Source organism: Ixodes scapularis, unplaced genomic scaffold, assembly GCF_016920785.2.
Source record: "Ixodes scapularis isolate PalLabHiFi unplaced genomic scaffold, ASM1692078v2 PGA_scaffold4__175_contigs__length_147842914, whole genome shotgun sequence".
NCBI classification, from domain to species: domain Eukaryota; kingdom Metazoa; phylum Arthropoda; class Arachnida; order Ixodida; family Ixodidae; genus Ixodes; species Ixodes scapularis.
Genome location: NW_024609879.1, coordinates 121,083,739 through 121,201,847, shown reverse-complemented (window position 1 = coordinate 121,201,847; position 118,109 = coordinate 121,083,739). Strand labels below are relative to the sequence as shown.

The following is a 118,109-nucleotide window of genomic DNA, read 5'->3' as shown; positions in this document are numbered from 1 at the left end:
GCGGGACCGCCGCTCCCGCATGCCAGCTATATGCTATGTCACGTACTGCTAAAGAAACGCAGGGTGTCGCGACTCCCAAGCATCAAGTCATCGCTACGGAGTCCATCAGATTGCGGCATTCACTGTTACGTCACTGAAGCCGGAGTGTAATGCTGTTGGATGTCAGGATCCTGGTAGCTTGGGCCTCCGAAGAAAAGAAAAGCAGAAGAGCTCAGCGAACCGCACGAAAAGCGAACCAAACGGTTACGTGAGCACGCTTTTAAAAAAACACCTAATACCGCATACCTCAAAGACGGCGAATGATCATTAAATGTGAGGCATTTCTTGGCGACACCGGCCCTCTTCAGATGTTGTCGGGTGGACGGTCGGTCTGTCGTATGGTTCGCACGGTTCTAGCCCGAATCGCATGCCCATGTGCCAGAGTGAGTACTCGTCCTGGCTGACATTTTGCGAGTTCCTCGTCCTCTCGAGTTTATAGACCGTTTTATCGTGGGTAGCGCCATTTTGAGAGCGAGAGAGAAAAGGGGAAAGGGCTACCGGCGCTTTCCTCCTTTCTGATTGTGTAGAAAGAGTGGAAGTCCCGGATGAGACGCTTGGCCGGTGTTGGGCGTCTGCAGTGCCCCAACTTCGTTCGCGCTTTCTTCTACGTTTCAAACTCCCAAACTTAATTAAAGCCATGGTCTTTGATGGCGACAGTCCCCCGGTCATCGGGACACCATTGCTGGGTGATAGGGTGCACAAATAACGACAGAAAGCGTCGAATACTGTCCGAGGACCTATGTAGCTTGCATGGAATCCGGCAAGGCAAGTACGGCTGGAATGTTTTTAAGCTCCATTGCTTTCCGAATGACTGGAAATGATGAACCATTTATACATTTTTGCCAGCAATGGGCCTATTTAAACGTAGCCGCTTTTAGTTGTAATCAGCAAGCGATACACGAAACGGGAACCTCAATTAACTTTGTAAACGCCCGGAGCTGCTACATATCGTCTTGCTGTGCTGTTTTGATCTTCGTGTCCCTGTTCTTATATTTCCTTGTGAATGAACGACGAAGACGCTGTAGATGTACTTTTATCGAACCGCAGAAAGCCTCGAAGCAGCCACGAATTACTTTACTATTTGATGCAAAATTTTGAGTACTCACCTCCAATTTCTATCGCTGGCACGTTCGCTGCCGCTGTTCCCCCCGTCGCCACACTGGCGGATGCCATGACTCAAACAGAGAAACGTGCGCACTGGGCTCGAAAACGCAGATCGCAACACGCGAGTCGTTCCCTGCAGCGACTATCAAGCGCCTCAAAGCGCCTTAGTCAACGGAGACAACCCACCAGCGGCACTCGAAGGAGCGCTTTTGCCGGCTCTCTGGTATCGCGCAGGAGATCGCAATTAAAAAAATAAAAAATAAATAAAAAAAAAAATCAATAGAACTACGTTTTCAACAATTTCCAGCCTCACCCGGCGGCGGAAATAAAAGCCTCTAACTAAGTGTTGTAGATCATAGAATCGATTCAGTCACCACTACAAATTATCACTAGTAAGATAAATTCAGTTACGAAATTTTACAAGCTGAAACAGCAGTTATCATGAGAAAACTCGCACGCACATTGCGAGCGTACCCCATGTTCATCGGCGGCACAGCGTTCGGTGCGTGCTTCATTCACGAAATGTTCCGAGCGAAGTCGAGAGGATGGCGTTGAGGAAACGTCTTTTCGGTTTACGGACGCAAGCAATCCACTGCCCCCGGAGACAGGAGTCATGTGGAAAGCGATGGAGTTCAAAGACATTGCAGCCGCTCTCGCCTTGCTGGATTCCTTGCAAGCTACATATGTCCTCGGACATTATTCTATGCTTTCTGTTTTTATTCGTGCACCCTATGACCCAGCAGTGGTGTCCCGATGACCGGGCGACTGTTGCCATCGAAGCCTCTGGCTTTAATTAAGTTTGCGAGTTTAAAACAGAAAAGAAAGCGCGAACGAAGTTCGCGCAAAGCAGACACCCAACACCGGTGAAGCCTCTCATCCGGGACTTTCACTCTTCCTACACAATCAGAAAGGGGGAAAGCGCCGGTAGCTCTTTCCCCTTTTCTCTCTCGCCCTCTTTCAGTAAAACGGTCACCGCGGACTACATGGATCGTAACGAATGCATCACGACGGTCGTCGTGCAGCTGTGCAGTCATCCGCCACTCCGAAATGCGAGACTGTAACACGCAAAAGCCACCGTGTGGCTTTTGCGTGTTAAAGCCCGTTCACACTCTTACGACCTCTTAAAACTGGGTTCCTTGAAACCTCTTACAACGGATGGACGGATGAATACGGCTGAGCCCTTTGGATCGGGCGGTAGCTTACGCCGCCTAGCTATTTTGTTTTACCATTTAAGCTTAGAATATTTAAATGTGAAATCTATATTCACTCCGCAGTGCAAAGAAAGTGAGGCTATGAAACCCCTTGCCATCAGTGAATAAGAAAATACCTAGTTTTCTCTCGCTTTCTGCCACCATTCACTTAATCTTTGCTTGGTAATCTCTACAGTCTACGAGAGGACACACTGGCGCCTTCTATTGGGTAGCAGTGCAAACTTGGCAGTCCGGCATATTTTCTATTTCTCTCGCGCATTATCCTTTCTTTCTTGGCTCGAAAAATTTGTCAGTGTTATAAACGAGCCTTTCTTTTAGGTATTACGCACATTTGACCTCGGAAATACCGCGAAACCTTGGCTCTTGTGAAATGCAGTTCCAGGGCCACCGCATAGATGGCGCCAGCGTGCCAGTGTCTTCTCTCTTCCTAAGAAATTTTAAGAGGTTTTAACAAGTCTCGTCTCTCTCAGTCGTACTCGGTTGCCAGAGTGTCTAGGTTAGGCCCCAGGAGACTAAAAGCGCACGTAGAAACGGGTGGAGAGGGGAAAGCCAAGGGCCAACGCAAAATTTCATCCTTTCCAAAGTTAAAAAAAAAAAATGAGCACGTTTGTGTTTTTGGATTTTACCGCTGGGGCAGTTATGGCGCTGCCTGAGCGGACCCCTTAGAGTAACTGTTTAGGCTCTGCTTGGACAGCCTATTTATTGACGACGCTAGCGAAATCGACGCCGCGTAGCGGCAACGCCGAGGAGCTCAAGAGAGGAGGTCGTTTCGACTCCGTCGTCTGCTATCGCTGCTTGGTTCTCGTAGGCAGTATAGAAACAAACATCGTTTCCTGTAATTATTTTGCTGCGAAATAATTGACTGTCTCATGGAACGAGCCGACGTCACCAGCTTTGAAGCCGCGCCAAACGGCACCTAAACCTCTTTCTCCAAGTAAAGCCGAAATCTGGTGGCTCCCAGCTTTGAGGCCACGCGCAAAAGCCTAGCTAAACGGCAAATAGTTTCCTTGATCCCAAAAGGGCGGAGCGAAGCCGGAATCTGATGGATTTCGGCTTCGGTTTTATTGGCTGGCGCGCGTCATAATCTCAAGGAACGAAGCTCCCATTGGCCGCTGCGCGTCAGTTTCAACGACAGCCACCCCATGGTGCTGCGTGTCCGCGCCGCCAGAGCGCCGGTAACACGAAGCGTCTCGCCGCCGAACGAGGCAGCGGCTCCACGCCCAAGGTCAAAGCGGCGAGGAGAGCGCGCGCTCGGCCGTCGACGCAAGTACGCCGCAGTCGAACTAAGAGAGCGGAAGAACGACATGCATGTTTGTTATCCCGCCAAGCCCTAGAATACGAGCAGGAGCGGCCGGTCCCGTAATATATTAAGAGATCACGCAGCACTATGGGTTGGAACGACGTACCTAGCCACCCACGCATAAACAAGTATCGAAAGAGCAGGAACGACATCACTTGGCCCTCAGGCTAGCACGTTCCCCCATCCCACTAAACGCCATACATTTTTCTCCACCCTCTATTGCCCGTTATGCCGCTTTTGCGGAGGTTTAGGATGCGACCTAAACATTACCCATTGCAATCGTCTAATCCTTTCCATTCTTTACACGAGTTTTGGGAAAGAGCACTGACCAGCTCCAACCTCGATGACCAGCTCATGGCTGTGGAAGCAGGGAAAGCTCAAGGCGTCTTGGACCAAGGACTCCTCCCCATCGCTTTCTCAATAAAGATGTCTCTCTCTCTCTCTCTCGCATTCACAACTCATGAGAAGTGCTTGGGTGTACCTCGAGCTTTTTTATGCTTCTGCCGTGTCATTCCTGCGTACTGACTAGAAGAAGGTTTCTACCGTCGGAAAATCGCTTTGTTTTCATATGTAACACCGATTTTACGCTCCAGTGCGAGAAATTTATGGTGGTCCGCGTGCTGAACGACGAAAACAACCTCCTTTCGTCCGCCATTCTGCCTGATCAGCGCGCCCCCTATACTTCGCTGGAGTTGTGAAAACAGTTATTAAGTTTCCCTAGGGCCTCCTGCATCGGTGATGTTGCCCCTGCGCCTTCTCTCTTCCTTGTTCATCCTTTCGCGTTTACTGCGGTCAGATGCTTTCGCGACAGGCTTTGCAAAATAAAGGAGGCCATGCCACTACACCTCCTCCAGAACACTGTACTCACGCACACGCACACACTCGGACAGATGTACGAACACACGCACACACACCCGAGAAATTTAACCCCGAGTTTAGGGCGTGAAATAAAAAGCGGTGAGCAAGGTCAAAATAGTAAATATAAAACACAGCCGACGGGCGAGCCAACCGTGATTTTTTACAGCAATTGACCGTGTACGCCTCTTTTAGCGCTAAAAATATTTCAACGCGCCTCACACTTACTTACATTGTACTTAAACTGTACATTGCTCTTACATTGTACTTGCACTTGTATTGGAATTTTTTCCTTGATGATAGTGAGAGAAGTCATAGTGTGTAAGCTCCTTCGTGTTGTGGACACCCATATTGTGAATGACTTTGCCTTCCATTTGGGTGCTCACAAGAAAACAAAAATATAAATTTTCTCGTCCTTAATATGCGCTGTATTGCGCGGAGAGAAGTTGTGAGCTGAGATGGAGAGACGGCTGATGTGGCAGCTGTGCGCGCTGCTATTTCGCGCTTCTCATCATTTTTGGGCTGCAATTACGGATGCATGTGAGTCAGCTTTTCCTTGCAGCTAGAATATTTATTTTTTTTAGCGCAGAGACAAAAACGCTCTCGTCAGCAAAAACAAATTAAGATTAAATTCAGCCGACAATTGAGATAATCTGGTAAAGCAATTTGACTGTCTCTTCGCCATTTCCCAAAATGGTTTTAAATCGTATCTGGAGAAAATTGTCTCGGTGCCGCCGTAAGCCAATTCAGCGACACAACTTCACTGCCACCGTAAACCATTTCAGCGACGAAATTCCTTATACCAAGTCACTTCCTTCACCTTCTTCTTTCTCGTTGTGTATAAAATCGTCACTTGTGAGTTAGCGCCTGCCCTGTCCTTTTCTTCGTTTGTTTTTCTCTTAGCGCTATTTGTCATTTAGTATGTATAACCAACCAGCCCGCCAGAATATTTTGATCCTTACAAGTTGCACAGTGTATTTTAGAAAAAATGAAAGACAACGGAATATGCGATGAATTTAATTACGATAAATTGCGAAGTACTCTCAATAAAATGTATTTTCAGGATACCAAATTACCAATCAGTGTCTGAAGTACCGCTACTTGAGCAGACTAATTGAGAAAATTTCAAATCCGTAGCCTCTGCGGTTAGTTCATGTAAGATGAAGATCAAAGATAACGCATCTGTAGACGGTGCATTGTTTCCGGCTGTAATCTGCTGTGAATGCTTTTATACATCAGAGTTCTTGAAGAATGGCTCTGTGAGACTTTTTTTAAAATTCAGTTTCGCTTTAACCGCAATGTGTCCGCCCTTATAGGGAAGGTATTCTCTGCATCACCGTCACTGCGCCAGAGCGACATGATTTTGGCATGATTGCCTGTATGTACAACAGGACGGAGCGGGGCATGAATTCCGTGCTTCCGCTGCCGACTCAAGAACACACATGTGGCTATGTGCTGCGAACAGACGTTGAAATTCGCATTGCGGCCTCAGTTTTCGCGCGGTGCCAGAACAACAGCGCTATAGTACCGCGCGCAAAAGTATACGCGCGCGAACTTCGTCGGTATTTCGCCGCATATTTCCTTCCATGGAGCACAGTAACTATATTTTTAAGACATTACTTACCACGATACAAAATTTGTTGTAAACAATTAACAGCCATGCCCAGAATACAATCAAAGAGATAGCTCCGACATATCACGGCAAATTCATTGGGAATCCGCGCCGCGTTCACGCACTGGTGAACGAAAGTGTTCAGAACAAAATGAACATCTGACCATTTTGTTCCGAACGCTTTTATTAGTTTTTTCTTTGTTCCGAAGCGCGTGAATGCGTGTCTCCCGGCAGGAGCTCTTGGTATGGATAGTGCTACGACGTCATTCCGTTAACGGCTAGAGCCACTAAATCAACTGCGCTATCGCCACTCCGTTCCCCGACATTGATGTGGGCGCCGCCATTTTGGTACGTGTGCAGAGCAGACGCAACTGCCGATCGTCATGATTGAAAAGTGGGACTTCCTCAGCATTATATTCTGTGTTAGGGAGCTCATGTAATATTGCATTTCTTTGCCACGACTTGTTTAAACATTTGTGGAGGACGGAAAAGCCTTTCCTGCGATTTCAGATATAGCTTCAGGTAACTGGCAGCCATGATTTTAAGCCACAATATAGCCAGTGTCCTTACTCTGAAGCGTAGCCTATTTAGGGGCGCTATTGTCGCCTATTTGTCTGTTATATTCCAGATAGCGCGTGCAATAGACATCGCGTAATAAAAACAAAAACAAAAAAGTATCCCCGCATTTTTTATAATAGAGTTGGCAGTAAAGATCGGTTCTTGAGATAACCGGCTATCCGGTTATTCGAATTTAAAGTCCCGATAACCGGATATATGGATATCCGGTTATCCGGACTTTCGAACTTTCGTTTTCGAAAGTTCGAAAACAGTTCAAATGATTTTCGAACTGTCTTAAAATTTGCGTTAAAACGAACCTCATCGAACGTCTACGAACATGGAGGAAAAATATTTTTTTCTGAAATTCGAATTATTTGGAAGTAGGAAGCAAATAAAAATAGCAACAACAACAAGATGTTTGCTTCGTCACAGAATCGGCAAACTTCAATGGATGGACGGTTAGAGCGAAGCGGTTAGCCAATTGGCTACAGGATAGACTCATATAGCTTCCTCGCTCAGTTCTGGCCGAGAACGTGCACGCCTCGTCGCCTCGTCGCCAAAGCCCCTTGTATCGTCGTAGGTTCAGGCTGCGAATGCGATCGGCGTTTTCAATGGACCTGTGCTGGTTATCCTTCGACGTCGGCGAAACGAACGCGTGCATGCCGGCGTAGAACGATGTCCTTCGTCCATTTCGCAGCGCCCCGCCGTAGACTCGAGCGCGGTGGTGGGATCAAAGCAGCGATTCGTAGCAGAAAGTTGTCCCGTCGTAAGTTCAAGAAAAAGAGGAAAGGCTGTAAATAACGAGTGGAAATAAGCATATATTTGTGTACCCAATGTCAAACAAAAAACAGTAAAAGAAAAGAAAAAAAAAAGAGAGACCTTAATGTCGCGTTTGTCGAATCATCCGCCGGCCGGCTTCGACGGATTTGATGCACTCTCGCTTTGCAGCAGCCTTCCACGTCCATTCACGTATAACATCGAAGGTAGCGGATGATTTGCAAATGACGCCGTTTACGCGTTGGAAGTTGTAGCGCACTTCGAATCAATATTCCGGGCTTAAACATTGTTTTCATCACACACTGCTTCTACATTTTTCATTTGTTGCTTCGAGCGAAACGGCAGCCGGCGAAATATGACTACCACATGATTATATACAGAGTTCAAACCCGAGGTCGTCCTGAATTCTAACGAACTCTACCTCATGTTCGTCATTGTGCTTCAAGCTTTGTCTGTCACCCCGTCAAAGCGCGTTCTGCTTTTTAGGAAGCTTCTCGGGGTAGTGTGCAGAGCCGTCCACTCGAGCGCACAGACGTGGTGCACACCAACACGAATTCCCGGGGACACCAAACTGAACGGGGAGAGCAGCACACGACACACGGCAGATTCAAATCTCAGAAATAGGCATTGCGCACACGTTCTGATTAGCACGACACACCGATTCCCGAATGGGGCGATTGGCAATGGGGCGCCCGCGCGAGGTGTGTGTGTGTGTGTGTGTGTGTGTGTAGGCGTTGTAAGAGGAGATTAGGGGGAAAAGTGAGGGCCAGCCGCCTGCGCGAGGGCTAGCGTTCAATCAACTCACTGCACTAGTACCGCTTGCGGGAATGCGCCTCGACTGGTGTGGTTGGTTCCGGCGCAGGGAGGCGGGCATGTCGTGTTTTTTGCTTGCGTTTCTGCACATTGGAAACCTTTTTTTTTGTTTTTCATCTTTCTCTTTGAATAAAAACACTTTCTTGAAAGAATTACGATGGGTTAGTGATAATACAAGTTATTTAGCCTGCAGAGAAAAAAATTGCTCCTCTTACTGGAGACTCAATCACAGATAGGTTACCGGTGATGTCACCTGCCGCGCGTTTTCAACGCTTTGTGTTGAGACCGGACGTTGAGAATTTTTTCCCGGTCGAAGTGTAATATGATGCGCTAATATTTCGGGGCTGCTACTTTTTGCTCGAGTAGCCCGATTCACGAATGAGCTAAGAACATAAATAGAGAAAAAGTTGAAATACCAATAGAGTTACTCGGTTATACAAATATACAGATACTCAAATATTCGCAAACGTTATCCTGTACCGGAATCGAGATTTTCGACGGAAATGAATGTTTCGCCATCAACAATATATCATTATCAACGACTACAGCATCAACAACAGGCGTAATTCCCAGTGGCGGAAATATCTCAGAACAGCTCTCGCTGTAAAAAAGACAATCGCAAGCGTCATATAACAACGTTTTCCTGCCCTTTATGTGTGCGGAGCATCTGTCTGCGTGACGTCTGAAATCAACTTATTTTCAGCCCCTACAAATTTCATAACAAGATGTCGTTCCTGGCGGCACTCCTGCATTGAGTTCCAGTTCGAAGTAAAATGATTTTACAAATCTACGAGGGCGTGCTGACGTGTCATGATCGGCAGTCTCGAGTTTTCAGTCTGTTCCTTTCGATGGTGCTCCTGTGCTGTCTCGATTTCGGTGAGTGTAAAGTGGGCTGGAAGAATCTGTGGGTTACGAAAAGCGCATCGACTTTTCTTTACGGGATCGGTGACCGAGCGTGTGGGCGCAGCGCAGCTCGGAGCACGTGGAACGAAAACTGGCGCTGAAGAGTCTAGGAATCTTTGTTTTAATCCCCACCCCTACCCGATTTGATTTGGGTGAGCATCGTACACACACAGCGAAAAAGTACACCCCTGGACGTGTAAACCGTTGTCCCAGGGCGGACTCCCCAAATGGTGTTGGTTTTACACGCGAGGCTCGGTGTATTTCGTTTGCACCCGAGGTCTCGTGTAAAATGAACATCTTTGAACGTGTACTTCGTTCTGCGGTCACACGTCTACGGGTGTTTTTTCACAATGGCGGCCGTTTGACGTAAGACGGGTTCTACGGGCGAGGCCCAGCGCTTTACACGGCTTTTCGCCGCAGCGAAAGCGTAGTTTGCACGTGTTCGTTCGTAATCGTCCATACGTGCTGAAGTACCGCAGGCATTCACCCCCAAACGCCGACGCCGTATCCATTACGGCGATTACGCGACAGTGGGAGCGACCATCGACTGCATCCAGCAGCGTGTTTCCCCATCGAGCAGGTCCCGTTCGCGTGGCGGTTCAGCCGATCGCCGAGGCCTCAAGCCGGTTGCATTGTCACCGACGCCGGGTAATTTCCACAGGAGTTATCTTTTCGCGACCACAGACATGAACTTTATTGAAAAAGCCCGTTTGCCGTGAGCGACGACGAATAGCTCCGACACCGACCCGACCGGCGTTACCGACGTCCCGCTCACCTCTTTACCGCGAGCAAAGTTGCACGCGACGTTTCGACGTATCCACTCATATCTCGTGTGTACGCAAATTTTGCGGCTTTCCGGGTACGAATCTGCTACCGAAACGGCCAGCGTACGAAGTCGAACTAAAGCCGGCGTTACGCGCCATTTAAACACCCGGTTACTTTTCTACTAGACTGTAGCTATAGTGGTGTAGTTCCTTACACACTAAATGGACTACGTACGAACAAAGCTAAAATAAAATTGGGCGGCTGCTTGCGCCATCCAGTGAGTATGCGGAAAACTACAAAAATGAAAGACAGCATTTTTGTAAGTGACACGCTGGAACACCGACGGCACATACCTACACGTACATCACAGCACATGCCACAAGATCAACATACAAACACATATACATGCACGAACAACAAACAGAGGCACTAACAACCCGACACTCCTACTCAAATCTATTAGTAACCCGCTCGGTATATATAGCAGACTTTTTGTTTCAGACGAAGGTCCGGTGACCCCCACCGTATTTTACATGAACGTAACGATACTACACAATTATTACTTATATAGTAGGGTGACATAAATATAATTTGGGAAAGTACACATTTCTCTTAGTCTAGATTATGGCTAAAAGACACCCTATATTTTAAAAAAAAATGTTTCGAGCTAGCCAAAATGTAGCAAAATCTGGTTTCGTTTTCGGAAGTTCGAGCGCTAAAGGCTGGAATGCGCTAGCGAAGTGTGTGCTTGCTTCTGTCAAACTATAATCCATTGTATGACGCTCTCAAAGCTGCTGGCTGCAGCCCCCGTCTTGGTTTAGGGTTTGATTTACACGCGCTCCCGTGGAAATGAAATTATGCGCGCTCGAGTCGATATTATTGACAGCGTGAAGTATAAACCGAATGTAAACGATTTTGCGAGCGACGAGAAAAGCGACGGCGACCCGCTTCGCTGACGCTCGGTCACTCGCGCGACGACGCAAGCCGCATGAAAGCGGAACGATGTTTTCTAGAAATCCAAAAACCGAGTGACGCGACGAGCGATAGTAAGAAATCTTCGTAATACGTCGCTGACTCGTCGCTGTCGCCGTCGCTCGCTAAATCGCTTTATGCAGTTCAGCCTTTATACTCACGCTAGTGCCGACCTGCATTACCCGCTGAGCCCAAGCAAGCGATAAGGATATTCAAATATGTCACAACAGTGGCGTGCATTCGCTAAGAAAAAAGACGTCGGGATCCGTTACTTGTTCTGCTGTCACCTTGGCGAAACGGTCACTAAAGAGAAACTAGTCAGTTTGTTTTATCAGAGATTATAAAAACCTTATCTAGCCACTGTTATGCACAAAAGCACTCTGGAATTTCATATAAATAGTTTAGAATAAACTGAACACAATCGGTAACTTAATTTTCCAAGCATAATAATAAAAAAAAATCTTAGAAAACAATGTATTTTTAAGGTGTTTCAAATAAAAACAACTGAAAAAGGAGCCTTATTTCAGCTGCACATCACGTAAATACTTTGGGAAAAAAATATCTATTGAGAAGTAGGTTTTGCAATCTCTAATTTGCTTCTTTCAACTTTCCAGTTACTTTATGCGTACTTGCAGATTGTATCCTGACAAATCTAGACAAAATTGTATAAAAAGTAAGTCTATATAAAATTTATAGCTTAATTAAATTCACATTTGTTTGATAATGTTCAATCTTAAATATGAGTTTTATATTTCACATCTATTATTACAAATGATTGAATTACATGCTGCTTGATGCATGCTGTGCCGCCCCCCCCCCTTTTAAATATATATATCCTGTATATTTGCTGGTTAGTTGTTGTAAACCTCTTAATGTCGTGTTATTTGTTTGTTGTTGTAGGTGTGTGAATGCATATGTTGTACCCCACTCCTACTTTGGCCTTCAATGGCCAGTAGTATCCTCTAAATAAATTTAAAAAAACAAGTGAGCAGTAAAAATCTGGAAGACAAAAGTAAACACAGAGCCGTGCAAAAAGGCATTCAGTATATGAAACAGATACAGATATGGGCCTCTGGCGGTCCATCGGTTCAGCCTCCACACCGCCTAAAGATGGCAGTGTTGCAATATTACGAACCAGCGCACAGGTAGACAGTTACCCAAAATCCAAACACAAAAAACTCACATCAGCGCTGTGCGAGTGTATATTTTTGTGTATTTGGATTTTGAGTAACTGGTCTACATATGCGCTGGTTCGTAATTATGCCGTACCAACTTGCCCAATCTGCCGTATTAATAGTGTTGCAAAATACTTAGATCAACTATAATGCTAATGACTGCAGTGTATAAAAGCAAGCTACTCGTCGGAACGAGCTTGACGGTACAAGAATAAGGAGAATGTTTTCACAGTTAAACTCAGTCTGTTGCACCGTCTCTTCCGTCCTCAAAATCGAAAGTGCTACAGATTGGTGACCTGGACATGATGATTGACTCCGAGCACCTGCTATCCAGGGGAATGTTCTTCGTGGCCAAGGGCACGGCAATGGCTCTGCCTTTTCGGACGAAAATGCAGTAGGCACATATTCAACTTTCTCAGCCTCCACATCTGCAGCGCCTCCGCAACCACCTCTGCTCTGTCGCATCTAGCACCGGCATCTCCCAGCAATGGGCTGCGACCACCTTGCTTGCCCCACCGGCTTGGCAAGTGAATATTCATCGACATCTTCACACTGTTCACAAGGCATGTCGCTAGCCGACCAGGGTCTCCTCATCGTTGCCATGTCAGGCATTCGCTCTCAGTTCGGTTCCTCATCTTAGGGGATGTTGCATCGGCCCCGCAGTCGGCCGGCATCCCCCTTTCAGTACGAGGCTGTACACTCCAAACTGATCGAGCCGGACTGAAAGTACGACAGGGTCGATTTCCCCCGTCTGCTGCCTCATTTCCTGACCTCGGCGTCAACTACCATGCACGGCTTCCAAACGCTAGCTCTCTTTCCTGCTCTGTAGTATGTCATCCTGCTTGCGGTACATGTCAACAGCGACGACACCTCTCTGGAGCTGCAATCACTTCAACAAAATCGTGCCATTCCTCACAGTGCAGAGCTGAGGGCGATAGCTCTGCGGCAGTCTATCGGTTCAGCCTTGGCATCGCCAAAGATGACAGTGCTACTCATACTCGTCGCCACGAGCTCAACGACATGAGAATAAACAGAATGTTTTTATTGCTCGGAGTCGGTCGCAGCATCTTTTCCGTCCACAACATCGTATACTCTATAGGTAGTAAGCAAGAGACACACTTCAGATGAAAAAAACAAATGCTCAGATCACACATGCCGCGGGTGTCCAAAATTATCCATCATGTTGAATATTGTTTTGGTTTTTTTAATTCTAACAGAAGACAAACATCATTATCGCGCAATCAAAATGAATACTTACGAAACACCTAAGTCGCAGTGTAAGTGCTCATCGCTGAGCTGCGGCTGTGGCATATATTTATTTAAAAGTACACCGATGATAAAACCTTCAGGTTTGGCAACAATACCGAGATTACAACGGTTGTTGTCCATTATAAAATACAAAAGAAATAAAAAATACCGGAAACAATGCAAGGTACAAATCTGCACAACAGGCTTCCGAATTCAACTACTTCGTCGTACTGGAGTTTGTTACAGTAATAACAGCTTTGGATGGGCTTTGAGGACAGAATTCACACTGAACTGGGTGCCTTGGTGACTGTCACCAGTGTTGAGGAGTTGCCACTCCAGAGTTGGAACGATTCCGCACTTCCACAACCCTGGAATCGAATGCAAATAAAATGGTGGCAGCACTGGAATGGAATGGGAATGAAATTAGTAGTTACATTTTGCCCAGAATAGAGTAGGAATGGAATAGGCTTTGTTCTAATGCGAGCTGCTTAGATGCCGTCAAAGGGGCTTTCGAAACGGCATTATTGCACTTAGGTAACTGACGGTTTGGTTATCTGACTGCTTATGTTCCTTCGAGGATGAAAGTGGCAACCCCAGTGAAGCAACCCAAACTGTAGAGTTGTAGGCTGACAAGGGCAATTTACTCGATCTTAATCCAGGGTAAGGGTTTTGTACCTCAGCGTTCCAAAACCTACCCGTGCCCAGCACTTTTCAATCTGTGTTGTCACGTGACACGACCCACCGGAGTAACTCGGATCTATTTGGGTAAGATTTGGAACACAGCCAAAGTGTCGTTCCTGGCGCTGCGAGATGCAACCATAAGGCTGTTGGGACCATGTGTGATTACAGCACCAGTTGCAGGCCACCAGGCAAGGACAATGTCACACCGCCCGCATTTCGTTAATACACGTGACTCCTCACTTATTATGTATCTCGTAAAAGTGGAGGACATATGCGGTTCTTTTGTGGAAAAGATGGGCGACTTAGTTTTCCTCTCTGTTATGAGGCTTTCACACCTGGTGGTGCGATCAATATCTGCAGCGCCCCCATACCAATTGCCACTAGTGCTATGTGCGACCAACGCTCAACTTAGTAAAATCAATGATTGCGGGTAGGGTTTTGAATTTTGCAGTTGTCTACGCATTTCACAACGCCAGCTTTACGCCGACGTTATTTTCCGGTAACTTAGTACTAGCTGTCAAGTGCCATTTTCACAATTGGGAGGGATTGAGAGGAATGGAATGCAGCAGTTCAGCCATTCCAGGAGTGGGGATGGGCCCAGTTTTTCCTTTCCAGGAGTTCAAAGGAATGGAATTAGTATTAGAAAATTCCAATTCTCTGCAATGGAGTTGGGTGGAATGGGGAATCTTTTGTTTTTTTGCACGCCGCCTAGAATGTTTGAGATGACTCGAGAATCTTGTTTGTTCGAGCTCGGAACCTTCTAGATACCTACGGGCTTACAAGAAGAGCTTCGCATGGCTGCTCGGGTCAGTTGTCCTTTTGTCGCTGTCAAAGTATGTGCGGTCTTTGTTACTTTATGTTTCTCGGCACAAGTTCGCTGCATTTAACATTGATCTAAAGTTTTATTAATCAAGTTTGTTTTTGTTCATGACATATTGGTGGATGTGCAGGGTAACGCAGTCTATGCCCATAAAGCGTACCATCTGTGAACACGATAACTCTGAAGACGACGATCGTGAAGGCGACGTCCTTGAAATCATCCGAGGACGACTCCAACTGTGACATCAACGACGACTTCAACTATGGCCTCGGAAGCGACCCGGACAATGAACTTGACAAAGCCCCTGGCTACCACACTTAGACGAAAACATCATGACGACTTCTACGCTGATCATGAAACGGACGACAACTCCAAAGACCAAACCCAGCTACAATGTCAACAACCAACCTGACAACAGCCTCGATGACAAACAGTCTTCAACCGTGATGACGAGACTGATGACGACACTAATGATGACCCAGGCGAAGACTCAATCAATTTCATGGAAGACGATCTCGACTACGGTTTTGACAGTTACCCAAGGACAATCCGGACGATGACTTTAAAGGGCAACTCCGGCCAAAACTCGAAATTAAAGAAATTACTGGTATCGCTGTAGTGACACAAAATACGACCCCAGCCAAAATATTACGTCCGTGGGATGCCGCATTCTCAACTAATGCCAATAATAAAAATGTGACCCGCCGCGAGCCGCTGCACCTTAGCGGGCGGCTAGCGGGTTGCCGATCACTAAAGCAACATTGGGCCGTGACGTCAGTATCGTTCTCTTTTTTTCCTCCAGTCCGAGCGTTATGCGGAGTGCGCTTCTTTGAGCCGCTACCACCGCTACTTGGACTTGTGATTGTCATGTTTAGCCGTTGCTTTTATCTGTAGCCCGTGTAGCTTCGGTATAGTCTTTTGTTTATTTGCTTGTGAGGACTCAAAGACTGGTTTTAGCGAGCAACTCGTAGCGCCCAAGACTGCCCAGCTGTTCCTCGAAGGATGCCGAGTACAACTTGTAGTGCTGTGGGCTGCTCAAACAACCCGCTGCACAACCCGGAGGTGCTTTTTCACAAGTTTCCAACGTACCAGAATTGAAGAAGGTGTGGGTAAACGCTGTTCGACGAGTGGACTTTGGCTTTTACGCGCCCAAGGAAAAAAGAACGCAAAAACAGACATGTACAGCCCTAACGCAACAGCCCGTGCCGGAAAGCCTCAAAGCTTTGTGTCTGTTAGTGACCCGCAGCGCGAAAGCGAGAGGGCCCCCAGTACTGTACTTCACTGGCAGCGCGTCGTAGAGCAACGCCGCTCCATCCACGGAGCCCCGATGACAATTTAGGCCTAGTGACAGAGTACGGAAGACCGCACACACGACGACAGCCGCTGAGTACGGTACTGAACGAGTTCACTCGTTTTCCAGTCGCTACCTTTTGGGTATACTAGCGACAAGTACGGCATGGCGCATGCACGGAGGCAGCGGCCGCCGAGTACGGCACTGTATGAGTTTACGGGTTTTCCAGTCGCTAGCTTTTGGGTATACGCACTAACTCTTCCTACATATGCTGGATAACTACAACGTATACAGATTTAAAATAAAATCAGCTTACCTCCTACCTTTAGACGGCTAGCACAACAGAAGTAGCTGCTGCTCGGCCTGCGTACTTGTTGAACGAGAACGATCCTGACGCCACGTTCACATAGCGGCTGATTTCTAGTGCTGCCAGGGCCTCGAGCGGCTAGTTTCGGTTTTGTTGGCCGTGCCCCAAACAAAACTTTGAGGCGTCGATATCTTTAAAACTACGCACAATAACGAGGAAAAAATTACACCTTGCAATTCAGGGACGCTGACTGCACTAAAAACAGTCACAATCCCAAAATTGAAAGTATGGTCCGGAGTTGCCCTTTAACGAGAACCACGACTACAAACTTGACGGCGACCTTGATGATGAACCCGATGACGATATCTACGGCAAGTGTGGTATCTGCCACGAAGACGAACAGGACGACGACGCCTGGTATGTCACTCAACGAACGGAGGAAGTTTGCCAGCTTGGTCGCATTTTGATGCAAGCCACAACTTCCCGACGATGACTGCTACAATCTTTGTCGCCACGACGCCCAGTTTCAGCCTGGCTACCCACTTTGATTCTAAACACAAATTCATCGTCGCAGCAAGAAACTGTTAAAGTGGTGCTTCGACCTCAAGGTTATTCACTACATGAGACCTAAGTTGTAAGTAGGGTTCCGTGTTTTCGGAGTTTATTTTTCGTCAAAATCGGAGGGTGTTTTTCGGAGTTTATTTTTTGCGGAAGATTCGGAGTTTATCGGAGTTTACATTTGTTTGATATTTCCAATTCTCCGAAATTCGGAGTTTAATTTCACAGTGTTTCCTATTGAAAATAAATATGTAAATAATAACCGGATGTAAACGTATGCCAAATAAAAAATAACACGCGCTTGTATCGATTAAAATTTCTTCAGTTGAATTTGACGTTCGTGTCACTATTAATTTGTGCCACGACAAAAGTCGCACACAAGTGTGGCTTCGATAAACTTCGATAACTTAAAATCAATAAACTGCCGGAGGTAGCCGCAAGGAAGCTCGTAGTCATCCCACCAATCTATCCCGCAGCCGCGCGAGGTGGAGTGGTTAAGGATGTAACAGAGAAGTTTCAACTGCCCCTCTTTCCTATTTCACACAATCTCTATGGTCCCTAGCTTTCACTGTTACAAAAACATAACTTCTCCTTTCTTCAAATCACAAATCGGATGGCTCCAACTGGAAACCAAAAGAGTGGCTTTTGACGTGACCCGATTGTATAATGAATGACCTGTTGCCCTGAATCAACCTCGACGAGACAAGCGGCAAGAACCCTTTTGACAACGGTCTGAGATTTGGAAGATAATTATGGTGCCATTTTCACAGGACCATTGACTCCGTGCTAAACAAATTGTTAAAAAAAGAAAAAAAAGAAGTGTTTTTTTTGTTTGGGGGGGGGGGGGGGGGGAGGGGTGGCATTGGCACAAAAACATTCGGAGTTTATCGGATAAATCCGAATTGACGAAATATTTACCGGCGGGAGTTTTTCGGATTTATCCGAAAACACGGAGCCCTAGTTGTAAGTCGTTGGCCAATGGCACATCAACATTGTCACGCTGCCCTCTGCGACCCGAAGGCGATTCACGTCTTCCGACTCAACTGAACTAGGTATGCTCGGTAGGACTGTGAAAATCTGCTATTTACGTGACTCTGTATTTTGACCTAGTCTTGTTTAAGCTGTTAATTTAATTTTGTGTTGCATAGAGACGATGAGTCTTTCACAAGAGGGGAGTAATGCCACGTGCAAATAGCCGAGTCAGCAGCGTGATCGACTGTCATGCCGCTGACCCCACCAGCGCATGTCCTTCTTTCTTTTGTTTGCGTGACTGGAATGATGAGATGACTTTAAATTTTTTTTTGTTTGAGCTCAGAAACTTTTAGATACCCACGCACTTACAAAAGTACCTTCGCATGGCTGCTTGAGGCAGTTGTCCTTCCGACACCATCAAAGGTCTTTGTTAATTTATGTTTCTCAGCACAAGTTTGGCGCATTACACACTGATTTTAAGTTTAATAAATAAGTATGTTTTTATTCGTGACAATATTTAGATGAATTTTGATAATTCAATCTTCTGATATTTCAAACTAAAGTGTGTGGCTTCCAGGGCCCGTTTGCTCAAGCGCTAACCGCGGCTAAAGTTAGCCGCAGTACCTAGGAGAGGGATTTTGAAATCACGTGACTGGCTCGGCAGGGATGCAGGGAAACATGGCGGTGCCCCAGTGAGTGAGCGCCGCTCGCTTTGAAACTAATATGTCGTTGTAGCTGCATTATTGGGCGCGTTAGTCAGCAATGAATGGTGCCAGAGGCTTTCGCTTTGCCTTACCTCATTTAAATCGCAAAGCATGAGCATATGACCTCGCCGCATTTTTTAGATAGTCTTTCGATTCTGGCCATTCCTAAGTCTAAATGAATGCGATAAATGTTAGCATGGCAACGTCTTTGGAAAGTGGATTGCCTTGACTCAATCGGCCGGGTATTAATAGCACACAAAAGCAGACAGCGTCCCAATAGACCATAATAGACCTTTCTCTAAATTTCCCAAGCACCGAGGTGCATGCTACAAGTTTAGTTACACGCGTTGCACGTGCTGGCGTCTGAAGTAGTAACTGTTTTAAAGCAAAAAGTCTAAAACAAATTTTGTCTTGCACGTGCGTTGGTCAAATTTTTATTATGATTATTTACTTCGAATCTTTTATAAGAGGAAGGTCAGTGCGCGCGGACCGCAGAATTATACTTCCAGCATTCTTCTCGATGCTTGGGTAATTTAGAAAAAGGTCTATAGGGATGCTGTCTGCTTTTGTGTGCAATCAATACCCGACCGATTGAGTCAAGACAATCCGCTTTCCAAAGATGTTGCCAAGCCGACAATTACCGCATTAATTTAGGCTTAGGAATGGCCAGAGTCGAAAGACTCTAAAAAATGCGGCGAGAGCCTTGCTCATGCTTTGTGATGAAGTGAGGTAAGGCAAAGCGAAAGCCTCCTGCACCATTCGTTGCTGACTAACGCGCCCGATATTGCAGCTAAAACGACATATTAGTTTCAAAGCGCGCGGCGCTCACTCACCGGGGCACCGCCACGCTTACCCGCATCCCTACCGAGCCAGTCACGTGATTTGAGAATCCCTCTCTTAGCTACTGCGGCTAACTTCAGCCGCGGTTAGCACTTCGAGCAAACGGGCCCTGGAGTTTGAAATAATGAGAGTCGACTGTAAAACACCATTTTTGCTACCCCAAGTAGCAATTTATTTTAGAGTAATTTCTGGAATCTTTTATTCAGACCGAACACTTCTTTTTCAATAAGCTTGTCGGATTTAAATTGAACTGGTTTTGAATGCTCATAACATTTAGACTATTTTTTATAGCCTAAACGTAGCAAGTGTTCAAAACAAATACAACCTAGTGCATCAGATACACAGAAAACACAATATTAGCAAATGCTACTTTTATTGAACACATTTGGAGTTTCTGTTGCATGCATACAGCACTGTGAAGAAGTACACCATTCTTATATGAAAATAGGCTTCCCACCAGTGAAATTTCTCAAGTTGGACAGCCTTGTTGTAAGTCAGGCACGTTAAAGAGAACCCTGCCAAAGTTTTCATAGACACTTTTACAAAGTTGTTTCATCTGTACAATAGCGACTTCAAGGTATATGTGTAGAAACTTCCCAAAATGCAAACATTATGTGAAGAAACTGCATTTCAAAGTTGACGTCCTCGCAACCCCCCCTATCGGTAGCTGCTCTACCGGCAACAATGAAAAGAACTATACAAAGACCGCTGAGGCCACATAACGTAAGACATGGTGTCCAAGATTCGCCATGGACGGCATTGTTGGTAGTTGGACTTGTCTGTGCTCACTCTTTTACCCAGTCTGTCAATTGACAGCTATTTACAGTGCATGATAGGAACTATTTGTGCTGTAGACATAAAAACATGTACATGTTGCCCCCCCCTTTGAATCTGGCAGGCGAGGCCACTCGAAAATGTTTGAGAGTAGCTGTGTAGAACTGACATGTTCTAACATTCTGATGACACAATTATACATATTAAAAGGTATGCTTAACCGAAATTCGAAGCTTGCAAAACAACACTGGGGCGGTAGGCGGGACGCTGCAAAATTCCCAAAACATCACACATAGAGCATTATTTCTAACGGATGGCCGTATTTTTGGAAACATGTGGGATTCAACAAGGCCGACGAGACATGTGATGTCGCGATTCTCATTCCGTCTCCTCTAGGCTTCATCCCCTTAAGCAGGTGAATTGAAGCGGGAATGAGAGAAGCGAGGCTGCTTCCCCTCATTCTAAAGTGTACCAGGAGAAGTATGACGTCACATTTCTTGTTTGATTGTGCCCTTTCCTTTCCAAGAATACGGCCATCCGTTTGAGATATTAATGTATGAATGATGTTTCGGAGTTTGTAGAGCTCCCATTGAAAGCTTCCGCGGCCTTATTTTATGAAATCCAAATTTTGGTCCAGCATCCTTTTAAACAAGATTTTTCAAATATTAGCATAATGAACATACAATTGGACAACTTGCTAACTTACAACAGTGTCCTCCCGATGATGCCATACAAAGGTTCTGTCACACGCACCAACCGAGGGGATTGCTGCAAGTCCATCCACCCTCAACTTTTAGTCACCTTTGAGCCTGAAGAACTGCTGTATGAGGCCCGTCCAGCCACTGAGCACACAAAGAGAAACACGGGAAATAACACTCTGTGACGAGCAAAGTCTCTGGGCGGAAAGCCCTCCATGACAAATGAGCACTGTTGGGTTACGGCAACGGCGTAATACACAGGTTCTGCTTCTTCGATGCCTTCACCGCGGCGGTGGGTGGTCGTAGCTAGTCGTAGCAGACAGTGTCACGTTTGTTGCTCAAACCAAAACACCAAAGCCGCATAGTATTCTTGTTGCCGAAGTTCATAAGCCTTCGTTCCCGGTCTACACACACTACACCAAGCCAGCCACGAGCAAAGCTAGCTAACCTAGTTTCTGCTTCGGCGACAAGCCGCCAGGGCGGTGACACCGCCGCTGAAACTTCTGCCTCGGCTCTTCAAACCGGGGCCCCTCAGTGCACAAGCATGACACTTGCTAGGCTGCTCTGCCTGTACCAAGTGACACGTGCCCGCATGTTCCCTCTCATAATTCTTCTGACTATACGTGCCCCGTATTGTACACGGTCATACTGTGCACACGGCGAAAGTTCCCTTTTGAAAGTGCTCCACGGTCGGCCTACAATGCTGCAAACACATAGCACATGACCACTATAGGTGACGACACTTGGGATACTTGCCATCCCTCGTTGTGGCGCAAAATCGCTTTCTCAGTCGTCCTCACAAGGGGCAAGGAAAGGCAGGCACTGCATAAAAAATCAATACATATTATAACACTGGCTGTGGCAAACTAGTTTCAAAGATGATACAGTCACGTCTTCTTAATATGGACACCTCCATACTATAAAATTTTTTTTTTTCTATAATGTAAGGTGTTTATATGAGAAAATTAAATTTAAAACAAAGATTGGATAACAAGCATAACCAAACAAACAGTTTATTCAGCTAAAAGATAATGAGATGTGAGTTTACTCTATCGCTTTAGAGCCGTTTAACATGTAGCACTACTGTCGTTTAAAAGAACAGATACCTAGGCTGTAAAGTGATGATCGGTTGAATAGCAAAAGATGTTGCACTGTATGCACAAGCCGGATGTAATTGACACTTAGCTGCCGGCAGTTAGGATCCTATAATCTTATGATCACAGACGGGAATTACATCTGGTGCCTACGGCTGGAATAATGTCTTGCTTCGTAATTGAAAAAGCAAAAAAAAAAAACACAGGATGGAGAAACCGGGTGTCACAAATTCAGGCTTCTCTTTATTTTTTTTTAAATACTTTTATGATCTTTTTTTTTGGACCACTCTAAGTGTCGGTACGGTCAGCTGCCACTTTTAATCTCAGTTCGTCACGTCGTAGTTCCTTTCTAAGTCCCTAACAGGTTTGCTCGTTTGCGGGATGGGTTTTTGTTGACGGGCAATGCGGATCATCCCGGCGCATAGTTTGTGGCTTTGACATCACGGACGGAGGGGTGCGTATGCTGGCTCGCATATGGTGCCGATTTGACATGCGGTGGTGCCGCTGGGATACAAAGATGTTTATGCTGGCTGGCTAGCGTGCTTTTTGAAGGCAGCGGCTTTGCCCAGTCTGTCACCTGTCGTGGTTATCGTGTTCTACGTATCGGCGATAATTGATGTTTTTGGACTCATACGGGGGAATGGATGGGCACGTATGTTTGGTTGTTGGAAAAATGTAATAGGTTTTTCCATTTGGGTCGATGCCGGGCAGCTTTGTTTTTCTGGGAAGTTGACTGACCCGAAAGGCGGGGAAACGGGAGGTTGGTCGGTAGACGAGCCTATAAAAGGGGGTTCGGGAACAAAGGAGGTAGTTGAACCCCGGAGCTGGCCGGGTCGCTGCTCGACGCGGTTACTCCCTGCAGATGAGTCTTGGAATGTGTAATTTTTGGCTTTTGCCCTGTCTGTCGGGCAAGTGTTTGAATTTGTTGTGCTGAAGCTCACGTGGCTGTGTGGTGCGCGGTGTCGACCTCATCAAGCTCCTAACCGGACCGCCGGACTCCGAGACGTCGTTCTTCAGCCGACAACTCCAGACTACGGACTACTCTGGACTCAGCACCTACCGGAAAGCTAAGCCTGGTTTTCTACGACTTGTCTACTTCATCCTCTGACTCTGAAGTATGAACTGTTCAACATAGGGAAGATTTTTACGCAGTGCTACTTTCTGTCACGACTGTTTTGGGGGATTATCCCATGTGTGTAACGGCAACGTTCGAGTTCCATCTCGGTTTGCTCTCGTTGTTAGTGTCGGGTTTTCGTCACTGTTTTGTTGGCTTATTCCGGTTTTATGAGCGTCGAGTCTTTTTAGTATTAGTTTCTGGCTCGCGGGGCTCCATAGCTTTGAGCTGGAGCATGGTTTGTGTTGAGTGCTCTATTGCCGTGTACAGCTTAGTTGTTCACTTTATTAAATCTAATCTTTTGTTCGCTTATCATCCCTGTGTCATCGTCTTTCTCTACTGATTATACACCAGGCGCTAGTCACTGGTCGAACTTAGCTCTTTTGTTCTTTTCCCGTAATTTCTCGTTTATCCTCAGAGTGGATCATTGAATTATTTTTACTAATTTGAACCCCACTCCTTACACCGAAACAGATGGGGAAGCACCACAAAGTATTAAACTCGTCGAACATTAAATGTTCTTGAATTACACCTCACCCATGCTTGCTACGTGATGAAGCCCAAAGCTTAGTTCAATGCCAATCAATATTAAATGTCTTTAGATGGGCACCTGCTGCCCGATCATGGCCTTTATTGCAAAGCACTGTTCACACATTTGCGAGTCCTGCAGTGCCTTGTGGAATGGTGGGCGATACTTGCCGTTCCGCAAGGCACTGCAAGACAGATCAGGCTCAACTTTTGAATGTCGACGTGCTTACGGAATGCTGCAGCAAACCAATCATTCGCCGAGGGAAAAAGAAAGGAAGCTGCATGCCTCCGTGTGCTCATTGCCAGTGTTTTCTGCTCTGCCATGTACCCTGCTTGTGTGCTGTGATTTGCAAGCCAGCGCGGGATATATTTCCTTGATTTGTTTGTGTGTTCAGCTGTGCGAGGTTGTGATTGAAACCACCAAGAAGTATAGACCGCCATTCTTTTCATCAAGCTAAGGCTTCGCTCATCCGAACTGGGGACGATGACTGCTGTTGTTTACACGATTTTCGACATCTATGTGGAGTGGCTTTGTGTTCAAAATTGCAATCCCAAGTGAAAGAAGTTACCGCAGACTATACTGTTAAAGGTTGCTGTTTATAAATTTCAACTGGCAGGCTCTGGCTACAACCACCTTAATATTCATTCAACATTGTTTGCATTTCTACTTACCCGTGATCGCTTCATTTGCCAAACACGTTAATGGCCGGTCACCTTACCAATGAAACTAATGTGCTAGTGTCTTTGGCGAAAAATTCCCTCAGGGCTACATGCTATGCACAACACAGTTTGTAGCCCGTTGTGTCTGAAAGCTTTCACACTGGGGAAACGTTGTTGCTGTCACAAACGCAGTCAAAGAATGCGATAGGATTGAGGGACAACAGGGGGATTGTCCAAGTTGACTGACTGACTGCATGAGCATATGTTTCTATCGCCACCGTGCTTCCTCCACGCAGGCGACGGAGAAAACGATATAGAGACTCCGCGCGCTTGCCAATTTTCTTTACAACGTCGAAATACGAGACACACAGCAGCGAAGTGTCGATATTGCCGGAGAGAGCGGCGGGACAACGATCAGCGCAAGATCGCGGCTTCGCCACTCTTATGCGACGGTGTCTTCGGTTTCCGCTCTCTGCAGCTTCCACCGGGACGCTAGCCGTGCCTAATTGTGCTAGCTTTGAGCACCACAGTTCATAGGGTTCACAGCGCCCGAGCGAAAGCTCGCGCAAAAGAACCGGCGAGCAGTCGAGTTGTTTCCAATCGACGGGGTGGCTAAACGCCGGTTGTGTGAATCGGGCTTAACGCCTGAGCCGGCTTGCTCAAAGCAAATCTAACGTTCTTGAACGGCACGTAATAAAAATCTGAGACGTGCTGCATTCTATACAAACTTGATAAAAAAAATCAAACACTCACCTTCGACTGCTACGTCCGCCGTACCGCTTCGAGGCAGAAGCAACATGGCGCTCGACGTTTTGGGGTGTTGGGCTGGGGTGTTTTCAGTGTTGCTTACACGCCTAGTCGTGTAAACCGAAATCGAAACACCAATTTTTACTACCCCAAGTAATTTTTTGACGATTTATCACTAGCAGAGCGTGTAAAAATATGCTAGCGAGTGAAAATGGGGTGTAAACGGGCGTAATATTACATTTTCGCTAACAGTGTACCAGCATTCGCTAGTGTATGTGCACTACTGCGTGACGCACAATGAGGACTCCAGGCTAGTAGTGTCACTGCATTGGTCAATTTTTTTATCGACGGTGTAAACCTGTGCCGCCATACCTAAAAGGTAGACTTGCGTTTTTTTTTTTTTGTGTTCGACATGGTCCAGTATTACGCCATGTCGAAGAAAGTATTAGCCAACGCTCAATTAGGCCCCACCCCGACTGCCCCGAAGGCGATATAACACAGCGCAAGGTAAGAAGGGCTTTACACACACAGCGAAAAAGTACACCCCTGGACGTGTAAACCGTTGTACCAGGGCGGACTCCCCAAATGGTGTTCGTTTTACACGCGAGGCTCGGTGTATTTCGTTTGCACCCGAGGTCTCGTGTAAAACGAACATCTTTGAACGTGTACTTCGTTCTGCGATCACACGTCTAGGGGTGTTTTTTTACAATGGCGGCCGTTTGACGCAAGACGGGTTCTACGAGCGAGGCCCAGCGCTTTACACGGCTTTTCGCCGCAGCGAAAGCATAGTTTGCACGTGTTCGTTCGTAATCGTCCATACGTGCTGAACTACCGCAAGCATTCACCCCCAAGCGCCGACGCCGTATCCATTACGGCGATTACGCGACAGTGGGAGCGACCATCGACTGCATCCAGCAGCGTGCTTCCCCATCGAGCAGGTCTCGTTCGCGTGGCCGTTCAGCCGATCGCCGAGGCCTCAAGCCGGTTGCATTGTCACCGACGCCGGGTAATTTCCACAGCAGTTATCTTTTCGCGACCACAGACATGAACTTTATTGAAAAAGCCCGTTTGCCGCGAGCGACGACGAATAGCTCCGACACCGACCCGACCCGACCCTACCCGACCGGCGTTACCGACGTCGCGCTCACCTCTTTACCGCGAGCAAAGTTGTACGCGACGTTTCGACGTATCCACTCATATCTCGTGTGTACGCAAATTTTGCGGCTTTCCGGGTACGAATCGGCTACCGAAACGGCCAGCGAACGAAGACGAACTGAAAGCCGGCGCTATGCGCCATTTAAACACGCGGTTACTTTTCTACTAGACTGTAGCTATGTGGTGTGGTTCCTTACACATAAATGGACTGCGTACAAACAAAGCTAAAATAAAATTGGGCGGCTGCTTGCGCCACCTAGTGAGTATGCGGAAAACTACAAAAATGACAAACATTTCGGCATTTGTGGAAGTGACACGCTCGAACACGGACGGCAGCATGCCAGCACATACCACAAGATCAACCATACGAGCATCTGCATACACAAACAACGAACGGAGGCAGTAACAACCCGACACTCCTACTCACTTGTAATAAAAACCCGCTCGGTATATATAGCAGACTTTTTGTTTCAGACGAAGGTCCGGTGACACCCCCCCGTATTTTATATGAACGTAACGATATTACGCAATTATTACTTATATAGTAAGGCGACATAAATATAATTTGGGAAGGTACATATTTCTCTTAGTCTAGATTATAGCTAAAAGACACCCTATATTAAAAAAAAAAAATGTTTCGAGCTAGCCAAAATGTAGCAAAATCTGGTTTCGCTTTCGGAAGTTCGAGCGCTCAAGGCTGGAATGCGCTAGCGAAGTGTATGCTTGCTTCTGTCAAACTATAATCCATTGTATGACGCTCTCAAAGCTGCTGGCTGCAGCCCCCGTATTGGTTTAGGGTTTGATTTACACGCGCTCCCGTGGAAATGAAATTATGCGCGCTCGAGTCGATATTATTTAAACGATTTTGCGAGCGACGAGAACAGCGACGGCGACCCGCTTCGCTGACGCTCGGTCACTCGCGCGACGACGCAAGCCGCATGAAAGCGGAACGATGTTTTCTAGAAATCCAAAAACCGAGTGACGCGACGAGCGATAGTAAGAAATCTTCGTAATACGTCGCTGACTCGTCGCTGTCGCCGTCGCTCGCTAAATCGCTTTATGCAGTTCAGCCTTTATACTCACGCTAGTGCCGACCTGCATTACCAGCTGAGCCAAAGCAATCGATAAGGATATTCAAATATGTCACAACAGTGGCGTGCATTCGCTAAGAAAACATATATCTCAAATTCCTGCAGTTTGACGTCGGGATCCGTTACTTGTTCTGCTGTCACCTTGGCGTAACGGTCACTAAAGAGAAACTAGTCAGTTTGTTTTATCAGAAATTATAAAAACCTTATTTAGCCACTGTTATGCACAAAAGCACTCTGGAATTTCATATAAATAGTTTAGAATAAACTGAACACAATCGGTAACTTAATTTTCCAAGCATAATAATAAAAAAAATCTTAGAAAACAATGTATTTTTAAGGTGTTTCAAATAAAAAAAAACTGAAAAAGGAGCCTTATTTCAGCTGCACTATCACGTAAATACTTTGGGAAAAAAATATCTATTGAGAAGTAGGTTTTGCAATCTCTAATTTGCTTCTTTCAACTTTCCAGTTACTTTATGCGTACTTGCAGATTGTATCCTGACAAATCTAGACAAAATTGTATAAAAAGTAACAGTCTATATAAAACTTATAGCTTAATTAAATTCACATTTGTTTGATAATGTTTAACCTTAAATATGAGTTTTAAATTTCACATCTATTATTACAAATGATTGAATTACATGCTGCTTGATGCATGCTGTGACGCCCCCCCCCCCCTTTTAAATATATATATCCTGTATATTTGCTGGTTACTTGTTGTAAACCTCTTAGTGTCGTGTTATTTGTTTGTTGTTGTAGGTGTGTGAATGCATATGTTGTACCCCACTCCTACTTCGCGACCTTCAATGGCCAGTAGTATCCTCTAAATAAAATTAAAAAAACAAGTGAGCAGTAAAAATCTGGAAGACAAAAGTAAACACAGAGCCGTGCAAAAAGGCATTCAGTATATGAAACAGATACAGATATGGGCGCCTCTGGCGGTCCATCGGTTCAGCCTCCACACCGCCTAAAGACGGCAGTGTTGCAATATTACGAACCAGCGCACAGGTAGACAGTTACCAAAAATCCAAACACAAAAAACTCACATCAGCGCTGTGCGAGTGTATATTTTTGTGTATTTGGATTTTGAGTAACTGGTCTACCTGTGCGCTGGTTCGTAATTATGCCGTACCAACTCGCCCAATCTGCCGTATTAATAGTGTTGCAAAATGCTTAGATCAACTATAATGCTAATGACTGCAGTGTATAAAAGCAAGCTACTCGTCGGAACGAGCTTGATGGTACGAGAATAAAGAGAATGTTTTCACAGTTAAACTCAGAGTCTGTTGCACCGTCTCTTCCGTCCTCAAGATCGAAAGTGCTACAGATTGGTGACTTGGACATGATGATTGACTCCGAGCCCCTGCTATCCAGGGGAATGTTCTTCGTGGCCAAGGGCACGGCAATGGCTCTGCCTTTTCGGACGAAAATGCAGTAGGCACATATTCAACTTTCTCAGCCTCCACATCTGCAGCGCCTCCGCAACCACCTCTGCTCTGTCGCATCTAGCACCGGCATCTCCCAGCAATGGGCTGCGACCACCTTGCTTGCCCCACCGGCTTGGCAAGTGAATATTCATCGACATCTTCACACTGTTCACAAGGCATGTTGCTAGCCGACCAGGGTCTCCTCATCGTTGCCATGTCAGGCATTCGCTCTCAGTTCGGTTCCTCATCTTAGGGGATGTTGCATCGGCCCCGCAGTCGGCCGGCATCCCCCTTTCAGTCCGAGGCTGTACACTCCAAACTGATCGAGCCGGACTGAAAGCACGACAGGGTCGATTTGCCCCGTCTGCTGCCTCATTTCCTGACCTTGGCGTCAATTACCATGCACGGCTTCCAAACGCTCTCTTTCCTGCTCTCTAGTATGTCATCCTGCTTGCGGTACATGTCAACAGCAACGACACTTCTCTGGAGACGCAATCACTTCAACAAAATCGTGCCATTCCTCACAGTGCAGAGCTGAGGGCGATAGCTCTGCGGCAGTCTATCGGTTCAGCCTTGGCATCGCCAAAGATGACAGTGCTACTCATACTCGTCACCACGAGCTCAACGACATGAGAATAAACAGAATGTTTTTATTGCTCGGAGTCGGTCGCAGCATCTTTTCCGTCCACAACATCGTATACTCTATAGGTAGTAAGCAAGATATACACTTCAGATGAAAAGAACAAATGCTCAGATCACACATGCCGCGGGTGTCCAAAATTATCCATCATGCTGAATATTGTTTTGGTTTTTTTAATTCTAACAGAAGACAAACATCATTATTGCGCAATCAAAATGAATACTTACGAAACACCTAAGTCGCAGTGTAAGTGCTCATCGCTGAGCTGCGGCTGTGGCATATATGTATTTATTTAAAAGTGCACCGATGATAAAACCTTCAGGTTTGGCAATAATACCGAGATTACAACGGTTGTTGTCCATTATAAAATACAAAAGAAATAAAAAATACCGGAAACAATGCAAGGTACAAATCTGCACAACAGGCTTCCGAATTCAACTACTTCGTCGTACTGGAGTTTGTTACAGTAATAACAGCTTTGGATGGGCTGTGAGGACAGCATTCACACTGAACTGTGGTTCTGGAGTTTGTTGCAGTTACAACTGGAGTTTGTTACAGTAATAACAGCTTTGGATGGGCTGTGAGGACAGCATTCACACTGAACTTGGTGACTATCACCAGTGTTGAGGAGTTGCCACTCCAGAGTTGGAACGATTCTGCACTTCCACTACTCGGGGATCGAATGCAAATAAAATGGTGGCAGCACTGGAATGGAATGGGAATGAAATTAGTAGTTACATTTTGCCCAGAATAGAGTAGGAATGGAATAGGCTTTGTTCTAATGCGAGCGGCTTAGATGCCGTCAAAGGGGCTTTCGAAACGGCATTATTGCACTTAGGTAACTGACGGTTTGGTTATCTGACTGCTTATGTTCCTTCGAGGATGAAAGTGGCAACCCCAGTGAAGCAACCCAAACTGTAGAGTTGTAGGCTGACAAGGGCAATTTACTCGATCTTAATCCAGGGTAAGGGTTTTGTACCTCAGCGTTCCAAAAACTACCCGTGCCCAGCACTTTTCAATCTGTGTTGTCACGTGACACGACCCACCGGAGTAACTCGGATCTATTTGGGTAAGATTTGGAACACAGCCAAAGTGTCGTTCCTGGTGCTGCGAGATGCAACCATAAGGCTGTTGGGACCATGTGTGATTACAGCACCAGTTGCAGGCCACCAGGCAGGGACAATGCCACACCGCCCGCACTTCGTTAATACACGTGACTCCTCACTTATTATGTATCTCGTAAAAGTGGAGGACATATACGGTTCTTTTGTGGAAAAGATGGGCGACTTAGTTTTCCTCTCTGTTACGAGGCTTTTACACCTGGTGGTGCGATCAATATCTGCAGTGCCCCCATACCAATTGCCACTAGTGCTATGTGCGACCAAAGCTCAGCTTAGTAAAATCAATGATTGTGGGTAGGGTTTTGAATTTTGTAGTTGTCTACGCATTTCACAACGCCAGCTTTACGCCGACGTTATTTTCCGGTAACTTAGTACTAGCTGTCAAGTGCCATTTTCACAATTGGGAGGGATTGAGAGGAATGGAATGCAGCAGTTCAGCCATTCCAGGAGTGGGAATGGGCCCAGTTTTTCCTTTCCAGGAGTTCGAAGGAATGGAATTAGTATTAGAAAATTCCAATTCTCTGCAATGGAGTTGGGTGGAATGGGGAATCTTTTGTTTGTTTGCACGCCTAGAATGTTTGAGATGACTCGAGAACCTTGTTTGTTCGAGCTCGGAACCTTCTAGATACCTACGGGCTTACAAAAAGAGCTTCGCATGGCTGCTCGAGTAAGTCGTCCTTCTGTCGCTGTCAAAGTATGTGCGGTCTTTGTTACTTTATGTTTCTCGGCACAAGTTCGCTGCATTTAACATTGATCTGAAGTTTTATTAATCAAGTTTGTTTTTGTTCATGACATATTGGTGGATGTGCAGGGTAACGTAGTCTATGCCCATAAAGCATACCATCTGTGAACACGATAACTCTGAAGACGATGATCGTGAAGGCGACGTCCTTGAAATCATCCGAGGACGACTCCAACTGTGACACCAACGACGACCGCAACTATGGCCTCGGAAGCGACCCGGACAATGAACTTGACAAAGCCCCTGGCTACCACACTTAGACGAAAACATCATGACGACTTCTACGCTGATGATGAAACGGACGACAACTCCAAAGACCAAACCCGGCTACAATGTCAACAACCAACCTGACAACGGCCTTGATGACAAACAGTCTTCAACCGTGGTGACGAGACAGATGACGACACTGATGATGACCCAGGCGAAGACTCAAACAATTTCATGGAAGACGATCCCGACTACGGCTTTGACAGTTATCCAAGGACAATCCGGACGATGACTTTAAAGGGCAACTCCGGCCAAAACTCGAAATTAAAGAAATTACTGGTATCGCTGTAGTGACACAAAATACGACCCCAGCCAAAATATTACGTCCGTGGGATGCCGCATTCTCAACTAATGCCGATAATAAAAATGTGACCCGCCGCGAGCCGCTGCACCTTAGCGGTCGGCTAGCGGGTTGCCGATCACTAAAGCAACATTGGGCCGTGACGTCAGTATCATTCTTTTTTTCCTCCAAGCGTTACGCGGAGTGCGCTTCTTTGAGCCGCTACCACCGCTACTTGGACTTGTGATTGTCATGTTTAGCCATTGCTTTTATCTGTAGCCCGTGTAGCTTCGGTATAGCCTTTTGTTTATTTGCTTGTGAGGACTCAAAGACTGGTTTTAGCAAGCAACTCGTAGCGCCCAAGACTGCCCAGCTGTTCCTCGAAGGATGCCGAGTAGAACTTGTAGTGCTGTGGGCTGCTCAAACAACCCGCTGCACAACCCGGAGGTGCTTTTTCACAAGTTTCCAACGTACCAGAAATTGAAGAAGGTGTGGGTAAACGCTGTTCGACGAGTGGACTTTGGCTTTTACGCGCCCAAGGAAAAAAGAATGCAAAAACAGACATGTACAGCCCTAACGCAGCAGCCCGTGCCGGAAAGCCTCAAAGCTTCGTGTTTGTTACTGACCCGCAGCGCGAAAGCGAGAGGGCCCCCAGTACTGTACTTCACTGGCAGCGCGTCGTAGAGCAACGCCGCTCCATCCACGGAGCCCCGATGACAATTTAGGCCTAGCGACAGAGTACGGAAGACTTTACACACGGCGACAGCCGCTGAGTACGGTACTGAATGAGTTCACTCGTTTTCCAGTCGCTACCTTTTGGGTATACTAGCGACAAGTACGGCATGGCACACGCACGGCGGCAGCGGCCGACGAGTACGGCACTGTACGAGTTTACGGGTTTTCCAGTCACTAGCTTTTGGGTATACGCACTAACTCTTCCTACATGTGCTGGACAACTACCACATATACAGAATTAAAATAAAATCAGCTTACCTCCTACCTTTAGACGGCTAGCGCAACAGAAGTAGCTGCTGATCAACCTGCGTACTCGTTGAACGAGAACGATCCTGACGTCACGTTCACATAGCGGCTGATTTCTAGTGCTGCCAGGGCCTCGAGCGGCTAGTTTCGGTTTTGTTGGCCGTGCCCAAAACAAAACTTTGAGGCGTCCATATCTTTAAAACTACGCACAATAACGAGGAAAAAATTACACCTTGCAATTCAGAGACGCTGACTGCACTAAAAACAGTCATAATCCCAAAATTGAAAGTATGGTCCGGAGTTGCCCTTTAACGACAACCACGACTACAAACTTGACGGCGACCTTGATGATGAACCCGATGACAATACCTACGGCAAGTGTGGTATCTGTCACGAAGACGAACAGGACGACGACGCCTGGTATGTCACTCAACGAACGGAGGAAGTTTGCCAGCTTGGTCGCATTTTGATGCAAGCCACAACTTCCTGACGATGACTGCTACAATCTTTGTCACCACGACGCCCAGTTTCAGCCTGGCTACCCACTGTGAATCTAAACACCAATTCATCGTCGCAGCAAGGAACTGTTAAAGTCGTGCTTCGACCTCAAGGTTATTCGCTACATGAGACCCAAGTTGTAAGTCGTTGGCCAATGGCACATCAACATTGTCACGCTGCCCTCTGCGACCCGTAGGCGATTCACGTCTTCCGACTCAACTGAACTAGGTATGCTCGGTCGGACTGTGAAAATCTGCTATTTACGAGACTCTGTATTTTGACCTAGTCTTGTTTAAGCTGTTAATTTAATTTTGTGTTGCATAAAGACGATGAGTCTTTCACAAGAGGGGAGTAATGCCACGTGCAATTAGCCGAGTCAGCAGCGTGATCGACTCACCCCGCCAGCGCATGTCCTTCTTTCTTTTGTTTGCGTGACTGGAATGATGAGACGACTCTAAATTTTTTTGTTCGAGCTCAGAAACTTCTAGATACCCACGCGCTTACAAAAGTACCTTCGCTCGGCTGCTTGAGGCAGTTGTCCTTTCGACACCATCAAAAGTCTTTGTTAATTTATGTTTCTCAGCACAAGTTCGGCGCATTACACACTGATTTTAAGTTTAATAAAGAAGTATGTTTTTATTCGTGACAATATTTAGATGAATTTTGATAATTCAATCTTCTGATATTTCAAACTAAAGTGTGTGGCTTCCAGGGCCCGTTCGCTCAAGCGCTAACCGCGGCTAAAGTTAACCGCAGTACCTAGGAGAGGGATTTTGAAATCACGTGACTGGCTCGACAGGGATGCAGGGAAACATGGCGGTGCCCCGGTGAGTGAGCGCCGCTCGCTTTGAAACTAATATGTCGTTGCAGCTGCAATATTGGGCGCGTTAGTCAGCAATGAATGGTGCCAGAGGCTTTCGCTTTGCCTTACCTCATTTAAATTGCAAAGCATGAGCATATGACCTCGCCGCATTTTTTAGATAGTTGTTCGATTCTGGCCATTCCTAAGCCTAAATGAACGCGATAAATGTTAGCATGGCAATGTCTTTGGAAAGTGGATTGCCTTGACTCAATCGGCCGGGTATTAATAGCACACAAAAGCAGACAGCGTCCCAATAGACCATATTAGACCTTTCTCTAAATTTCCCAAGCACCGAGGTGCATGCTACAAGTGTAGTTACACGCGTTGCATGTGCTGGCGTCTGAAGTAGTAACTGTTCTAAAGCAAAAAGTCTAAAACAAATTTTGTCTTGCACGTGCGTTGGTCAAATATTTATTATGATTATTTACTTCAAATCTTTTATAAGAGGAAGGCCAGTGCGCGCGGACCGCAGAATTATACTTCCAGCGTTCTTCTCGATGCTTGGGTAATTTAGAAAAAGGTCTATAGGGATGCTGTTTGCTTTTGTGTGCAATCAATACCCGACCGATAGAGTCAAGACAATCCGCTTTCCAAAGATGTTGCTAAGCCGACAACATTCATTTAGGCTTAGGAATGGCCTGAGTCGAAAGACTATCTAAAAAATGCGGCAAGAGCCTTGCTCATGCTTTGTGATGAAGTGAGGTAAGGCAAAGCGAAAGCCTCCTGCACCATTCGTTGCTGACTAACGCGCCCGGTATTGCAGCTACAACGACATATTAGTTCCAAAGCGTGCGGCGCTCACTCACCGGGGCACCGCCACGCTTCCCCGCATCCCTACCGAGCCAGTCACGTGATTTGAAAATCCCTCTCCTAGGTACTGCGGCTAACTTCAGCCGCGGTGAGCGCTTCGAGCAAACGGGCCCTGGAGTTTGAAATAATGAGAGTCGACTGTAAAACACCATTTTTGCTACCCCAAGTAGCAATTTATTTTAGTGTAATTTCTGGAATCTTTTATTCAGACCGAACACTTCTTTTTCAATAAGCTTGTCGGCATAAAATTTAGACTCTTTTTTATAGCCTAAACGTAGCAAGCGTTCAAAACAAATACAACCTAGTGCATCAGATACACAGAAAACACAATATTAGCAAATGCTACTTTTATTGAACACATCTGGAGTTTCTCTTGGATACATACAGCGCTGTGAAGAAGTACACCATTCTTATATGAAAATAAGCTTCCCACCAGTGAAATTTCTCAAGTTGGACAGCCTTGTTGTAAGTCAGGCACGTTAAAGAGAACCCTGCCCAAGTTTTCATAGACACTCTTACAAAGTTGTTTCATCCGTATAATAGCGACTTCAAGGTATATGTGTAGAAACTTCCCAAAGTGCAAACATTATGTGAAAAAACTGCATTTCAAAGTTGACGTCCTCGCAACCCCCCTATCGGTAGCTGCTCTACCGGCAACAATGAAAAGAACTATAGAAAGACCGCTGAGGCCACATAACGTAAGACATGGTGCCCAAGATTCGCCATGGACAGCATTGTTGGTAGTTGGACTTGTTTGTGCTCACTCTTTTACCCAGTCTGTCGATTGACAGCTATGTATATAGAGTGCATGATTGGAACTATTTGTGCTGTAGACATAAAAACAAAAAACATGTACATGTGGCCCCCGCCCCTTTGAATCTGGCAGGCGAGACCACTCGAAAATGTTTGAGAGTAGCTGTGTAGAACTGACATGTTCTAACATTCTGATGACACAATTATTCATATTAAAAGGTATGCTTAACCGAAATTCGAAGCTTGCAAAACAACACTGGGGCGGTAGGCGGGACGCTGCAAAACCCCCAAAACATCACACATAGAGCATTATTTCTAACGGATGGCCGTATTTTTGGAAACATGTGGGATTCAACAAGGCTGACGAGACATGTGATGTCGCGATTCTCATTCCCTCTCCTCTAGGCTTCATCCCCTTAAGCAGGTGAACCGAAGCGGGAATGAGAGAAGCGAGGCCGCTTCCCCTCATTCTAAAGTGTACCAGGAGAAGTATGATGTCACATTTCTTGTTTGATTGTGCCCTTTCCTTTCCAAGAATACGGCCATTCGTTTGAGATATTAATGTATGAGTGATGTTTCGGAGTTTGTAGAGCTCCCATTCAAAGCTTCCGCGGCCTTATTTTATGAAATCCAAATTTTGGTCCAGCATCCTTTTAAACAAGCTTTTTCAAATATTAGCATAATGAACATACACAGTGATGTGATTGGCCTAAGCCTTTTTGTAGCACCTTTTGGAGCAGCCAAAACGGTGTTTTGGAGCAGCAAAAGTGGCCTTTGGAGCAGGCAAAACAGTGTTTTGGAGCAGCAAAGGTTGCTTTTGGAGCAGCCAAAAGAGTGTTTCGGAGCAGCAAAAGTGGCTTTTGGAACATATATTTTTAGAAAAATAAACATATTCCTTTTAAGTGCTGGACGAACGGAGGACACTACGCTCGCCGCAATAAACAAATTATGGTCAAGTTCGACCACCTGGGAGTCTTTCAACATGTAACTGAAATGCCAATGACACGACACATTTTGCAATGCTTCGGTTAAAATATACATATATATGTACCGTTATACATAAATAAGAACCAAATTGCACATATTAAAATTTATTTGAAAATGACCGGCTTATTAGTAAATATCACAGCATTAGGTTGATTACCGTAGTTATATAATATAATAAATGGAACCTGTCTCCGACTGAAGAAACACGTAACTACTGCAGTGCAATGCGAAATTGTACAAAAGACAAATGTGCATTAAGACTAGCGGGTTCTTTTCGGTTTGCTTTTCGAAATTTTTTACAAGGCTGCTGCCAGCCTCGCTTTGCCATTGGCTAGTAATGAATTGAAACTTTCAATGTCTCCAAAGAGACATTGATACATCTTACAAGTGAACAGTGCTGCGGGCGTTGCCGTGCAATTCTGAAAAACCGCTTGCCACCGTTTTACTGGTTCCCGACGTGCCAGATTTTCGGCAAAAGAAAGCAAACGTAAAACAATGGGTTGCAAGCGTCCCGGCTGGTGCCTCTGTCGTGCAGTCATGTTCGCATGCACATGAGGGCAACTTCGGCAGGCTTGCGTTTGCACGTGCTTCGTCGCGTGAGCGGAGATGGCTGTTTGATCGAAACAGACACCATGCCACTCCGCTCCGTCGCCAAGTGGTTCCCAAAATTGTATGCAAAATGTAATAGACCGACCTCACCAGCCAGTTTGACTACGCCATCGCTGCCGCAATGCATCGAGGGAACTTTAGTCTTTCTGAGCGTGCGACAACCTCGCTGGAGCTCTGCGCGTGCAGGGCACGAACAGGCTCGTGCACGGCCGATTGCCTCCTGTGAACTAAAGTTATGGCCGCCCCGCGCATGCGCCAAACAATCGGTCTATTGTCCAGCACACGACAAAAGACAGTCCAGCGGCACGTGCTTGCCAGGCCGGCAACAGAAAAAAAGAACCTGAGTGAGTCAGGTCAAAACAAGACATCGGGAGTCAGGGTCAAAAAGTGCTTGGAGCGCTTTGTACAACGACTGAAGAACTCAAGCGTCAACACACGCCCGCGTCTATTGTTAAAATCTTTTTTTTTTTTTTTTTTAAGACGCGAGTTCGAGACACATGAACGACGAGAGCGTGAAACGAGAGGTGGCGGGAAAAACTATGCAAGACCAGATGGACGATTGATAGAGGGTACTTTTTGTTGGGCGGCCGCTTGCGCTACTTAGCTCATGCATGCTCAATTACGATACTCACCCCCGAATTCATAGATGTGACTTCAACTGAAGCCGAACTTCGACTTGCTCAAGTCCGCCTCAACACCAAGTTCGACTTGAAAACGCTCAAGCTGGCTTTTACGTTTCATAGACGCTCCCGCGAACTTCCTTCGTCAAGTCCCGTTCAAGTCGCGAGCGCTCGTGCTGCTTCCCGCCTGGGAGCGAGATTAGGTTGTAATTTTTCTCTTAAAAAGGGTTTCAAACGTCAAAAAGAAGTTGCTTCTTAAAATTTTTTTCGTAGCATGTCTTTACGAAACGCAAATCGTGAAAGATGCTGTTTAGCAGGTTTCGAAACTAACGTTTTACGCGTTTTCTAGACAAATGTGCTTTTCCGTCTAGCAACGTTGGCTCATTTGAGTGATGGCTCCTGGCCTGTTTCTTTTCGTTTTGCTCGTTGGCGTCCCTCGCTTGTGGACATATTTGGCGTCAAGTGAGTTTCGACGTCTCCTTATGAAAACTCGGGAGAAGCTTGAACTAGGATTCACTGAAGACGAGAAACAAATGCTTATCTAGGTTCAACAAGCATGAAAAGGTATACGAGTGAGTGCCTGACTCCGGTGCCGCGTCCACACGCCTCAACGAGAAAGTTTAAAATCCTCATAGGATCTTCCTACGGGACTCTAGTAACGAAAAAGCGCTTGGAACTCCCGATGCGGAAGGTAAAGGACTGTGAATTGAAGCGGTGCTCAAAGTAGGTAAGTGTTCTACAACATTTCCTTACTGCAAACTATGCGGCGTAGTACTCTCGGATATGTAAACTGTAAACTACGCGGCCTGGCCTAAGCGCTCTTTCGGCTGTTTTAAACGTTATTTTGTGTTGCTTACATGTTTCTACGAAGGCTTGTGTTAATGGGCGCCACTACATAAAGCGTTGGGCGCGGTGCCTGTGCTTTCGGTGATCGAAACCAGGAAGTAGCTACCGGGCATCATAGTTTTCGCAGCTATGTTTACCTCGTCGGGCTTTCGCGGGCAAAAACTCTGGCCCAGAACATGTTGTGCATGAGGCAGTGGAACTGTCACTGATGTTTGGTGCGCAGAGGCAGGGTTGTTAACCTTCTGTAATCAAAAAGCTCTCTTTAAAATTTTAGTTTTTTTCTAATTTCTATTTGATTATTTCGGCTGTTAATAGTCTCGACGCTGCCACTCTCTCATTTGTGACAGCCGTGGATTGAAGTGAAACCATTTTATACGGTTTGCAGAAATCTCTTCCCTAAAGATGAAGTCCAGGAGCAGGAGTAGCACCTTAGGAAATATTAGCTTTGTGGTTACATCTTGTATATTTCATGTAAGTGCCTTACATAAATTCTTTTTTTTTAGGAAGGGAACTGCTTTTTCAGCCAGTGAATGCGGTCTGGGCTGGACCTAATTTCCAGGCAAGTAAATGAGCATGGTCATGTTGTGCCCCCCGTGCACAGTGAGTGCCCCCTGTCCACAACGAGTCAGTGTGCTGCTGCAGCCAATGGTGCACTGGTAGGAAGGGGAACCGTCTGTTGAGCAGGAGAAAGATGAAGTAACGAGGACATGAGTAAAGCGCTCAAGCTGTTGAATGCAGCTGCATGCTGTGGTTTCGTAAAAGGGCACTTTAGGGCTTAGGCGACTTCCTGTTAGATGTCTATCAAGCATTACAGGTCGGTACCCATTGTCTTCTCATAAATGAGTGACCATGATGCCTGGGAGCACCACATCAATGTCAGCAATGCTGCAAACGAGTGGACTAACAGCAGAAAGCATCTCTTCCCGCTGACGTGACTGCAGAAATTTGCTTTTATGGCCTACCGTCGTCTGGATGTGAAAGGCCGCTCATCGCTCTTCCGCCTTTGCGACCATGTCTCAGAGCTGCAGTTGCTGCACTGATTGAAAAGTTGTGGCTGCCCAATTCTGCATGCGACACACTCTTCCAGAGATTGGTATGACATGTTTCAGTACGGCCAGACATTCTACTTGTTCATAAAAACATATGCCGGACTGTTTCAAGACAACTGTGACACCCTGATCGTTTGTCGAGTTCAGTGACAACCATTAGTTCGTCGCTGTACTCTTCAGTGCCGCGTTTATTTGGCTGCTTGAACATCTTTGGCTACGGCAGTAAATGCTCGCACCACTGTAATTGTTTAATAGGAAGTCATTTAGGACCCGAGCCGTTTTTGTTACGACCATGGCCCTCCTCTCGTGTCCTCGTCACATTGTTTTTCTTCTGCGCCACACAACCATGAAGCTTGTGACACACTAGTTTGCATTCACAAGCTTACGACTCGCACAACGTCTAAGCTTGGAAATATATAAGTAACCTGAGAAGGCTGTTTAGTGACTATGAAAATTTGCATAAACTAGAAAACCTGATGACTGAATTAAGGTGGTTAGTAGGGCGAGTTGGTAATGATAGAACATGGTTAAAATTGTGCACAAATAGAAAGGAGCAGAGGAGAGAGAAGAGACAAGCACAAACTCACAATTCAATGTATTGAAGGAAGAAAAAAGAACAGCCTGTAGTAACAGCTCGAGCCGAGGCCGGTGTGGCCTCGGCTCGAGCTGTTGCTACAGGCTGTTCTTTTTTCTTCCTTCAATACATTGAATTGTGAGTTTGTGCTTGTCTCTTCTCTCTCCTCTGTTCCTTTCTATTTGTGCACAATTTTAAACTGATGACTGAAATGCACTCATTGTGGACCACCAGGAGATAAATTGTTCACCAGCACAGTTGTTTCCTAGATATAAGCACAAGCTTGCACTCCTTCTATTTTCCTCAACTGCCAAATGTATGTGCAGCATTTGGTGTAGGCTATACGAGGTTGGTCAGAATGATTTTTCCCTATAATTTAGCATCTCAGCTATCCGTAAACAAAACTTGGAGTCTTTCAGGGCCTCCAGATGTGCAGGGCCACCTCCAGAAAATTATTTTGTGTTTGCCCGTCAGAGCCGCATGTTGGGATATGTATCTAAATAAGCAGCTCTGGTGTATGTTTGTTTGTCAACAGCTTGAGCCATTCCCTTTTTGCAGGTTTTATGTCGGTAGTGTTTCATGATTACAAGACAAACAAGGAGGCTAATGCACAGGTTGCAGCCATTAAAATTCTTTTATTTCGGAAGTGGGACAGCAATATTGAGGCTCATACATTTCTAAGTGTGCAGCGAGTAATGAAACATAAACAAAGGAAGCAATACGTTCCACCATATTTTTAGCACAGGGTTCACATTAGTTCTATACACAATCAAGAAAAGAAAACGGGTATTTTCACTGGGGAAAGAAACATGCAGGACACAGCTTTCACAAGGCATGCCACTTAGAAATGCAAGAATCAAAGAGAAAATAACTTGTAAAATAATGAAAAAAGCATGATCCCATAATAAATGAGAAGATCACAAAAATGCAAACAAGACAAGGATGGAGGGAGGTGCGCAGAGGGAGGTGCGCATATGAAATAGATGGTCGCTTTGCATACCTTCCTTCATCTTTATCTTATTTCGACTGTTCTAGGTTTAGGTCATTATGCCCAAGCAAAGCATAAATCACATCATATTTGTGATAAACATCATATACATAAACATCAGTTAAATAAAGCATTTCAGTTAGGGATTATATGAATGATTGTGATTAATGAACTGTGGCTCATTATGTGCTCAAAAGTTTGAAATTGTGCACACAGTGCAACATACGTATTATCCCCATTTCATTGGTGCCACGAGAAAGGGGGGTCCTATACAGTACCACTCTGAATTTAGCCTGCTTGTTTTTCCACCCCTTTCAGGTGGCAGTTGCACTGATCTTCCCAACATTGCCCCCTGGCTGGCATGACTGGCAGAGCAGCAAGGATGGCTCATTCTCCCTAGGTTACGTGATGCTGTGCACGGAGTGACCATTTCAACTACCCGACGAGTATGGTGCCTGGAGCGAGTCTTCGACTGGTGTGTTTAGCCTCCTTTACTGCCCATACATCAAAAGTGGTCACGAAGAGGCAACGAATGACGTCACAGAAGTCGAAGTGTCACGCTATTGCACGTTGCGATCCTGGCGGTTGGCCATTGAAAAGTTAAAGAGCAGCCGCGAGTACCACGAGGCGAACACGAGTGTCGCTGTTGTCACGGCGTCCTAACCACCGGCTGCTGTTGCGTCAGTGGACTGTCGAACTGGAGAGTGACCTGCAGCAGAACAGGCGTCTGCCACATCAACCACCGCCGCTGGGAGGATTGCGACCGGCGACAGTATGACACTTGTATGACGCACCGGGCAGAAATTGAGGGACCACTTCTTTGGACACTCTAGACACACCAGTCGGAGATGCGTTCCAGGCACCATACCTATACAGTACCACTCTGGCTTCAGACTGCTTGTTTTTCTACCCCTTTCAGCTGGCAGTCGCACTGATCTTCTCAACATTGTCCCCTGGCTAGTATGACTGGCAGAGCAGCAAGGATGGCTCGTTTTCCCTAGGTTACGTGATGCTGCGCACATAGGGATGATTTCAACTACCCAACGAGGCATAGAGATTGTCTTTTTCTTTCAGCAGTGTTGCGAGTCTTTATTTGGGCGGTGTTGTACCTGAATGAGTTAATAAATGTTACGGGTCAGAGAGACAATATATGATGTTTTCAAGAATTTGACAAATTATCATCCCAACATCTTCATTATGGAGGTTGCATGCAGATGATATGTGCATGGCTGTGAAGTTTAGTGCAAGTGAACAATCATAAAAAAGGTCAACTCACTTTGTCTCGCCTTTATTGCAGTGGAAGAATTGTGATATATCTTTTTTCTTCACGAGGCAATAATATTTTGATTGTGGAGTGGGCACAAAAGTGTTGTGCCCGCGAATCGAGCTTGGTGCAAACCTGTGCATAGTAATAAATCTTTTAGAGCAAAAAAAAATTAAACCGGTGGCTATTGTTTCATTAGATATTGTTTCGGGGAAAGTTGGTAAACATTCCTCAGCATAGTACTAAACAATGCTTTCGACACATCCACTTGTCAAATGTTGCAGAAATCTTAAAAGAAGATATGCCTTCTTTCAGCAAAGCCTTTCGACTAACTTTAAGCGAGATGTAATTCGAGCAGTATAATGTTTTGTGGTGAACAGCTACTGAACAAATACAGTAGTGAAACAACACATCAAAACTTGTTAAAAAAAATTTGTTGAGATGTGTCGCATCTGTAAATGGATTCGAGTGAGTTTTCAGCAGCTATATGACCAATTTTGTTCTAAGCAGCCATTTGACCCTTCAGAGATCACTTGAGAAGTTGAAATGCATGGCAACACCAAACTAGAAAGCATTCCTGATTTTTCATATTTATTTTACTGACGCAGGGGGCAAGTACATACTACACGTCATTTTTTTAAAACAAGTAATCCAGCACAAACAACAAAGTGGGAATAACTGCTGCAATAAAGTGGATATTTGGGGCAGTTGGTTCATTGCAAACAAAAAGCGCCGAATAAATGCAGGGACACAGACGAAGGGAAACAGGACAAGGCGCCTTGTCCTGTTTCTCTTTTTCTGTGTCCTTGTAATTTTTCGGCGCTTTTTGTTTTTAACAACTGCTAGCATGCATACAGGGAACGTTACATATTAGGGGTCAAGAGCTTGCATCAGCAAACGTGCGTGCGCACCACACATGCTTGCTCAGGTCCTTCGCGCCAGAAGCTCTGGGGACTTGTTTATTTTCGGTAAGCGGGGGAACCCACCTGATAGTTTATGCAGGCAACTGCTTTGAAGTTCTCATAAATGTCCGCATAATCGCCACCGGGGCCCGGGCTCTTGATACACGCGTGCGTGAACCCGGTTACTCGAAGGAGGCGGATGATTTCGGGAGCGCCGGGGAAGTGGACGAGTCCGAGCAGTCCGAGCAACAGATGCCTTACGGTGAGACGCGTCACTCTCCCGATTGCGCCGCACGCCGTCTGTTGTGAAATGTTGACAGCTAGAAACATCTTGCCAGCAAAAGTCGCAGCGTGACGAGCAACTGTAGCTTGGGTATCAGCGGCAGCCGCCTGTTGTCGCCGTTCGGATCAGGCCGTCAAGTCGCGGCCGAGCAGCTCCCGCGCCGTTGCCGTTCGTCGTCGCATATCCCGGTGGGAGGCATTCAATCACGGAGGAATGGCCGCTTCTCTCGGCGAAAAATACCCGTCACCGAGGGCAACACCGCAATTACAGGACACAAATATTGAACGCGGCGATCCCATATGCGACATCACATCAGCAAGCCGCCATGTTGAAATGACTACGAAGTCGCGTTCAAGATAGGTCCAACCCAGTCTTGAAATTTGGGCACTTCAAGTTCGCTTCAAGCTCCGTTCAAGATCGGTTCAAGTTAAGGTGCGTTTATGAAGCGCGCTTGCTCGTCGCAAGACGGACTTGAGCAAGTTGAAGCTCGACTTCAGAGCAAGTCACATCTATGAATTCGGGGGTCAGTTTAGTTTCGGTTTTGAAAGACGACCAAAATTGCTCTTTTGGCGCAAGCTTGGCGCAGATTACCGATATTTTGGCAAAATGTAGTAGGATGTAGCAGGGTTAGTCCCTTGGCGCAGTTTGGCGCAATTGGCGCAGCAATCACATCACTGCATACAATTGGACAACTTGCTAACTCAGAACAGCATCCTCCCGATGATGCCGTACAAAGGTTCTGTCACACGCACCAACCGAGGGGATTGCTGCAAGTCCATCCACCCTCAACTTTCAGTCACCTTTGAGACTGAAGAACTGCTGTATGAGGCCCGTCCAGCCACTGTGCACACAAAGAGAAACACGGGAAATAACACTCAGTGACGAACAAAGTCTCTGGGCGGAAAGCCCTCCATGACAAATGAGCACTGTTGGGTTACGTCAACGGCGTAATACACAGGTTCTGCTTCTTGGATGCCTTCACCGCTGCGGTGGGTGGTCGTAGCTAGTCGTAGCAGATAGTGTCACGTTTGTTGCTCGTACCAAAGCACCAAAGCCGTGTAGTATTCTTGTTGCCGAAGTTCATAAGCCTACGTTCCCGGTCTACACACACTACACAAAGCCAGCCACGAGCAAAGCTAGCTAACCCCGTTTCTGCTTCGGCGACAAGCCGCCAGGGCGGTGACACCGCCGCTGAAACTTCTGCCTCGGCTCTTCAAACCAGGGCCCCTCAGTGCACAAGCATGACACTTGCTAGGCTGCTCTGCCTGTACCAAGTGACACGCGCCCGCATGTTCCCTCTCATAATTCTTCTGACTGTACGTGCCCCGTATTGTACACGGCCATACTGTGCACATGGCGAAAGTTCCCTTTTGAAAGTGCTCCACGGTCGGCTTACAATGCTGCGAACACATAGCACATGACTACTATAGGTGACGACACTTGGGACACTTGCCATCCGTCGTTGTGGAGCAAAGTCGCTTTCTCAGTCGTCCTCACAAGGGGCAAGGAAAGGCAGGCACTGCATAAAAAATCAATACATATTATAACACTGGCTGTGGCAAACTAGTTTCAAAGATGATACAGTCATGTCTTCTTAATATGGACACCTCCATACTATAAAAAGATTTTTTTTCTATAATGTAAGGTGTTTATATGAGAAAATTAAATTCAAAACAAAAATTGGATAACAAGCATAACCAAACAAACAGTTTATTCAGCTAAAAGATAATGAGATGTGAGTTTGCTCTATCGCTTTAGGGCCGTTTAACATGTAGCACTACTGTCGTTTACAAGAACAGATACCCAGGCTGTAAAGTGATGATCGGCTGAATAGCAAAAGATGTTGCACTGTATGCACAAGCCGGATGTAATTGACACTTAGCTGCCGGCAGTTAGGATCCTATAATCTTATGATCGCAGACGGGAATTACATCTGGTGCCTACGGATGGAATAATGTCTCGCTTCGTAATAGAAAAAGCACAAAAAAAAACACAGGATGGAGAAACCGGGTGTCACAAATTCAGGCTTCTCTTCATTTCTTTAAATACTTTTATGATCTTTTTTTTGGACCACTTTAAGTGTTGGTACGGTCAAAAAGGGGGAGTGTGGTGCCACTTTTAATCTCAGTTCGTCCCGTCGTAGTTCCTTTCCAAGTCCCCAACGAATTTGCTCGTTTGCGGAATGGGTTTTTGTTAACGGGCGACGTAGATCATCCCAGGTCACAGTTTGTGGCTTTGACCTCGCGGACGGAGGGGTGCGTATGCTGGCTCGCGTATGGTGCCGATTTGACATGCAGGGGCGCCGCCGGGATACAAAGATGTTTACGCTGGCTAGCGCGCTTTTTGAAGGCGGCGGCTTTGCTCAGTCTGCCGCCTGTCGTGTTCTATGTATCGGCGATAATTGATGTTTTTGGACTCGTACGGGGGAATGGATGGGCACATATGTTTGGTTGACTGAAAAATGTAATAGGTTTTGCCATTTGGGTCGTTGCTGTGTAGCTTTGTTTTTCTTGAAAGTTGATTGACCCGAAAGGCGAGGAAACGGGAGGTTGGTCGGTAGACGAGCCTATAAAAGGGGGTTCGGGAACAAAGAAGGTAGTCCAACCCCAGAGCTGGCCGGGTCGCTACTCAACGCGGTTACTCCCTGCAGATGAGTCTTGGAACGTGTAATTTTTGGCTTCTGCCCTGCCTGTCGGACAAGTGCTTGAGTTTGTTGTGCTGAAGCGTGTGTGGCTGTGTGGTGCGCGGTGTCGACCTCATCAAGCCTCTAATTGGACCGCTGGACTTCGAGACGCCGTTCTTCGGCCGACAACTCCAGACTACGGACTGCTCTGGACTCGGCACCTACCGGAAAGCTAAGCCTGGTTTTCTAGGACTTGTCTACTGCATTCTCTGGCTCTGAAGTACGAATTGTTGAATGTTGGGAAGATTTTTACACAGTGCTACTTTCTGTCGCGACTGTTTTGGGGGATTATCCCATGTGTGTAGCGGTAACGTTCGAGCTCCATCTCGGTTTGCTCTCGTTGTTAGTGTCGGGTTTTCGTCACTGTTTTGTTGGCTTATTCCGGTTTTAGGAGCGTCGAGTCTTTTTAGTATTAGTTTCTGGCTCGCAGGGCTCCATAGCTTTGAGCTGGAGTGTGGTTTGTGTTGAGTGCTCTATTGCCGTGTACAGCTTAGTTCTTCACTTTATTAAATCTAATCTTTTGTTTGCTTATCCTCCCTGTGTCATCATCTTTCTCTACTGATTATACACCAGGCGTGGACCTAGCGCTAGTCAATGGTCGAACTTAGCTCTCTTGTTCTTTTCCCGTAATTTCTTGTTTATTCTCAGAGTGGATCATTGAATTATTTTTATTAATTTGAACCCCACTCCGTGACACCGAAACAGATGGGAAAGCACCACAACGTATTAAACTCGTCGAACATTAAATGTTCTTGAATTATACCTCACCCATGCTTGCTACGTGATGAAGCCCAAAGGTTAGTTCAATGCCAATCAATATTAAATGTCTTTAGATGGGCACCTGCTGCCCGATCATGGCGTTTATTGCAAAGCACTGTTCACACATTTGCGAGTCCTGCAGTGCCTTGTGGAATGGTGGGCGATACTTGCCGTTCCGCAAGGCACTGCAAGACAGATCAGGCTCAACTTTTGAATGTCGACGTGCTTACGGAATGCTGCAGCAAACCAATCATTCGCCGAGGGAAAAAGAAAGGAAGCTGCATGCCTCCGTGTGCTCATTGCCAGTGTTTTCTACTCTGCTATGTACCCTGCTTGTGTGCTGTGATTTGCAAGCCAGCGCGGGATATATTTCCTTTATTTGTTTGTCTGTTCAGCTGTGCGAGGTTGTGATTGAAACAACCAAGAAGTATAGACCGCCATTCTTTTCATCAAGCTAAGGCTTCGCTCATCCGAACCGGGACGATGACTGCTGTTGTTTACACGATTTTCGACAGCTATGTGGAGTGGCTTTGTGTTTAAAATTGCAATCCTAAGTGCAAAAAGCAGTTACCGCAGACTATATTGTTAAAGGTTGATTTCAACTGGCAGGCTCTGGCTACAACCACCTTAATATTCATTCAACATTGTTTGCATTTCTACTTACCCGTGATCGCTTCATTTGCCAAACACGTTAGTGGCCGGTCACCTTACCAATGAAACTAATGTGCTGGTGTCTCCGGCGAAGAATTCCCTCAGGGCTACATGCAATGCACAACCCAGTTTGTAGCCCGTTGTGACTGAAAGCTTTCACACTGGGGAAACGTTGTTGTCACAAACGCAGTCAAAGAATGCGATAGGATTGAGGGAACAGGGGGATTGTCCAAGTTGACTGACTGCATGAGCATATGTTTCTATCGCCACCGTGTTTCCTCCACGCAGGCGACGGAGAAAACGATATAGAGACTCCTCGCGCTTGCCAATGCCAAGTTTCTCTAAAACGTCGAAATACGAGACACCCAGCAGCGAAGTGTCGATATTGCCGGAGAGAGCGGCGGGACAACGATCAGCGCAGGGTCGCGGCTTCGCCACTCTTATGCGACGGTGTCTTCGGTTTCCGCTCTCTGCAGCTTCCACCGGGACGCTAGCCGTGCCTAATTGTGCTAGCTTTGAGCACCACAGTTCATAGGGTTCACAGCGCCCGAGCGAAAGCTCGCGCAAAAGAACCGGCGAGCAGTCGAGTCGTTTCCAATCGACGGGGTGGCTAAACGCCGGTTGTGTGAATCGGGCTTAACGCCTGAGCCGGCTTGCTCAAAGCAAATCTAACGTTCTTGAATGTCATGTAATAAAAATCTGAGACGTGCTACATTCTATACAAACTTGATAAAAATAATCAAACACTCACCTTCGGCTGCTACGTCCGCCGTACCGCTTCAAGGCAGAAGCAACATGGCGCTCGACGTTTTGGGGTGTTGGGCTGGGGTGTTTTCAGTGTTGCTTACACGCCTAGTCGTGTAAACCGAAATCGAAACACCAATTTTTACTACCCCAAGTAATTTTTTGACGATTTATCACTAGCAGAGCGTGTAAAAATATGCTAACGAGTGAAAATGGGGTGTAAACAGGCGAAATATTACATTTTCGCTAACAGTGTACTGTCTCGCAGTTGGACAAGCTGCAGGTAGCGTCTTGACCTTTCGCCGCTTCGTCAGCTACGTGCCACACCGTCCTCGAGCTGGCCGCCCGATCCATACCCGGTGCCGTCCTCGTTTTCCTTCCCCTCGACTCCCGCGGGCCCATGCTCGGCCCTTTTGTGGCCGCGATCTCTGCAAAATTTACAAAAAAAAAAAAAGGAAAAAAGTTGATATAAGATTTGACGCTAGACATTGATATTTGATTTAAATGTCACATTCGACATGAACTCGTCGGGACGTAGAAAAATCGACTCTTAGATTGTTAATTCCGACGTTTGTCCTTTTTTATTGAAAAACTTAATTCACAAAGTGCATTAATAATCGGTCATTCTCTGTTTTGCTTACAAATATTAAGGTTCAAGTTTATCGCGCTTTATATTGCTCCCAAATTCACTGTTGCCCTTGGATATTGGAGCCCATGTCTAAAAGTAATTAAATGATATTAATGATCTGTCAAAACAAACTCATGCGTTTCGCTGTAAGTGTTTCTGACAATATTCATACCGAACCCATATTTTGTGGTCACAATGTCATGATAATGTTTTGTGTTCTTTTTTAATTTCAAGTGCGGAGTTTTTTTTTTTTTTTTAATCGGATCTTTCATACGGGACCAAATGCAAACCTGCCATAAATATCTCCTTCAAGGAAGTCTGCTACATTCCTATCTTCCGCAGCAATTGTGCGCCTCAATTCCTTACTCAGAGCCTACCTATACTGCTTAACGACTTACAAACCGCATTGATATTCTCTGTTTAACCAGAAAATAATTTGCGCTTATGTTGTTAAGGTCAATAGTGCGGTTGCATTTACATTATTGTGCTATGCCCTGTAGGTGCAGAGGCACCGGACCCAGTCAAGCTTTCCACTCGACGACTTTTGTGCGGTGTCGTCAGTAGACGTTTGCTGTTAAAATAAAGTTAGAGTTTAATGCACGAACTTGACGTTTTTTTCTCCTGTCAGCGTTAGGCTTCCATCTCTTCTCAGCCCTCGATCTAAGCCCATTGTTCTCTGCTCTGTGTGACATGTTTCAATTTACTTTCACTGGCAGTACTCGTTGAAAACATGAAAGTCTATCCAGCGATTCTCAGTGAACGAAGTTCCACGGAGAAAATATTATTGAAGATTTGGGAGGACCTTGTGCTAAACCTTGAGAGGAGTTTCGTTTTCTCGAGCACTTTCCAGTTCATAACACATACTGGCAAGTCTAAAATCATCCACCAGGTGAGTAGAGTTGCTATTTTAATTTGGTAATCAGGTAAGGGTATAATGACGCGTACTCTGTTTACTCTTACATAAGTTTCGCGTTCTACGCGGAATATTTGAAGTACGAAAGGATTCTGAGCTCTGTTCGCCGTCCCGTGCTTCACACAATACCTTCATGCCTCGGAAGAAACTTTTCATTTTGAGGCAATCATTCGAGAATCGACAATCAAAATACTGCGTCAATCAGAGAGACGAGTAGTATAAGTGGTACAATGATCACATGGTCTTCTGTGCGAAGTTCTTTGGAACACTTGATGATGTCTGGGCAGGGGTGGATGGTATGCGGAGGGCAAGTTCGTCTGCTCCTTGCGCAGGGGGTAGCGATGACGTCATAACGCCGAGGCCTGATTGGCTTATCGCGACCCCCTATCTGAGCGTCGTCTGCTCCTTTGCAACGTCGTCTGCTCGCAACGTCGTCTGCGTCTGTCTTACATTTCCTGTGACTTTCGAAAGTGCAGAGGGTTCACAAAATGATCTTACGCCAAAATATGCGTAAGACAAAACCTGAGAACAAATTCGTATTCACGAAACGAAATTTTCGTAAGTTTTGCGCAGGTTACGACGAAATCGTACAACAGCTGCGAAGCTGTCTTACGCACTTCTTACGATCAAATCAGCATGGCCGACAGCGTCGCGGTCGCGATGACCAACGGACGTTTAATTTTCTACGTGCGCTTCTCACACGTTCCGACTTCGAGCAGCAAAAACAAAAGTAAAAAGTACTTGAAACAGACAACGACGAACAAGAACGCTGGATCCACAAACAGCCGGGAAAAGCTCCAACGCCCACAATTCCACCGACAACGACCAAGCGAGCACCGCATATAGGCCTAGCAGGCACTCCGACTCGGCGACCGTCCGTCCGCGATCGGCTGTTGTGCTGAATAGAATACGCCCGCGCGACCTTTGTGAACCCTTCCCGTCTTATACTTTGATCGCTGACCTCAATTTTAGATTAAGAGGTCAATCTCTTCCTGTTGTCATCTCCTTGTTTTCCGAGGCAACAGTGGCTCTCGCCGGTAGAAAAGCGGTGAATCTCCGAAAGACGCAGGAAAGGTAAAGCAGCCATCGCTTTGACTTGAAGACGTAAAGCAGACGACGTAAACTGCGCCAACCCGCCGACGCCGTTAAAGCGTGAGGAGTCTCGCCGCACATGAGGGAGGGAACTTGCGGACACTAACCACCCTCACTCTCGGTTCTTAGCAAACGAACCTCGGCGCCTCGGGACACCTCGCCAGTGAGTCCTTTGACTTCTCTCCTTGATGCGCGTCTGCTAGTTGTTAGACAAAAACAACGTACTGCTCGAGTTATTTCGTCTGCCCTCTCTGAAAGGCGAAGTCGAGCTCGCTCGTAACTTCCCAAAGTCGCAGGAAAGGTAAGACAGACGCAGACGATGTTGCGAGCAGACGAGGTTGCAAAGGAGCAGACAACGCTCAGATAGGGGGTCGCGATCAGCCAATCAGGGCTCGGGTTTCTGACGTCACCGCTACTTCCTTTCTCATGTGCAGAAGACGAAAATGAGCCCACTTGCAAGGCGTATAAGAAACCAGGGATCCTGGGTGCAATCACCACCCCTGCCTATTCTGATCTAGATAAGTATCGTATCGGCGTGCGGTCGTGTTTTACTACCTCTCGGTTTAGGTTAAAGACCCCCACGTTGGCTGTCGTACTGCGCTAGCTAAATTCCTTACCTACAGCATGAACCAGCATCGCCATACCTCAAGGCAGTTCAGCCTTGCTTTTTCTAAACACAAAGGTCTAATTTAGTTACTTGGATCCGGATAATATCTCAATATTTGTTTTCATCAACGCCTTGTTAGTCGAGACGCTCGTTAAACACCACGTATTACACGTCACACAGTAAAACGTGTCCCTGTGCCCACTTTTGAAGGGGGTGTGCGTCTAGTAAATGACATCGGAAGTAATGCAACATGACCGGAAGAACCCGAACTACGCAAGGTACATGAACATAGCGTTTAGCAAATCCTTTTACCTGCGTTGACTGTGGTTCCATTGTTTTGGTCTTCTATCAGCTCTATTTGCCGCAATCTTAGTAACTGGTTTCCGAATATCACGGGGTAGTAGGCACTTGAGGGGTTTCGCTTTTGATGTTACACTTATACTGAAACGAATCAGTCGAAGTTAGCATTCACGAAAATGAATGCTTATCAGAGTGTAAAAAACAGTTTTCCCTGTAATGTTAGCGACTAGGGATTTATTGTAGCAATCCCTAATATAGTTGTAAATGATGATAATAGAATTAAATGGTAATATGATTGCTCTTTTTTGTTCTTGAAATGTTTGCGTTTTACAAAAATATTATTTTCTTCATTCACATCATTCAGATGAATGCATCAGATATTGAAGGAAAACTGTATCATGACAAAGAGAAAGACGCTGCTATCATGATAACTGATGATGAGGATGGGCTTCGTGTCGTAAGTTGGTGTCAAATATCTTGATATCCTTGTTAAGTCGGTTACACAAGAAAACCATTTTATAAGTATATTTCTCACTCTTACACCTGTTATCTTGTTTTGAAATATTTACTAGGCAAAATAATACTATTTTCACATTTGCACTGCTAGGATAGGCATACGTATTCCTAGCATTCACATTCAAAAGGGTGGTTATAGTAACACCCGTATTATTATTTGAGAAGACAGTTATTGTGCAGGTGAGTTTTATTCCTAGCGTTCAGGTTCAAAATAATGTTAATACATATTAATATTCTTGAATGATATTGACAAGGCGTTCAATTAAAGGGACCATGAAATGATCTTACTTTTGTCAAATAACTTTTACATTAAACCTTGATTGTCCATTGAACGCCGAATAAAATCATTTTCGTTTCGGTTTATAATTTCTACACGAAAAATTATTTAAATATCGAGTTTTTCTTCATTTCCAACTCACCGCAAAACAAGCCGCGGCGTAATTTTGACGGTCGTGACGCACTATGCCACCGGGCAGTAGGAGAATGGGAGCGTTAGCGGCGAGCTGGCGGCGTGCCGGTAGGTTTTACCACAGAGTTTTACTGCGTTGATGGCGCCGATGCCACCGACATATTTTCTGAATAGGCGCCTCTCATCACCGCGATAGCCATGGACAGATCGCAGCTGAGCAAAATTCAATTAGATATGTTGCGCTACAGCGACCGCATGGGACTGGTCCCATACGCCGGTAGGAAGCGCAGCAGGTCGTCAGCACGACAGCCGCTCGTCCGCCGCCGTCAGCCGTTTCCGCGGTATTACTTAAAAGAAGGGGACACGCTGTTACTCACTGACGTATGAGAAAATGCACATATTTTTCTATGGGCTCAAGTTTTATTAACTTTTTTTAAATTTTTTTTAGGATAGGCTCGCAAGGCAGAGTGGATAAAGAAGAAAAAGGAAAAGATGCAGTACGCCGTTTTGGACGATCACGACTTTACTGGCAGTACAAATCTCGCCATTCGCCTTTTCGACGATTGGAAACGACGATGTGATCTTAGCAGAGATATAGCGACTTACAAGTATGATTTCGTGATCGCATAGAGGTTGCGATCGTTCAGGAATGCTAACACTAATCACATTTCTCGGGTGATGAAGACGCGTCACAATTTGAATCCTTCATACACGCCTTTAAATACAGTACGCATCAGTAATATCTTGAACTTGAGCAAACGCATGGAATGCGCAAAAGGAGAAATCCGGGCGATGTTGGAGGAGACAAATGCTAAGAAAGCAATACTGTAATCGAAGTAAACAAAGACGACGGCATGAGCGTTTCTGCTCTCTTGAGGGTGCCGCCACAACATCGCCGCGCTAGTAAATGAATCTTCCCTTCTAGGACGTGCTGGGTTATCATCGCAAAACGCGACGACAATTCACTCAATGTTAGCGCTCTACGCGGAACGATGAGCTTCCACCACGCCGACCACGTCAACGATCAACACCGACGCCATGTTTTTTCAGCAGAGAGTAGGAATCGCCAAACAGCGCAGACGCTGTCTTATCTTTCTCTTGTTTCGTTTACCACACGATAAATGTTGCATAGCTCCGAGCATTATAAAATTCGGCAATTTCCGACACATCGCTAATTAGTCAACAAAATGTGGATAAGAATATTTTTAACAAAGCTTTTAAGAAACATTCGCCCGCTATTTATTGTTTATGATCGCGGTGCTGGTAAAGTAGGCTCTCATCCAATAGGCCACGTGGGTTTGGCTGAGGTGCCGTGGCACCGCGGATGCATCGCAGTGAAAAGGCAGAGATCTTTCGAAGGAAAGAAGGTGTAAAAGAGTCCGGTTTTCTCTTAAAAACTATATAGCGAAAAAAAAAATTGTTTGCTTTTTATTTTTTGTGTTTTGGTTTTCTTTTCACACCTTCTACGACGTGCGGTGGATGATTCGATTTCAAAATCGTTTCATGGTCCATTTAACATCTTGTGAATTCTATTAACACTATGCTAATAAATCTGAGTGTAATTAACTATACTGTTCCTGTAGATGCACATTTAATTCGAGGGAAGCTATATTTTATTGGCTGAAGTTTTGGAAATTTCAACGGGATAAGAATTTGATAAGAACTTATTCGGGTTGGGTATACCGAGAGAAAACGAGTGCAGTTGTTGAAACACTGGTACAAAGTTGCAGCGCAAATAGAGATTAAAACTATAAGCATGGCCCTTGTGAAGTAGATCACCGACATGTTTTCTTGAGGAATGTTTGCTTTCCATTAGACAATTACTTGATGGGCATGCAAAACACTGTAATGTACCCCAGAATCGGGCTGAAGACATAAAAAATAACAAGAAAACCGTCTTGACATAACAAAAGGAACAGTTTAATTATGCATTTCGCATCCCCATGTGCGAGGGACCGTCAGTAAAGGAAAGAGCGAAGCTCTTTGCTCCTTTTTTTTTTTTGTGGTTGACAATGTCTCACGTATGTGAAAGCAATAATAATTAAAAAAAAAAAAACTGCTTGACATAACAAGAAAATAACATAAGTAAGCGTTTCACTTCACGCAAGTGACGCGAATCGTTTTTTGTTTCTTTTTTTATGTCAAGATATTTTCTTATCATACTTTTACCGCTAGAGTCTTCAGAGCTGCACAATTCATACTGATAGGAACGTTTTGTTTTGAGTGGATGACGTATGTTAATTGCCTAGGAAGGGGTATTGGGCGACACCTTGCGGATAAGACCATCATCTGTCTCCGAGCGGAATGCAGATGGACACATAGCCCATGAAATATTCCATGTTTCATTGCGACATCCGGGAGGTAAATATTTCCAGCACCTTCCCGCGCCCTGTTACATCTACAGAAAAGATACACCTTGCTCTGTCTTTTTTGCCTTGTGCTGTCTTGCTTCTTCTTGGTCCTTGTTTTTTTTCGGCACATTTATATTTTTTAAACGTGCACTCATTTGAAACTTCTTTCTTTTTTTTATTGGAGGAAAATCCTAAATAAATTTACGCCGAATATTACCTGAATCAAGTTGTTGAATGGAATGGGCACAAACATTTTTATACAGGGTGTTTTTTAAGGCTTTACAGATTTTTTAAAAAGATCAGTGAAAACTACACTAACGCTGTCTGTGCAAGCGAATTATCCCCCTATATTATGACCAGTGGGACATAATATAGGGGGTTAACCGTCAAGATTAGTCGGTTAATAAACTAAATTTGTTAAGGATTTTTAAAAAATTTTTAAAGTTAAAGTCTTATAGTGTAAAAGCCATTTATATAAGAATATTATTGTGTCCAATAAACAGATATAAATCATACAAGATACATAAGAACATATAAAAACACATAAAAACTATATAGGAACATACAAGAATCATATAAAAAACTTATTTGAAATTTCTCACAAGTTGTTATATGGTTATTATATGTTCTTCTATATATTGGATGATTCATATGTGTTGGACATTGAAATTTCTCATACAAATTAGATATTTCAATAGGGGTATGCTTCGAATAAGAGACTTGCTGAGCGTGAACTAAAACCACTAAATAAGTAAATGTTTGAAAAGTGGGTGCGTGGGCCGGCCGGTGGTGCAAGTCGTGCAACAGGCCCCAGGCTAGTGGTGCGAAAACGCCCCGGCGAGGTTGTTCAGCCTCTTATCGGTCGTGGTTTTGCACCGGCAGCATAGCGCACAATGTTTGCACTGCTTAAGTCATAAATAAACTGTCATAATATTTCTAGTGATATTAGTATTATCTGGGCTGTCCCAGCTCGGACATTTTTAAGCTGTCTTTTACGGTGATGACCAGATCTGGTCAGAGTTAGCCCACACGTCGAAATCCGTATTCTTCGTTGGATTTCTACGTTGTTCGTTCCAAATCTGTTCAGCTGGCATAGAAAATACTAGTCCCTTTGCCGATGTGAGGCCCCAACTGGGGTATAAAACGTGGCTAGTCACCACAAGACTGAATTAATAAATTTCGAAAAAGTGGCGCTGTGTCGATTCTGCCATGTGCATCGTATAGTTTTTTCTGTTTATTTTTTTATTTTTAGCTCCTTCCGTTTGCACTTCGTTGCTAAAAATATCTTTAAATTTCTGCCTTTCTCGAAACAATTTTAGTGACCCTCCTTGCGTTTTCATGTTTAGGATACGACGCAGTTGAAACCCGAGATGCCAGCACTTCCCGGAATAGGTCCATCACAACTCAGCCAAAATCTCGCTCCGGTAAGACCAATATTGCCAAGCACAAACGATGGAAGGTTCCATCGTAAACGTCGCTGCCAACTGTTTTGTTTTGTTCGCTCAATCGTCTCATACAGGCCCAGAGCACGATACAGAAGCGAGTGGGAAATTTCAACGCAGGATACGGGAACTTTGTGAAAAAAATTTCAGTAGCTTGATCACGCTTGAAGGCCGGGGAGCAGAGAATGTTTGTGATTGAGCTGGGATTATGCAAGGCGTGTATGGGATATCACGATGTTGAGGTCGCACGATGCCATGGTGTCGCGGAACATCACGTGACATCCTGGCGTCAATATATCACGTGATGTCTGATACTCGGACATCAAAGAATCATGTCATATCACGTGACATCTTGGTGTCATAGAGTAATGTGACATCGTGACGCCACAGGCTCACGTGACTTCGTGATCCTTCATGACGATTCTTCCTGATGGTTCTTCGTGACCGTTTTGGGTGACGGTTCTTCATGGCTGTGTTTTGCGACGGTTTCTTGTGAAGGGTTTCTCTTAGGATTCCGCGATAAAACAATTGTGTGGTAAAAAGCATCTGAAACAATAACAAAAACAGCACAATGCGGATTTCTATGGCAGTAGTCTTGTACGCACTGTTTGTATCTTTGAAGAATGAATACACAAAACCAATCGTCTACGTCATTTCATCTAATCGCGCTGTTCTGAAAGCAGACGTGTCGGCCATGGTGGCGATCGAGGATGGGCGTGGCTCGGTATATTTGCGCTCTTTGCATTTCGATTCGTTCCTTGTTGTTCTTATCTTCGATTGTCGGAATCTCTTTGGATACCGAGCGATAAGGAATTCCCGCGACTCGCCGCACCCGGTGTTTTAAATGAATAAAAACAAAACGTTGTTTGTGCGTCAGTGAAGTACACCTATAAGCCTCTGCCAGCTTAAGGAACTAGAAATCACAGTCTTGCAAGAATTGAAAAGGTCCCCTGGGGGTGTTACAGGCGTTACGTTATAGTTACTTATCACAAGTTCGCCTGCACAGACACAATTTTTGGCTTATAATGGTCCAGCTTCGTGATTCGTTCTTCGGCGTTCTTATGGACTAATAGCTTATTCTTAATGGATACGGAATGATATGATGCTTGGGATTATCCCCGCCCTGCATTTCTAAGGTTGTATGGATGGATGCTAATGGCTCTACCCTTTATAATGGGTGGTAGCTTGCGCCACCTGTTCTAGAAGTCAGTGACTCTACGTTTCCACAGTAGTCTTTAACGGCTCCAAAACGAGCTCACATTTGCAGCGCTAGCTATTAGTGGGACACTTTGCGGTTTCACGCCATTGGCCGTGCTCCATATCGAAGCAAGTCTTTTTCGGCACTCCTCCAAAACATTCCACGGGCCGCTGATAACAAGGTTAACAAGCAAGCGAGATAACATGCATGGGCGTGCATGGTAGCAAGATAAGATGGATGGTCCGTAAAACAGTCCCCGAGGGAAAATCTGGCATCGCACTGGGTTAGGTGCACGTGTGACCCAGAATTAGCACAAACAACTATAATTCTCTGGAAATACGGGGATAAAACCGCCTAAGAATTTTACGATACATTCTACATCAGAAAGCAAGGAGAAAGCAATAGCCATAATGCCCCGTCAGTGCACCTGGCAGATGCAGTTTTATTTTGTAAACGAATATCCAAACATATGATATTAATAGTGTATATTTCTTTCAATAAACCTTCATATGAGAGTGTACTTCGTCTTGTCTATTCCCTTGTCCCTATTTATGAGGCACTTTTCGTTCAGAACGTGCGATTATTTGTACCGAAGTGACGTACGAAAACACGCTCCCCTCTTACGCAGACAACAGCTGAAATACTCTCTACCTAATACACAATCATTGGTTACCAAACTTTGGGAATTTTAGACTGGTGTGTTGCTCGGTTTAATACGAAACGCCTATGCGGACTCCATAGCGCGCGCTCGCACCTTTACCCTTCATTCAGTCCATCTGCTCCGAAACGACACCTTAGCGTCTGCGACGTGATACCTGAGCTGTCGCTGTTTCCCCTTATGGGTAACGTGTTTACAATTTTCTAGTAGCCGATTACAATGATAATTAATGACAGTGAGCTAGTCGCCTATATATCTCACTCTTAACAGGTAACTTCAGAAGTGCAAACAACGAGGTGAACTCTATTGACAATTCTCATCCTGTTTCTATTTTTCTCCTCCTTGAATTAGATATCTACGCCACAGTTTCTCCAGAAGTCCATGTTATAATCGATAGTGCTCACACCAAAAACTTCAAAGTCAAGACCAAAATCATGGAGTATATGGCCATCTTCATTGCTTGCGTGAGTATGTCCTACTCCTAATAAAATTTCCGTTATAAAAAAAAAGTTTACCTTCATTGGTTTGCATAAAACTGATCATTACAATTTCAATCAACGCTATCAAGATTTTTATACCTACTATTTGTTGTCGGAGTGAAGCGCGAGTCTCGGGTTTTAAATCTTGTTCGCGTCTAGAGCGGCCACTTGAGTGAAGTTTGACCACCTAAAGTTTAAATCCTGCCGTGCAATCCTGCCGCAATCCCGCTCCCCGGGGCCAAAGCACGCAACTAAAGTGCGCCACCACAGGTTCGTCGCATTACAGAAGTGAACTCAATATTCGAAGCTTATTTTCGCTATGTTACTTTAACAGCACAGCGCTTCGTTCCGCCGGCGAAAGCCACACATCGTTGTTTGATGATGGGTGTACTGGGCGGTGGGTGTACCGAGGCGACCTACACTCCAGGGTTGCGGAATGGGCACCCCCATTCCATTCCAATTCCATTCCGGGGAATTAGAGTTTTCGATAATTCCACTCCCTTCAACTCCTAGGAATGGCGACACTGGGCCCCTTCCCACTCCTGGAATGGCTAAATCGTTCCATTCGATTCCTCTAATTCCTAAACGTTAAAAACGCCACTTGACAGCTGCATTACGTTGCAGGGTTGGGCAGAACTATTAAAAATGTATTTGGAAATACAAATACTGGGATAGATGAAAATAGTTGCTAAGATACTGATACTCAAGGCTCAAATATATCTGTAAAAATGTATCGCAATTCGTATCGAAAATACATTTTAAAAAAGAGGCAAAAATTCTTTGGAAATACAAATACAAGAATACATTTTAGGGAGGGCAGAAATATAAATACTGATAATGCAATACAGTTTTCAAATTTCTTTGACACGCCAACTGCGATGAGGCTTTAAGTTTGAAGTAAAAGCTTTTGTTTTTGTCCCAAAATGATTTCTTTGCAGGCTTGACACTTTGCCTAAAATGTAGTGGTTCCGGACGAAGAGTCCACAATGGGTTTAAAAAAACGTTCCATGAAGGACTGACCGCGGTCCCTTCCCTGGCATCCTGTCTGTCTGACCAGTGATGCGAAAAGACTTCGACCTCTAAATAAATTCCTTCAAAACATCATCACTTCCCTGTCCAATAAGGGCGCCCCTGTCAGGACTGATCACATGACGTCACATTGGGACGAACTAGTATTCTTGAATCTGTAGGTGTTGCCTTGAACATGAAACTTTACCCATGCTGCTGTATGAAAGGACAATACGTACTTTCGTGGTAGGTGGCCTCGTTGAAGACCATGCGGGCAGTTGCATTTGGAATTTTCGAGAAAAGTGGACCACCTGAAGCATTCTGAAGCACATGTCTTATCTTCTGTTACGGTTGAAAAATCGATACGGTGGCATTCCTGCTGTGACGGTCCTTCTTGCCGACTCTCCGCCTCCAACGCATGAATGGCAGTCTTCAAGTTTCGACTCGCATCATTCAAAGAGAGACCTCGTGGATTGCGACCTGAGATGGCCGGCTCAGGTGCGAGCTCTCCGAGAAACAGCGTGCTCGAGACGAGTCGCAGGAGTATGAAGTCTGGGTCGGCACAGCGAGGCCACGTCTGGCCTCCTTCCTGGGTATCGGATCACCAGAGCAGCGGGTCACGTTCACGTCGGCTGATGACATACCCTAGAGCCGTGCAATATCACAGGCGCAGACGCATTCGGATATGTATTGAACTTCACTGGTGAAAGGCGCCACCACCCCCCACTCCCTTCCCCCTCTGTTTTTTTGCTTTGATGCTTGTTTTTTGTATTGCATTTTTTGTTTTTTGCGTATAAGTCTGTTAGAGCCTTACGTGGGTTCGCAGTATCCCGCTCATTTCATTTCTGAACGACTCCCTGGGTGGCTCGGTATAGCTGAACGTAATAAATAAATAAATAAATAAATAAAGTAAGTATAAAGAACCTATCCCATTCCATTCCCATTCCATTCCTGGCAAAAGGCATTCAATTTAATTCCCATTCCATTCCCATTCCATTCCGGGGACGCGAAAATGCGGAATGATTCCGGAATCATTCCAACTCCGAAGTGGCAACTCCGCAACACTGCTACACTCTAAGAAAAAAGGGGAGCGTCACTTTCTCCCTCAGGGGAGCAAAAACGCTGACACAACCATTGCCCCAGGAGTAACTTTTGCACCCTTGCATTTAGGCCCCGGGGACTAAATGTTGCGCCCTTACCTAATTCATTACTAAATTGCGCCCTTACACACCTAGGTGGCGCTAGTCAACGTCAAATTCAAAATTGGTAAAAAAAATATGCTATCGCTGATTTAGGTTTTTTTCACACTCATTACATTGACATATGCACAACGCTTATTTCACATTTGTACACGTATCATACATTTTAGCATAGACAATGAATTAGAACACAGATGAAACAGGCACAACACACATACAATGAATGACACACTCATTCAATCTTTTCTTTTTCTTCATTTATACTCATTTCATCGCCAACCCCAAGAGCTACCCATGCGCCTTTTATACTGATCAAATGAAAGAAGTCGTTTCGTCAGTGACCCTCACAACCGTGAGCGATGTTACGAATGTGGTGCTGTTTCCGCACCAATATTGTTCTCCACAATTGTTGCTAAACTTTCCAAGGAGTGTATCTCTTACTAAGAAGTAACGGTACACACAGTAATTATTTGTGACAGCCTATAAAACAGCGTCCTAATGTTCTCGCTTCCCCGCATAGACTGGCCCACTTTGCGCATGCGCGTCTCCGTGGTAATCGCATCGCCTCTTGCGAAAAACAAAACAGAACAAAAACACAGGTTTTATAGAATACAAAAAGAAAAGAAGACAGAATTAACCTTTCTTTTTGTCTTTGGAAACGTTTTTAAAACGTTCTACGCGGCTATTTTCATCCCAGTTAAACCAAAAGCAAAATATAGACGCTTTCAAAGCACGTTTCGAAGCATGCAAAGGGAAGGACGCCAGGACAACGGTCAAAAGCCGCATGGCCAGTGCATAAACAATGGTGACGCTCGAGTCAGCGCTGGCTTCCACGACGTGCTGGAGCAGAGGCTACGATCGTTATAAAGTGAACTCCAACCCTTAAACATGGCCCCTCCTGCAATTTTCGATGCTACGATTGCCTGGGGATATCTCCCCCGGCGTTCCAAAACAGTAAGTGCGTCGCTAACGCAGGCCATCGGCGATGCAGCAGACGCCGCCATCTTGCCCTCGCGTCTTTTTCTCCCGCACCGTTGTTCCCGCGCGCCTCTCGCTGCTTTTGATCCCGCCCTTTTGCTCCTGCGGCTGCTTTTGCCCCCCTCGCCCCTCTGTTAGTCCCGGTAGTCCCGATCGAGTGCAGTTAGTCCTCAGCATTTGTGCACGGTACGTAGCTCGAACCAGATTGTCTCTTCGGGGAGCAAATGGGAGTTTAGAGGACCAAATGCTGCCGTTATCCTTTGAGGCCATCTTTTTTCTTAGAGTGTACGGGGGCGACCCGCGGTGCCTAAAGCGCTCGAAATGTGAAGTTTTTGTTCCTGGGCTCACTACTGGCCAGAGCCGCTAAAAGCTTCTTTTTAGTCAATATACAAAATATAAGTGGCGCGAACCGTTTCAAATATTTGTAAAAGTAGTTTTTGTTCAGTATTTTGGATCCGAAAAGAAGCAAATGCATTTTAGAAAGTACGGAAACGAGAAATGACCCGCCGACATGCCCGCCGCCAAGTGGTGGAAAAGGCGGCGCATACTAGAAAGGTGTAATGGGATGAGGCAGCGACGAGCGGCGAGCGTAGAAAGGTCCCGGATGTACGCGACGGCGCTGCGGTCGAGGATCCGACCGGTTTCGAGCGTTCCGAAGGCCTTCGCGAGCAGGTTTGGCTTGCGGTTAGGCCATTTGGCTGTATGGCAGCTCGTAGTGGCTACCGTTCTGAACTGATCTCTACTCCGCAATTGCTGTCGTTTGTGGGCAATGAAGTGTCATGCCGAATTAGTGTTTAATCATGGAGCAAATGCAATTCAAGCCGCCTTTACTGCCCGCTTTATTCAGCCCATCCAGTACATGCTTTAGTGGCGCCCTCTCGAGCCGTCGACACGGAGTGCGGCAGCCGTGGACGCTCGCTGAGCTGATTACCTCTCCTCTAGTTCACAGACACTCAAGCGCCCAAGGAGGTTATTTTTTGCTTGTTCTTGTAATTTTAATTTACCTATAGGTTTTAAAATAAAGTGAAATTCGAGAAAAGAAAAAGAAAAGAAAAGTTTAATTAAGTTACTACGATCATTGCGCTCAGGTTTGATGCAAATTAAAAACCAGTAAAAATAGTCCTTGCTGGGCCCCTTTAAGCTCACAGCAACTATAGATAAGCAGGCTGAAGGGTTCAACTATTAACCTGACCTGAAAAGGCAAGACGCCTTGCGAAAAAAAAAGTTTTGACTAATAGTGGAGGCAAACAAAACAATCTATTGTCACGAATGAAAAATGATGAGGCGGCGAATAACTGAAGAAACTAAACGTATAATAGGGCGAACTTGTGCCCTAAACAAAAGAGAGAAAGGCTAGCGTCGCAGGCGTCGATGTCGGCGAAACAGCAGGATCGAGCGCTGGGGCGAGACTGACTTCGGCTCGCCACGCGGAGCCCCTTTTGTACGGAACAAAAGGGGCTGGAACGATCGGCCTAGAAGATTCGGCGCGTAGAACATTCTGACCTAGATCAACATTACAGAGTCACCAAAAATGTGTACCCGCGGCCAGGCATCGAACCCTGGCTTTTTGCAAGGAAGGCAGCGGCGATAACCATTAGGCCACGAGCGCGCTTCTTGCTTGGCCAGTTGCGCCCGCGGCAATACGACAGGAGAGAAAACGTGTAGAGAGAGATATACGAGAAAACATGTCCTCAGAAGCCCGTTTTACTGTCAGCGCATTTCAAAATTGCGACCCGATCCTAAGACTCTTGTTTTCCCCGTTTCTATTCCTCGACATATGTAAGATTTAAGAAATCTACCCTGTTTCTCTGCCTCGCTAGCATCACTCTCTGGATCAGATACAGCTAAAGCAAAGTGAAAACGTGCTTTATGCTCTAAGCGAATCTGTTTTATTATCTCTCATACGGGATGTTATATTTTATAGGTAAATTTAAAATTTCGAACACTTTCATACGTGGACGTGCAGCTCGTCTTAACCAAGATCACAACTTTCCACGTGAGTACAACAGCCTCAAGATCCGTGTCCGTAGACTCCAAGCTGGGAAGTTTTCGTAGATCGTTTCCGTCGTTCTTAACCATGGTGCTTGGAATGCGGCTCCGACTTGTGTGCTCCCCGCGTCCCGAAATGTAGTCCCTCGATTTCCGCCTGCTGACGTCGTAGAAGCTTCATGCTGTCGTCGGTTGCGATCCTGGCAGTGTTGCAGCAGCTGTGCTGTATGTTGCAGACGCCTGTTCTGCTGCAGGTCGCTCTCCAGTGTGGCAGTCCACGGAAGCTTGGGCAGCCAGAAGTTGTAACGCCTCAACGACAGCGATACTCGCGTTCTCTCATGATTCTCACTAGCATTCCAAGGGCCAACGGCCAGGATCGCTCCGTCCGACAGGATTACACTCTGGCTTGTGTGACGTCGTTTGTGCCTCTTGGGGACCATTTTTGGTCTATTAGACGCTCAACATACCAGTCGGGGAGGCGCTTCCGGCACCATACCTTAGCTCTCTCGCAAAGAAACCACCACGAAATCCGGAGCTCTGCAAGCCAGTTTTGCGCACTCACACGCAGCTGTGGCGTCTTTCTCGTAAAGAACGCCGGGGATGACAAAAAAAAAAAAAGGCTTACAGAATTTTCTAATATTTGAATACCCGAAGATATCGGAGACGGAGAATGGTGCCGTCGTAAGTAGCATCTTCCGGCTTCAGCAGAGCACTCACCATAGAAAAAATCTAGAAAAAAAACAAAACAAATGAAATGCGTATTTCAGTTTAGTACCGTAGGCTCTGTGAATAAACCTGATTTATGTCCAAACCAGTCAAACATTCATTTGTTCTTTGATTCGGAAAAAAAAAAAAAATCTTCTTGTACATATTTCGCCTATCTGATTTTTTTTGCCGGTCGGGTTTATCGTATCCGGGCCGATTCACTCCGCTTGACGCGGTGGTTTTTTTCTGTCAGATTTTTCTTGCGTATTTCAGTCCTTAAATTCAGCTATAAGTTTTCAAAGAAAAAAGGTACGTCGTCCGTGACTGAAAACCGTCCTCGGGAGACGATCTGCGGAGACATGCGAGACACTGTTACACTTCGTTTCCCCTTAAGTCCAAACGCAGCCGACGCTACGAGCTGATGGAACCAATCAAACAGCGTCAAGAGCGCACCGTCATGATGTTCGTCATGTTTCTCTATGTGCCCTAACATCGCTGAACCAATCATAAACAGAGAATACCGAGTGACTTGCCCTTTCGACGCTGCTTGATTGTTAACATTAGCTCGTAATGTCGGCTGTGTCTAAACTTAAGCTGAAACCAAATATAGTGACGTCCACCTCGCTGGAGAGCGCAAGACAGTCTCATCTCGCTAAATCATTTTTGGCCTATAGTCACATTTTCGTTATTACGTCGTGCACCTCTACAAAACAAAGCTACGTTAACAGCGCTCATGCACATTAGCGCCGTTCTTGTGGCGGATTATGCAACCACATGCCTATGCGGAGCGTAGGTTCGTCTGCTAATTGTACAGGTGTCGTGGTGACTGACGTCTGAACGCCGAGCTCTGATTGGCTATGATCAAAGGATATCGGTAGACCTCAGGGCAGCTTGCTTTGAGGTCGACCCACAATCCTTCAATCAGAGCCAACCAAAGCTCGGCGTTCAGACGTCAGTTACTACGACACCTGCATAAGAAACAGACGAATTTGCGCTACGCATTGGTTCTAGAGAAAGTGAGAGACAGAGAAAAAAACGAGTAAAGTTACGAGGAGTTTATCAGCACTTAAAAACAATTTTCGGTTCATTTCCTTCTCATGCAAACGAAGTGCCGCGATAATTGAGGAGCTGCACGCTTCTGTACATTCTGCTGGACTCATTCACGCCATTCACAGGACGTATTCACAGAACGTAATGGTACCTGTCACGGGACGTAGTGGTATCACGTGTGTCCTGGCATCACAATGTTTCATCCGGCATTATGTCACGAGATTTCACATGATACCAGGTTGTGACGCGGCATTATGACGCCACGCGACGTTAGGATGTCATGACGGGATGTAAAGGTGTCGCTAAATTTCACGCAAAGAAACTCTAACGAGCCATCAAGATGGTCGAATGGACAATCTAGGGATACACCACCTTGTATGTCTGTTGAACCACCAAAAAAAAAAAAAAATCATGATGGTCTTTTCGACCAGAAATGCAGTACATTGGAGTAGATCTCAAATGTCAGCGGTCTTATGTTAAAAAATGCCACTTTTGGACACTTCCACACATTATAGCAGACATTTTTCATCTAGAAACGTTTGTACTATAAAGCGATAATTATTCATTTTACTCGTGCATTTCCCACTGTCTGAAGCAAAGTTGCCAAAACGAAGTCCACACTTGACACGGAACAAAACCGTAGAAGTTTTATGGGCATTTTAAGGGTCTTCGGTACAAGTTCCTTTAAGAATCTGATCTCAGCTCGCGAGATCAAGTCAGCGAACCTTCATCGGCTGGCACTAATAAGCTGATTCTTTAAAAACAACTTAATCTAAATTACCATTAAGTTCCCGGTTAACTTCCAGTCCAAAACACCAAAGAGGCAGTCCTAAGCCATGAAGCTTTCTGCAGAAATGAAAATACTTGTGCTGTACGTTGAAAGATGCGCTGCCATCGTTCTTTCCTTTGGTGTATAATTCTTTTGTTAGCTTTTACACCATACCAACGCGCTCACCTAAAACACTAGTCTAAAATTTAGGCGGGCAGTATTAGAGTAAGGAGCAGAATTCGGTGAACGCTGCCACAATTTCTGCGATACTAATCCCCCCAAGGACATATTCGTGAAACTGAATAAGCATTGTCTAAGCAGGTTGTGCATGCGCACACTCTATAAAGACAACACTCTTTTTGTTTTTTTTTCTTTCTTGCGCGGAGGATACGGTTGATAAATAAGGCAAAAACGTTTTTCTTGTCCATTGCACGTGCGCAGATCTCAATGTCGAGGCAAACCGTTCACTTTTGTTTTGCGTATGATCACCAGTATTATACTTTGCTTCACCACGGCGCAGCCGACTCTACGAACCAATTTGTTCATAAACCAATGGTAAGACAATAATGTCATGGTGTTCGTCAGCTTCCTTTGCGTATATACTATCTTTGACTACTCAATTCAAACGCCGATATCGTGCGCGTTTTGTACACATCGCGACACTGTTAGCGCGAACACGACATCGGCGCTTTCTAGCATTTAATTAGGAAAGAGTATTAGTGGGCACACAATTTTACCCCTTGTATTAGAGCCCTTAATGGGCTCTTTCTATAACAATGATATCTTGGATGACAACCTTTCGGATCTAAGAGAAAAACACAGAAAACTGGCGATCGCTTGTTCGCGCTAACAGTGTCGCGCTCTGTACGTGTGTTTGTTTTTAGGTGACCAGTCTTTGACTGTGCTCTAACTTCTGGTAAAACGCAGCATATAGTTGTGTTCTAAGTCTAGTTTTCTTCAGCTTTGAACGTATTGCTAGTCTGTGTCACGACTCAAGATGCCAATGATTGTTGTCTGGAACATCTGCCAAACTTTCGTGACAGACAAGGCTTATGCATACCTCCTTTTCATTTTTTCTCTCTTCAGTGTTTTGTTTCCTCGCTCTATCGCTGCCCCTGTGTTATGTGCAGTCAAGGACGCGTCAAGTTGTGCCATAACGCATCTTCCCTCGAACGTCACCGTGAAATTGTCATCGCTGACAGCTTCTGGCGTCGTTTGGTGTTGTTCGGCCTTTTAGAGCGCAGCTCTTAGGGGCCCGTTTCCGGCTTGAGCGGCGTCGGCGTCGCCGTCGCCGTCGGCGTCGGCGTCGGCGTCGGCGTAACCGCGCGGTGCATCATGGGAAATGTCCCATAATGCACCGCGCGAGCCCCCCACCGGGGTCACGTGACCTCGTGGGGGGGCACGTGACCCCTCGAGGTCACGTGACCCCGGTGCATCATGCGAAATGTCCCATAATGCACCGCGCGAGCCCCCCACCGGGGTCACGTGACCTCGTGGGGGCACGTGACCCCCCGAGGTCACGTGACCCCCCGAGGTCACGTGGCCCCCAATGACGTCATCGTCACTGATGACGTCACCGGCATCCACATCGTCATCGTCATAATCACTGATGTCGTCACCGGCATCCACATCGTCATCGTCATCGTCACTGATGACGTCACCGGCATCCGCATCGTCATCGTCATCATCACTGATGACGTCACCGGCATCCGCATCGTCATCGTCATCATCACTGATGGCGTTACCGACATCCGCATCATCATCGTCATCATCACTGATGACGTCATCAGCGACGTCACTGATGACGTCACCGACATTCGAATCGTCATCGTCATCATCACTCGTGAAGTCATCAGTGACGTCACTAATGACGTCATCGGTACCCGCATCGTCATCGTCAATGATGACGTCATCAGGGACCTCAGTGATGACATCATCGGCATTGGGGGTCACGTGACCCCCAAGGTCACGTGACCCCCCCCCTGGTTAGTTTAACCCCCCCCCCCAGTGCCCTTCCCTCCTCCTCCTCAAGAGCTGCGCTCTAATTCGGCGTTGCAGGGAGTTGTAAGCAGCTTTCACTTTTTTTTATTAACTAATTCCGCAATTTCATTGGTTGCGAAGCGGTAATTAGATTCACTGGACTCGCCACGACATGCGTCTTTTATGCTATCAGTGACAATACGATGGCACACACGCTCGTAAACAGTATTATTACATACTGTTATTGCGCATTATCATTCGCCGTTTGCGATGCTTAGATGGCAGTGGTTCGGCTGCCAAGTGCCAGGGGAATGTAGATTGTTGACCTAAGCCAACAAGAGAGCAAATCGATGTCACGTTCTTGTGAGCGTGAAGTCTTGGTGGCAGACATTGCTCTTTAATTTTCTTTGAGACCTATACGGACCATGGCAAGTATGATACCAGTGCTTGTTTCTCACTGGCTATATAATTACTGAGAACTTGAGAGACTGAGGGCGTTGTAAGTCAGGAGCGTCTTAGTCAACGAGATTGCGGCATTGGCCATGAAGATCACCAAGTATAGCCAACGAATGCAGGACGTTGCTTATTATGTTCCCGCGTTTTGCTTCGTGGGCCGTTCTTTGGCGTTCTTATTGACAGAGGACAAAATTTCATTGGTTGGCAGTCGAACGATGATGATTTGCTTGGGGCTTGGGATTAGCAGCGTTCTGCGTTTCTGAAACTGCCAGTCACTATAAGTTGATGAAAGGAAGATTAATGAATGCTTATCGTGATGACTTCAACTCGAGATTCGGGCAGAAGGAAGAAATTACTTTTGTTGCAGTGGTAAAAAAACGAAACAGAGACAGTCACATCTCTAGATCAGCTAAGGATTTTCCTCCTGGTTTTTCAATGCCAACACACAAACCCCACAGGCAACTCACAAAAAATAAAAATGAGAACACTACAAAGCACGGTCAACTTCAAAGTTGTGAAAACCTTCTGGACTGCTTTGCTTCTATCTCAAGAGATCACACTTCTTGATAAGAAGACAAGGATTTTTAACCGCGACGTACAAACAAAGCTGCAAGGTTAACCTAGCACTTCTCACCCTTCCCTCTACTAGAGAGCCTTGACTATGAAAGGGACAAGCGAAGCAGCTAATTCTTAAGAAAAAGTTCAGATTACATGAAACATGATGCACAAAGCTGCATGGCGACCCAGTACTTTTCACCCCGACCTCTACGAGACAAACTTGACTAACTGAGGGACAACCAAGACCGAATAAGGTTTCTTTAAACAAAATTTAAAGTCGCAAAAATATTTTAGAACTGTCCCCAAGCTGCAGAGAATGCTGACTAGTACAGTTTACTATTGATTTTATCAGGATTACCTATTAGAACTCTCTTGATGTTATTCACCTCTCTGTGTACTATTTGTGTTCCCGAGCAGGGTGCATTACAAGTATTACATTCGTGAAATAGTTTAGCCATTTCCGAAATTGCTGCACTATTCGTTGCGTTTTATTGTGTTAAACTTCCAACAGCTCACCTACGCACTAACCGTATTTTCAATCATTGCTACTTCCAGTGTATCGCGGGCGATGCAAAATCAGCAATGCCTTTCATTTTATAACTTTCTTTCTAAGCATACGTATATAAATTTTGCAGGATAATCAGGAGCCTTTCATTGTGAAATCCGAGGCTCATCTAACTATCATGATGGGTGAAACACTGTGGAACTTCAGCAATTAGGTGAAAGAGATCGATGAAACCATAAACGACGACATGGCAGTACTGTTGACGGGGTATGTGCAGTAGCACGGAAGCGGAGAAAATGTAGTGCGAAATTTGATAAATAATGATTCGTGAAAAATATATCGTCGATATTATATGTTAAATGGTCAAACGGCTATGACAGCAAAACCATATTTAGTTGAAAATAAAAATAATGCGAGAGTTGTCCTATTTCCTAGGACAAACTAGAAAGCATACTCTTTTGATTTAAATATAGATAACTTAAGCACTTATCAATGAGTACACAATGAGCCCTGAAAAATAATTATGTTCCTTGAAAGCCAAATAGGGTAATGTGAAAATTTGCGGAATAATTCAATCACATTAACCATAAGAAAGTTTCATTTTTTATTCTTAAGATAAATGGCACACTTCTTGTTAGGTTGTGTATGAGTGAAAGCGTCTTCAAATGTTTCTAAAAAATCCACAGTCGAGCGTTTTCTTTTGTCAAGCTTCAATAAGTTCTGCCGGAGATAGTCTGACGATTTTACGATTGTGGCTGCATACTTGCCAGGCCAACTCTAAAAAAAGGCATCGCCTCCAAAACACGTTTATACATACTGTCATTTTAATGAAATTTATTTAAACATTATGCGCTCCCACGCTTTACACAACCCGACACGTGATGAATAAAGACGATCACTTGATTTGCCGGTTGTTTTGATAAAAAAAAAAAAGATGGGTTCTAGGCAGACCACTTTTCTGAAAGTTCGAGATACAAATTTACATTTCTCCATAAAAGGTAGGCTTTAGAATTTCTATACATTAATACTAAGACAGTAAAACGTCTTCCGGATATTTTGCATTGTGGCTCGTAGACACTTCTTATAAAATTTTTATTTCTGTTTCATAGGATGGACATAGCCTACGTGAATAACGATATCGGCAATGTTTATGCCCAAGGCACTAGTGGTGAGTCTTCTAAAAACACTTTCTTCTGAGAATGTCATTTTTAATCTCACCAACTCAACATTTTTACCAATATTTACCAGTTAAAAAAACGGTATAATAATAATAATTATTATTATTGCTCTTATTATTATTTCCATCAATTATCTTGGGGGGCCTGAGAAAAAAGCTGGGGTGTGCAGTTTGACTAGCCTTTCGGGCCCTTACAATGGTCAACTACCAAAGTGCAGGGAATATTCTACTGGTGCCAAATTGTGTTCCCTAGTTGTTAAAGCAATGAGAGGAATGATAATGAATGTCCGTGTGGCATTGGCATTATATGATGTTTAGTTACCGGTTCGGGGGAGGTGGTTAAAGAACGACCATTCAAATCGAAGCTTAAAAGTCAACTCTTTTAACAGAATTTGTGGCATAGATAAAGACGGCATAAATGGCGATAGCTTTAGAAAAAGAAATGAGAAAAAAAAGTGAAATTAAAGTTGCTGAAAACACCCCCCCCCTCTTTTTGAATTAAAAACAAAAAGATGCAAGGACATGAAAGAGGAAGAATAGAAACAGTAAGAGGACAACTCATTTGAACCTTAAAATGATCATGTCCCAATAACAAGTACAACAGTGTAGTGTTATGTATTTAGCTGACATCACTATACTCTGTTGGCTACATTGGAGATCGAAAATGTCGGATTAAAGAAAGTACAATGCGCCCACTGCAGCCATCCTCAATCTAGGTAATCCTGACAAACCCCAACACCACAATGGTGTCAGAAGTGCCAGCCGTTGTAACGGAAGGCGCCTAGAACCCAAACATCACAAAATAATAGGCGAGCACCGCAATTGCAAGTAACGGAACAACCCAACATGGCACCCATGCTGCCCCCGTTTCCGAGTTTAAACATACAAGCGACTGATGCCATCAACAACGACTTTGAGTGGGCCAAGTGGGTGGTCAGGTTGGAGAACTTTCCCGTTGCGTACAAGATTAAGGCCATCGTACGCAAGGAAGCACTCCTCCTTCATTACATAGGCGAGGAAGTGTATGATCTCTACCAGTTTCTTCCAGACGACTTGTCATCGGCGACTGTCAGGAGCACCGCACCAGGGGCAGCGAGAACTTCGACATCCGAGCACGACGCCGCGAGAGCAAAACTTGACGCTCACTTCGCGCCAAGAATCAATTCAACATTCGCCATTTATCGCTTCCAATAGGCACAACAGAACGCCTGTAAGTCACTAGATGTTTTCTGTGCGTGGCTCCAGCAACTGTCTCGCCATTGCAACTTCCGAGACGTTGATCTCGTGATACTGAATCAGATCGTCATCACGACCATATCCACGCATCTGTGAAAGTGTGCCATACTGTATTCTCTGGACTTGCCAGACATCCTCAAGCAAGGACAGATGTTCCAGGACGCGGAGCATAACATATCTGAAATAGAAATCGAGTAAAGTGCCGACAAGCCGGTCCTCTCAGTACTAACCCCATTGAAAATTCTCATTTTATGAGAAATGTCTGTGTCCAATAAACACATATGAATCATACAAGATATATAAGCACATATAAGAACCATATAAGAACTATATAAGAGCTATATATAAGATATATGAGAACGTATACAAGCACCATATTATAAACTATTGGGAAGTTTCTTATAAGTTTCTTATGGTGCTCTTATATATCTTATATAATTCTTATATAGTTCTCATATAATTCTTATATGGTTCGTATATTTTCTTATATGTTCTTATATATCTTGTATGATTCATATGTGTTTATTGGACACAAGAAATGTCTCATACAAATGATTTTTGTTTACTAGGGAAAGTATGAGCAGCATAGCGGCAGCATACCAAGAAGTGCGAAACTGCATTCACGTCCAAACTACCATACACAACGACGTCACAGCCTATCGACATACTGTCACAACGGCTGTAGCAAACGACCACATGATGGCGGACGATGATCAAGTTGTCCGGTATGGAAAAAAGCACGCAAGGCCTGCAAGAAGATCAGCCACTTTACCAAGCTGTGCCGTTCGACGAACAAGACAGTAAAAGCGTTTAGCGAAACTCGTCAAGACAGCAGTGCAAGCGGTGAAGTTCACATTTTTGTGGCGAAATAATTGCCCCCGTAAAGCTCGTTTCCCAAAGCTGTCGCCGGGGTTGACGATGTTCCAATTACCTGCGTGATAAACACAGGCGCAACCATGTCGTTTGTTGGTGAGGATGAACTCCAGAACTGTCACCTAGGTGAGAAACCCGAGAAAATATTCGTAAAGGCGTTTCCATAGAGGACAACGTCTCCCCTGCAACTCATTAAAAATGGTCAGAGTGAGCATTTTGTACGAAGAGAGGTGCAGTTAAGAGGAGGTCTTCGTCACCTCGGGAAGCTGCACACTAATTCCAAGCTTCAAAGCAGCATGAAATCTTGGTCTTGTTCAAACCCCATACCAAGTCGAAGACTCCCTAACAGAAAAGTCGATCGTGGAATCATTCGCCAACTTGTTCAAAATAGTTCGATGGCTTAAGGACTGCAAATCCGCTTCTTCGCAGATGAAACTGCTTCCCATCGCTCAACCGCTCCGACGCATTCTATTTGCAGTTCGAGCACTGGTGAAGATTGAGCTTAACCGCCTCCTGTCAGAAAACATCATCGAGCCAGCAGTCGGACCCACACCATGGGTGTCTCCAGTGGTGATTTCACCAAAACCACACCACCCTGATGAGTTCCGTATGTGCATCGACATGCGCCTTGTGAACACTGCCATTGTTTGCTTATCTGATACTAAGAAATTTTCTGCAGCCATTAGCTTATTTTTTCTAACCGATAACTAGATTACAGCTTGTTTTTGTAGATAAATAGTTTTGTTACTTTTTTTTAAGTGTTCACTCCCTTGTATAATGCCCCCTGGGCCTCCAAGGAATAATAAATGATGATGATGATGATTCAACGAGAGCGACATCGGTGTCTAATAGTTGATGACGTCGTGATAGCTCTCAACTGGGCGACTGTTTCCTCAAACCTTGACCTGAATACCGGCTATCGAGAACTGGAACTGTACGTATCCTTGAGGCAACTAAAAGCATTTTCAACGCACGCTCGTTTGTTCCGATACATGCGTCTCAACATGGACATCAACAGTGCAGCTGAAATCTTCCAGGATACCATTCGCCAAGTGCTCAACGGCATCCCAAACGCCATGAATGTCAGTGGTGATATCCTGGTCCTTGAAAAAAACGAAAGAGCATGAAACGACTCTAGGCGCAGCACTACGTCGACTACAGGAGTTAGGACTAACACTTAATAAAGGGAAGTACCACTTCCACCAGCCAGAGCTCACCTTCTTCGGACTAATTTTTTCACCGGAAAGAGTTAACCAAATCCCTTGCCCCCCCCCCCCCCCCCGCCTCTAAAAAAATAGGCTTTATTACAACTAAAAGTATCGGAGGTCCCTCAATAGGTAAAGAGTCTTTTGGGAATGGCCGACAACTCATGTCGGTTTTTACGAAGCCTTAATGACCTTATTCAGCCACTGCGTAAGCTGATGCTAAGAGATGCAACCTGGGAGTTAACTGAACGGCTCCAGAAAGCCTTCGACAAACTACGGCGTTCCATGTCAGACGCAACCACCCTGTCCTAGTTTAATCTTGCCAAGCCGAGACAGCCGGTTGTAGATGCAAGCCAGCACAGATTTGGTGCCATTTTAGTAGAACGAGGTGGTACAGAACTTGCAGCAATAGCTTATGCAAGCAGAGCATTAACATCTATGGAAAACAGCTACGCCCAAATCGAGCGAGAAATGCTGGTAGCAGTATTTGGCATGGAAGACTTTCGGCTCTACTTGGGTAGAGCCGAAAGTGTTCCATGCCAAGCCCCTGGTTAGCATCTTGGGAAACCCAAGGTCGTCACTACCTGACCGCACAGAGCGCCTTGCCTTTCGTATCCCACAGTATGCATTTGACGGACAACACACTGCAGAAAGCAGCAACCCCTCCGACTACCATTCAAGACACCCAGTGCCAGTGCACGAGGCAATCACTCTCATCACCAAAGTACCTCACGAGTATGTCTACTTCATCCAACGCCAGTGCATCCAGAGGCCTTCTCAGTCGAGAATGTTGCGGAACAGAAGAAGACAAACCAATAGCTGCAGCAGCTGGTGACAGTCATCCAGCTTCCCCTACGTAACGACTGGCTGCTAGTAGAACTAAATCCATTTGCACATGTGAAGGTAGAACTCATTTTAACACCACAAGGTCTCACTGTTAGAGGGATACGCCTAGTCCTTCCAACTGGTCTCCAGAAACGTACAGTGCAACTCGCACACCGATGTCACCAGGCAATCGTAAAGACGGAACAGCTACTTCGAGGGAGGTGTGGTTTCAGGCACGAACAACCCGGTGCACATGCTGGTGAAGAGCTGCCTGCTGTGACAAGCGGCAGTACCCCCAGCAATTCAAGAAACGCTTTCGATCACCGAAGCTTCCAGCAGCCGCTGGAGGAAAGTATCACTCGACGTTTGTGGCACATATCACGATGGGAATTATGCAATTGTGGTGATAGATGAATTTTAGGATACCTTGAGGTTCAAGTCCTCAGTTCGAAAAGCGCATGCAATGTACAGCCTAACCTCCGAGCAGGGTTTGGCCAATTTGACATCCTAGAAAAAGTAAAAAAGGACAGAGGGCCGCCGTTTTAAGGCACAAAGATCGCTGAGTTTGGTCAAGAGTGGGGATTTCAAAACCAAAGTCACACACCCATAGGGTCTTAAACCAACGGTGTAGCGCAGCGATTCATGTCAACATTAGAAAAACAGGTGCACACCAGTGAACTTGGAAACAAGGACTGGAATGCTGAACTTGACACCTTCTTGATACCTGAGATATCTACAAAACATGGCACAGCATAAAAGCCCTTCGAATTACTGTTTGTAAAAAACAAAAAGAGGAATTTCCTTCCTTTTTATGCAGCCACAACCCCAAGAAAAGTAGACTCAGAAGGACTGAGGTCAACGGAGCTTGAGAGAAAGGCTTACAACAAGCACCAGGCTGACACACCTGAGGTGCTTGACCCCACCGCTTCTGGATGGGTCAGCGAGTGATGTGTAAACATGTCCAACACACAAGTTTACGTCATACTACGATCCGACCGCTTATACCATTACCAGTATTCATGAATCTCAGATCAAAGCATCCCAAGCCACCCGATTGACTACACAGAATGCTAGTTTATTCAAGGATGTCTCCAGGATCACCCAGTGCCACACAGAACAAAGACCGACCTAGATGACACCTTGCCACCGCCATCGAGCATGGGCAGTCGCACCTCAGTGGCAGGGCCCTCAGCTTCTGTGAGGCGGCAGAGCCCTCTTCGTCGACGCCACTTCGTCAAAAACCGCAAGCCCCCCCCCCTCGGCATCTTGCTGAGAGTGCCACTAATCCCTTTTAAATTTTTTGTTAAATAGTGGGAACCAGAATGCAAAATAAGAGAACTAATCTCAGCTCTCAGCAATTTTATTTTGTTAATCTGCAACTTTTTATTTATGCATTTCACCTTCAATTTCATCTTTTTCCACAAGTAGGGTAATGTAGTGTTCTGCAGTTAGCCGATACCACTATACACGGTTGGCAATATTGGTACGTCGATAATGGCGGATTAAGAAAATACAATGCGGCCGCTTCAGTCCAGGTAATCCCGACAAACGCCAACACCAGAAATAATTCAAAGTAAAAACAAATTGAAATTCATCCACTCCAAAACTTATTTTGAAGCATAGACATATCACGCATTCATTTCAGTCACACTTATATGTTCCTGGTTTGTGACTGTGGAGGAGAGTATGAGATAAACCAGCGGTGGTGTGCGCTGTACGCCGGAAAATGAAAATGTAGTCTAGGACAGCAGCTCGGTGTGTATAGAGGGGGTGGTTTTCGAGAGAAGAGGGCACAGTAGAAAATATTTGAATGATTGATAATAGCTTTAGAGCACAGGGTGAAAAGAACTGATACCGAAACTGCTGAACACAAGTCCCCTATATTCTGACCTATTATTTGGATTACCAGCAGCTCAGCCATATCTGTCGATGTATTCAGCCAATTTTGAGGCAATCGAATCGCCGCGTAATGAAATTTCGCCCGAGTTTTCTTGTAACCATAAGAAAGGAACTTCACGTGCGTCGCACTTTATGTTATGAATGCCCGTGTGAACTCCGCTTGAATTTTTCTCAGGGCTGGCAAATCCCGGAGGTGCTTGCGGTTTGTGGACAAGAGGAGCTCTTGTAGAAGACGTCGCGAAGACGTTTGACGGAGTTACCACATTTGCCCACGAATGCGGACACCTGTGAGTGACTCTAAAACGATTAAGCTACACGAAAACTGGTATTCTTTTAGAAATATAAATAATGTTTTCTCAGTCTGGCGCTAATTGGACTCATATAACTCTTGACGGTACTTCTTTTAACGCATGTGAAATTGTCTGGTGCAACACTGCTGCACCAGGCAATAAGCTGGGTTAACGGAGACTCATATATTCACGAGATAGTTTACGATTTGTTCGTAGGCTTGAATTCCAGATAAATAAAGACCATTTTATCATTGATAAACCCACATCATTATTCGGGAAATTAAATATTTCGTCTTGCCGCTTAAATGAATTGCGCCTGCTGAAAAAGTGATAGACACATATAATAGCAGTCTTACTCAGTGACTAAATTTGTTTTAAAAATTACGTATGCCAATCTGGCGTAGTGCAACGGTAGTACATATGTAAATATAAGTTTACACTTATTATCAACATATATAGACCCTTAAAAGTGCTAGTTTTTCGTCTACATATGCTTTTGTTTACATATATCCTGACGTGCGCGCAGAAATTAACTTGCAAATTATTTCACCAATCTTCGTAATTTGCCTATTTCTCTGTTCAACATCGCACGACACGTGGCTGCAGACTGGGAATGTCTCACGATGGGCAGCCACCACCGAAACCCGATCCCGGAGCCCCGAACTGCCCCGCCGAAGAAAGATATATCATGAGCCCTATTGGCGACTACAAAAGTAAATACAAGTTTTCCTACTGCAGCGCCGTGCAGCTCTACGCATTTGTGAGGTACGTTCCTCTAGCACAGGAGTCTCAAACACGTGGCCCGCAACTCTGGGTCGCGGCCCGCAAGTGTCCCGTGGCTGTGAGCTCCCGTTCCAATGCCTCGAGCGCTGCATGCGGCATAAATATTGACCTCTTGTCCATTCATTTTCAATGGAAACGTAGCTCTGGTTTTATGACGTTTTAACATACTTGGCAATAATCTGCTTTCTTTTAGATCGAGGATTGTTTTGTCTTATATACCGTGAAGACAGAAGTATTTTTTTGTAGTTCTGTTATAAAAACATCACCAAGAAAGCATAAACTACCGTATGAAAAGATTTTCTTTCGACACATATATTGGACTCGGATAATTTACAAGTGAATTGAGCGACAGCGCGTTGATGGGATGATGGTAGTGTTTCAATCTTATAATCAGGCTGGTACAAAACCAAAGTTGTTGTATGGAGAAATCAAAGCTAAAGGCGGTACTGGCAAAATGGCCGTTGAGGCCGACATTGCTGCCAGAACGGCGCTTGAAGCTGCGCCTGCGAGACCAGACCAGGATCAACAGGATCAAACTCAAGAAAGCGAAAATCATGTCCTCCCTTTGGACCCCGACGTTTTCCTGTCCCCGGGAAGGACGAGGAGGCGCAAGACACTGACAGACCTGTTCCCTCAAGATCCGGACGGCGAACTACCAGGCGAATACAGCCGGAGCGACCGCGTTATCCTGCGCCCGATCCGCACCCACACGGCAGTAACGCCTGCCCTGCAGGCTATAGGCTGGACGGAGCAAGGCGAGTCTGACACCCCTATGACTCCGGGCCGATTATCGCCGGAAACTGCACTCGATGCGGAAACAGGAGTCCAGCAACTATAATACATCTTCTCTGGGAACGCCACTGTACGCTCAAGGCGGGCCACCTTACACGACCTCCCCGCTTGCCATCGACCCAAAACGTTCGTAGAGTGAACGCGACCAGAGGGCGACATACAGCACAGGAAGATCGTGCTGGACTCTCTGCTAAAGTTCCCACACTCAAAAGAGTATGAAACCCATACTCTATCTATTTTTTTGGAAAGCAGAAGGGTACAGTAAACCTTCCCGTTCATAGAGCTTTTAATTTTAGCTCATTCTTCCCCCTCTACCGCATTATTTCCCAATCCACTTTACGGCTGCTGTTTTTAATTTGTACTTTCCGCGTATTAGGCACACGAAAGACTCTTCATGCTTCTGGTATTGGAGGTTCAGTACCGCCCAGCCTTATCTTCTAAGCTTTTAACTTGACTGATTGAACATTTTCAGAATCGCGTACACTCTAAAAAAAAAAAAAAAACAGATGTAAGTGAGTTTACTTTGTTGCAGGACAGGGAGACAGCTCATTAAGGCGAACAAAGAATGATTCCAGCGAATGACGATCTGCAGAATTCGATCGTGCAAAAAAAGTGATGTGCGCAGAAACAATAAACATGGCGCTTCACTTTCTCATTGCCCCTTCGCACATCTTATTCTCAGGCGTAATGGTTCTTCAAGCTTCGTCACTGGCTGGGTTCCTCCTATTGAGGGATGTGATGGACTGCATTCGTGTTCTGAGTGGAAGTGAACTCAAAGAAACATGCAGAATGTAGTTCGCAAACAGCGGCTGAAACTCTTGGTTCAACGGCGTAACAGGTCGCCCTAAACTTATCTTTTTGTGAATTCACGACTCACAACGCCAATGGACCTTTTCCACATACCGACGACACCAGGCGGTGGCTGCACGAACCAAAAATCGAGGAAGGGACCTACCTGCGCTACCAATCGATAATGGGAGCTCGCTACCAGTTTTTTCGCTCTCTGACCTGCGGCGCGTGCCCAACGCGACTTGAAAGAGGGGCATGTGGCGTCCACCCAAACGTCATGTTTTTATTTCTGTCCACTTTCTTTTTTTGTGTAACACAATTATATTTATGCTGCAATTACGTGTTCTACTCACTGACCCACAGCCTCCTTCCGAATTTCCTCGATTTTTCGTGCCGACTTCCACCGCTTGGCATCGGGCGCTCGCGCGTGCGCAGACCGCTTCTCGGAAAAGGTCCATTTGCGGGACGGAGTGGTGTACAAAAGACTGCGAATCAAAATGTCCCCAATTGTTGTGTCTGCGATTAAAATCTGATCCTAAGGGTCGTCGAAATGGGAAGAAGCCTATAGTGTGTCCCATTTGTACAAGATGCATGCACCTTTAAAACCACCTTTATAGAGAAGGATAAGATAACGTACGTACACTGCGAGATACAAATAGCGTTCGAAATACATTGGCACGTTTTCCGTATCTTATTCAGAAAAAGCATTGAGTAGCGCCAAACTTTGACGTTTAGAATGGTTATCAGAATAAGCACTTGTCGCTGTAGTTAATATATTTATGATAGCTTTTCAGTTTTGGGGAAAAAGCAGGTAGAACTGGTGCTTGCGTTGTGGCGGTAAACATGGTGAGTTACTATAGGGTGTAAATAAGACATCGCATTGCATTCTATTTTTTTTTATTAAGCTCATGACCAGTGTAAATAAGCGTTCTCCAGATCGTTAGGCAAGAAAGCTTTGACTCGAAAGTTTAGCGTAATAGGTTTACGTAAATTTTCAGCTTGTAATGAGTATGATCAGTTCAAACAAATAGACGAATATACAAGAAATGATCGTGCCCACCGATTTCTAAACACTGTGCTTAAACCGTAACTTTTATAGAGAGGAAAAAGGTTACTGCTCGCGTGACCCGGAAAACAAAAACTTTTAGAATCACGGAGGCCTCATTCGAAGGAACTTTTATTTCTTTATATTGAGATCACATAATTTCTTCAATTGCAGTTGTTAGCGTCAGAGATGGCAGTAATGACATGACCCTAATAAAATTACAAAAAAAAACTAAATTACTTTTTGTGGGAATGAGTGCAGTAATGACATACTCTTGTAGGCTGGTGACTGAATAATGTAATTATTTACTTTCAGGTAGTAATTTCGAAAGAAATATAACTGCTTTTAAATATTTTTTTTCTGAATAAGACAGTTCATTTGCGAGCATTGAGAGAAGAGGAACATTACTTTGCATGATAAAATGTGTGGGCTCTGCGGCCCATCATGGGCCAAAAAAAACGTGTGCTCTGCGCCCGGCGCGCAGAGCACACGTTTTTCGATACCCAGACCAGGCGGATTTTTTCGGTCGCACACCAGTCACCTAGCTGAGTTTGGAGATTTGCGTTTGTCCTTTGTCCCTCTTGTTCCCCTTCTCCAGGGATTATTTTCGTCATTCTTGTCCAGCTCGCTTGCACCTTTGCATTTAATTGTATTATAATTTTAATGTAATGTAATTAATTTTGTCTGCGGTAATTCACAATGTAATTTAATTACGTTTTCAAAGATTCCACAAATGTCATTGTTAATGTAATTTAATTACTTTTTGTAAATAATTTTGACGTTACGCTATATTCAGTGTCTCCCCATTCGAAAATAAACATGTAAAACAATTGAGTGTAGTTTAATCTAAAGTAGAAAACGTTTCTTTTTTTTTTAATTTTTACCCACAGCGATTCAGCTCAGACGTGCCTACAAAATGGACCCAATAGGCACACTGCGAGAGTCACGCTAGAGAGATTCAAGAAAGCGCTTGTGTCACCTCAGAAATTGTGTGAATTGGAATATCCGAACCACCCAGTAATACACTATGTTGAGGTAAACATACTCCGATTATCTATTGCAGAGCATCATTTTATGGCTTCTGATGTTCAATATTATCTACATTTCCCCAGACAAATCCTGAATTAAATTCGGCTCCCGGTATGGTCACATGGCACGTTGTTTGCCATGTGCCAGAAAAGGGGTACTTCACTTTTAGCGCTCCCGACGGCATGCCCTGCGATAAGACCGACCCAAACAAAGTAAGTGCCATAGAGACGTCGTCTTTTAAGAAAAAAAGATATACACTTTGAAGAATTGAACAAGGCGTCCTAAACCAGAAACAAATATTATTGTATATGTTTCCACATTTACATGATTTAACTTCTAAATTGAAATTGAATTAAAAGGTGTCGCTCATTTTATATTAAACGATTTATTTCCTGAAAGTTATATAACCACACTTAAGTCAAATCTTAATGTCGTTTGATTAGTCGCCAGGTGCGCCATACCCTTCATTTTATTTTCCCTCGAACATCCACATTACCTAAGCTTCGGCAATTTTTATCTTATAACACTGTATTCCACTTTTCTCCCTCAATGATACGCGTTGTACAATCAAATCCATTGCCCTACCAGTCTATATGTGTATCTAACATAAATCCGACATAATTTAAGAAATGATTGAGCATTTATATTTTATGTTGTGCACATGTAATAATAAAAAAGTGGTTTTAATTTTGTAACTTTCTGTGCCAAGTTTAAAACTTTTTTTTTTGTGAGGTCTTATGCTGCGTATTTATTCTTTTCATTTTGATGACATGCATTGTTGTTTCTGTTTTAGGAATCTAATTTAATTTTGTTCTACCACCGTCGGGTCGTGTGTCTCCTTAACAACACCTTTGAGGTTATATATATGTGACAGCTAGATGATGGACATAGAAGAAGAGGAAACCAGGCAGAACAGGTATAGCAAAAGAAGAAGAGGGAGGATTCTACAAATGGCAGATCGAGTAAAGCGCTATTTCGTAAGCTATCTCGAATTGTATTTTTAGAACGCTACATTTTGGCGCTGTCGACAGGATCCTATCATGTGGATTTCCCTCACTACAAAAGATGACGCCGGAGAAGAGCTCGTCTTCTCATTTTGCCAGCCGCAAGACGAGGAGGCATTTCCACTACCACCTCTGATCACTACTCGGGAGTTGATTCAACTCGCTTCTGACAAGACAGAAATGGACGTCGGTGCCATCCTACAGAAAAGGACTGTCAAGGTCAACCTAAAGGTAGCTGATTTTCGTACCTTACCATAAAGCCCATGGAGGAGGACCCGGTGAATCCTCAAGACGACTTCCGCTTTCACTCCGGTCCTCAAGGCGGCTTTCAAACGGGAACCCAAGGCGAGTTCCAATCCAATTCCCAAAGCGATTTCCGATTCTGAACTCAAAGTGACCTGCAGGCCTGTCCCCAAGACAGTAACCAGGCCTATCCCCAAAATAACTTCGTTGCTCTCGAAAGCCTTCAGCGTGCTCTTGTCACAAACTCCGAGGACCCAAATTACCTTGTCCACCAGATCCTCCTTGCACAACAACAACAAATGATGCAAAACCAACAACTGCCTCAAGCCATCGTCGGACTTCACGAAACCAAGAAGCTCCGCGCTTTCGAATGGTAAAGCCGGACCCCTTTGATGGTCACACAACAAACTCTGAAGCTTGGTTGTCATTTTATGAATACGCTAGTAAGAATAACGGCTGGCGTTCTGACGATGACAAAGTAAAAAGTCTGCGACTTTTTCTCACCGGAATGGCGAAAAAGTGGTATGAGCTCCACTTAACGGACCATCTCAGTGACCCCTAGGAGCAGTGGAAAAGGAGTTTTCATTCCCCATTTCAAGAGAATCTCGTGGAGAAGTGGGATAAAGTTGTATTCTTCAAGTACAAAGTCAGAAGTGTCATGGAATATTTCTATGAAAACAGACGATTGCTCCAAATGGCAGACTACTCCCTACCAGACTCATCCGTAGTCCTGCTGGCTATTCACGGACTTCCGAAAGAGCTGCAAAAACAGGTCCAAGTGAAAGCACGCAAACTGTGGAGGGCCTTCTGGACCGTTTTCAACATCTCTGCTTAGATGCGTGGCCCCGAGCAGCGCAGAAGGCCATTGAAGCAACCCTTCAGTCGCACAGATATGGAAGTCTTGTACAAAGCCTTCGCACTGGAATCCACAAGCTGTGCCACAGAAGCAATTAGCGACTCACCTAGCAACATTTGAGGACCGTGAAACGGCTGAAGTCCAGACAACCACAAAAAACTGATTGAGGAGGGTGTACAGTCCCACCCTTCGACAACGATGTAGACTTTGTTTGTCCCAATTAACACTCTTGTATATGAATGTAAATGTGGATGGACGAACCTTAAATCTCTCGTCGACAGCGGAGCGTCTGTGACTATAGTTAACCAAGGGGTTGTCGATTATGAAATAACTCTTGAGGGTCGTGCAATCGAGGTTCAAGGCTACGACGGAAGAAAGAAAATACACACCAATGGATTCACATGACCAATCAATATGAATCCTAACAAGTCCAGACCGAAGATCTAGTAATTAATGGACTAAATTATGACTTGCTACTGTCTCGGCCACATATGAATAAAATGCACATCAACATATACTGGGACGATACGGTCCAAGTATCTGACACAAACCTTGCCAGTGCAAACAAAAAGGTAGAATATGGGGGATCGGTTGATGATATACTCATCAACTACCCAGAAATAATACCTGTGGACAAATATTCACCCGCAACCACTTGTTTCGAAGTACCATTCGAGTTGGCGGTACCACCATCGTCAGATGGAGGCCATACAACATGTCTTTATAAAAGAAACGTTGGCTAAAGAGGGAACTAGAAGACATGCTGGATGCCAAAATCATTCGATCCTCGGTCTCCTCTTTTGCATCACCAAAAGCCATCGTGCCGGAGAAAGATGGATCACTACGGCTATGTAGCGATTATCACCGAAAAGGAAAACAGCTAAATGAATAAACGAAATCCAACAATTCGAGTTTTAAGTATATCATCGGCCAGGAGTTCACCTGAAATATGCAGAAGCATCGTCTCGTCTGTCGATTTCCGAGATGAGGCATGATACGGAGGAGGTCTTCTACACTCAACTGTGGGAGGGAACCGAAGGTCTAACTTTCAGCGATGGCAAGTTTCAAGTTCCAGTCACGGCTGTAAGTTCCATTCTCAGGCTATATCATGATAGTCCAGAATCAGGAGGCGATGATGGATTTTGGAAGACGTATAGTGAAGTGGCTCACCGATTCTGCCGGCCTGGAATGAAGCAAGCCAGCTACCAGTATGTGCGTTCGTGTCACGAATGCCAGATGAACAAAGCCAAGCAGGAGCGACGATACAATGAGATGACTTTGCCAATTCCCTCGGATGTCCCATTCGAAGTAGTCCATCTGGACTTTGCCGAATTAAGAAAGAAGGGTGAGGGAGTGGCTAGAACTCAAGCTTTTCTTATAGCCATAGACGAGTGTACGCGCATCGCTGCCTCAAAAGCAGGAAAAGAAGACGCAAACAGCGTCATTTCACTGCTAGAAAGGGACATGTTTAATAACACTAAAGTGAATGTTTTAAACAATAGTCCTGCGTTCCGGAGTAAAAAACTGGAGCAATGGGCAAGATCAAGGGGAATCGAACAGCGCCGTGCTGCCCGATATCAACCGGAAGTGAATGGCCTCGCAGAACGACTGATTCGAGACTTGAAGCAGTACTTGTTTATGTACCCGAACTTCGTCGGCGGTTGGAAGTGTGCCCTTGAGGCAGCAGTGGCCCATCATAACCGCTCACATAGTACAGCCCTAGGCTGTAGTCCTAACTACGCAGCCTTCGGACTTGCATCTTACTTGCCCGCAGACGTACAACTTGGCATCAAAGATGATCTAGTGCTGACAGAAGAAAAGACGACCTGTAAACAGCAAGAGCTTTATAGGAAAAGAATGAAGAAAAACTTCGACAAAAGATTTCGTTCAGCCCCTGACAATCCAAGTGGGCGATTTTGTCATTGTTAGGAAAGGCATCCATGGAACACACACAAAGTTTTTTTACGGGCCCTACCAAGTGAAGAAAACAGCTACCACGCAAGGAATCCCCCCAAAAAACATATGGCATACCACTTCAACAAATATCACTGATTGCGCCACCATCGATAATGTATTTCCATATCATCCCAGGAGGAATGAGTAAACAAGGTTGGTATCTAAATGATGGGCATAGAAGAAGAGGAAACCCAGGCAGGGCAGGGATAGCAGAAGAAGAAGAGGGAGAATTCTAGAAATGGCGGATCGAGTAAAGCACTATTTCGTAAGCTATCACGAACTGTATTTTAGAACGCTACAATATATACAACAAAACCATGCACACCTTACAATTCATGGCTATCATATCCTAAACAAGTTATAAAAACGTCTGTAATGAGATGGGCAGTCAAGGTTTGAGTATTTAAACGCTGAAAACGAACTGCAGCAGCCTCATTGAGTCACTCTTCTGTTTGCGAGCATCACCCCTCTAATCGAGCAATTAATATTTTTAAAAACAGAAGCCTTCAACGACAGAAGCCATACCGCTCAAATATGAGTTTGTGCAATTAACGTAATATAACCTAGCCAATCACGAAGCGCGGGTACTATTTAAACGCAAAGATGGAAGTCTGTAGAAGATATTCAGTATGTGGAAGATTGCGCTGTCAAGCACATTGTAAAATACTAAGTTCACATTCAGGGGTTCTATGCACTTTCAAAATCATAAATATCAAGACAGGTTCCCTTTGTGTTCGGTGAGCAGCTTCCGCATGAACGTTTTAATACATAACACAATTACTTCCTTTTAATATACCGGGTGTTTCACCGAACACTTTAAAAAAATCGCTAAAAATAGGGTGGTTAGAAAAAAATTCTGGAACAAGAGAGCAGCCACACTTGGCGCCAGCGATAGCAAAAGACACTAATTACATAAATGTTTAAATACAGCGTACTAACAAAGTTTTTAATTGGCGAAAAAAAGACATATGCTTTCAATTATAAATTCTCTGAGCAGTATCGAGAACGATTAAATACCCTCATTTTAGAAGAAAAAAAATTAAGCAGGTACAACACTTTACGGTATTGTACCTGCTTTACATCAGCTCAACATTTCAAAGACACCTGATCGTTAATGTCAAATAAACAAAGTTTACGATAAAAGAGTTATTTAACGTTGTTGTGTCATTTGCGAACCCGCGGGTTTGATATTTCGGTGTGAGTTCTCCGTAGCTAGTACTACATTATCCACACACATGTTTACTGCTCACGAATCTAAAAAAAAAAAAAAAACCTATTTTTGAACGTGTCAAGATTTCACCCAGTCGCTCGCAGTCATCCGCTAAAAATTGTTGTGGCGTCGAGTGGCACCGGACTGCACGTAAAAGTTTTTTTAATAAACTCGTTTTTGCTAGGTCTGCATCAACAAGGAATGTGTGAATTTTCCCCCAGACGTCACTACAATAACAAAGAGGCCAAAGAATGCAAACTAATTTCTTTGAACGAACCCACATCACTTGCTGCCTGCGGGTCAGTGAACAGATACCGAACACCTGTAAATATCAATAAAATTCAAAGAAAAATTTTTTCGCAATTGTAATAAAATGCTGTTTGTGTCACGTAACTGTAATAAAATTACGAAATATTTCTATATTTTCCAGTATGTCAAAAAATACCCCTCAATACAAACTTGCGCTCCCGGTTGGGACGTGGTGCGTCAGCCAACTCCTGACGCTGCACTCGTGTCAGATATGTGCCCCGGGTCGTCCTCTTGTGGGTGACGCGGCAAATTTAGCAGTTCGGCCTTGATACCCAAAAGGTATTGCCTCAATCAACTATTTCTAGGCCAGGAGTGGCCAGAGTGACATGTCGTTAAAGCCGCAAACATAACTACAAAAGTTCAAAGAGTCGCAGAAAAAAAAAAGCGGGGGGGGGGGGGGGGGGGCAACTTTTTACTGGAACGATATGGAGGGAACAGCTCTTTTCCAAAGGGGACAAGTTTAATTGACAAATTGTCGACAACAACAAGCAACACTAGGCAGCAGAACGTTTCTCTAACCGCTACGCAAAAATGAATGGATTGTTCGTAGCAAGCTAGTGTTTCTGACGCTCATTATTTGTATACGAATCGAAATTCTTTCTTAGAACAATAAAGAAAACAGGGTCACTGGACACATCTGTGTATTAAAAAGCAGCCTAGCTGTATGTACACTCTCAGAAAAAAAGGGTGTACTGTTACACCCGTTGTCCCATATAGCAAACCCCAAAACTTCAATTAGACGTACAGCGCCTTATAATCGAACAGGCGGCCCAAAATTTAACGAGGGGCTTGGTAGCCGTGTGGTACAACTTATTAAAATAGCTAATGTACGTTTTACTGAACACGAAAAAAATAATCCCGGTTTTCTCGGCCCTAGTGTAAAAACTCGGTGTTTTCTTTCTTTGTTCTTTGATACGTACTTTAGCAATTTAATAAGTTATATCGCATCGTTATCAAGCCCCTCGCAAAATTTGGGGCCGTCTGTTCGACTATAGGGCGTTGCACGTCGAAATGAAGTTTTGGGGTGTATTATATGGGACAAAAGGGTGTAAGGTGATACCCCCTTTTTTTAGAGTGTACCTTGTGTAGTACAAAGCTGCCAAGGCAGCGAGCTTTCTATAAAAATGGTAGAAACTTTGTGGTCTTGGGGTCAAAAAAAAAAAAAAAAGGAAGGGTGGTCACGCTTACCAGGGAGCCGCGAGACACGCTTGGACTGGCGAAGGGTTGCATACCAGTTTTGCGGAATATGAACCCCCATTCCATTCCACTTCATTCCGGGGAATTATAGTTTTCGATAATTCAATTCCTTTCAATTCCTAGGAATGGAGACACTGAGCCCATTCCCACCCCTGGAATGGCTGAATCGTTCCATTCCATTCCTTTAATTCCTAAACGTAAAAATTGGCCCTTGACAGCTACATTTTGTTGCCGGCATAAGCAGCATAAAGCTGACATTATCAAATGCAGAGACAATTGCAAAAAAAAAAAAAAAGCTAAATTCCTAAAAAGACACTGATTTTTACTAAGCGGACCGCTGGTGGCAGAAAGTCTTTATTCACAAGAGACTGCAAACATTGAGAAAGCCCCTTGATATGTCGATGCTTGTTTAAGACATTGGTCTCGCGACTACGTGGCTCACAACAAACAGCAGAACTTAAATCCACTCATTTTTTTTCTTTTTTTCTAACTTTTTTGTTTGCATTTGACTTTTAAGACATACGCGGCCAGCGTGTTTGTTTGATAAGACCATAAAAATATCCAGTTCGTCCGTGGCGCAGGAATAGGCTATATTACTGTATTCTTCAAATACAGCAACACGGCTAGTACACTGCTGGAAGCGACTCCACGCACAGCGGCAAGAACACATCCTCTGACAAAATGCAACCTCTGTGGCGCAGCACGAGGGACCGTATAGACCAGGGGTGGCCAGGCTGACCCGGCCTAAGAGCCGCAAATAAAACCACGAAACTTTCAAGAGCCGCAGGGGGGGGGGCAAACTATCCGAGTCAAAATCAGTCCAAGTGTACGTAAGGAAGTAGTACCATAAGACTAGCAAACCGCAACCTGTCTTTATATTTAAACCGCGTTCCATTTATCTTGTTGGGGACGTGCTCGTGTGACCGGGAGGGAAGGGAGGCGTGTGAGTCGAAGGAAAGGGGAGGGGGGGAGGGGTAGGCCGGGGAGGTAGCCGCGAGCCGCGCTGTAACACGCGAAGAGCCGCGTGCGGCTCGCGAGCCGCAACTTGGCCACCCCTGGTATAGACCATGTCACGAAACCTGTTTTAAAACGCATAAGTTCACGCTTGCTTTACGAGTCTCTATATTTCTTATCATATTCAATTCAATTTTTGGCTGGTTCGCCTGCCCTTTTCCACGTCCTTCGCATACTCATTCTCCTGTTTCCTCTTCAAATGGCGAATAAAGTTCGATGATATACGCCGACTGCACCGTGTATAGTATCGTTGCACAACTTTCAGCGTGCAGCTTGTTTATTTTCTTTGCGACTAATGTAGAAAAATGTCTTTACGACGCCATGACTCGACCTGTATTTATCTTGTCTTCTCGTCCGAATTGTGATGTTCCTCTTCGCGCTGATCAAGTGGCGGGTTCAGGCAGCAGACGTTACCAATCGATTCATTCTTCTACCTCGGTGTCGGTTGTTCGCGTTGTGGTGACGGGTCGGGAAGTCAGTGTTGACAAAGCTCTTCACATCAAGATACAATTAACGGGGTAATACCGCACCGTTTGAATTAACATTCCCCGTGTTTCCTCAACAACACCGTCCAACTGACTTCTCACCGCCTCAAACAGGGTTCAGGACAAGGAGCACGAATGCAGACCGAACAGCCAGACGCGCGGAAGCCATTACCTCAGTGGCAGCTAGCACCCAGCTCTCCTTCTCAGCTGCCTTCACAGCAACGGTCGCGCCTCGTCTCGCGTGGGACGATCTTTCTACAGGTCTAGTCAGTTCGGTCACACCAAGAGTGGTGACGATAGTCTACTTCACCTCACGATGGACCTCAACAGACAACACGAGGGTCATCGAAACCAATCCAGTGCTTTCTGAGTGTCGCGTGACCCTGCAGTCCCGCTCACGGTGCTGGATTGCCTAGGGTGACTCGTAGCGTCCGCAGCGGTCCATTGCATGGTGAAACGATCGAAGTATGCAGAGACTAAAGTCAAAGGAAATGAGCGGGAATCCGCTAGCTTGCTTGTAACCCCAACCCACTAAAACATATAACACGGAAAACAAGCATCGGAACAAAGACCAAGATATAGGCGGACTTACACTACAAATGCAGTATAAAAAAACAAGCCTCGGCCAAGGCGCAAGAGGAGAAGAGGGAAGTGAATCTCGCTTTATATTAATGCTGAAGCAAACCCACATTTCGCACTTCAAAGGAGTGCGCACGAATGAACGTGGAAGGCAGCAGGGTTGGCTGCCTGCGAAACAACGCGCCTCGAACTATAAGAAAACAATACCTGACCATCTTTCGACGGCGCCCGAGTCAACGATCGAGTTATCAGAGCTCGCGAGTTATGAGTCGCTTCCGCTCCCAGATCTCAGAGTGTGCGCGCGCGTACATTCTACAAACCGTCGCAACAACAACAAAAAAAGCATGACAAGAAGGACGATGAGGAGTTGTGCATGGCGGTTTCTTTCTTTGCCGCTCCCTTTTCTTTTGCTTGGTGCTTGGTTTCTTGTTTCGCTCTCGTGAAACGCCATCGAAGCCCGACGCCTGCGCGTCCGTGAAAGGCGCCACGTTACCTCCCTTTCCCACTTTGCTCTTTCCTTTGATGCTTGTTTTTTGTAATGCATTTTTTTGGCGTATAAGTCTGTTAGGGCTCCACGCGGGCTAGCAGTTTCCCGCTCATTTTATTTCTGAGCAACTGACTCGCTGACTGGCTCGGTTTAGCTAACCGTAAACACTAAAAAAAAATAAGGAAAAAAGGAAGAACTGTGCCAATTCCATTCCCATTTCATTCCGAGCGAAAGGCACCTAATTCCATTCCCATTCCATTCCCTTCAACGTTGCCGGCATTCCATTCCCATTCCATTCCGGGGTCGTGAAAATGCGGAATGATTCCGGAATCATTCCAACTCCGGAGTGGAACTCCGCAACACTGCTGCATACGGCTCGCGAGCCGCAGTTTGGCCACCCCTGGCCTAGGCAGAGAGCCGTACGTAGTGCTAACTTTCGATAACGTCACCTACTGAGGGACGGGTCGTGGTACATATTGAACACAAGAGGTACATCAGTGTTGTACTGAAACTCACGTTCGAGATGTCGGAAAACGAGTCCCAACCGACCGCTGACACAGCACTCGTGTTAAATCTGTATCCCGGGGTGCCTCCTTGTGGGGGACACGGACAATTCATCAGTACGGCCGATGGTCAGAAGCAGATTACGAAGTTTTAGAACTAATGGTTACCTTAATCAAACGTCATAAAGGATTTTGGGAAACTTTCAATGGAAAATGGCGGCCGATGGACCCCTTTATTACACGGAGATGTATGGCGCCAGTCACAGAAAACGGGCGGAAATGGGCCACATTTACCCGTTGAAAATGTCAGAAAATCACATAACTTTTGAATAAGGTAACGGTTAATGCTGAAACCTTGGCATCTAGTTTGGACCTCTAGTTCTACATTTGGACGGAGAATGAGCCTTCGGCGATGCTTAGTCTAAGATTGTAATGAAAAAAAGTCCTGTACATTTTTTTTTTTTTTTGGAAAGGGGGGGGGCACTTCGTATATTGCTTAGACAGAAAGCCCTAGTGCTGCGTTTTGATGCCTCACCTCCTGAGGGACAACTCGGGACGCATATGGAATACTGGAGCTACATTAGTGTTGCACTGGAACTTGTGTTCAATCAGTCGGAACACGAATCTGTGACCCATGCTGGTGCTTAGTAGGCGAAACAAAAAATGTAGCAACAGTACCTTTTTAAAGAGTCGGTGACAGGTTAAGAGTGAAGTGGAAGCTCCTCCCACCTGTTCCCACTTCAGCAGAGCGAACGCTGGAGTGGAAGTTGTCTCCTCTCCGGCGTTCGCTCTGCTAAAGTGGCTAGGGGTAGGAAGAGTTCCCACTGGACTCTTAACCTGTCACTGACTATAGTGTTTCCTTAGTGCGATAAACAGAGCGAGAGGGAGAGCTTGGCGACAGGCGAATGGAGGCGGCGGCTCCAGTGATGTCCCTACGCGCTTTTAATGAAGAACACACCGCAGAAAGCGTTTTACAGCGAAGCTGTATACCTTTACCTGCCAAGAAAACTTTCGTGACGTTGGCGTTGTAAGCAAAAAACTCGCGGCCAAAAATTGAAGGCAAAACGGCATATCTACGTTGAAATCAGGCATACAGCCATACAGCTCAGTAAAAAAGAAAACCACTAAACAATCACAAACAAAAGAAGCATCAAAACCAGATGATAGATGATAAGGCGTGTGTGAACAATAGGAACACCCTCCAACGCGTTCCGGTAAAGGTTAGGTTTGCAGCTGCTTCGAAAGGGGTCGACGTCATTCGAAGCCCTCGTGTGAAGTGCAGACTGCATAATGAATAGTAACGGTGCCTGCGAACAATGCGAAGCACGTTCCTTTTCCCCGCGTGCGTTTTCAGGTCGTCGTTCGCACGAAAAAAAAAACAAAAAACACTTCATAAGATTGAAGCGAAAAGTGCAAACACCACGCATACAACATACAGCACAGCATTCGTTTAAATAAAGAATAAGCACAAAACAAGCGTCCTAACCATATAATGAATCATAAGCAGCTCCTAAAAACAATGCGAAGCACGTGGCGCTCACCGCATACGTTCCCGGTGAGGATTACTGTTGCCCAAGCTGGTGCGGCGACGGCAGCTTGCGACGTGGGGAGTGACGTCACTAGCCTTTCATATACAAAAAAAGAACCCACCTATACCCCGTTTCACCTTACGCTCGGACGCAGCGAATGCTACGAGCTATCTTAGCCAATCCCGTTCTGTAGACGTGGTCCGTGATACGCTATCCGCGCGTCGCTGTGCCCCCTCTCTAAGGTCACGTGACACTCAAACCGCCTCCGATTGGCTCCGATGGCTCGTAACATCCGCTGCGCTTAAACGTATGATGAAACGGAGTATAGCAACTGATTTCATTGTTGCTGCAGTACCGCGATGAATAGTCCACGCATAGTTAGGACTCCCGAGGAGCAGCGTGAATACTAGGAGCGGCAAAAGGGTAAAGAAACGGCAATACGACCAGCGCCGGCGTGTTGCGACCGGCGGCGGCATTTCGTACAAATTGCAGTAGGCTGGCACGTAGCCAAGATTTTGTTTCGGGGAGGGGGGGGGGGGGTGGCAGAGTTTTTCCTGATTCACATTGTCCTATGCCCCTTTCATGTCTCAGAATGCTACTCATAATGGCCTATGACTTGTCATTGCTATCTCTATGCACTGAGTGATTACGAATAAGTTATCATCTAGTCGTCTATCCCTCCTTAAACCGTTTTGAAGCTCCTCCAGAATCTGCTTTCTCTCTGCCAATTCTTCCATTATTTTTTTTTACAATTTGCATAGCTAGTCTGTACATTACTGAAGTTGCTGTGATTGGTCGGTATGATTTGATACTGTCTTAGTCTCCCTTGCCCTTATATAATAATCTCGTCCTGCTCAATTTCCATTCACTGGGTACCTCCCCTCCCATAATTATCTGGTCAATCACCTGCCTTAGTTTCAGTTTGCTTGTTTTGCTTAGAACTTTTATCAGTTTCATTGGTATGCCGTCTGGACCTGTCGCAGTTCCAGCTGGAACCTTTCCTTCTGCTTTTTTCCATTCCCAAGTGGTTATTTCCTCTTCACTGTGCTCCTCCTCTTGTGTTGTGTAGACACTACCATTCCCTACGGCGGGATCTGGTTCTAACTCCGAAAATGCTGCTTCGATTGTATACCTAATGTATCCTCTTGCCTCCTCCCCCTCTACCTTTGCCCCTTCCTGTGTGGTTAGTGTCTGTTGGTACCCTTCGGTCTTTTAACCCTGTGCACTGATGTTTTCCCAGAACTTTTTTGCCGCATTCCTAACCTTCTGGTTTATCTTTATCATCCACTGGACCCTTCCCTCCCAATTTTTGCCTGTATTAATGCTGATGCCTCCCGCTTTCTTTCCTGAAATTCATCCCATTTTGATGCTAGTTCGGATAGTGTGGTCCCCTTTTTCTTTGCCCATCTGTATTCGTCAAATGCCGCTTGGTGTCTCGATATTGTTGCCTTAACCTCTTTCTCCCGCCAGCGTTTTAGCTAGCGTTTTAGTTTTCTTCCTCCTTGTTTGTTTCAATATTTCTCTAACTCTCTTTTGAAAACACAAAGTCTTCATATGTCCATTCTCTTTCCGGTGGTTTCCGGTGTCATGTTTCACTCCTTTCTACTTTTTGACTATTTTTGGTAGTGCAATGTAACTTTTTTTGGGCCACTCTCAGAATATGGATTATTATGGTCAATAATTTTATTGTGATTTTTTATCTTCACTTTTGTTTTAAATATTGTCAAAGTGTGTCCCTTTGACAATATTTGTCAAAATCTGACCAACTCTTCCGTGTGACCTATTTGAGATATCGTAACATATTTAGTATTTTCAGAAACCTAAGAGTATATATACTCTTTCTATTAATTAAAATTTTAACGTTGTGTGTAAAAGAGAAAGGGCAGTCTATTTTTGTAAAGCATGGACTATATCAAAATATTGGAAAATTGGAGGTCGATTTTCTAAAGAAACCCACCTTTTATTTGTCTGATTTTTTTTATCTAGCTAGCTATGGCGGTGCTTTATAAGGTGACGTAAATAGAAAATGTAATATATTGTTTGTATGGTGTTGTGTCAGAAAATCAACTTACTCGCAAAAATACACTGATTCAAAATTGGCACCTCTTACCTTTTAATAGATACCTCTGAACACACTTATTCTTCGATAAATAATTTTAACGCGATTATTTATATGAAATACATTTCACAAAAGTTGTCAATATGACGTTTTTGGACGATATTTGTGAAAGCTGACCAGCTCTTCCGTATGACCTACTCATATAGGTCACACGTAAGAGTGTCCTAACATGTTGATTATTTCAGAAAGCTTAGAGTATAATTCTTCAAATTATAACAAATTTGATGTTGTGCGTAAAAGAGAAAGGACACATTTTTTTTTCGTAAAGCGAGGACCTCGTATTTAAAAAAAGTTTGCGAATCGGAGGTTGATTTAAAAAAAAATGCCTACCTTTTCTTTTGGCTAATTGTTTTTTCTCTAGCTACATATTGCAGTACTTTATAAAATAAAATTAACAGAAAATGTAATATTTTTTTCGTATGGTGGCTATAAAAGCTTACATTTTGGGTTTTGTTCACTTGTCGCCCAGTAATACAAGTGACTCACAAAAATACACTAACTCATAATTAACGCCTCTGAAATTTTTAGTAACTACCTGTAAAGTCCTTTAATAAAAGAAGATGCAAACGGCGAGCTACGGCAATAAAGCGTCTAGGTCATAACATGTTTAATATTTTTTTTAAGTGTCAAACCGCCTCTCTGCAACAATATTTGACGAAGTTCAGCAAGCTGTGCTGTGTGACCTAATCAATATATTTTTACGAGCTTTACATAACCGTAATGCTGTAATTAACCTCTTTCTTTTTAGTATAATTTGAATATTTTGCGCTAAACATATAACGTGGAACATTTGCCCTACAAACGAATATTTAGAAAGACTTGCAAGTTTGAAGTCATTTTTTTCTAAAAAACAAACCACCTTTCATTGCTTTCATGTTTTATTTACAGGTACGTAATATAGATGTATGTTAGGAATTACCAACAGAAATTGTAATATATTGTTTATATGGCCGCTATTAGGACTCGAATCTCGTGCTATGAGAGTTCTGAACGGGACTTCGCAAAGGCGCTCAGCTAAGAAGAATTTTGACCTGTGTAAGGCTTTCTGTTTACTGTAAATAATTACATCAATATCTGAGCGTAAAAGCCCGTGAAGCAACAACATTTTTCCTAAAAATATTTATTTACTTGGCACTGGTGTGATTTGCAAGGTGTGCGAGCTTCGTCCGATTTATTGACGGAGAACCTACGTAATATCTAGAATCCCGGACAAACTTAAGTCTAGAGAAAATAGTCGAAGTAACCCGACATGAATCACTGAAAATAGGAATAAAACCTAAACACGTGACTAACACATTTCAAGCCTTACACGCTACGAAATGCTCGTTATTTTACGAAAGAGTCTGTACGTGCACAAAATAAGTCGTACTTCCTAAGCGTCAGATACTAAATCGTACATATGTATATGCACTGCATATCTGTTTGACATAAGAAAATATGACCATTACATATCAAGTTCGGTATTTCAAACTCAAAGCCGAAAGCAAAAGGCCCCAGAGGAATTGTCTAACGATCTGCATTCCCCGTATTGGGAGGGAGTAAAATACAGGGGGGGGGGGGGGGGGGGGGGGGGGGACACAGTGCCTGCACTTGTGGATACGGACTTCTTAGTAACTTTTTTTTTAGTACACTACTCCAAATTTTAATTATTGTTATGGTTGGATGTTTAGGTAACTGCTAACAATGAATACAAAAACTTACATGGGCGAAATTTCTGCTCAGCAGAGCGCCTGTGCGAAGTCCCGTTCAAAGCGCTCATAGCACGAGATTCGAGTCATATTAGAGGCCACACAAACAATACATTATAATTTCTGTTGATAGTTCCTGATAGACTACTATATTACTAAACTGCGAATAAAGATAAAAGAAATAATAGGTGTTTTTGTTTCAGAAAATTGACTTCAAACTTGTTAGTTTCTCGAAATTTTCGCTTTTCAGGCACATGTAGCGCAGTATCGATTTATAGCAAAACATACAAAATATACTCAAAAGAGCGTAATTGAAGCTTCACGGTGATATAAAGATAATAAAAATATGTTGACTAGGCCACACAGCACAGTTTGCTGAACTTCGTGAAATATCGTCGCAGAGAGGCGGTTTGACAATTGAAAAAAAAAAAAAAAAACCTATTAAGAACGCTATGACCTAGACGCTTAATTAGCATAAAAAAGCATATCTCGAGAGTGTTCCCAAAAAGTTTATTGACGTAGCGTAAAAAGTAGAGGAAAGGGATAGAGCGAAATATGGCACCCCCGATAAGCTGGAAAAACATCAGTTTCTACCTTGGCCGCTTCAACGGTCCATAACCTGAGGAAAAAAAAATTCGACAAAGTCGCCGTTTGCGTCTACTTTTATTATAGGAATTTCTCGAAAACATGTGTTTTTTTCGAAAAAAATTAAAAATTAGACTCATAATTCGTGTTTGAGTTGAGATGAAATCACCCATATAGACTATTTTTTTACCATCCACGTCATGGGCCCCTTTGAGCCCGTACCTTAATTCGGCCTTGGCAGCGATCTGATTGGTTGCGGAGCGATAATAACGTGATCGGGACTCTTCATGACCTGCTTTTCTTCAGCTGTCCGTAACTGTACTTTACGACCAATACTCACCCTAAGAAATAAAGAATGGCTCGCGCATAATTTCAATCTTACATATTGGTGATACAGCGCGCGACCAACAAGAACGGAGATAAGTAGTATACAAAGTGCTGAACTTCACCTAAACATTTCTTGAAACCAAGTCCAACGAAGTTGGACCCAATTCACCCCCTTGGGTTGAGACTAGCCACTGGTGCTTTCCGGACGTCTCCTGTCTCCAGTTTGTATGCAGAAGCTAACGAGCTATCAGTGATCAAACGACGTGCATATCTTAACCTAACATATGCTGATAAGATTCTGGCTGACCCTCAACACCCCACTTACTCTTTACTTACAAGGTCGAGGTTTTCCCGTCTCTTTAACAACAAGCCAAGCATCGTGACACCATTAAGAGGGGGCGCACCTCAGAGCCCCATAGAGAATACATGAGGTTTTTCACCAAATTAAAAAAATTCTCACATAATAACGGCTGCGCGGATCTTCTTGAAAATTTCGGCTTTAAAGACATTGAGTCATTATCGAGACACTAAACGCAACAGATGTTTCGTCATAAATTTAATTATATTCTTTAAAAAAATCATGAAAATGGTCAAAATCGGCTAATTCGGCACTCTTGCGTTCGGAGCGAATTTACAAAATTATCTAAATTCAAACATAAGAAGAATTGCGTTTAATGTCTTCTAAATTTATTACGGAATCGAATAATATTCAAATTATTCATGTAAGTCGATTTGTTCCGTAACTACAGCAAATATAAAGAACCAAGGTGTCGGTGCTTGTTTTTGTCGTTTTTAAGGTACCCCTCTCTCCCGTGCGGTGGCGCTCGCTGTCCACGAAATGCGAAATCGTCCGTTCGGAGATCGGCCGGATCGGCACTGTGCGAGGTGTTCTTCCGCGGCCGTGTTCCGCGCCCGTATCCTGTTTCATTCTGCACGCCGAGGCGTCAGTGTGCGTGTCTTGCTTTCCTGGTTCTCGCTGGGTAGGTCTCCGTGTTTTCGCAAGTGGCAAATTCACCTTGGAGCTATGGGTCGAAGACAACCGTCCTGTGGCAAGCGGACCGCGAGGTGTTCCACAACCTCGCGGTCCGTCAACGCGTTGTGCTTGTTTCTACTTTTTTTTTTTCTTTTAAAAACGGGTTTTTTTTTTTGACGCAAAGTTTTATTTTATCGTTATCCTTCATACAAACGTCCTTCGGCCTTGGGGTCGTGGAAATTGGGGATGAAGCGTGCACAGAGTAGATCGTTGTTTGCCTCCTTTTTATTTTTCACGGACGTCCTGTGACCTCCGTACGGTTCGTGGTCACCACAATCTAACGCGGGGAAAAACGGGTCGCCTGCTCTGTAGTCAGGGTATTCCTAGGGGAGGGTGATAACTCGCTGTTCTTCTGGAAATTCACATATCACCCAAAAAGGTGACATGGGTAATGATTACGGTATGTTTTTTTCCGGTGTTTATTTTTGAGCGAAAATCGGTGCATGTTTTTCGGTGCTTATTTTTTAATCACCAGTGTATTATGGGTTGAACGTCTTGTGATGACGCTAAAAAGCGTTGATAACCAAAGAAAAATGCGATTGGACAAGAACATTTCAAATTTCCAATTCTATTCACATATCCATTACGCTCTTCTCGTGGGAGCATCTATCCTGACGAAAAATGCCAAAGTCATTGAGCTGTGAACGCATACTCAGTGTACAATCTTTCGGCCTAGAGAGGTATTGCGCACGCTCGAACGCGCTTCACAGCCCAGTAGACGAAGTTGGTGTCACCCAGAAGGCGAGTTCTTGAATGGTCTGCAGTAGGCAAAAGAAACAAATAACAATCAACGCATATCAGCTCTTCAAGCGAAGAAGCGCGTTTCTAAGGTCAATGGTTCCGGACGGCACTAATGTTGTTGGCGTTGTCGTAAGATGACGTCAGTTCATACGAACTGACGTCATCTTACGTGATGACGTGACACAAACACGTCACCTTACATGATCTCGTTACACGAAATGACGTCATCTTACGTGATCACGCTGCACGAAATGACGCCATCTTACGTGACCACGTAACACGTCATCTTGTAAGTCAACCTCTCCACACAGCAGCGCTTTCCGGGCCCGTGCAGTGCTGTAGTCGAAAGCAAGCTCCCTATGGCAAGCGAAAGCTTCTGAAGTCTCACATTGAGAATACTCGCTAGCGACCGTCTGTGGAAGCTTCGCACGTTGAGGTTTTTGTCGAGATCGAGCCATCGTGTTCCATTAACTATAGTTGAAGTTATCGTTCAATAAAGCCCTAAAAAATATGAATGTAGTTGGTGTAGACATCAAGATCTAATCAAAAATGCGGTTTGACGTCAATTAACGTGCATATACAAGTGTAGAAAAAAATGAGTTATTTGTGCATAGATGTTTAAAAAAGTGTTTATTATTCGACATAGGACTTTGGGAGAAGGATGTGTTCAGATTTTTCTTCATGAGCGCAAATATACCTGACGCAATAAATAGTGGCGATTTCATCGTCCCAGTGGTGAGCAGGTGATTTCTTGCTCGAAACAATGATGCCATTTCATAAACCAAGTTCTGTGACATATGCTTTTCCAATGTCTGGTCACTATTTTGTAAACCTTTCAGTCCAAACGAGTATACTTCTGTTTGTTTTTGTTAGCTTAGGAGGGGGTCACAGAGCCTATCTCTTTGTCTTCCTCTAGGACAGACGTACAGAGTTATACCGCAACACGCATCTGTGGAACACACAGAGCTATCGCTCTCCTGTTGGCGGTACAGTAGCAGACGACACAACGCAGCTCCGTAGTCTATCGAGGGCACGGCTAGCCGCGGCCCGTAGCGCGACCGTTCAGACTTGGGAAATGGTTTTGAAGAACCGAGAAATGGTATCTTGTGTACAATAATCACATGTCGTTAGTATACTAGTATTCTACTTGCTAAGCCAAATAAATATTTGCAGCTTGTGAGAATATGTTTGCGTGACGATTTACCGTTCACACTCCTGACGGATGTTAGCGAGTCCTTCATGTTCGTGGCTCGCAGTTATCGCTACCCCCTCGGAGTGACTTCACCATATATATTTTTTTCTTGCTTGCAGGACATCATAAAAATCACAAACACGCGAGAAAAAAAAATCTTATGAGTACGCGTGATTTTGAGCTTCGCAGCTCTAAAGATGCCCGGTAAATGTTGTCCAGTCTGTTTTGTCTATACTCCGTTTCACCGTAATTTGGCAACCCTCAGTCGCGGAGCAAAGCACGTGACAGCTACTTTTACGAGCAGTACTATGGCACCTGCAGCGCGTCTCCGACTGGTGTGGTTAGCGTCTTATGCTGGCCATACATCAAAAGTTGTCCCGAAGTGCAACAAATGACGTCACAGAAGACGGAGTGTCACGCTGTTGCATCTCGCGATCCTGGCAATTCATCGTAGAAATGCTGGCGAAAACCACGAGGGAACACGAGTGTCGCTGTCGTCATGGCGTGCCAACGAAAAGCAATTATACAATTTCGACGTTTTTGTAATTCGGTAATTTAAATTACTGTATATAATTTTTAAGAAAGTAAAGACATCATAACTAAATAGGAACTTCCGTGCCAAAACATGCAGTGCGAAGTGAAGACAACTGCTATCTTTTTTTTTTCTTGATGTCCACAAAAAAAAAAAAAGGCTATGCAGCATCGATCCTACCGTTTTTTTGTTGTTTTTTTTGCACATTATGTGATGTCCTCTAACACGAAAGTACCGACGTAAAAGCGCTGTAGAGACGATATAAAAACAAAAATTTAAGGGAATCGAGCTTTGTAGTAAACGGAAAAAAATAAATAATTAACGACTTTTTACGGTAAACACTTCACCTCTAAGTAGAACTTCAAAAAAGTGACGGTTACGCGCTTTCATGCCCATTTCAACAAAGTTGGGAGAACGATGTATTGCATCTTGTGAATAGACATGTGGAGCAGCATGTTTATGTTAGAGGCATTGTGTGTAATCGCTGCGCAGTACCTGCCAAAAGAAGATATTATTTGGGCAGTCTCAACCGTTTCCGTCTGTGTGTGCTACGAATACAGCAACTCTTTTCGTAGAAGAAGTGATGAGGAAATGGCGTGCCCTTGATGATACGATTGTGATTATGAAATAAAATTTTTAATCAGCCAATAATTGCGACCTGTCCGGTCGCCTGAAACCCCGACAACAACTCTCGTTCTCTGGAAAGTTCATTCTAATATTTACACGTTTTGTGGAGTTCATCGAGCGAATAAGAATGTTCCAACGATGAGCTAAACCTACACGAGTTCCCCAATCCAACTCGGCGCTTTTGAATTTTAGCGCCGTAGATAGTTCTGCGAACAGAGTATACTTCTGTGCAAATATTCGTCGAACAGTTTTGCAACGTTGGAAAGCATCGGAATGATTCAGAATCACTGCGGAGTTGATACTCGGGAAGATAAGACGGGCACTTGGGAAAAACGGACCGTGGCATTTGAGACAGGGGCACAACCGGGGGACAAACGTGCTACAATCGCATACCCTTCCAAGGTCATCGCTTGGGCGACGGCGCGCGCGCCCAAGAAACCTTTCTTTTCTTCTTTTTAGGGGTGGTGGGGGGGGGGGGGGGGGGAGTGGAGGGGAGTGGTGTAGGCGCTGATTGTCTTCCTCCTTTGTGGCTTTTGACAGACGCACAACGAGACTGGCAGAACAAGCGCATGATTCATTTCTTTCGATGGAGGCGTTCTGTCTGTGTATGCGAACATGATTTTTTTCCCCTTTTAGTAGTTAGTTGTTCTTGCCTTGACTCGGGTCCCAGTGGGTGCGTTGTCGTTGTATGCCCACTATTTCTTTTTTTAGTTTATGGTAGTTTTTGCGCTGATGGGGTATCAAGGTAGACAAAAAGTAAAAAAAATAAAATAGCGCCTCGACAAAAAAAAAAAAAAAAATTGTTGCGATCAGGAACGTTTTCAAAGCCATTTTAGGAGCCTGCGGTGTTACCACAGGTGCAGGATTGAGAGCGTAACCCACGCACTTGAAGAGAAGGGGAAGCTCCAGTCTTGGGTAAGTTACTTTTAAAAAGTAGTTCGTTACAGTTACAGTTACTTTCAGAAAAAAGTAACGAAGTTACCGTTACAGTTACCGCAACAAAAAAGTAACTCGTTACAGTTACAGTTACTTTTAAAACGTAACGACGTTACTTTTCAGTTACTTTTTATGACAAAAAAATAGAAAACTAGAAAACGCTTTTCACCAAGTTTATTTGCATAAAATTAAAAAGTGTGCTTTTTACTTCATATTGTAACACAGCAGCACTTGCTTCTCGAAATTAGTCTCTGAAAGTTTCCCTTGTTTGATAACGAACACGTTCCTGCCCTTGTTGAACAGGCGCTCGTCTAACGCGCTGGATGGGATTGCTGTGTTGTGTCGCCGGAACAAGTGTCTGATTGCCGGGTAGGCGTTGAGGCAACATAGTGTCATTTTCTGCGGTCAAGTTGTTAGTAACCACCTCCACCACAGCAAAATACTCTCTGTACGCCGGCCATGGTAGTTCTTCTTTGTTCTTGTCAACATTCATATCCTTGGTAGCACTAGCACATTGATGGCTCGTTGACGGTTTCCCTGTGTTCATAGAGTCCCTGAACATTATTCAGTTCGTACCCGGCAAGCCAGAAACAAACCCACCGGAGTAGTGGCGCAAATCAAAATACGAAACATGCGCAGTGCGGAGTGGTGGCGCTAATCAAAATACAAAACATACGCCGTGCCCTCCGCGTGTATTGTTGTTTCACGTTTGATTCACCCGATGAAAAAGCGTCTGCGTAGAAAAAAGAAAAACCGCAAAAGATATAGTTTTTCAAGATACTAAGATGCAAGTGTTCAATCACAAAGTACAAGCGCGTGCTAAAGATAACTACATTTTTTTTCACCAAATCTACACGTGGCTATATTCAGGTCGTGACTTGCGAGAAAGAACGTTTGTGCGAAAAATAACTTGACACTCGAAATGTCGGAAAATACAATTTGGAAAGCGCCAAGAATGGCTTAATTGTACTCGTTCAGTGATATATTATTTTAAAAAAAACTGGAAAGTAACGACAAAAGTAACGTCGTTACTTTCATCGTTACCTTAGAAAAAAGTAATAGAACTACAGTTACAAGTTACATTTTTTAAAAAGTAACTCGTTACAGTTACAAGTTACCAAAAAAGTAACAAAGTTACAGTAACACGTTACTAGTAACGCGTTACTACCCAAGACTGGGAAGCTCTCGTCTTATTGGAACTCTCTTTTATGGGTTTCCACGTCGCGATTGTCCTTCAAAATCAACTGTCATTTATTTCTCGCTCGTGGCTTTCAAGTACTGGAAGCCACGACTCGAGCCACAATAGTTTTGCGAAATCAAGGTTTCGCTGAAATGGATAACTCTCACGTACAGTTCGACGCGCAATACCTTTGCCGTATTGACTCGCGAGAGATGCCCCCAACACGGCTGAGTATGGCGGTGCTCCAGACCTAACATTTAAATTTTGTTGCCTTACCTGTTACTATTTCGCGCCCATTTTGAGCCATATCAAAATGAAAGCGCATGATGAAATAAAAGTCACACTCGTTTTCCGCTCGATGGAAATTTCACGCCAGCTCGCTGTCTTTGCTGGTACCTTGAGCGTTTCCCAGCAATGCGGAGAGTTAAAAAAACAAAAAAAGAAAAAAAAAAAAAACGTACGATGGCATCCTTTGCGGGATGAGGACGATTCGTCACATGCGCATTCGTCACAGGACGATTGGTCACAGGGTGATTCGTCACATAGGAACATTTGTCACAGGATGACTCGTCATGCGGGCAACTGGTCTCATTGATCGAGCAGGGGACGATAGTAAATTGTAAATTTCAACATCTGCCTACATACCCTGATGAGGAGTTTCACAATTTTCCACTGTCACGTAAACCAATGGTTATATAAATTAATATTACAATACTCATCCGCTTTTCCTTTCATTATATTACGGGTCTTCAGCAGGTTGATCTCAGTCGCAGGCTTGAACGAGCAATAATCCGACTGGCAGCCAAATTAGTTTTTAGTTTTGCCTTGCATACACCTATTCGACAAAACCAACAAGTATCGGAATTCCTTCTGCCGAATGTGTACGAGTACCCCTCGTGCAGCATCATGGCTCTCTCTGTTGCGATCACCTCCATCCTTTTGAATGTAGTTCAAAAATAGTCGCTCTTCTATGGCCTCCGCATTCACCGTTCAGGACGGACCCAGATAGCTAGAACGTCTGTTACAAATTCTTTGACCTCGAGAAGCGAAAGACATGCTAAGATAAGAGGTGACCGACTTTCTGAGGCCCAACCAACATTCAATGTTCGGGACCGAATCAGAAGCTAAAACGTTCCTTACAAATTCTTCGCCTTTGTCCGCCCGAACCAAATTGAACAATACATTTTTGGGGGGACGAACTATTGTGAGACCGGTTGGCCGCGTGACGAGTCATCCTATGACGAATGTTCCTGTGTGACGAATCGTCCTGTGACCAATCGTCCTGTGACGAGTGTGCATGTGACGAATGGACCGTATCCCATCCTTTGCACACTCATTACTTCTATAACACTGAGCCACCTCGTATCCTTTTGTTTTTCTTTCATGGTACTAATTTCTTTCTGCGCATTACGGCTGTTACGACGCTAAGTCTGTCTGCCCTTCGAATTTAAACTTAGGCTCAGATCAGGGACGAACCAGTTTAAATCAGGAAAATATAATTAACACTGTAGCAAAGTAAATCTATCATATCGATCGGAAATACGATTTGGCACATTCCATCTGAACACATATTGTGCACAGCGAATGCAATAGCGAGTCAGCGTGCAAAACGCCGCCACACTGAGCTACCATAACATCTCAGCGATTTTTGCATAGCACCGAGCACGGAAAAGAGAAAACAGTTATTCATTCACATAAACGAAGCAAATTTATTTAAAGCCCGGACACTCCGTACGTCCAATCTAGCTAAGGTTATCAATAGACTCGACCATGTCATTTGTCGAAACAGATAAAAGACGTTGGCAAAAATGATTAGACTGAATAAGTCAATCTAACGCACGTATTTTACCAACCGACGGTCGCGCGCCTTCAATACCCTTTCCAATTGTCATTGCGCACCTTGGACACACTGTGGGAAGCAATGCATATTTACATCGCCGCCCGAGGTCTCCATTAAACGTGTAGTGCTGACCCAAATAAAATGCTAACCTGACTCTCAATCGCTCACCGCAAAGGACGATTTCGAACAGGCGGTACTGTAGGTCACTTGAGATAAAAAAAAAAGAAAAACAAGCTATAGAAACGAGCGTCGTAAAAGAGGGGACCGGCATTTTTATTCCTACCTCCGAACAGAAACGAGCGCCACCCACTGCATCACACAGCGCAGAGGCCGGACTCGGTCACCGCGCGTACATACCAAGCGCGCGCGAGGGATGCAGAAACTTCCTCCGCCGGGAGAACACGGCAGATTTCGGGATCTATTTCACGCAGCGGATAACGCGGGCCTTTTCACACCTCGATACTGGCGCCATCTAGAAGTTGCGCGTTCAACCACGTTTCGAGCCGCGCGCCATCTGGTGGCTGAAACGGACGAATAAATAGAGGTACCGCGCCCTCTTAAGCTCCCGTATTGAAGACCTTTGCACTTTACTGCATCCTTCAATGGACCAGGTAGGCCTCATGTGAAAGGCCGACGACCGTATTCCTTCCTGGAAGACCGGTGCCAGTTGCCTGTGACTGGTCGCTCAGAAAATTTAACACACATGTCATTTCACATGCTGTAATTCAGTAAAAGTTTTGTTAGGTACAAATCAAGTATGATGGTTATCTTCATGTTTACACAGATGGCACCAAGACTTCATCTTTTGTTGGCTGCGCTGTGTATTCAGAACGCTTCTCTAAAGTAAAGCGAATTAATTCGTTTGCCAGCATTTTTACTGCAGAACTCTATGCAGTATCAATGGCGATTGACTACATTCTTCATAAAAAAATAATAAGGGCTGTTTTGTTTGTTGATTCTCAAAGCGAGTGTTGCAGGTTGCTCTGTTAAAGACACTAAAACATGCTTGTACAACAAATTCAGTATAAATTCAACACTGCTGTACATGACGGTTAGAACATAATATTTTGTATGGTACCTAATCACGTTGGCACAAAAGGCAACGACAATGCCGACAGGCTTGCAGGGTATGTGGGGAGCCTTGTCCAATCGTCTTCCTGTTTACCATACCAGGATATGAAGCCTTTACTAAAGTGGTTGCGTTTTCGTTGTTGGCAATTGGAATGGCGCAGGGAATGTAAAAACAAGCTCCACGTTACTAAGCCTGTTCTTGAAACCTGGGAAAGCTCTTCATCCAAGTGTCGTCTTTATGAAACCTTGCTGTGCCGTCTGAGAATTGGGCATTCTTTTATCACTCATAGGTACCTACTTTGGGGGAAGATTCACCTATTTGTGATCAATGTGGTGATAGTCTTACTATTTTAGATATATTGTGGTCCTGTGCCGGCCTGGAGCCAAAGCGCCGTTTTCATTTTTCTGAGTTACTTCGACACCAGATCCCGTTCCATCCGGCCCTCCTGTTGAGGGAAAATTCTATAGTCCCTTTTAGCAGGGTAATATAATTTCTTACTAGCATCGGCCTCTTATACTAACTATAGCTTTACCAAGCCCTAGGTTGCACTTTTGTGAAACCCTCACCAAAGTATGTTGAGTGTTACTGTCGTTTGGCACAGATGGCCTCGTAGCTCTTGCGCCACTAAACCTCGAAGTCATCATAAGTCCAACGAAGAAAACTGCCATACCATAATGGCGTCAACACGGGCTCCAAAAGATAATTTTTTTTTGCATGTAAACCGAGATTGGCTTATGGATTTATCCTCTTCCTTCGTTTTTTTTTTCGTATGAATCCAAACGTTCACTTGCAGTCTTATCAGTCCCGCTCCCAAAATCATGATGTGATCAAATTTCGGCTGACATGGGCCACACACAGTGCTGAAAAAGGTTGTCCACTGAGTTTGACCGTAGCGACAAGGCATGCTCACGCGCTCTGTGATTTGCACACTGGCCGGTTCGACCAATGTATACTCTTCCACATCCCTGCGGTAAGGCAGATGTGCTTGAAAGCACATTTGCTCCGGACTTCTTTCCTGTCGCCAAATGTGGGGCATAATTGCGCTAGCTTACGAAGTGCCAACAAGACAACGTGAACCTCGTGTCTACCAGCGGTCTTTCTTAGGTTGTGGGATACCCTGTGTGGTCCCTCGATTTCTGCCTGATAACATCATAGACGTCTCATGTCATCGGCCGCGATCCTGGCGGTGTTACGGCAAACGAGGCAGACGACTTTTCTGCTGCAGGGCGCTGTCCGCCTTGACAGTTCACGGAAGCTTGAGTGGCCACGAGTTGGGACAGCGACACTATTTGCCAGGAATTCTAGAATCAGTTGCCAGGATTGCGACGCCCGACAGCATGACACGACAGCTTCTGTGGCATCATTTGTTGCCATTTCAACACATGGGTGTACTGTTAAAAAGAAAGAAGCTCATCAATCTACAAGGAAAAGACGAATAAAACATGTCCCGCTTTGCGTCATTACATCCAGTATACTGTTTTCATTCACAAACAAAAACTGCACCACCAATCGAAGAAAAGTTGATCATAACATGTCCCGTCCTTCGGCATTACATCCAATGTGCCATCTCCAAACTGGAGAAAATTAAAAAGTTTGAGTTAAATTTTCACTGTGCCTTAGAAACGCGAATGAGCTGTTTGGGTAATGATCGTGAATTTCCCCGCATGAGTATAAAGAGTACGTTACGGAAGAGCCTACGTGTGATTCATACAACTTCCCCGCATATTGAGCGTGTCTGGAAACGCAAAAAATGGTTCATTTTTATTAAACTTTATCACTCCGGGAGAGGACACCACTACGCGAACCGCAGCGCGCGGAGCACGGAGGACAACAGGCCCAACATCACGCCACCCAAGCTAATCAAACCAGCTCCTGCACCGCCCGCCCGGTGAAAAAACGCATTGAGCGCGCCGTGCTCCGGCTTCAGTTGCCTTCAGCCGGTGGTCTCGCAAAATATGTATACATTCAATGCACCATTTATGTGAGACTACACTGTGCATGTGAACCTCTCTTCTGCAGGGCAAGCGCTTGAGTTCTCACTCTGCAGAACGACAGCTGCTATTGGGTTCCGAAAAATCACTCTTTTTGACATTTTATGACTACTAACACCCGCATCTTGGATAGCACCCGATGCAAGAAGTTAAGCGATTACCCCAGTGAGCTTTTGGGGACTCGACTCCAATTTTTAACTCCTTTTGAGGCTTCGACGCTCTACCATGCCGGAGGCGGAGCGACGCCTAACCGAGGGGCCCAGCGGCAGCGTAGAAAGCAGAAGCTTCTTTTAGTTCTCTCTCTTTTTTGTTAAGGGAGGGACGTTTATGACTTTGGGTATGGAGGAGGGTGGGGCGTCGCTCAAGGTGTATGTGTATGTTATAAGCATGTTTCCTTCGGCCAGTTGACTCGAGCCCGTCCGCGAGACGGTACCAAATAATACTGACGGTAGCGCCTAAGACGCGACTACAAAGGCGGCGCTGTTGCGTCAGTTAATTCACGAGGGAGGTAGTATGAATACAAGCGTCTGTCAGCGTCTGTCTATGCACGCGAGCAGATTGCCTAAAACAAAGCAAAATCCACAAACAAGAATATACAAGTCGCGGCTTCAGCGTTTTAGGGAAACGCTAAGAGTGCTCCTTTTTCATAAAATTATTATAACGTACGCTAGGAGTTCAACTGGCTCTAACGTGCTGCGGCAAATTGAAGGAGACAGCAAGCAGTCGGAAATCGATTTCCGGTATTGCATTACCATGGGACAAACCTAGTGCATTTTCTCTCTGCGCTCGATCATAAAAGCAAATATCACGTATAATTCGTACGTATAGGTAGATTGGAACATTTCTCAGTCACGTGGACAAAATATTCGGTGAGTTTCGGCGTTTTTATTTTAAATTCGTGGCATAAAAAAACGTGGCTAAAACCGCTTCGTACCTTTATCTATGGGCACTGTCGGACAATGTTAGAGCGAACACTGCGTCCCCGCTTTCCAGCATAGGGGATATACGTGCCAAACGAACGAAGGACATGACAACCAAGAGAAACAGCAAGAAATACGCAGCAACACTGGTAAGTGACTCCTTGTGCATGCAGACGATCAAAATAAACTGAAAGTCACGTAATATAGTCCGATCTGCAATAATAAGTACTGCTTTATTCTTTCTGCTCATGAATATGTACTAAGATGCTTGAATTCTGCTTTCAAAACAGCACCCTCCCCTCCCCCCCCCCCCCCCCCCCCCCCCCAGGCTCGATATCTTCGAAAATAGGGAGAAGCCAGAGAACAGCTGCCCGATAAAAGCTGCCCATCATAGGAAGTAATAAAAAGAGACACGTCCCAGGTAGCACGCCAGAGGAATGCCCAACTTGGGCAAAGGTCTGGCAAACATAAGGGCCCAACTTTGGCGCAGTTAGGTTTTTGCACCATGGCACTCATCAGTGCCAAAGTACGGTGCCTAACTATAGCCTTAGTTGGGCGATCCTATGGCTTGCCAAAGTTTGGCTCTTCTCTGGTACGCCGGAGGAGTGCCAAAGTTGGTGCCAGACTTGAGCCATAACTGCCATAGTAAATCCTAATCTGGGAATTCGGGGCATGCCAAGGTTTGGCGTTTCTCTGGTCCGCCAGAAGAGCGCCAAAGTTGGTGCCATAATTCAGCCATAACTGCCAGAGCAACGCCTAATTTGGGTATTTGGGACGTGCCAAGGTTTGGAGTTTCTCTGGTCCGCCAGAGGAGCGCCAAAGTTGGTGCCATAATTCAGCCATAACTGCCAGAGCAACGCCTAATTTGGGTATTTGGGACGTGCCAAGGTTTGGCGTTTCTCTGGTCCGCCAGAGGAGCGCCAAAGTTGGTGCCAGACGATAGCCATAACTGCCATAGTAAATCCTAATCTGGGAATTCGGGACATGCCAAGGTTTGGTGTTTCTCTGGTCCGCCAGAGGAGCGCCAAAGTTGGTGCCATACTTCAGCCATAACTGCCAGAGCAACGCCTAATTTGGGTATTTCGGACACGCCAAAATTTGGCGTTTCTGTGGTACGCCACAGGAGTGCCGAAGTTTGCCATACTTGAGCCATAACTACCAAAGCAACGCCCAATTTCGGTATTTCGGCCTCGCCGAGTTTGGCTTTTCTTTGGTCCGCCACAGTTGTGCCAAAGTAAGTGCCAGACTTGAGCCATAACTGCCGCAGTAAATTTTAATTTGTCGATTCGGGGCATGCCGAGGTTTGGCTCTTCTCTGGCTACCCACTGAAGTGCCAAACAAGTGCCGCAAAGAAAGCCCAGAGGCCAGCCCGAGTTTCGAATATCTCTGGTGTGTCACAGAAGTACTCTTTCACGCGTCCCAGAAGAGAAATAAATTAAATAAGCTTTGAAAACACGATGGTAAGATGTCATCACCTCCGTTCCCAAGCAGCACGGCAATACTTTGCAGTATCGTGCCAGTGCCGGCCGAAAGTCGGTTTCAATATCGCTCAAATGTCCAGTTTCGCACCCCTAGCCCTAAAGAGGATTAGCGGAGTAGCGCGAGCGCACGCCTGGCGAGTGTGACAAAATGGCCGACGAAACAGCGGAGGCTGCCATGGTAACGAGGTAGGCAACACTGGTTTGTCGGCAACAGGTATCACAAACGTTGTCGCCACCCTAAACAGCGGAGCGGCGGAAACATGTAGGCACCCTAGTCGCCATCCGCTCCCGACTCGCTCGCAGTGGCCTCCCATGGCTGTCGTGCCGGCGAAATTAGGAGCGCAGCCGGGACATTTTCTCCCGTGAATGACGATCGGGTGCTGAGAATCCGAAGCAGCTCTTTCGGCGTCCATTTGATGTTCTCGGAGTCGGTCGTTGAGGCATCACCCCGTTTGCCCGATGTACCTGGCCCCGCAGGACAGGGGGATCGCGTACACTTCCTCCGCTTCCTCTCCTTCCCCCAAGATTTTTCTTTCCCGTACTTGAACGGAGCGGGCGGGCTTTGAGCTTGAAGCCGAAAATAAATGTTGTTGAAGTTGAAAGATTGTCCTGTCTGTATCGTCCCTTTTGTGCCTCCACTTTCTAAATGTTTAAAGGGATTGTCCGGTCGAAACCGGAAGTACTTAAGTTCTTGCGCTCTTTACGTCGAGGGAGCCTTCATATAGACAAACGTCATTTTTATTTTGATATATGATCTCCAGTTATTAATTAAACCTTTCATGATCCTATGTACGAAACTGCACCCCGAATTTCGCCAGTGTCAATGGCTGACATCCGTAGGTCCTGCGTGACGTCACAAAACGCAAAGGTTTGTCGGATGGTCGGGATAACAAGCGTTGGTCGATGGATGTCTTGTATTTTGTTTCGAATTATATAGTCTCCTAGGCAGTACCCTACTGAAATACGGTTCTTTTAATGCAGTTCCCAAGCACGTGCAAAAAAAGTCGCGCCTTTTAGCAGGATGTTACTCGCAGAGAGCCATAAGCTTCGAGCAAACGTATGCCGTTTTGCGCAAACACAACTGCGACAGACGCCGATCGAACTAGGGGCGCTTGCAAAGCAAAGGATGCAGATTTCGCCTCTGAAGCGGCACTTAGGTACGCGAAGCGGCATCTGGGTACACATTTCGGCGGATCCACTGGATCGGTGATGAGGCTGCGGGTCATTCCCTCAGAGGCGACGTCCGCGGGTCGAAGGCAAACGGCGAACCGTTCAAATGCATGTCGGACTCGTCACTTGACTTGGACGAGCTTGGTGAATCGTAGCTACGCTCCATTTTCACACGCGGGTCAAACAGATATCGGGCTGCACGCGTGCTAAATACAACTTTTGGTATCATTTCGAGATGGCCAAGCTGTTGGTTTCGGTTTCGCTGCATAATCAAGGTCTGTTCGATTTGGCCAGGAAGTTCTGAACTATAGTCGGTTACAAGTCAAGGAGGTAGCGGCAAATGCCCCTCAAAGGGAATCTTTGCATTTCGACGATAGGTTTGCGGCATCAGGATGATTTTGCGTAGGGAGTCACCGGCGGCAGCGCGCGGTCGGTATACCGGTCACCTCGAAGACGAAGGCCTGACGATAGCGTACGTCTTGGCCAAGACAATTATCGTCCGTAACTTTGGCGTCAAGTTGAGGCGAGAATCGGCAAGAAAATTCCGATTCTCGGTGTTTTTACCAGGCCCGTTAGTGGGCGTCCATAGATACCAGCGGACAAAGCATGCAGTATTATGCTTAGCTAGGGGGCATGCGAGGGCCAATGTACTAAATCCCAGACCTCTGCAATGCATCGGAGTCGTCAATATGCATCCAAGAGCAACTGAAGGCGGAGACTATCAAGAGGGCAATACCTTTCCCGTGTCTGTAAGTAAGAATATCGACACTGCGGATCCCCACATAGCATTAAAAAGAAACAATTTACGTGATCCAATATTTCAACACTGACCACAGGGAGCCAAACCTACGCGAGCAAGCGCCTAAAACGCTTTTAGATTATCATAATCAAGCAAATTTCTACCCTTGGTTAAGATCTCAATTCCGCGTCCACCGCGGGTACGTTATTATCATAAATGAGAGGAAATGCAACCTCCGTATCGGCGTTAAAACATCGCACATTTGAGCAAGCGCTGCGAAAAATGGCACCGCGAGCAGAGACGGACGAGGAGTTCTGCTATCGCCGTCTGCTCTTGTCGTCTGCTTCTGCACGGACGCTGAACCGAGTCCGGAGCCGGTGCAAGATTTTGAGGAACTGGGTCTGAACTCGTTCAGAACTGGGATAAATCGAACGCACCAGTGCAGCGGTCGTGCAACTTACGGTTGAATCGAATGCACCAGTTCCTGCACTGCCGAACTAGTTCAGTCAGTTCAGGCGAATCGAACAGTCCTAAATTGACTGATCCGATTTGAGCGAGGAGTGGGTGGACGTAGTTTAATATCGTTAGCACAGCGTCACACCTCTGCTTACAAGCCTTCTGTTCGCAGAGAGCTCAGCTCGTAGCTTTCTTCTGTGAGATGATTGCTGCATAAGCAGGATCCCGATCTGGAAAGGAACCCAGTCCCTACGCACGACGACGATCCACTTTGCTCGTCACTGCACGTCTCGCGGAAAAGTGTGGAACGTCATGTCTTGGCTCGCATGTGCTGCCCGGTGGTTGTGGCACCCAACCGCGCAACAAAAATCTCACCCAACCACGAAACAAGTCGAGCACAACAACAAAAACGAAGCACGCTGAAGCGTTCACTCGCAGGCAAACAACGAGACAAAAATGCTCGCTTTGTGTTTTATGACGTCAGAGCTTCAATGTTGCAAACGAAAGCAACGTTTACGCTAGAATGCGATATGAGCACTATAAATTCAATTACTCACGCAGAGGGGCATATAAAATTCGGATATTGCACGTAAGATGCTTCTCGAGGCAATAACAATGATATTCAATTGTTTTCTCGAATACAAAATTTGACCGGACAATCCCTTTAAAAAGTACCAACACGCTAAAATAGTACAAGTTACGGGATTTCGTTTTAATTCCCCAAGTGTGATGCGGAAGCCGCGACACGGAGCCCCGGTCGTTTCCGCTCTTTGTTATCGCTAGGATTTGACAGTGCTCAATCACAATGCAAGACACACACAGAGCAACGCTCGCTTTTGCAATGCGCCGCCTAATAATGATATCTCTTGTGGAGACGTCCGCACATCCGTCTTGCGCAGTGTTAGCTCAATGGCAGCACTTTCTGTAAAGGCGGATTCACACCGGGGATGTAAGCAGTCAAGAGATCCAACTAAATCGCATCGCAAAAAAAAAAAAAAAAAAAAAAAAAAAGTAATTAGGATGTTAATTTGGCGTGCGTGATGAGCGAGTCCAACGCCTTCGTTCGCGAGTCGCTTCTAAAAAAGCTCTCGCTCCGAACGCCGTTGGCTGACTCGGCCTCTCCGCGACTAGAGTGCATCGCGAAAAGTCGGGTCAGCAAGCGACTGCTCAAATCCTGTCACTTTTTGCCGCGATGGTCGCTTTTGCGATGAAAGTTATGGCGCGACTAGATCGCATCGCCGGTGTGAACGCGCCTTAATGTCGAACCAGTCTCACGGCGCGTCCCGGTATTGGCTTGTGTACCTACGCGCGAGTACAACATCCGGCACAATTTGCGTTTGCAAAGCCTGCTCCAGCCGCGTCAAAACATTCAGCCAACCTTTGGACTGCTGAAATCAAGAGAAACCCAAAATAAGATAAAGTTGCCAGCCGAAAAAAACTTGATTTTTATTTAATTAAGATGAAGACCACCCGCGTACATCAAATACCTCATCAGCCGAACTCCAAGGCAATAGCCTAGTTCTGGCACTTGTTTGGCAACTTTGGCCAGTAGCTGCCAGTTGACAGCCGAACTATCGGGAAGCGAAGCCTAACTTGGGCACTCGTTTGGCGACTTGGGCACAAAGATGCCAGATGGGAACCGAACTACAAGGTAGTAAGCCTAACTCTGGCACATTTGTGGCGATTTTGGCCCGAATGTGCCAGGTGACAGCCGAACTGTCAAAAAGTGAAGCCTAACTTTGGCATCAGTTTGGCGTTTTCGGCCCAAAAATGCCAAAGCTCTGCCGAACTACAAGGTAGTAAGCCTAACTCTGGCACATCTGTGGCGATTTTGGTCCGAATGTGCCAGGTGACAGCCGAACTATCAAAAAGTGAAGCCTAACTTTGGCATTAGTTTGGCGATTTTGGCCCAAAAATGCCAAAGATCTGCCGAACTACCGGGCAGTAAGCCTAAAACTGGCATTTGTTAGGCGATTTCGGCCCGAGGATGCCAGATGACATCCAAACAACCCAGCAGCGAAGCCTAAGTTTGGCAGTTGTTTGGCGAATTAGGGCCAAGATACCCAGACTGTTGCCAAGGGAGGTCAGGTTTGGCACTACTTTGGCTTCTTCGGGCTTTTTAATGCCCTAAACTGCCTGACGCAAGCCAAGTTTTGGCCCAGAACTCGGTGCTGCCTGGGGTCACATAGCCCACGTACTTAATTTTCTTACGTTTCGAGTGTTTTTTTAACCTCTCCCATAGATATACGACGGAGTCATTCTCTTATAATGTCAGGACGGGTATATTTGCAATATATAAGCACCACCGAAATGCTGGAGAGCCTTGAACACACTCTACATTCCTTGCGTTTGTTATTTTGCTTACAATCGTATCTCTTTTTTACATATCTGCCATGGAACAGTTGTTTTGGCCTGAAATATAGCGAAGCTTAACATCGTTCAGTGGTAAAGATCAATGCTGCACTTAAAGAAATTTCACTTTTACAGTGTTAATAAAGAGACATACTATTCAGTACGACCCAAATAACAAAAGTTATCTATGTTATTTTACCGTTGAAGAGAAAAAATACACGCGCGTTTTCCCATATAAATGCATAGAAGCACCGCAAAAGTAGACTGGTTGCTCTATGCTTTAACTTGCCTCCCGGATTTCGTGTATATGCACTAGTTCCAGTTGAACCTCTAACGTACATTATAATAACTATGTTTTTTCAGCTGATTTATTAATATTTTATAGCGTTCGGGAGCAACTCAAAAGAGAATAATAATCATCGAGGCGATAAACTGACAACTGAAAGTGATCCCCGCCCGGCCGCCGCCATTTTGCACATTTGTGACCAATAGGCACGTGACCTTATAATTTTACGTCTGGATTTTAACAAAGTGCCGCTGACAGATAATTGCTCATTAATATTTAATAACATTACCGACGAGATAAGTTGTTTCGCTTGTTTTGAGTCCAAGATATGCTTTTAGGACAAGAACTTTGGCAGTGTCGCAATGCCTCCGCTAGGTGCCGTCAGCCGTGGTGCTGTATTTTGGGTTCTTTATCGGAGCTAGGCACTAAACTCTGGGGCTAACAGCATTGAAAAATAATGTACTATGTTGTTTTACGGCGATCGCAATACAAGCCTCGGCTTAGTTTTGCGTAAAATCATCAGAACTTGGTGCGGTCACGTGTCTAGTGGCCAAAAGTTTACAAGATGGCGACAGCCAGGGGGAGAGGTCACTTTTGCCTCGTGAACGGGTTACCAGTTTTTCGCTCTAAGCCCCTCTACACCGTTGATAATAACAAGCAAACGAAACTCGACCTAAAAATATTCTAGGGTGTTTCCGCGTCAGATCTTACCATGATTGTCTTGTAATATTCTGTAATAAATATATGTGAAAGCCATGTTCAGCTATGTGTGAATGCCGTAGCTAAAGGTTTCCCAGAGATATAAAATTGAAAATCTAGAATGGTGGACATTGCTGAGATTTCACTATGGTAATTTGCACAGCCGCCAATGTCACACGAAGCAGGCACGTAGTTGAAAATGTTTTAATTCACTCCATAGACACTTAACATGCACAGAAAATATTTAAAATTAGTTATATACGTTTATGCAAAGAAATTACGAAACGTGTCAAATAAACACGTGTTAAAGATAATTTCACAAATTATTTTTA

At 45.1% G+C, this 118,109-nt stretch overlaps 1 pseudogene; it reads left to right on the top strand.

Annotated features, from left to right (window-relative positions):
* The first annotated feature begins 4,967 nt into the window (after nt 1–4,967).
* On the top strand, nt 4,968–87,970 carry LOC8043377 (annotated as a pseudogene).
* Nucleotides 87,971–118,109: the final 30,139 nt, after the last annotated feature.